Below are 144,179 nucleotides of genomic sequence, written 5' to 3' on the forward strand. Positions count from 1 at the left end.
ATTGATGTAAACCTGGGCTCAAAGGTATGTTGGTCGGAGTTCCAATGTATAATAAAATATCTGGATTATCAAGAGGAAGAGGAGAATTAGGAGTCGCAATATACTCTGAAAGCTCTTCGACCTCGATATTATCTTCTGAATGGAAGAGGACTCGAGAAATAACTAGAGTGTTCCTCTCTAACTCTCTACTTGTACTAGGTCTATCTTGTGAATCAATGACTCCAACGAAAGGATCAATCTCTGATGTGCCTACTACCACTGGTTGAAAACCACTAGCAGTATTGCTCCTACGCCTTTGAGGAGAAGGCTTAAGACTCATAGGTGATAGCCCATGGAGTCTCCTAGATCAATGAGCTAGTCGATCAACCACTTTGAATTATTTTAAATAAATGTACTTAAATACTTAAAAACATTTAAAGCTAGGCTAACTAGGAGAAAAAAGCACTCTCTAAAATGTCCCTAAAGATACATTAAATCAAACAACATTCAAGTATTTCCGCTCCGGGTGATTAGGAATAGACACCAAGATACAAGAAAGTCAAAATCAAGGGCCTTATGAAAATAGACTCGGGTAATTATGCCCTAGGCCTACTAGCGAACGTATCAGAGGTAGTTACGTTGACCTTAAAAAAAACCCTTTGCTGGGTCAAGCACCCAAGCTTCGTAAGGGTACCCTCTAGAAGTACTGCTGAATGTGATGCAACGTCAACCTCAGGTGCCACGAGATTCCCCTCTGCAACCACCTATGTGATCCCTAGGAAAGATAACTGTGGATACCAACTCATCTCAAATGCCGGGCGGAGTATTCATGAGGCAGGATCCAACAAGTTGGAGAGGGGGTATCTCTCTTCCTTGTCTTCACTCTCCCTCCTGCTTAACTCCCAGTCATCGAGCCTTCCTAGTCTTTCTAATGATATTGGGTTTCACTCTTTATTCAACTTCTAAATTTTGTAATCTGAGCAGCCTTAGAGAGTTAACTCTCCACTCACCTAATCCAAGGCCCTAATGAACCTAAACTTGTTGGTGTTTGTTAAATGACAACAATAAAGGTTCTAGTTCATTTTATTAATCACTTGATTTTATATAGTTTTTCTTTAAGTCGGGGGAATTACGAGAGTGAAACTAATGATGTTTTTATGACGCAAAAGAAATCAATAGAAAACTCACTATATGAATGTAGTCATTTTCTTCGATGAAGAGTGATCTCTACTTTGGTTCTATGAAAACTTATATATAAGAAAAATAGTTTTCTTTTCTTTCCTGAAACAATCCATACGCACCCAAAAACTAAAAAGACTAAGAATGCCTTAAAATGTAAACTAAGCTAATGCAAATTACAATGATGATGCAAGATCCTAAACAACACTCATAAGCAAATGCAACTCTTTATAGAGACAATAAGCCAACTTAAAATGAAGAGGGAAAAAATTTGAACACAAATCTCTCTTCAAAGCAAGCAGAACAAATTGTAAAAGATCTCAATTCGCTTTTCAACACTAAAACAAAAGAAATCGAAAACCAAAAACTTGGAAAAAGAAAAACAAAAGAAACATTTTCTGAGATTTTCCTTTTAAAGGTAACAAAACAACTTTTTGGGGCCACAAAAGTACTATTAAAACTCAAATGATCAATAAATAGGCACAAGGAGTCTTCAATCTCGCAAGTTATAAACTCGAAAATGAATAAAACTTGAATAAGGAAGACTACAAACTTGTACAAACTGACCCAAATAGCAACAAAAGATTTTGACAAACTAACAAAAATGTCAAGAAAGAAATACTTTCAAACTTGTCAAAAAGACTCTCAGAATGCAATAAAAGCAACAAGGCCACCAAACAAGGGGAAGCAAAGCAAGGGACTTGAAATCCGGGTTGGAAATGAAATTGAAAACAATGTTCTATTATGGAAGACCAAAAAAACCAAGAACTTAAGAATGAAGCCTTGAACCCAAGATACAAACTACAAAATTTCTTAAGAAGTAATCCTAGGCCAAATATTTTCAGCGAGAAGGAGATTTTGAAAAAGAAAACTTGTAGGAAAAATGAATTCTCCATACATCAAATGACCATACCAACATAAACCTCCAGGCAAAAGACCTAACTGGGTAGAAAGATTTGAAAAAACAATTAAAAAAATTGCATACGCGACCGTGTAAAGACACATAAGCATGCACATGCATTTTTAATACCAGAAACTCGCATATATGTGAGTCTGATTTAAAGAAACCTGCATGTATATGCTACTGTAATCAAAGAAAACAACATATACAAAGCTTTATTAGGAGAAACAAAAGTCAAGGTTTGATAAAAAATATTAGACTTGATGCCTGGGACACTAATGGACCAAACAATACTGTAAAAGCAAGCAATCAAGAAACTGAACCCTGATTGAGAACAAACAACCCAAACCAGGAATAACAATATTGTTATCCCCAGTGAGTTGCCAGTTTTGTTGTAGGTGAAACCACCCTAGGGTTTTGGGTTGAGAACCCCAACAGAGCAGAGAGAAAACCACAACAAGAAATGCTCGAGCAATCAATACAAATTCTTATTCTTCTAAACTTTGTAGGGGTGTCTTTACCTATATGTCCTTCATTTAAGTAGATCCTGTAGGGTGCAAACCCTCAGCTTCTCCCGATGTTTTTGAAACCTGAAAATTATTCAAATGGAACATACACAAGAATAGAAACATAAAGCATGTTCATGATATTAATTTTAAATCGTATAAATGAATGACTAATTATACATCAATATAGGATTCATAAATGAATTACAACATAACTTAATGCATAAACATATTTAACATCAGAAATAGAAGAAAATTCCTTTTATTGAAGTTAGCTACAAGTGGAGAAATATGACTTGAGTCCTTCTCCAGCTCCAAGTGGAACCATCCTCTCGATCCATCCTTTCTTGACCTTCAGCAATCTTCCTCCATCACCAGTACAAGGATATCTCAAGCAAGATGGAGGATATCTATAACAAGGAAATAAGGGTTCCTGAAGCTTTGGGGAGTGAAAGAGGCACAGGGATTCGTCAGACTCAATCAGGGATAATCTCACTATAGTATAAATATCTCATATCTTCTCCCTTAAGGCCTTCCCATGGAGGTTTATTTATACTTCTCCAAATTAGCTTTTTCAGTTGGGAAACAATTGGGCCACAGGCAATAGGAGGTGAGTAACAGGTAGAACCTGTGAACTCTGCTCAAAATTAAGGAATATTTTTTTTAAGTGTTTTAACATATGTACGCAGGTTGGATGTATGCTGACCCACGTGTACATTCTTTTATCACAAGGAAAAGTAGCGTACAGGGAATAAAACACTGTTTTTTATCTTTTGGACCAACTTTGGAAGGAAGGGTTGCCCTAGGCCATAATCAAAGTATCAGATCTAGCGAGAGTGGTAAATGGTGTTATAACACTATGTCCATCACTATGCTCTTCATAGGGATCTGAGCCAGGTTTGACACAATATATTTTATCATTCCCAAGCATTTGACCCTCTTAGATTCAAGGGAGTATAGTTCCATGTAGGGCCTAGTGATCTGCAAGCCAAGTTTTTCCATCAAGGGTAAGGGCAATAGGTTATGCGAGGCTCCAGAGTCCAACATGCAGTGATGCAATAAGATGTCATGGATTACCAGGGTCACATAGAAGGGCCCAGTGGAAGGATCAAGTTCTTCAACATGAGGCCCAAAAGCAACCATTTGTCTTTCTTCTTGAATGTTTAAACAATCATGGGTAGATGTTGAGGTGGATGGAAGAATGAATTGAGAGACTTGAGATTTATAAGTGGGTTGATTTAGAATTTCAATAAGAGGAATAGGAATATTTACCTTTTTGAGTTCCTTCTAAAGATTGAATGCAGGTTGGACTTTTTCTACACCTCCTAGCTCTTCTTCTCTTTCCTTATCACTGGTAGTTTTTATCAGAACAAGTGCCTTCTTTTCTGTGTGCTCCTTGAAGCTATTGCATTTTTTATTTGAGGATACTTTTACCTTAGATGCATTAGGATTAACCTTACCTTTCCCTTTATCTGGTACTGGGGAAATATCTCGGGGAGCAATTACTTCTTGTTGTTCCAATTCCCTTGACCTCTTTCTTAAGGATCTTAGATCATACCTTTGGTGTAGCTATTCTTGCATGAAATCCACAAACTGTTTACACTAATCACTTATGTCCTCCTCATTTGATGTTGCTTCTCTATCATGACTTGTCTCCTAGTGAGCCATATTTTCATGTTCTTCTTCAGAGAAAGAGGAATACAAGTTTCCCTGCATCTCATGTGTATCTGATGATTGTTCATTGGGATCATCATCTAAATATAGAGGATGAGGGATTTGATCAAGTTAGTCCTTTATTTCCCTTGGAAGTATATGCAATGATGTACTGTGGGTTATAACCTTGGTTGTTACCTTGAGAATTCAATTTTGGGAGACTCTTGTTCTCTAGCTCAAGCTTCACCACCTTATGCAATAAAATCTTGATGAATTTATCCATTTCCTGCCTCTTTAGATATGGCGATTCTTTAGCTTGACCAGAGGAGGATTTTTATTGTTTCCCCCTTTTCTTCTTAGTAGGTTCATCCTTACCTCTTGACTTCCCTCCGAGGTGAAATTTTCTTCTAACTCAAGAGCATCAACTTGGAGTTGATCCAAAGTGCAATAATTCCTTTCTCTTAGGGTAAAACCAAATTCAGATTCAAAGGCCCCAACAAATACTATGCGAGCAACAGCTTGATGGGGCTTTATCTCACTAGGTAGGTTATTATACTTCTTATTGAACCTTTTTATGAATTTTGAAATATCCTATTCTCGCTTCTTCCTTATAGCATTGAACTGTATGAGGACATACTCATGATTTCTCTTTTCACCCCACTTTTGTGTGAAAGAGTTTTTGAGTTCCTCCTAGTTAGTGATGGAGGCATTAGGTAGGTCTTTAAACCATTTTCTAGCTTCTCCATCGAGGGATTGTGCAAAGAGTCTCAAGACCACATCTAGTTGTTCTACATTTAGATTCTCTCAAAAGCATAAAAGGTTTCAATGTGCCTTTGTGCCGTGTTTCCATCCCCCCCATTGAACCTATGCAAAAGATTTAGGTAGTCCTGAGGGATAGCACTTAGAGATTTAGGTAAATCAAGAGGGGCATATTTGTTCAATAAGAAACACGGAAAAACCATCTAAATTAATGGAGGGGGTTTGATATTTTCTGGAGGAACTTGGGCCAAAACCATAGTGGTTGGAGTGGCTAGACTTAGAGTAGGGTATGTAAGGATCTTAGGAGTAAATTCTGAGTGGTGAATGACAATGGATTGGGTGCTGGATGAGGAGGCTTCAAAGAATGATGAGACAATAGCATAGGTAGTAGGCATTTTCTCCTTCCAGACTCTCCTGAAAATTAATTTCTTTGGGTCAGGTACAGATGGGATTTCCTGCTAAGAGGTATCTGAGCGAGTGTGAGGCTTTCTAAAAGCCAGGATGATAAATAATAATGGGATTTGTGGAGTCACCAAGGTGATGAGGATGTAATTAAAATTTATTTTCTCACCTACACAAAGAGTGCTTAACTTGTCATATCCTAGGGGAAAAATCCTTCAATATGTTCCCCAACAATAGTGCTAGAAGACGTTATCACTTCTAGAGACAACCTCGGATTGCTTACAAGAACAATGCCTAGAACATCTAGATTTTGTGTGTCTCATATGGTTCTCAAAAAACTTGAGACATCAAATATATTTTTGTATCTATATATATATATATATATATATATATATATATATATATATATTCAAAATATATAATAAACAAAATGGGTTGGTTCATTCATCTAAAGGTGTAAACAATTTCTTTATGGTACTTCTTCACATATACAGGTCATAGAAATATATGCATAAACTAGTGGAGGTCGAGTAGTTCAAGGACCTACAGTCTAATAAGCTTTGACAGAGAAATCAGAGAGGATAAGGAGAAGTAGTAACCCATCACATAGAGCTTGAAGCATCAAGGATTCTACACTTATCGTATAGAGCTTGAAGCCTCCAGAATTATACACTTATCCGAGTTAAAGGTAGACATAATGGATGAAAGAGGATGGATGTGATGATTCATGGAGTGCAATTTTAAAGATATAATATCAAAGATCCATATAGGCACATGCATTAAATAATCAATACAAATGAATTTGTAAGAACATATGAAACATTTCTAGCAGCTACGATTACATGAATTTAGAGAGGAAACATGAATGTAATGGAATTTGATAGAGGGATAACATACTATAGTACTCAAAGGGGGAATCACCACCATTTCCTTAATATTCTCAAAGATGCATACCATAAAGTCATACAGTCTTGAATATAACATGTAGTTCTTTCTTTAGGATTCTTAACCTCTATGAAGTGTTTCTTCCCACTATTTATCTTGAGAGGCGAGAATTGAACAGTAATTACAACAAGATATCTTCAGCCGAGCCTCAGCTATCAGATCGACTAGCTGTCTCGGCCTGGGATGACTCTATGGCCCAAATATCACTACAAAAGACTAACTGCTTCATTAAGTGGTCAACGCATTACATGATTACAAAACACGTCAACAACTAGATGGAAATGCCAACGAAATCTCTCCATGCCCATCTCTGGGATTTCCTTTGCTCAGGTTGTTGCTTACACACAGTCTAGCCACCTGTGTCACCTAGTTGATTCCCGTCACTTCTACCTTTACTGCTTGGATCATTCCTTCTTCAAAACTGGGAGAGTTCAATTATCAGTTTAATGCCATAGTACGGGAGCAGAGGTTGCTTGGGAAGTACTTTGTCTTCCCTCTGCGTGGAGCACCATGCTAGATCATCAAGTCCTCATGAACTTCCATGTATTTATTTACTTTGTAAGAGCTGACCCTAGTTTCATGTCATAAGGGGCCAATTTTGAATGCTACATCTCCTTTCATAAATGCATCAGCTACCACCCCACCATGCCTTTAAAGCTTTGGGTTACTTTATCGCAGAGTTATCGCATTGGGGTTTTCTATTAAAGGTCCTTTTGGGATGGGACATTCTGATATAATTTAGCCTGTTTTTCTTCATGTGACTGGGGGCCATGACCAATATTTTAGTCTTTGGTTGCTAGGACCTTTGGGCTCATGTTTATGAGGCTCATTCCTTTGTTAAACAAAATCATGCATATCGGTGATTTTTTATGCTCACCTTCGGTGTCTCCCCTTGCGATTGATGATATGTGGGATTAGGCCCACCTGGGATATTGCAATCAACCATTTCATAGTATTACCTATGTTTTCTCTGTTTTATGACCATGCTGTTGGATATATGTCAAAAATACCTTCGACATCCCACTGAGTGGAAGCAAAATAGACGTTTTAATGTTTGCTGCTCTGTGTCATTGATCTGGGCTGATTCAATTTGGGTCATTGATATGGACCTATTGCTATTGCAATCGCAATACAAGAGAGGGCCTTTTTACCATATTTAATAGTTCTTGTCAATTGTTTGGATGTGAAAATTCAATACAGCATGATATATAAATTATAGCATGTAGAGCTAGGACTTGCATATCTCCGTCGGAAAGGGAAAAGGGGCTTTAACACTGATTTATGGTGATTTCATATGTTCTAGACGTGATAGTTTATAGAATGTATCACATAAAATATCTCATCCAGTAGGGTTCTCACACCTTGCAATCACAAGTTGGAAGGGACTTCGGCAAAGGAGGGACTTTGACTTGTGTGATCCTCGAGTGGGATATCGTAATCAGTGGGGGAAGGAATTATCACAATCAGTGAGAAGGAGTGGTGATGGCACTTGGAAATGGCAATCAGCAAAGAACTTTTGCAATATTTGATATCGCAATCGTAAAAGTTAAAAAGGGAGACCGGAGGATATGTATCACAAAAAGGGAAGGGGTCGATAACGATTATGGTTTGTTGGCCCCGATGCTTAAAAAGTGTTTCAAAATGATTTCTGAATATTTTAAAATATTTCAAAGGGGAATGGGGAACATGACAAGAGTTGGATATACAAAGGGATTTTTGCTAGAGTTAAAAGTGGGTCACTACGGCTAGGGTTTAAAAATAAAGGAGAAAAGTGGGTTTGTGAAAGAAATGGTTTTTAGAGAATAATGGAAATTTCTCCAAAACAATTTAAACTGGACCTGTTCCTCCTCCTTTAATCTCCAATTTGCAAAGCACAACTACCTCTTTTAGAAAAGTGGCAGATAGATGCAAATGATTAATCAAACTAAAAATCATTTCTAGGGGTTATCATGGATAACATATGGCTTGGAGGCTAGCTCTAAACATCTCTATTATTTTTCCCTCTTTGTACAAATGTAACTATCTTTTTAGAAGGTGACAACAGGCTCCTTGATCTCCTTGGGAAGGCTATATCTTTAAGATTGAATGTGAAAATGAATTCTAAGGGTGTCTATTATATAGATCTAGTTGGGCTGCATTTATGATGCACATACCTAAAATCAAGGAAAGAGTGACACATGACATAAAATAAAAAATAACAACTTTTGCCACTCTTCAGGAAACTAACTATCCACCCCCTATTTCCTAGGGATTGATTTTTTTTTTTTCAAAAAATTGGCTATTCACACTGCTAAGAAGGATTGTGCAATTGCTAACAACAAGGGACTCAACAACTCCTCAGCTTAGTGAATTGCACAATTTCTAAGCGAAGGGGAAGCTTTTGAAGAATTTTTGAGCTTAAGGATGGCTTGCCTCTCAGGATTGTGCAATTTTTGAGATCAAGGGTGGTATGCCTCTCCAGTTTTTGTGATTTAAATCCTCAAGGTTTTCCTGCCTTTCAAGATTGTGCAATTTCTGAAGGGAACACTGAAAAATTTGCAAAGTCAAATAAATATATGGCTTGTGATTGAAAAGGTTCAAATCGGGATCAAAACAAGAAATATCAGACACTGCATGGAATGATAAGTCTTTTACATAGCATGAATACTTGTCGACAATAAATTATGACCTCCTATGGACAGAAGGGAGGATCAAAATCAAAGTATGGGAAAAATTTTAGAGGGTGGTTATAGCAGCTACAAGACACTAGCAGAGGACCATCATTTACTGTACCATCCACAAGCGAACGACTACGTTGAGAGTAAAAACAATGTGTTGTAACATATTCTTACAAAAAAAGTGACTACCAATTGTTGAGATTGGGCTTACAAGCTTCTTGAAGCCCCATGGGCTTATCAGATTAATAGGTGTATTACCACACATTTCTCATCTTACCATCTTGTGTATCGTAAAAATTTTATTTTTCCATTTGAATTTTAGATCAAGACTCTTAGGATAGCCAGAAAAGTGAGGTTGGATCTTTTAGGAGAACAAAAGCAATGTCTAGAACAACTAAATGAATTATATGAAATGCTCCTAACTTCCCTTTAATAGACATCAATAGTTCAACATCAGAGGGCCAAGTGGCATAATAATTTCATCAAAAGGAAAACCTTCCAGAGAAGTGACTGGCCATTATTGTTAGATTCAAGATTCCCAGACTTCTTGGGTAAACATCAAACCATATGGTTATGCCCATATGAAGCCAACGAGGTATATGATAATGGACCAATACCCCTTACCACTATAGATGAATCATGTGTTTCTTTCCTTACAAATGGCCATTGATTGTGCCTATCTCATCAACCAATCATGAAAGATTATTTTCTTTCTAGAATCACAAATGACACAAATTTGGAAATTGCAGGTGATTAGGGGATGCCCCCACACCTGCAAATGGTTAATTGTTTTTCTTTTTATATTGGTTAAGTTAAAAGAAAAGTAATAAATAAAAATAAATAAGTATTGTTTACCTTTTTCATTTTTTGTTTTTGTTTTTATATGTATCTATGCATTTTCTTTATATATAATTTGTTCTATTCCAAGTCATAGTTATTGAAACATTAAATTACAGTTTTTATTCCTTCATTCATATAAACGAATGACTTTTTGATTTTATATACTTATAAATAAGGACTTGTTAGGCATAATGATCTCTTAATTTCCCATTATTTTCAAAGTGACTATGATTTATTATAAATCCCACCCTTTTCCTCTCACCATATATTTCACTATATTTGAAACCAGTTTAGGGGGAGGGGTTTTTTGTCAAATTTTGAAATTCCACCTTTTATGGGGTAAAATTTATCACTACGACTCTTCTCATTATAGTTATTCTTTTTAAAAGTACCCTTTTCATGCAGTCTATGTAAATCCTTCTTAAAATAGCATTAATGGTATAATTTTTTGTGGAGGACCATTCCAATAAGTATTTCCATTAAATTTAATAACAACATTGGCATTTATTACTATATAGGAGATTTTGTGTTATTCTATGAAAACCTCCATTCCATTATACATTAAAGTATCTATGATAAGAGGACCAAGGTGATAGATGTGCTTAGGAACCCAACTTAACAAGTGAGGAAATTTGCTTAAAAAATAAACTCTCGTACCACCCATCTTTCGCAAATTAAAATTAAAATATAAAAAATATTTAAAAGGAAGATTGAAGTACAAGAAAACTTGGTGAGGTACTGAAGAGTTCTATTGGTAGTGGTTCCATGCTTGTATGGTACTAAGGAAAACTTGTCGGGCTATTGAATAGGCCTGCTATGAGTGGGCCTATGTCAGGTAAAAGGGATATATAAAATATATAGGAACGCAATATTACTCACCTTGGGAACGGCCCTATGATGAGCTCCAGTATTGCAGGAAGGATGTTGCAACTCCTAGGGCTACCAACTTTACTTCATCAACCCAAGGTTCATACAAACTTGGAGGTGACAATGTTGTATACACAATAGATGCAATGGTCTACTCCTATCACTTTTGAATTAGGGAAATTGACAACTAGGGTTTTTCAAACTAGTTTTCTATTGACTAGAAGGAGTCTGATTACTAACAGCAAATGTAAACTATACTTGACGAAGAAAGGAAATGTTGCTTACTCTAGGAAATGAGATACTAAATTGGAAAGTGCTACGAAGTGACATGTAATTACCTAGCTAAGAATTTACACATATTACTTTTGAAAGAGACCTAATTTAACCTTGCATTCTAACATCTAGTTATCTATACTAAGTAAGCATGGAAATTATCCTAAAACTACTATGGATGTTGTATGCATGTACTAACTAGAAATTGCATAAAGGAGTTTTTAATTTTCAATTTTATAGCTGTAAATGATAAGTGAACCAATATGATATTTTGTAGGGGAGAAAGGCATGGGGAAACATGTCTTGAATGGTATTAAGGGTATGGAAGCCAAGTGGAGGCCTAACCTAAGGTTAGATGATCATTTATTCTCAATTCAGGCTTAAAACAAGTTGCTCAGGGTTTCCTATAGTACTACATGATATCCTGGTTTACTAAAGGAAACAAGTTGAAAGCTATAAGAAGGTAGGAGAGGTGGAATAAAGTGTCGTAAAGGTGTATGATGGTGGGATAAGACATAGAGGAGGTGTACACTACCCAAGGCTCATCCCAACTCTTTAATATGGTTGGATTTGTTCAATGGAGATGTCTACTTTGCTACAAAAAAGAATTTGGATTAGGGGTTGGTAGACTTTGGAAGTATGGGTGAAGAAGACTAGGATGAGGCCGGTGAAATGAGTTCTCCCTCCAGATCAGGAACTCCTAGAACAAAACACATTCTTTCATTCATTTATTTATAACTTCATTAAAACATGGAAAAGATGAGTTGAGTTTAGGAAAAGTAGATTTATTGATGGCTAATGGTGAAATATGTGAAATAAATTGCTTTCTAGACTACAAAAAGTTCAAGAAACCAAAATGAAAACTATAGGTACTTCTAAGGAATTATAAATAGTAATATACTCAATCAAGAACCCTAGTCATGCAATGATCTAAAGAGACAAATCTGTTTTTTGGGTTGTGAGAGTGGGGCCCTCAAACCGTGATCCCATGAGGGAGATGAGGAAGAGGCCAGTATCACAAGATTTTTTGAAGTATTCATTTTTACTATTATACCATTGATCTACCTTTTCAACTAATGTAATCAAATTAAGTAATCATTCAAGTACTTGTAAATGAAATAAAGCAGAAATAACTTCAGCAGCTAACTATGAATGTAATCTAAGCATGCATATACAAAAGGATGAGGAACCTCTCTTGGTAGGGTTGGGGCCTAACCCAAGAGCTTCATCCTTGTGAGTCAACTCAGTGCAGGATCAAAGAAACCCTTTTTATTATCATCAAAATGTCAAAAATAACATAAGAATAACAATGACAATATCTTAAGCTCAAAATTTCCTCTTGGCTACAATAAAAAGTCGAACCCTTATGATGCCCTAAGCCTTCTTATTTATCCCAATGAAGCTAGTAACATCTTCCTTAAAATTATGGAGGCTTGGATCCCAAACTCAAGATTAACTTGTGTTCAACTGTCACTGGCTTGGTTGCCGATGAACTCGGTGGGCTTGGCTACTTGTAACTCCAAGCTGATGAGATCTGGTGGAGGAATCTTCGAGTTATTGAGGAGTTAAGGAGGGATATCTAATCTATTAAAATCCCTCTTCCTTGTCTACTTCAATTTCCTCCACTTAAATTAGCCAAAAACTACTCCAAATCTTGCAATTAATGCACATCCGGCCACATGCCATAACTTTCACCTTTACCCTTCTCATTAAGAAAAATATAATAAAATATGTAAAGAAAAGTGAGAAAATTTGATTTTAGTAAGCTAGAGAGTGGCATTAAGTCCCATATAATTTAACTATCGATGAGCCTCATCATAAACCCCTACTGAAAGAGTTTCTCATCCTCTGAGAAACTTAGTCTATGTCCATGTATTTCATAGCTCTTGTGACCTCTCTGACATCCTAGGCCTATGTTGATGGAGTTTCCTCTTGTGGATAAAATCCTACATGATTCTCTATTTCCTCCCACTCCTTTCTTTCCTCTTCCTCCTTCATGCCTTGTAGCATACCTAATATCAAGGGTGGACTGAGTTTCAAACCAATCTGATTGATTTTGAGTCTCTATAGTTCCTTCTTATAAAGTGGGGTCCTTTCTAGTGCATCTCTCATTCTTTTAGGGGAATGATACTCCCTGATCCTTAGGTTGTATGGTAGGGTGCCCCATATCCTTTGGCATGCTTGCTAGCTTTCATCCCCCATCAATCTCAAGGTGTCCTCAAAATGTGTGATTTCTTTCTCTTGTGTAGCTAGGTATCTTGTTGCAAGTTGGGGATCATTGGCAATGATGTTTTGGGTGCTAATGATAGCCATAGAATTGATCTATTCCACTATGATGTAAAGGGGCTCTTTTGCTTCTCTTTCCAGCACCCTCTTCACCTCCTTAACCCTGGCCTCCTCATGACTCGTCCATGATGAAAGGGCCATTAGTTGTAAGTCCCCCAACTTTGCATTGGGGTCCCACACATTCAAGTATGTTAAGGCTAAGTTGTGTAAATAGAATTTAGATATCTTGGCATGATCCTCTAGGGTGCTTTGGTTACATATCTCAATGAAATTCCTATATTATTAGAAAGGCATAGTCCCTCGTTGTGCTAGTCTCTTTATCTGAAATTGCAGCCATTGATCTTTGGGGTACAATGCATATGACTTTGATGGAATCCTGCACTAGAGTGTCTCCATGGAGAGGCTTGGCATGGTGGCCAATTGGCTCTCTTTATCCTATACCTTCCTCCTTAGCCATGTGTTTTTTTCCTCTAGTTGAGATCTCATAAGTCGGTCCCTGTCCCTTATCCTACTAAACTCTTTTCCCATCTCCAATAACTTCTCTTCCATATGGCCCACATCCTATACATTCTTTTATTTAGCAATTTGCATCTAGCCATGTGTCCTTCCTCTCTCCTGTTGTTGGCTTGTATGGGCCTGACCCAGGTTTAGAGGTGATTTAGCCAAGCAAATCCCGGTACTACTAGCCCTTTCGGCAATAGTCCGCGGAGCACGGACTAAGGTCTCACCCAAAGTAGTATGGGAGGGTGCTAGAACCAAGTTTCCGCACCCTGGGGATGTCTGATGGGCTTCTAGAGGTTCGTGGTCCAACCCGTCGCTATGCACACTTGCTATTCCTTTGCAACCCATGCTACTGTTTTTGCATAGCCTACTCGGAGTGCGACCCGTATAATACCCAAGTTCCTTGCTAATTAACTGATTACCTAACTTGTGTGTATAATATTTAGGGTTATTACAACATATTCAATAATCATATCAGTGTGCGTGATGAATAAACTAATATAAACATAAAGAAGATAATGCACAACAAATACACAGAAATAAGAATCAACTTCTCTTTATTAATCTTCAATCTTGATTACAGACTCGACACCGCCCTGTGCACTCAGCTGCAGGGGTCCATGCAGTCAGCTGCGGACTCTACTAGGCCTCTACTCACTCAGCTGCAGAACCCCTTCCTACTACTACAACCCAATACACTTAGAATCCTACTCTAAGCTCGAATCATTCCTTTGCTACTCACTCTATCATCCACTCTCTTTACAACTTAGAGCCTCACTCTATTTATACAATCCCATGGTTCGCGAACCATGGGTAGGCCGACATGACATTACATTACATTGCATTAGTTTAGAGTGGACAACCCTATGACTTAACCTCTGATTCGCACTCTGTGCCTGCAATTCACGGAGTCTTACAAAACCTTTAACCAAAACTTGGGCTTTGAGCCCCAAAACATGCTGTGGGGGAATTCCATGCCAACCAGGCCCCTAACACAATCATTCTGACTCGTCCCGAGTCACTCAGCTGGTGTGGCGTTCTTTGCATGGAGCCCCTCCAACTGTTCCCGTACTGCCCAGAGGTCCACGATGCACTGTTCTACTATTTGCTGGACCTACTGCATGTGCTCTTCTGTTGCTTCTTTTTGAGGCTCTGATATCTGTCTTAGCACATATAGTCCCTAAATCTATGTGACCTTGCCCTCAATATCGGCCGTAATGTTGAAGGCCTCATCAATCCAAGGCTGGACGCGTGCTTTAAGAAGCGCCCCTTTCTGTCTTACAGCATCCACCTGCTCCTTCAGTGCCCTTGCCTGCTACATCTTAGCCAACCGTTGGGTGAGGATGACTGTATGTGCCATTCCCCTGACACTGTCATACTGCTGCTACAGTTCATGTGCCTCTATTTCCAGGCACTGTATGTTAGCGTCCTCCTACAAGGATGTGAGGACGTCGAATGCTTGGTCCAACATACTGGTGTAGTTCTACACTGCCCTTCCAATTTCTTCCAATCCTATTTGAATCATGCTAACGTGCTGCTCTTTAACTTCCAAAGGAGTGGAAGGCTGCACCTTCATTCGCAGCTCAGCAATTTGGACGTTTAGCTCCAGCTACACTCATGTTGTTTCCTCACGTGCACTTCGGACTCCACTTTCAATATAGTGGATCCACATCTCGGTTGGTAGGTCTGTGGTGATGGATAATTCTGGAAAGTGTCGACACACTTCATCCATTGTTTGCACGATCTGCCGATTCTGTGACACTAGCTCATCACGCTGTAGGCTGAGTTGTTCGATGTTGATCTTCTACTCACTCAATACCTAGATTGCGCAGCCTTCCTAGGTGCGCAGCTCTATTATTATTCCATCCTACAACTGGTACAACGTGTCCCATGGAAGGGCAACCAAATTTAGGCCAAGTCCCTTGATCCGGCCCACCGCGGCTCTGTCCTCCTCACTCTCCATTGTTAGTGCTCCTTTCGACAGCACTATGGCGTTGGCCATTTGTGCACACAATAGCTGCTCGTTGCTGATGTACGCGTGGTGCCATAGGTGGCTATTGTTACTTCTTGTGGGGGCCACACCTGGAGTTCATGCAGCTGCACCTTTAGGGCCCCCAATACATTTTGTTGCTCCGTCATAGCTTCCTAGAGCACTTCCCTGGTGACCTCGAGAATTGTGTCACCGATGTCATAGAGGTCACCCTTTGTCAATGTAATTGGTTCTATGTCTAGTTTGGAAGCCTTGGCCTTCTTTCATGGGCCTGATCTTTTTGTAATTCGCATTTGTTTCAACTGTGTAGATGTTGTGCTCAGGTCCGTGCCTTTTGTTGTGCCTCTACTCCTTATCATGTGGACAAGTTCGGGCCCCCTTCCTCCTGCGTTGTCGTGGCCCCTGTTGTCTATGTTGTTGCTGCTTTTTCTCCAGCCTTTGCCTGCTTTGTGGCTGCCTTTGCTGCCTTGTGGACAACCCTTACCTCCGTGACCAACTGTTCTTTATGCTTTTGTTGGGCCAGCTAGGTGATACACAACCTGGTGGCATCCTTCTGCTTTTGTTCCGTTGTTCTATCCTGCTTCGCCAGATCTGGGGTGCACCACTCGGGAGGCCATGATTTGAGTAGGGAGAAGATGGCATCATCAATTGTGATGAAAGGAAGCTGGTCTAGTTTTGCACTAGACCCTTACACACCTTGATATGCACATTGTGCATATCCGCCTTGAAATGTACAAAGATCCGCAGATTGTTGTACACTGTGGGGGATAGGTGCAGTGTTATAGGACAATTGACCTCCTCATCAACTCAGAGGTGAAAGACAAGATGAATGAAGCAATGACCACAATTGCAGGCCCAGAATCCACATTAATGCTCTCTATAGACTAACAACCTACTTTATAAAGCTTTTTACCAAGCATAAAGGAGCGTTAGTCACCCAACTAACTCATGTTGTTAAACTAGGGGGAGCGTTAGTGAACTTAAGGGATGTTCAGAAGGTCATGCCAATGAATCCGCTCATAAATATCTAGATATTAAATCCCTACATTTGTGCAAGAAAAGCAAGGAAACTCCAAAAATCAAGATATTTGGAGAAATTCTATTGTGAGAATGAAGGCAAATGGGAAAAACCTTGTAAACATGGCAGGTTCATGGCTTTTTCACTAATGAACTCTAGGTGGAGCTTGGCAGCCCTAATTTGATTGATACATAAGCAGCAAGAGTGCCATTGCAAAAGGGTCAGAGCATTTGGAAGGATAGCCCATAGAGTTGTTGTGAACTATCATATTCTTGAAGGAGTTAGCTGAAAGAAGGAGAGAGAGAGAAGAAGAAGGGGTAAGGAAGGGTGATACAATGGATCATTGTAATCACTCTTCCATTCTGAATATAGAACTGCAGTTGTGTTCCCTACTCCAAAGTGTCGATGATATTGTTCATTTATTTGTTCATTCTGATGTTGGTCGAGTTGAGTAGTTAAGTTATACATTAATACATGTTTGTTACCGATTCTTACATTAATTTTCAGAAGTGTATGCTATGATTGGTTTACCTTGTCCTTTGTGCAGGAATTTCTTGGAGCCAGCCTTGAAGGAGTTCTTCTTTCCGTATAAAGATCCCCAAGCAGATCTAGAAGGAACCGAAGGTGATCCTCTTTCCATACCTTGTCAATTTATGTTTGATAGATGAACATGTGTGTAATTGGTAGCTTTTGCAGATAATATTACAGTCTCTCAGAGGTCCCAGGAAGACCTTTGAAGGTAGTTTTCATCCTGTGCATTTTACCCCATAGCAGAATTGGAGACTCCACTGGGGAAATGATTTCATTTGTGTCATAGGACAAGATTTGAAGAGGCATCATGTCTGAATCAGATGTCGGACCCCAAAGATGCTAATTCTCCCAATTTTTCTCTCCAAAACTCATGATTTCTCGAACGGGTTCATTTGTAGATGGGAGTTGATCGCATGGATCTAAAAGAGGAGTGGTTATGGGAAGGGAGGTGGTATCGTCAATGATAGATAACATGACAGGAGATGTGGATGCAGATTGAATGCCTTAGCAGGCCGATTTAGCTACTGACAATGGCATTTGGTCTCCGAATGTGTCAAGGTCTGAAGGCCTCATTAGGATCCAGGGATCGGTCAGTTCATGAGGAATTGATGAAAGCAAGTTGATCGATTTTGGAACTTGCAATAGCTGAAGAGGAAAACAACCCATCAGGGAGGAAGCCTTCAATAGACCGATACCTATACTGATAAAACTATCATTTACACCTCCTACTAGGTGTATGGAGCCACTTGATAATGGAGAATAATAAGGGGTGCAGAAAGACAACTGATCCACTATAATGACCTTTCCATCCAATGGAAATAGGATGATACAAAATACAATGGATACGACGGCTGTCATGGCATATGTCCAACTACCACCCAACAATAGATTATAGTAGAGTTTCTTTTCCATGACTTCTACGTCCACCATTACTGTTTTCCCAGCCAAAGTGATGGGAAAACTGGCTAAGTATCCTTTTGGGACAAATGTGTGGCCGTCGAAAGCTTTAAGGGAGTTTGATGGTAGGGATAGGGCTATGAAACACAGGGCAAGGCAACATGAAGCTGACATGACGCAGGTTGAAGCACCTTCGTCGATGACAGTTCTATGTATACCTTTACCTTTCAAAGTGATATGCACCTGAAATACAAGCTAGTGGGAAAGGGGAGGTTTACACTTGTCCATCTCGAAAATAGCAAGCATGGAATCTATAGGGTCAATACCCCCAATAGCTGAAAGCAAAGCTTTCCTTTGGCTGGGGCATGTTTGTAATACTTCGAGCGCCAACATAGCCGATGGCGCTTGCGCCAAATCCTCTACAATGTTGTAGATTTGGGCAGCATGTGCAGATGTATTGTGTGTTGTGTGTCGAACTACCCCCTTGGGGGGTAAAATTACAAAGTCCTCAACCAGCGATTCGATATGCAGATCTTTGGGTGGTGATGGGTTTTGACCTGAGGATGGTTCTGCTGCTGGAGCGATAGGAGCTCCATAAGATTTGGCTCTTGTGGCTAGTTCTACCATTTCAAATGTGTAAACGATAGAACTTCTTTCACCAGCTGAAGGATGTTGCAAACCGTCGCTGCCCCCTAATGTGGGTTGCGGTTGGTTAGCAATGAGATTTTGTAGTTGTTGAGTAGGAAAATGATTTCTAAGGATAGAAGGTGCCTTGCTAGAATCTTTCTTGGCAAGGTAATCCATGCATTCTTGAAGATGCAGACAACACTAGGTTATGTGTTCTTCAAGACAAAGTTTGCATGAATAGTTGGTGCTTTTATCCTTTTCTGCATCAGTAGGCACAACATCCATCTATTTCGGGTTGGGCTGCTTAGATGACTGCTCCTCATAAGGAGAGGTCTTGTTCTTATTCTTCTTGTTCTTGCCACCGGATTTTTGTGTAGACTGCACAGAGTTAATCATAGTGATAGGAAGAGTAGTCGCTTTGGTAGAGGGGTCCACTGCCAGCTTGGCAATGGAACCACTGAGTTGTTTTACAATGACCCCAGAGGTTGCGCCGATAATCTCATCGGTGTGCGCTCTGGGGTGCTGAGTGGTGGGAGGATTGGGGTTACCGGGAGCATAGGGGATTATGTTGTAGAGAGTGCCAGACTTTGAATAAATCAGATCTAAGTGTTGGGCATGACATATGGATTGGTCTTCTGTGACCGCACCACCTAGCGCAACATCTCTAGCGATTTGTGGGAGTAACGACTTACAAAACTAGTCCATTAAGAGAAAATCAAGGATGGGAGCTTTGACTAACCTCTGCCTACATTTCCATTCGTGGATATGATCAGAGATGTGGGTGGTAGTATCCTGACGAAACGATGTAAGGAGCTCTCTCCCTATCTCATAGTGGATAGGTAACTGAAAGTGCTTTAGGAACTCCATCGCTAAAGCATCAAAGGTATTCACTAATGCACGTAGTAACTGAATATACCATTTTGCAGCATTGTCAATGAAGGTGCAAGGAAAAAGATGTAACCGGACACTATCATCCACCATGGAGTTAGAAACACACTAGAGATGGTATATGGTGACATGAGTGCCCAGATCCTCCTCTTGTTTTCCATTGAACTTAGGAATGTCCATCGATATTTTATGTAGGATTGGAGGCCATTGTAAGTTGTGCTAGATGGGGTCATTTGTCAACTTGTATAAGTCAAGAATATCCAACGTTGCCGAAAAAAGAAAATTGTTGGGTGCCCCTGACTTGGACCATGGTGATGACGGATGACCTGATGAGCTTTGTGCTCCTCCCATCATTTGGTTCTGCATGGTGTACATGGGCTGCGTGGTGTAGCAGTTTCTTTGCGGTACGGTGTTGTAGAGTGGATTTCCATGAGGATTTTGATATTGGGGTATGAAGTTTCCCCTAATATAAGCGGTGCCCCCTTGACTCATCTGAGTTTGTGGGTAGAGTGCCTCCATGGATTGGGTGTGAATCCCTTGTGGATTTCCAACTGACACAGAACTAACCACATGGCTTTGATTAATAGAGGGAACACTCATGTCAATCAGTGACTATCCATGCATGCTTGAGAACAACAGGGGAACTGTGACATTCCCCGGCGACATGTGCATATTGGGAACCACCCTAGATATTTGAATCTGGGGGTTGGAACTATACATTGGTGGCTGACCTTGTTGTTGGTAAACTAGAACCGCGCCTATAGTGCCACTTTGAGTGTTATATGGAGCACTATATGTGGCACTAGTCGAAGGTATGCTTTGTGGCACCATAGGAGTGGAACCTGGCATCTACTGGATTCCACTTATAGAGCGTGTTATGTGAGTTTCCATACTTGGGACAAATGGGATAGCGGGATTCCACATTACCAGTGTTGTGATGACCGTCAACTGGGGAAGTGGTAGAGGACCAACACTGTCTCTATAATTCCACAACCCTTGAGGTGTCAGCTGGATAGATGGGAAAGTTCCACCTACTGGGGAAGGAAGTACAGGTACCACAGGAGCAATGATAGGTTCTGACAGATCTGTAAGCAGAGTGTTAAAATGAGGAAGAAATTCTTTGGAAAACTAGAATTATTGATTGTACACATAGATCCTGTGTGCGATTTAGGAGACTGATTCCTCGAAGATGAGGAATCCGAGTCAGCGGAACGTGGCGGCTCATCCACAATGAGTGGAGGAAGTCCTAACAAGAGTCTAGATTGATGATGAGGGTCGGTTGTAGCCACAATGACTGTTAAGGTTTATCAAATAGATTTTAATGTGATATTCTTTAAAGTCTCGAAAATAATAGCACTCAGGTACCTAAAAAGAAAAAATACACTAAATATGTTAATCAACAAACAGAGGGAAATTACCTTGTCTAATAAGAACCGATTACTGGAGATGAAACCCAGTCTCTCAATGAATAACAGAGAACGATGGCCAAATTTACAGTTACGGTTAGTTTTGAGCTTTGCTCGAACCTGAGATTGAGGGGCCAAGTACTCTCGTGAAGACAAGCACCCTCCCAAAAACTAAAGACAAAATAGATCTATCCGTTTTAGGTACCAAGATAGCCCATTCCCGTCACCTTGTGTAAGTACCTAGAAGTTTTGGCCACTAGAGATACCTCAAATCACAGACATTACCAAGGGGGACATAGTCGTAGACAGCACACTGTGTGGGTAGGATACCTGAGTCCCTGACTCAATTCTAAAATCCCCGAAGGGACCCCCAATACACAAAATGCCCAAAGGAGTTGTACGAGAAGGTGGGCTACTTTCAATTATAGTTTGATGTTGTCTTGTATTTCGCTCCATTGTTAGTGGAGTGGTCCTGGCAATATGAGTGCAAAATGTTTTTTCACTCGTTAATGACACTACTTTTGATTTTCAACTTTGGGCAATTCACTCACATGCTTATCCCAAGGTCCTAATCTAGCTAATGTTGGTTTTCTCAAAAAAGAGTAACTGATTGATTTTAATGTAAATTTTAGTTTACTTGATTATTTGTCTTCGGTAGGGGTGTTGACATATGGATATGGTGAGACTCTCAGCTCAATCAACCATGCAGAACAATGCTTTGATTTTTTTTTTCAATTTCTTATGCAAACAAGTCTTATTCTACACATGTATCTTTTCACATATTCATGGATTCATCAGTGCATCTAAAGCCATTCAACACTTGCATAACCGAAAGATTCTTTTCTCAATATTCCCTAACAACTACTGAAAACCAAAATGAAGCAGCTTACAACTATTTCGACGGAAGGAGATATACAATTTATCAGTCTTTCTTTCAAAAAAATGTCTTTTAAGAGAGAAAAACTAAAACATTTTCTTAAAAATAAATTTTCAAGACACCAAATTTGTTAACATGATACTGTTGCAGATCTTACTTTAGCCCCTGAGACAAGTCCCCCCCCCCTTTCGGTCCACAAAATCTTTTGGAAAACATAGAAATGAGTAACTAACGCTCTATTTCTTTGTAAATAGAGAGTTAGTTGGGCCACTAACACTCCCTAGGCACAGTCAAAGAGCTTTATAAAGCTCTATGTTGACTAGAAACCTGTGCTAGTGAGGGAAATAGTGCAAAAAAAGTGTATTTAGGATCAGTTTATGAGGAGAATGCAACTAGCAGGATGTAACCAGATAGATGGTGGATCAGAAAAGGATTTGAAGAAGTGGGAAGCTCTTAGAAGAAAGAGAAGAATTGAGAGGAGTCCAGGTTGACCAGGAACTGGATGTATAGTCCTCTGACATGAACGAAATCATTTTCCCACCCTATACAAGCATCCAAACTTTTGGGGTGGAAGAAAATATGGACAACACTTCCAGGTCAATGCCCATAGATATTTCAGTCATGACAGGCATCATGGAAGACACCCAGATGTGAGCAGATTGCAGTCCTGAGGAAATTGCAAGCTCCACCTACCTACGTGAGGAATTCCATGATGAATTTGTTTGGTCTCACGAGGAAATGCCTAACTTTAATCTGTCATTTGTCGTGCATGAGATCCAACTTTATGACGAGGAAAAATGAAATGGTTGGCCAATTCCTTCCCTCGAAATAGCCGTTGAACCCATTCCTGTCCCCATAGCCGAAGAAGAATGCTTACTATACCTCAAATAGCTGGATAAAATCCGTCGAGATGCCGATTTGGCACTCAAAACTCACAAGCAGTGGGTACAAACCCAATTTGCCAAAGAGGTTAGGTTTTGTTCTTTCCAAGAGGGCAATTTCATATCGCTCTATCATCCAAAAGATAATCTCTTGGAGGCATGCACACTTCGACCAATTTGGTTAGGTCCCTATGTCATGATGAAAGTCCTCCCCTCGGGGGCATGTGAACTGTAGGACTGGGATGGAATCCCTCTCAAGGAACCCACATATGGGCTCTACCTGAAAAAGTATTGTGCCTGGTATCACATTGGGCATGTGCTTTGTAATTTTATGTATTCATAAGTTTTGCTTACCTTTTTTGATGTGATTGGATTGTTTTGTTATTTAGTGGAGTACTTGTCTCATGTATTCTTCTCGCAATGCAGATGTCGTCGTTGCCCTTAGCATACGTAAGATATGCAGATGGTGCTAGTCGTCACACACAACACATTGCATCAGCTACTTTGGTCATCTATACACCCAAGTCAGAACTATTTTGATCTGGGGGGTCTTTCTTGGTACTGCCACCAACAATATTGCCGAGTAAATGTCTGTCGTTTCGCTTCTCATGGAAGTGTCATCAAGGGGCATCTCTAATCTAGTGGTCTAGACTCCCAGCTAGTTGTTATGCAATTGACAAACCATTATCATGTCCGTAATCCACCCTTGTTACGTAACTATCTAAGGGTGCGACTCTTGGAAAGTCGATTTGAAATACTCACATATGAGCATGTTCCTCGAGAATTAAATACAATGACTGATTTGTTAGCTAACTATGTATTGGATTGGAATTTGTCTCATTTGTTATAACAACATGCATGAGAAGTAAAACATTTACTAAAGTTAAAAATTTGTTACAAAAAAACATTTAAAAACACATTTACACCACCGAAATACCAAAAATATTTGTGCATATATATAGATTGAAATCCAGTTTTTTACATCAAAATATCCCAAAACTTGGATGATTTAAGTACAAAATGGCTCAAAACCTATCTACAAACACTCATATGGCTACGCTAGAATACCTGCTAAAATCAGCCTATTGCTCCAGAAAAGTTAAAACAGCTCTAGCTACCCTGTGAAGAGGAACCAGAAACCGCTCAAGTACACCAATGATGTGTCGATGCATATGAGTGGGAATCTCCCTCATAGGAGGGGTGGGGACACCCATAGTCAAACCCTCTAGGTTCCTCAAAACCTCATGGAGACTTTCGGCATTGCCCCCTCCAGCAAGTAGTTGGCCGCCTCGTTGCACATAGTGAGGTTCGCTTGTAGGGTGTACTAGCACCACATCTGTGTTAAGCACAAAAGTTTCATGTCAATTCTAAAAAACATTATATATACATTCAAAAGCACAAAATTCTTAAGTACTATCAAAATTATTCTCACCTTGAGGACCCCAGTTGGTCCCAGGTAGTAGCATCACGTTTGGGTTGTCGGTAAAGTCCATGCCTTCATAGGGATAGTCGTCAACGATCACTATCTGGCTACGGAGCCATTGGAAGAAGTCTTCGTCAAAGAAGTGTCGGAGTGCTCCTCCTCCTATGTGAGGACCAAGTGATGACCAACGACCCTGCCTTGCCTCCCTCAGATCAAAGGGACCTAAGCTCACCCGTGGGCGCATGACAGGTACCCTGTCAAGGAAAAATGAGACTATGATAGTACCGTACCCAAAACTGTGTTGGGTACGGGTCTTGCATGTTGTCAATTCTTCCTTCAACTGGCGAAGCACTGCTTCACATCAGTTGAGGATCTGGGGCTGGACACAGTCAATGGCAAGCAACAGTTGGGCCTTTGTCACTACCTGGGGACTTTTTGACCCTACCAATTGCAAAATCAACCATAAAACAGCCCTCATAGATTGAGATGGAATCCTCTCTATAGGGACTCTATTGCTGACTAGTCCACTCTCAGGGCTGCCATAGATCTGTACTAGCACTGAGTAGATCATAGATCTGACCTGCCACCAATGAGGTTTGCTTGTGCCCCAATTGTTGTGGGGAAAAGTATCCGACTCGGAATGACCCTATCCCTACTCTAAGGGTGATAGTTCCTTAGCAACAACTGAAAGTAAAGCTTTGATATTTTCCTTTATGAAAGTACAGAGAAGGAAGAAAAGATTGACCAACCGATATCCTTCGCTTTTGTCGATCTTGTCTTCTCTCTTCGTCCCTTGCTTCCAGCTCCTTGTTCTCTTGCCGGCCCAGCTACACAAAGATCCTGCACAAACAAGAGAGGGAAACTACAAGAAACATGTACTCATAATTGATGCATGGATTAGAGTGAATCAGATATACAAGTAAATACAATACATCAATGCAATACAAGTATATGGGAGAACATCGAAGCTTAATGGTAGCAAGTCGCTCTTGAACATGACACTTTTCTTCCGTACCACATCGGGTTGGGTTGTTTCATTCACCGGTCTCATCACCATGGTCTTCGCCAAACCATCCACATTTTGGGGTAATGCTACCGATCCATCGCATCAGTGTCGTTATATGTTCAAGAGAGGTCATTCTGAAAGTGTCAACCGTGTCCCATCCACTGCCATACATTATCCTTCATCCATTCATGATCGCCACCCTGAATCATGTGTCACAGTTTGTTTTCACCTCCACTAAAATCATCAGCTCCGTTCCGTGTCATTGATGTGGGATTCATTAAGGCCCTCCTTTGACGGATCGCTTCTTGTCGACTTCAGCTCATTATCCAAGAAGTTGATCTAGGAACACCCCCATCAGTACTTTGAAGCTTGCATGCCTCAATGGCAAGTTTCTCACTTCTGGCGACAGGTATACATCAATGACCTTCGACCAGAAGATTTTGCGTGGCGTTCGACGCCAAGTCCTTTATTCACGCCACGTGAATTGTACTGCAGTACCTTGAGGGTCATTATCATTATCGGTGATTCCTCTCGTGCTTGTTAACGGTTTTCATCATTGACCGGTAATCAAGCGATGTCGTTCCATGTTCGACTTCAGCAAAATTCTGACATGAATCGACTTGTACTTAGAGTGAAGATCGAACGAGTTTGAAGACCCCGGATCTAGTTTCATCCATCCGGGCTGCGATACATATTCAGGAAATATAAAAACATTTGTCATGTACATCATTGCAGCAGATGATCATCCTACTCAAAGGATGATAATTTCAGCAGAAAATTATCAGTCTACCATCAGACGATCGTCTGTTCTATGTACCAAAATGTATTTATAAAGCTGAGCATGGGAATGCCCGCCTCAGCTAGGTCATGAAAACAGAATGAAAAATAATGTATTGTATTGTATTCTATTACAGGGCACCTCTCAGCACTTGAATGAACTTCGGACCCTCTGGATAAAGCATTTCACCCGATAAACGGCCTCATACTTTAGGGGGCAACTGTTATAGACATTTTTGTGCCTCGCAGCATGGAGCATGAAATGTCAATAATTACAGGGATCCTCAGTCCCTAAACATGTTGTTCTTACCCCTAGAGGAACAAGGTCAGCAAACCACAGCACTTCCTATCAGTTCTCCACCTGAAAACACTCAAAAACAGGCTATTTTTGGATCATGTCAGCTGCTCCACTGAGAATCTGCGCTGAATGTCAACTGCTCCTCCTTGTACCTGCACTGAAAGTCAAAACCAATGAAGGCTACCTGCGCTGGGCGAGATTGGCCAAGTGGCATAGTCATTCTGCAAGGTGTCAACTGCCCAGGAAGCTTCCAAACTGACACTTGGTTCAAGGAATTCGCCCTGTGATGAGTAAGAGGTACTTGATCTCCATGTGTAAGCAAGGATCTCCAAGTGGACTTAAGAACTGAAGATTAACTGAAGAGGGAAAGGACACAAGGCAGCTTTATGTCAGTCTCAAGCTGACTCATCCTTTCTTCTTCTATCCTATATATAGAGCTCTTCTATGAGGTCTAAGGAGGCTGGAATTTTGTGCAAAGTAAGGAAGTGCTGTTGGTTTACAGTTAGAGCTATTGGGTGATTGCTTTTATAGAGGGGAAGAGGAGATTTCTTGCTGCTGGGGAGGTGCTGCTGGATTGGAGCCATTGATGGTTGTAACCTTCTCAGAACCTTTTACTTCTATCAATAAAGCTTTGAATGTTCTCCTATATACTTGTATTGCATTGATGTATTGTATTTACTTGTATATCTGATTCACTCTAATCCATGCACCAGTTATGAGTACATGTTTCTTGTAGTTTCCCTCTCTTGTTTGTGCAGGATCTTTGTGTAGCTGGGCCGGCAAGAGAACAAGGAGCTGGAAGCAAGGGACGAAGAGAGAAGACAAGATCGACAAAAGCGAAGGATATCGGTTGGTCAATCTTTTCTTCCTTCTCTGTACTTTCATAAAGGAAAATATCAAAGCTTTACTTTCAGTTGTTGCTAAGGAACTATCACCCTTAGAGTAGGGATAGGGTCATTCCGAGTCGGATACTTTTCCCCACAACAATTGGGGCACAAGCAAACCTCATTGGTGGTCGCCAGTTTGTTGTGGGGAAAAGTATCCGACTCGAAATGACCCTATCCCTACTCTAAGGGTGATAGTTCCTTAGCAACAACTGAAAGTAAAGCTTTGATATTTTCCCAATTTTTCCCCAGTCATTTCTAACCAGTACCTCTTTATTTTTGTCAAGCTTGAGGAGGATAACATATGCTTGTTCTATAACCTGCCCTTCGGGCAAGCCCATCGCTATGATTTAACGAGCTTAGCGATAGGGAAACTCGTTCTCGTCTAAAGACAAGTTTGTCGCTATTTAATCATTTTAACGAGTCTAACGACAAGGAAAACTCGGTCCTTTTCATTTTTAGAGAGTCTGAAAAGGTACAGAAAGTTAAATCCATAATTCCTTTTTCGTCATCTAATCCCTTAAGTCCGAAAAAGTATAAAAACAATACAGAAGGGATGGGTGTTCGGTACTTTTAACGAGCCGAACAAGACAAGCGCTCGATCTTTTTGTGTAATAATCCCTCAGGTCCAAAAAGATTAAAGTCTAAATGAGGGATAGCTCTTCCGGTCCCTTTAACGAGCTGGAAGGCCAAAACTCGGCAAACTTTTCATATTTTACGAGTCTGAAAAGAGCTCAAAGAGGACTCGTCTTTTGAGGTACAGGTTGGAATTCTCCAATCACGGCAGTGTCACAAGGATGGCTAGGTGAAATCACTCTTCGCAGATGTTCCTCAAAATGGGTAAACACACAAATGGAAGTGAATGATCGGCCAAATGACGGTGGAGGTGACGGTGCACAAACACGACCAAGGCTTTTATGGCTGATGAATTTACGATCTCAAAAAGGTATTTACCGGTTCATTTTTTCTGAATGAGCTTGAACTCTAAAGGAAAGCCTGCTCATAAACTTATGTTTATTTTTTAACGAGCATGAACTATGCGCTAAAACTGCTCGGATCTTGCATTTATTTTTTAACGAGCATGAACTATGTGCTAAAACTGCTCGATATACCAGTCATAAAATAAGAATGACTCCTCTAAGGATCCATTTTTTATAGAGCTTGCGCCTTACCACAGCTATGCTCCAACTCATCCTTCCTTTGTGTAAGTTCGGAAAACGGTTAATCTTAAAACCAGATAAATAACCGCCCCTAGCTTGCACTCCAGAAGGTTTGCATGCCCCCAGGTATAGGGTAGGATTTCGAGGCTGCCCCTCCTCTCCCCCACCTCTACTTTTCTTTGGGTGTTCACAGCTACTTGTCATCTTGCTAATCTAATGTTAACGATACTAGTCTTCTCATTATTCTAAGGGGTCTTATGCGGTACTCAGTCTTCCCGTCGGCCCACCTTTTAACGAATAGCTATTTGTGACAAGAGAAGAACACTACTCAAAGACAAAACATTGGTATTATTGAGGGAGGCTTGCCTCTTTCTTATTATCCGAAGAGGGTTCTATTTGCTGCCGCAAATCAATCTCTTTCTTCGGCGATGTCTATCATTGGGTTACTCAAATATGGTTACTCTTTGTCACAACAATAGAATCTCTTTCTTTGGAGGCTGCCCCTACTTATCCTTCAAAACATTTGTTTTAATGGGTGAGGCTTGCTTTTCCCCAAAGATGGTTACTACTTGTTGCAATAAGGGAATTCCTACTTGGGCAGTGCCCACCTCTTTAGACAAAGGTGAATGACTCTTTTGCCAAACACATAACTTTAACAAAAGAATATTATTCCAGAACAACCCCTCTTCCATCCACGGACGGGGTACGGACTAGTCATATTCTTCTGCGGAAATTCTACCTTATACCCAGGGTTTCTTCTGCCCGGAGCAGACCAGGGTGCATGCCCCCTGGGTTCCAGTCTTTCTTTCCGAATCACTCGCACTCATCGGGAAGGAGGACTGGGGGCGGAGGTGAATCTTGTGTGAACAGACCATTTAGGAATGGTATTTGACTATTTGCGATGCAAGATCCCGGAAATGAAAGTTGGTCTACGGCAAGTACAAATGACAAGCAATCAGCAGCAAAATAACAGTGAAAACAGGGCTAAGACTCAGTAGGAAACCTCAGCAAGACATTGGCTAACTGGTTCAGCGCAGGCTCTGGTCTGTCAAATTGACTCTCAGCGCAGTTCCCGAAGGGAGTACCTGTGCTGAAATGCAGACTGCCTTTGGACAGCCTGCACTGAGACACGAGAGTTGCGTTTACAAGGGTTTCCGGGTCATAAAAAGCTCAAAAATTCACTGTTTTTGCTGAAATAAAAAGCTATAGGTCAAGTACAAGCTAAGGGATGATCAAGAGGATGAAAAGCTATCACAAAGAGCACAAGAGTCTTTTGTAGATCAGCTCTTCAAATCATGAATCTGCTCAGAAAATGAGCAAGAGTAGCAGCCCCTCTACTTCGCTTTTGATATAGTCAAAAGCTTTTCGATTTGGTACTCTTTTCTTCAGGAAATGAATAGCAAAGATACTACAAATACAATCAAATGGATACGATCCCCAGCGGAGTCGCCAGTTTGTTTTGGGGAAAAGTATCCGACTCGGAATGACCCTATCCCTACTCTAAGGGTGATAGTTCCTTAGCAACAACTGAAAGTAAAGCTTTGATATTTTCCTTTATGAAAGTACAGAGAAGGAAGAAAAGATTGACCAACCGATATCCTTCGCTTTTGTCGATCTTGTCTTCTCTCTTCGTCCCTTGCTTCCAGCTCCTTGTTCTCTTGCCGGCCCAGCTACACAAAGATCCTGCACAAACAAGAGAGGGAAACTACAAGAAACATGTACTCATAACTGATGCATGGATTAGAGTGAATCAGATATACAAGTAAATACAATACATCAATGCAATACAAGTATATAGGAGAACATTCAAAGCTTTATTGATAGAAGTAAAAGGTTCTAAGAAGGTTACAACCATCAATGGCTCCAATCCAGCAGCACCTCCCCAGCAGCAAGAAATCTCCTCTTCCCCTCTATAAAAGCAATCACCCAATAGCTCTAACTGTAAACCAACAACACTTCCTTACTTTGCACAAAATTCCAGCCTCCTTAGACCTCATAGAAGAGCTCTATATATAGGATAGAAGAAGAAAGGATGAGTCAGCTTGAGACTGACATAAAGTTGCCTTGTGTCCTTTCCCTCTTCAGTTAATCTTCAGTTCTTAAGTCCACTTGGAGATCCTTGCTTACACATGGAGATCAAGTACCTCTTACTCATCACAGGGTGAATTACTTGAACCAAGTGTCAGTTTGGAAGCTTCCTGGGCAGTTGACACCTTGCAGAATGACTGTGCCACTTGGCCAATCTCGCCCAGCGCAGGTAGCCTTCATTGGTTTTGACTTTTAGCGCAGGTACAAGGAGGAGAAGTTGACATTCAGCGCAGATGCTCAGTGGAGCAGCTGACATGATCTAAAAATAGCCTGTTTTTGAGTGTTTTCAGGTGGAGAACTGATAGGAAGTGCTGTGGTTTGCTGACCTTGTTCCTCTAGGGGTAAGAACAACATGTTTAGGGACTGAGGATCCCTGTAATTATTGACATTTCATGCTCCATGCTGCGAGGCACAAAAATGTCTATAACACCAATGGCACAACAAACCAGTCAAAAATTAAATGTCATCCTGGTCAATCGTCAGCTACTGATCTCCAATCCTGAACACTTGCTCGTGTTCATCCTAGCGCTATATGATCCATCTCAATGAATTGTCGTGTCCTTTCATTAGCTCTAGCATTGCATACTTCAACATACCGTAGTGGCGCAATGCAAGTACGCAAGCTGGATTGTTTCGCATCATCAATTCCTCATTGTCATGGGCCCGTTCTCTCCATAGGTGAGTCATTTCAGCCTTGAAACCTGCACAAAATAACCCTAAAAACAGTTAAAATGGGGCAAAATCACTTAAGGAATCCATGCATGAGGGTTTCAACTATGCCCTACAGCCCTAACACCCCCCATAGTGCTGCATATGGAGGATTAATGCCCTCAAGTGGCTCATACAGAGCGTTTAACGCTCTCTACTGGCCATCTGGAGGGCGTTAGTGCACAAAAATGGCTCTAAGGCACCTTAGATCTGCAAAATTCCACCCATAAAACTGTTAAAAAAGGTTTAATAAAGCATAGAGCAAGGTTTTATCTCTCACCTGGGACTGGCGGCCTGTCGAATGGTTGCCCAGATCTCCTGCAATGGTCCGCGGAAAATCTGCTCCTCTTTAGCTCCAGCAAGCTCTCACAAACTTCAAAATAGTGAAAATGATGCATGTGAAAGCTCAAAGCATCTTATTATATCAATTTGAGAGACATGATTTTTTGAAAATCATTAAAGGGGAAGTAGTCCATTCTCCATGATTTTTTACCATGCATGAACCCAGATAATAGGAACTGCTACTTTTTTATACTTTTTAATGCTTTTGACGAAAGTACTTTCAGGAATGAAAAGCAGTAAAAGTTGCATGCAATTCTTTATAGAGCACTTTTGGAGACATTTTATTGCTCTTTAAAAAATATAAACATCTATGAATTTTTTCAATAGGGCTCGTTAAACATATATACCACAATCAATAGAGCACTTTTAGGGATATTTTATTGCTCTTTAAAAAATATAAACATCCCCGAGTTTTCATCATTTGCACTCATTAAATATATGCAATGATGGTTGGAACACTTTTTGTGATATTTTATTACTCTTTAAAAAATAATAAGCATATCTGAGTTTTCCATCATTTGCACTCGTTAAAATATATGGAAACGATGCTCTGAGCACCTCTTTTTGATTTTTTTCCAGCTTATAAAATAAAAAAGACCAACGGAGCATCCTTTTAGGCACTTTTTTCTCTCTCTTTAAGCTGAAAAAATCCCGAGCTATGTCTTGCTGCTCGTTAAAAATGCTAAAGATGACCCAAGCATTCTTTTAGGTACTTTTTCTTGCTCGTTAAAAAATGAAAAATCCCGAGGTTTTGTTACTGAGCTTGTTAAAGTGTCACGACAAAACATGAGTTTAGTCTGTCGCCTCGTACTCGTAACAAAATGAGGTCGACATCTATTGGAAAAAGGTTTCTCTTTATCTTCGTTTAATAGATTAAAATACGGAAAAGTAACCAATCCAGGTATACTATTAACCTTTTTTCGCACCCGGTTAACAACTATGACAAAGGGACCACCATGGAGTCTCTCTTTACGATCTTTTCAGACTCTCTAAAGATGAAAAGACCACCGAGTTGTCTAGTCTGGACTCTTTAAATACACAGACAAGATATAGATTCATTCTTTTTACAATACTTTTTATACTCTTAAAAGATGAAAAAATCGACGAGTTTTCCTGTCTGGACTCATTAAACTAATTAGATAGGGCAAAGAATCATTCTTTTTGCAATCATTTTCAGATTCTTTAAACATGAAAAGATCGATGAGTTTACCCATCTGGACTCATTAAAAAATCGGACGGGGAAAGTGGACAATACAACTTTATTTTGCATTTGAAAGTGTGGTTTGGCAGCAATCGTTCCCTTGAACATGGCAGTCCCTCAAATAAACCTTCATTTTGATAGCCTCTCAATATGAACCCTACCAACCTATATTTTTTAGCCTATATACCCTGATGTAATTGCATCTCCATATCTTAAACACTCTGTAGTGTACATGAGTCTAGTGTTGTTTGGTTAAAATCATTGTCATGCCTTCTATTGTTCAACGGTCCCCATTTGTTTCCTCTATCAACTGATCCTACATATCCTTTCATCATTCCCACCATTTTTTAGACCCAAATGCTCAAAAGATTCTTCAAAAAACAAAATCATTCTTGTCCGGTTTCGTGTCCACTGATGTAGGACACGTCATTGCCTACCTTTTGATAGCTTTCTTCCTATCGACTTCAACACTCTATCTAGGAAGATAACCTAGAAACACATTCAGTGCCTTGGTACTTGCAGAATTTAGTGGCAGGTTACCTTGTGCTTGATCATGGGTTTCCATTATTGGCTCCTGGTTAAGCGATTCTACGAGTGCTCGACGACAAAAAGTCTTTCACACTTGCTATTTTACACTGTGCATCTTGGAGACCATCACCATTGTTGGTGGCCTTCCTCACATCTGTTAACGGTCTCCATTATTGGTTGGTAATCAGATGATTTCATGCATGTTCGATGTCAACATATTTTATCACATGTACCGATCTATGCTGTTCGGTGAAGCAGGAATCAAGACCTTTGGGTAGAGGCTTGCATCATTCAGCCTTGTTTCCTCTCCCAAGCTGTGGATATTGTTCTTTGAAGACAACTATTTCAGGATAATCTATTATGACACTGGATTCGCCCTGTGCCATCTTGGCGACCAGCATTGTTATATCTCAGATGAGGAAATTACTCTGACATAGCTACTAAGCATGGGAATGCCCGACTCAAGACATGATTTTAGTAGTTTATATATATGTATCTATGTTGTATCAGGTTTTCCTTGCCGCCTGAAACTTCTCTCTCTCTCCACAAATATTTTTGACAGCCAATTATAGTGTTTTTTTTCATAGAGTATTTTGGCCATCGTCTCTGCCTCTAATCTCATACTTTAGGGGGCATCTGTTATAGGAAAAATTGACCTCCTCATCAATTCAGAGGTGAAAGACAAGATGATTGAAGTAATGACCACAATTGAAGGCTGTCACACGGAATAAGTCGATCTTGCGGACAAGATAGACCTTCCTAGAATCTAAAGAAGACCTAATGACAAGCAAACCAACCAGACACTATCTTTCTCTAAATATGCTTTTATAAACAAAGGCAAACAAGTGTTTTAGGGCCTACATTAGGTCCAACACAAGTTTGTGGATGCCCTCACTCCTTCGATCCAAATGAGCTCCTTTGTCGTGAATCTGCAAACACAAACAAGAAAACAAATTAAATAGCACCTGAAAAGCCAATATCATAAAACATATTTAACATGAAAGTCAAGGAGTCCATGAAACAAATAACATGAGATACTTATTGAGAAAAATGAGTTTGATTGTATTAATTCAAAAGAAGAAGAACTTTACAACCTGTGCCTTGACGCTGTACAAGCTCCTCCCAGGGTCCAGCAAGAAGTCTCCTCTACTTTGACAAGTTTCACTCACTTCCCAATGAAGCCAAAAAGGTATGTGATCTCTCCTCTTAAGCTCAACTAGGAAGTATTAATTTCACCAGCATTTACCCTCAAAAATGTTCAGCTTCTAACCTCTCCAGCAACCAGCCCAATGCCTGAATTTATAGTGCAATTGAGGGAAGTTACTAGGTCCTCCTTCAAAGGGATAAAGCCCTCCTTCAAAGAGATAACTCCTCTCATCAAGGGATTAGCTCCTTCTCTTTTGGGATGCATGAACCACCTAAGAGCAGCCAATCCACGTCAAAATTCCTTCTAGAATCATCTAGAATTAACCCAAACTGAGTTTTTTATAATAAACTTGCGCCTTTTTTACTTTCACTGGGGTCCGCACCCACACCTTTAGGGACAGAGCGGGTAGGTCCGCAGTTTTTGTAAACAGAAGGTGCGGGACCGCAGGTAACAGTGAGAGAAAGTGCGGAACTAGAGTTTCATTGATTTTCAATGTCTTTCTCTCATTTTCAAAGCTTGACTTGAAGAGCTGAGGTCTGAGACTTGCTTAGGAGGACAGTACAAGTGATGATAGACCCATACTGACTGCAAATAATCATGGTGACAATATTTTTGTGTAACAGATTGCCCCCTAAAGTGCGAAGTCTGTAGTAGATGAGGATTTCATTTATCATTTAGGAAGAGTGAAGTACTTTATCATTTCGAGGATCATTTTGTGGAGAGCCCGGTTGGAACCTGTAAAAACATTTAATGCAAGATATATATATGAGATCATATCATCGCTGAGGTAGGCATTCCCATACTGAGATCAAAACTGACTTAGAAAACTAACTACTGCTCTGATACAGGAATGATCTTGTAAAACATCACAAGTATAGACTCATGTGGACACAGTATGGGCGTAGCCATCTGTTTATGAATAGTCCATTATATAATGAATACAAAATTCCTCGCAGCCTGGATTGTGGAAACTAGATCTAGGGTCTTCATTTCTACTTCCCAAAACAGTACGATTCTATCCATGCGAATGAATGTGTTGATGTCGAACATGGTAGAAACCACTTGATTACCAGTGAATGATGTAAACTATTAACAAGTGTGAGAGAAACCACCAGTGATATCAATGGCTCTCAAAGTATCTAGTACAATCCATGAGATGTGAATAAATGTGTTGATGTCGAACATGTCACGGAATCCTTTGATCGAAGGTCAATGAGGTAACCTGTCATCAAAGGCGAGAAACCTGCCATTAAGGCATGCAGATCCCAAGGTACTCACGATTTCTAGATCATCTTTCTAGATAATGGGCTGAAGTCTATAGAAAGTGATCCGTCGCAGGCAATCCCACAACACAAAACCATAGATCAAGTTGAAGAAATTCAATTGCAAGGACTGACTCAGGGATGGTCAAGATGGATGACAGATATTTTGTAGATGAATGGCTTATTGGCAGTGACCTCTTGAACACATAACAACACGACAGATGGCTTGGTAACAATTGACCCAAAGTTAATACCCAGAAACTGACTGAAGACTTTCAATGGTTTGATCAATTGTTAGGCAAAGGATTTCCCAACCCAGGTGAATAAAAGTGTCGTGTTCAAGAGTGGTTACAAAGTATGACAAACAGGCTCATTTTTCGCTCTTTTCCCCCACCATTTCTGGCAAGTACCTCTTTATTTTTGACAAGCTTGAGGAGGATAACATTTGCTTGATTATAAGCTCATCCTTTGGATGAGTCAAACTTAGTTTAAATTCGAACCCTAAGAAGGAGTGATTCGTTCCTGTTTATAATTGAACAGGTCCTTTACTGTGAAATTTTAACGAGTCCAGTATAGGAGAAACTCGGCGTTTTTCAATTTTAGAGAGTCTGAAAAAACTTAAGAAAACTCCAGGGTTGACCTTTTTCGTAAATTTGTGTCTCCCAAGCTCGAAAAAGTATAAAATAATACTTGAGAGAACTGCTTGATCTTTTACGAACAAGGAGTACTTTTCGTAATTAGTGTCCTTGATCAGAAAAAGTGAAAAAGCGATCAACGACACGTCATTTTATAACCAATATTGAATTTGAAACGACAAAAATCCGGCGATCTTTTCATGTTTTTACGGTCAGAAAAGAGTTGTAAGTGGACCGTCTTTTAATTCCATTTTAACGAGTTTAAAAGAAAAAATCGACGACCTTTTCATGTTTTAGGAGTCAGAAAAGAGCTTAAAGGTGACTATAAATGTTTTTTCATCGAAAATGATAGATTTCGCCTGAATAATCCGTTATCCTGAAAAAAAACACAAACATTACTCAAACCTTTTTGAAATGGATAAAAATGTCGCAAAAATACCTTTCCAAAGTGAAACATAAACAAATTTACAATTTATTTACTCAAAAAACTTATAAAAAGGGCCTTCGTCAATTCATTTTTACCATTTGAGTTTTGGGTGAGAAAATAGTGCTTTTGTTCAGAAAACTTCCCGTGAAGATTGCGGAAAATCCAACCGTCGAAATTGAACGCCGTCTTCTCCAGGTAATTCACATCATCCTACTCTTCATTTTTAACCATTTCATTTCTTGTTTTAGTCTTTCATTTTATTTTTTGGAGGGGTTTTAGGCTTAAAACCCGCGCGCAGGGGCCTGTAAGTGTACCACTGCTGGCCTGCAGACCCCGACTTTTTCTCCATTGGGAAAAAGTTAGGGGTCTGCACCTTCCATGTAGACAAGGTGCGGTCCCACGCACTGTGTCTAACCCGGAGGGTGCGGTCCCCGCCGCAAGGGTTTTTAACCCAAAAATTCTCAAAATTGGACCAAACAAAATAATTTCTAGCATTTTAATTTATCTTTTTACTTGATGCAGAGAGTACATCATGCTAGATTGGCGTGAACGAGAGCATGAGGATGTGGATGCTGCCACATGGAACCATCAACTTTCACTTGATGCTTTGAGGGCATGAGGCTTGTACAAATTCTGGGCCATTCCTGGCATGAGGGCTCAGGTGGATTTCTTACAGTGGCTGGTTGACAGATGGAGCATGCAGGACCAGTGCTTCTTCATTGGTGGCCACCAGCTCGAAATCGAGTCGGCGGACATATATTTCTTGACTGGTTTGCCTAAGAGAGGCGAAGACTTGAATCTGTTTGGGGCTAGGCCAGGTGGCCAGTCTGTCGATAACCTCCTGCTAGAGTTCTGCAACAACCAGGCTAGAGACAAAGGGATAGACATAAAAACCATATCCCATCCTGAACTCATGGTGATTGCGTTTACTGTCACCAGACTTTGCGGGAGTGCCGCATTACATATTGCCACTGGATCCCAGATGCGTATGGCAGTTGATTGCTTTCAAGGCACCATCTTCAACTGGTGCGATGCTGTGTTGGCCAAAGTGAAAGGCCAACTAACCAGGGCCAAGAATGGACAACTAAAGACCTTTGGTTATGGGGCTTTGGTTGTGAGTTTTGGTCTGGAGAGGGTTCCCATGTAGATCCCGCAGCACCTTACTGTTGGAGCTGGGCTTCCTCAAGAGCCCAAACTGATGCGATGGGTCGCAGTTATGGCCCGTCACCCAGACGAGAGGACAGGGGTTACTCAATTCAAACCTGAGTATTTCCAATGGTTGGAAAACCAGGTTTTTTCTATTCAGGACTTCCCTTACACTGGGCTAGATTTTCGTGGTGACCCAGACATGGCTCTTCCACCAGGAGAGCAATGGGATGACTCAGGTAAAATCATTTTCAACATTTTTCCTATTTAAATTTTTATTATTATTTTTCCATCGTCCCAAAACTGATAGCAAAAGTTTGAAATGTAGATGTGGGTCCACAGCAACTAGCCACTCTCCAGCCTTACGAGAGGAAACAACCAGTTGCAGCCGCACCAGCCCCACAGGACGAATCAGCAGAGGTTTTGGCCGAGTTGGAGGGTCATCTCGAGCACTTGACAGGAGATATTCCGGAGACCACTATAGATGACATTCCTCGTCGACTTCAGCGCTATGTGATTGGGGTCCCAAGACCTTTTAGGAGGTTCCTTTGCAAGGTGGCCCGCGCAGTGGTTTCTTATCGAGATCATCACCAGTGATAGGATGATCGCCTATTTTGGGCACATATGACATTTTTGTTTTTTGTACTTATCATTTTTGCTGATCATAAGGTGTTTTTCAACCTATGATCGAGGATGATGTATTTTTTGACACACTCCTATATATATCACTATTACCGGCTTATCTTGTAAACATGTTATGGAATGGTTTTAATTTTACATGTATGGTTATTGCAAATGTCTACTTAACATTAGAGAAGCAATTGCATCTGTTAATGTATTTAAAGATCTTGGAATATGCTGATATTCAATATAATAAAATTCACGTTCCAAGAGACGCACTCTCAAAAATAATCTTAATAACACTGGATTTCTAATGGCATACACTCTATTAAGCTGTAATACAATGAGTTCAGAATCTAACCTCACTATCAAACTCTAAATCCCAAATGAAATAGATTCAGATAATAACTCAATCACTGCACTATACTTGGCAATGTTATTCATTGTTTGACCGAGGCTTACCCCATGCATAGATACTAACTCGTCAGAGGGCGAATAGATAACCCAAGCTGCGGAAGAAATGTTCTGTGTATTATGACAAGCACCATTAGCGAAACCAATGTATGTTTGGAGAGGCATCGACATCTGCAATATCAAGAGTAAAACCAAGATAAGCAGGAATAATGATGAAGAAACACTCTCTAAGCTAAGCACATTGTTTAAACTAAACACATCAGCTGGAAAGAAAAGCTATCCTAACGAAAAATCTCCATACCCATCCTTTAAGCATAATACCTCTTCAAGTAAAGACCATTTCTGGGTTTACCTAAAGAGTCCCCGTCAAAGTCTACCAATTCATAGGCCCCTTTTGCTAGCTTTCGCTTGACAACATAGGGACCATGCCACATAGGAACGAATTTTCCAGTGCCTAACTTATCATTAGCTTGATCGTAAACTAAGACTAGATCTCCTTCCGAAAAATTTCGAGGGGTCACATTTCGATCATACTGAGCTTTCATACATTTTGCGTGAGTCTCGATCACCAATGCAGCATCACATCAATTCTCATCTGATTGAGCCAAGTATAAAAAACGCTTTTCCTCTTCGGAAGTGGCTGGAAGTAACTCGATGTCCATTTGTAGTGACGGGATTTCGCATTCAATGGGTAACATAGCTTCCAGACCATAGACTAGTTGGAAAGGAGTGAAACCTGTTGATGTTTTTACTGAAGTTCGGTATGCCCAAAGCGCTGAAAATAGCATGTTATGCCAATTAGAACGATGAATCCCAATGATTCGTCAGATCATGATGACTAAAACTTTGTTGATGGATTCAACCATACCATTAGCTTGCGGATAATAAGGAGTTGAACTATCGTGATGCAAACCAAGCTGGCCTGTAAGTTCAGTCATCATAACGTTTCGAAAATGACGCCCATGATTAGTGATTATTGCTTGTGGGACACCAAACCTAGCAATTATCTGATTGAACATGAAAATTGCAGTTGTCTTGCTGTCTGCCTCAAATGTAGGCATCGCCTCGGCCCACTTGGTAATATAATCTACCTCAAGGATGATATATGCATGCCCCCTGGCTGAGTGAGGGTTACATGTAATAAAATCGATACCCCATTTGGCAAAAGGACCAACGGCAATTATAGGGTGGAGAGGAGCAGGTGGAGCGTGCATCTTTCGATCAAATATTTTACAGTTGTGGCATTTTTGGACCGCAGTAATACAATCTTTAAACAAAGACGGCCAGAAGTAGCCAGCGCGCAATATCTTTTGGGCTGTGGCATACCCAGACATATGACCGCCACATGCTCCAGAGTGACAGTCATTTAAAACCCTTTAAGCTTCCTCGTGAGTTATGCAACATCGAAAAACAGAGTCTGCCCCACGACGATAAAGAGTATCTCCAATAATCCTGTATTGTTGGGACTGAAATCATATTTTCCGACATTCTAACCTTGAAATTTCTGGCCTAAAGGATTGAGTCTGGAGATAAACGATGATATCCCCATACCACGGATCTAAAGTGTTGATCAGAAACAAGGATTCATCCGCAATGGGCTCCTCCGCCACAGTTTCCATGTCAACGCGCAGGAAATCACACGTTAACTCCGCAAAGAGTAAAGATTTCTTAGACTTGGATTTCTCAAATTCCAAGTCGAACTCCTGCAGGATAACAATCCATTTAGAGTACTTGCCCCCTAGCAATTGCTTGGCCAAAATGTAGATCATAGGTTTGCAATCTGAAATTACTGTAGTTTTACGTAGTAAAATGTAGTGACGAAAACGTTGGACAGCTTGAACAACTGCCAATGCTAATTTCTCCACATGTGAGTATTTTAGCTCAGTTGGATTTAAGGTTCGACTAAGGTAATATATCACATGCTCAGTTCCGAATTCATCTTCCTGAACTAAGACCATTCCAATGGTGGAATGAGAGGCGACGAGATACAAGAAGTAATCCTGGTTGTAGTTGGGAGGATGCAATAACGGTGCATGGGTCAACGCGTGTTTCAGTGCATCAAAAGATTTCTGAGCTACCTCATCCCAATAGAATGGAGTATTCTGTTTCAACAACCGGGTAAAACCCTTTGTAACCTCGGTGTAGTTAGGAATGAATCGTCGTAAAAAGTTTGCTTTCCCTTGCAAACTTTGGAGTTGGCGAAGACTCGAAGGGGGAGGCAATTTGACAATAGCTTTGACCTTCGAGGGATCGACGCGAACGCCGACTTTTGAAACAACAAACCCCAGCAATCGACCCGTTTCTATACAGAAAACGCACTTGTGTGGATTCAACCTAATCCGATAATGCCTACACCTCATAAAGATTGCTCGTAAATGGACAAGGTGATCAGCTCGATGTAATGAATGAGCAGGCAAGTCATCGAGATAGGGTTGCACAATGTGCTTGATGTCATGAAACGCATAAGACATGGCCCTTTGAAAAGTTGCTTCAGCATTCTTGAGCCCAAAAGGTAACTTGCAATAAGAAAATGTCCCCCATGGACAAATGAAAGCCGTTTTTGGTTGATCAGCAGGTAGAATATTGATTTGATTGTATCCGGAAAAACCATCCATGAAGGAGAATATTTCGTTGCCAGCACAATCATCAATGATTTGATCGATATAGGGAGTTGGGTAATTGTCCTTTGGACAGGCTCGATTAATGTCCCTATAATCGATACATATTCTTATTGTTCCCTGCTTTTTATTAACCGAAACAATATTCGATACCCAATCTGTTAATGGGATCAGATAAATGAAACCTGCTTTGAGTAATTTTTCAACTTCTGCTTTAATTGCAGCAGCTTTTCTTGGGTGAATCTGACGCAAACGTTGCCGGACGAGTTTAGCGTCCGGGTAAGTCTTGATCTCATGAACAACAATCGCGGGATCAATTCTTGGCATTTCCTCATAGGACCAGGCAAACACGTCGCATAATTATTGAAATAGGGCCTTATATATTTGAATTTCGTCATCTGTACATGAGGCACTTATATGAATGTTCTCAACAATTCCAGGCTTAACCGAAATGTCAATAGGAATAGTTCGAGAGATGTTTCCCAAATTTAACTCTGAATCAGGATGTTTCATTGGATTTTGAGGTTCCTTGACATATTCAGTTGTAAAAATTGATGAGAAATCATTTTCAAAATGATCATTCTCAGGTAAAAATGAAGATTTGTGATGGAGATCTTCCCATGGTAAATCATCTACACATAGGATTTCACGAATTCGCTCATCAGAGTGAACAAGTTCAGAAAATGTGATTAAATCCGAGCTTGATGTGAAAAGTGATTCCTCACAGACCACAATCATGAAGTCAATTTTGGTTGAAGATGGGTCGGTAAACTATTGCACGGCCTCATACACATTTTCATATGGACTCAAAGGCATGACATCACCAAATGAGTCTATCTCAGATTCAGAAGGAATGATCCAAGGATCATCATAAACAATGGTGTCTGATGTAATCATATGAATGGTTGCAAATGAAGATGATACGTTGATCGAAGGAAAAGGAAAAGTTCCCAGTAAACCAGCATCTTTAACTAGTCCTACTCCAACATCCTTATACGGGATAGTCGTTTTACCGACATGCTGAATACTTTCTGAAGAGGCTGGGTCGGATGAAAAGTAAGCCAGCTGGTCTATTGTTACGGTCTTTCCATTATGAGGAAACTTTATAACCCGAAAGACCGATGAAACGACTGCTGTCATAGCGTAAGACCAACTTCGACCCAAGAGAAGGTTGTAATCTATAGGGGCATCAACCACCTCCACATCTAGATTAACGGTTTTTCCTTCAACCCCTATAGGCAAATCCTGTAGAATGCCAAAAGGATGAAACCCACAGCCATCAAAGGCCTTTAGAATCATCGGGGATTGATTTAGCGAAGGGGAACCAAGCGATCTCCAACACTGTATCGACATAATACACATTGAGGCTCCCTCATCAATTACAGTCTATTGAATAGGCCTGTTTTTGACTATCACTGGAATCTGGAAAGCCATTTGATGAGGCAAATGTGGTGTACTATTTTCTAGATCGAAAATTATTAGGTTCGAATCCTGAACGTCAACAGCTCCTATAGCCGACAAAAGTAATGATTGCAGCACTTCCAAAGCCGACATTTCTGAGGATGAAACAGCTAAATCATCAACAATGTTATAGTTCTGGGCTGCTCTCGCATGTGGATTGAAAGCTAACTTTCGAAGTATACCCTTGGTGGGTGGTTTGATTACCAAGTCTGGGTTAGGTTTCTTGATCTGTAGTGGATCGGAACCGGGAGCTGAGGTTGATGGGTTAGAATGAGAAGATTCTGCTTCTTTACCATCAACAGGACTTTTACTACCATAATCTTGGGAGATCATCAATATGGGTTCTTCATTGGCACTCGAGGTAGAACCTATCATCTTACTGTCTTGAGCTGGAAAAGGATCCTTCAAAATAGCAGGCATTTGGGAACCTTTGACAATTTTCGCAACCTTTGCACGATGAGGGAAGTCTCTTGTAAAATGTTCATCGTCACAAATGAGACAAGGATAACGAGGTTTGCGCTTTTCATCATTGGATTCCAATTTTTCAGGTTTCTCCTTTGAATTTTTGTCCGTTTTATTCTTCTTCTTTCCTTTCTTCTTTCCACCGGATTTTGATTTGGCTGTAGATGACTCTACAACGTGAATATCGGCGGAAATCTCTGCAGAAGAATCTCCTGTTGGGGAATCAGGCAAGGTTATGATAAGAGAAGAATTCTTGGAAGATTTCTTCTTACTTTTAGTGTTAACCGTACCAATCATACCATCGGCGGCTTGAGATCCCGAAGGAGCTGCAGTGATTTGATTTTGCTTGGGAAGATCAGGGATTTTCTCGTGTAACGTACCTGACTGAGTATAGACCAAGTCAAGGTACTGTGCTTGAGAAATTAGCTGCTCCTCAGTAACAACTTTGGCTTTAGCTACATCTTCAGTGATATTTGGCAGCAAAGATTTTACAAACCACTCAGCCAAGATCTGATCCGGAATAAAAACCTTCTCTAAACGCCGTTGATGTCTCCACTCATGAATATGATCCGAAATGTAAGTAGACGTCGATTGTTTTAACGAAGTTAACAATTCCGTGCCATTGTTATATCAGACTGGCAACTGAAAATGAGTTAAAAACGAGGTAGCTAACTGACTAAAATTATAAAAAGTGCCTCGCGATAACTCAATGTACCACTTGGCCGCGAGACCAATTAGATTGCGCTGGAAAATTCTTAGACGGATTGAATCATCTGAAATGGAGTTAGACGCACACCAGAGGTAGTAAGTCATCACATGGTTCGACGGGTCCTCTCCTGATTTACCTTCGAACTTAGGAATGTCACTGGGCAACTTATTCGGCATTGGCGGCAAAAACGGAAGATAATTAATGGGATCATTCGTTAGGCGTGACAAGTCAGGCAAGTCCAAAGTTGCGATAAATGGTAACTGACGACTAGGGTCCCTAAAACCTTGGGTCATGAGACCAGCCCCAGGAGGAGGATATCCAGGATAACTAGGAATAGGAATTGCATTTGGGATATTGTATCCTCTCGGAAAACCAGGATTAACCAGACCGTACTGGGGTTGTTGAGGTTGTTGATAAGTGTACCCAGGGTACGGTTGATACTGATAGACTGGCTGCTGCACGGCCAGACCGAATTGGTACTATCCCTGGTACGGTTGATAAGTATATTGTGGTTGACTTGTGACAACCGTACTTGAGCCAGGTTGTCCTACAGGCATTTGAACCGAAGTTTGAATTGTGGATCCAGACGGTAGTAAAGATGTCTGAGGAGTAGATACAGGAACAGTAGAAATCGGAGCTGTCGATACTCCAGAAGTAGGTGGGGTAGATTGAACAGATGTTGCGGCAGTTGTAGCAGTTATTTGAGGTGGAGTATGAGGCGTACTAGGCCCAGATTGAGAAACTACCGAAGGTATAGAAGTTTGAATGTTAGACTGGACTGGTTGCTCGGGTGTACCAGAAACTAAGGGTTGTCCAGTTTGAGATGACAACTGTACATTTGGCTGCAACACCTGTTGAGTTTGCGATGGATCCCACACTATATTCATTCCGAGGTACAGACCCATAACAAGTTGATAATATTGAGGACCATAACTGGGTTGAGGGTAGGATTGATAATTTAAAGGTACATTTCCTGTTCCTTGAACATACGTTTGACCGGAGGGTGGTTGGAAACCTTGGTTCAAGTACTGACCTTGGGGTTGATACCCTTGAGGCACGTACTGATACTGGGGTTGACCTTGAGGTATTAATTGATACTGGTCTGTGAAACCAGAGATTCTGGGTTCGATCCCCAGTGGAGTCACCATTTTGTCACACGGAATAAGTCGATCTTGCGGACAAGATAGACCTTCCTAGAATCTAAAGAAGACCTAATGACAAGCAAACCAACCAGACACTATCTTTCTCTAAATATGCTTTTATAAACAATGGAAAACAAGTGTTTTAGGGCCTACCTTAGGTCCAATGCAAGTTTTTGGATGCCCTCGCTCCTTCAATCCAAATGAGCTCCTTTGTCGCGAATCTGCAAACACAAAAAAGAAAACAAATTAAATAGCACCTGAAAAGCCAATATCATAAAACATATTTAACATGAAAGTCAAGGAGTCCATGAAACAAATAACATGAGATACTTGTTGAGAAAAATGAGTTTGATTGTATTAATTCAAAAGAAGAAGAACTTTACAACCTGTGCCTTGACGCTGTACAAGCTCGTCCCATGGTCCAGCAAGAAGTCTCCTCTACTTTGACAAGTTTCACTCACTTCCCAATGAAGCCAAAAAGGTATGTGATCTCTCCTCTTAAGCTCAACTAGGAGGTACTAATTTCACTAGCATTTACCCTCAAAAATGTTCAGCTTCTAACCTCTCCAGCAACCAGCCCAATGCCTGAATTTATAGTGCAATTGAGGGAAGTTACTAGGTCCTCCTTCAAAGGGATAAAGCCCTCCTTCAAAGGGATAGCTCCTCTCATCAAGGGATTAGCTCCTTCTCTTTTGGGATGCATGAACCACCTAAGAGCGGCCAATCCATGTCAAAATTCCTTCTAGAATCATCTAGAATTAACCCAAAGTGAGTTTTTTATAATAAACTTGCGCCTTTTTTACTTTCACAAGGGTCCGCACCCACACCTTTAGGGACAGAGCGGGCAGGTCCGCAGTTTTTGTAAACAGAAGGTGCGGGACCGTAGGTAACAATGAGAGAAAGTGTGGAACCAGAGTTTCATTGATTTTCAATGTCTTTCTCTCATTTTCAAAGCTTGACTTGAAGAGCTCAGGTCTGAGACTTGCTTAGGAGGACAGTACAAGTGATGATAGACCCATACTGACTGCAAATAATCATGGTGATGATATTTTTGTGTAACAAAGGCCCAGAATCCACATTAACGCTCTCTATACACTGACAACCTGCTTTATAAAGCTTGCTACCAAGCATAAAGGAGCGTTAGTCACCCTGCTAACTCATGTTGTTAGACCAGGGGGAGCGTTGGTGATCTTAAGGGATGTTCAGAAGGTCATGCCAACGAATCTGCTCATAAATATATAGATATGAAATCCCTATATTTGTGCAAGAAAAGAAAGGAAACTCCAAAAATAAAGATATTTGGAGAAATTCTATTATGAGAATGAAGTCAAATGAGAAAAAGCTTGTAAACAGGGCAGGTTCAGGGTTTTTTCCCTAATGAACTCTAGCTAGAGCTTGGCAGCCCTAATTTGATTGCTACATAAGCAGCAAGAGGGTCATTGCAAAAAGGTCAAAGAATTTAGAAGGGTAGCCCATAGAGCTATTGTGAACTGTCATATTCTTGAAGAAGTTAGCTGAAAGAAGGAGAGAGAGAGAGGAAGAAGGGGTAAGGAAGGCTGATACAACGGATAGTTGTAATTACTCTTCCATTTTGAATATAGAACTACGGTAGTGTTCCCTACTCCAAAGTGTCAATGATATTGTTCATTTATTTGTTCATTCTGATGCTTGTCGAGTTGAGTAGTTAAGTTATACATTAATGCATGTTTGTTATGGATTCTTACATTAATTTTCAGAAGTGTATGATGTGATTGGTTTACCTTGTACTTTGTCCAGGAATTGTCTTAGAGCCATCCTTGAAGGAGTTCTTCTTGCTACATAGAGATCCCCAAGTAGATCTAGAAGGAACTGAAGGTGATCCTCTTTCCAATACTTGTCAATTTATGTTTGATAGATGAACATGTGTGTAACTGGTAGCTTTTGCAGATAATCTTACAGATTGTTAGAGGTGCCGAGAAGACCTTCAAGGGTAGTTTTCATCTCGTGCATTTTACCCCACAGCAGAATTGGTGACTCCACTGGGGAAATGATTTCGTTTGTGTCAGAGGATGGGATTTGAAGAGGCATCATGTTAGAATTAGATGTCAGATCCAAAAGATGCCAATCCTCCCAATGTTTCTCTCCAAAACTCATGATTTCTCGAACGACTTCATCCGTAGATGGGAGTTGATCGCATGGATCTAAATGAGGAGCAATTATGGGAAAGGGTGTGGTACCATTAGCGATAGCCAACATTACTTGAGATGTGGATGTGGATTGAATGCCTTGGTAGGCCGATTCAACTGGTGACAGTGGCATCTGGTCTCCGAATGTGTCAAGGTCTAAAGGCACCATTAGGATCCAGGGATTGGTCAGTTCATGAGGAATTGATGAAAGCCTGTTGACCAATTTTGGAACCCGTGCCAGCTAAAGAGGAAAACAACCCATCAGGGAGGAAACCTTCAATAGACTGGTACCTGTAACAGGGAAAAGTGTCTATTCAGAACTGCTCTATCCCACTAAGGTGTGACAGCTGCCTTAGAAACAAACAGAGAAAAACTACTTTTGTATTTCCTTTATGAACTATAGATAGAGAGGAGTAGAAAGAACCAACCTGTGTCTTGCGCTAATCCTTTGATCCAATCCCTCTCTTCTTTGATAGTCTCCAGCTACCTACTCCCTTACTTGCCCAGCTTCACCAGGTACCTGTAAGATCACAGAAGAAGAAAACTATACAAAGACATGGATCTATATTCATAAACAACTTAGGATCAGATTTAAGTTAACCATACAAATGTAACAAGCATCAATGGTACAAAAGCATGGAGGAAAACTCAAATAGCTTTTATTGATAAAAAAGAAAAGATCTAGGAGGAGTTACAACCAGTGGTTCCTGACCCAGCATCAACCTCCCAACAAAGAAGCCCCTCTTCACCTCAAACAAAGCATAGATCACCCAACAATCTGATGTTTGTCTCAAAAAACCAACAGCAATTCCTTATAATATGCAAAATTCCAGCCTCTGGATCTCTGGGATGATGGATCCATATATAGATATCTGTAAGGAGGATGAGTCAGCTTGTGATTTGATTAGTGTCTTCTCTCTGTCAGTTCTTGCTTCCACTTGGAGACTGAAGGCCTCTTACTCATCCTTGGTCGAATTCAGTGAGGCAAGTGTCACAGGAGAAGATTCTGGAAGCTTCCATTGTCTCTCCACCTCGCGGAATGACACTGCCATTTGTCATTTATCGCCCATCGCACCCCACAGAAGGGACTTTTGAAATGTAACGCACCCTCACAGTGTATTTAGGTGCAATGCAACGCACCTAGCCAGTGGAGCAGCTGAAATGATCCTGTTTCGACCTATTCTGAGCAGTTTCAGGTGGAGAACTTCTGGGAGAAGCTGTAATCTGTTGACCTTGTTCCTTTAGGGGTTAGAACAACACTTTTAGGGACTTAGGAGCCCTTGGTTTATGGACATTTCATGCTTGGAGTTGTAGGGCACAAAAATGTCTATAACAGTTGCCCCCTAAAGTATGAGGCCGTTAACCTTTTGGTGTCGGGTGAAATGCTTTATTATGAGCATCCGAAGTTCTTTCAATGCTGGGAGGAGACCTGTAATAAGATACAATACAATACATTATCTTCATACTATTTTCGTGATCTAGCTGAGGCGGGCATTCCCATGCTCAGCTTTATAAATTCATTTTCATGTACATAGGACAGACAATCGTCTGAGTGTAGACTGATGATTCTGATAGAGCCATCATCCTTTTGAGTGGATGGTTATCTGTGCAGAAATGATGTACATTTAATGTCTTTATTTCCCTGAATATATATCGCAGCCCGAATGGATGAAACTAGATCCGGGGTCTTCAATCTCGTCCGATCTTCACTCGAAGTACAAGTCGATCCATGTGAGAAATGTTCTGAAGTCGAACATGGAAAGACATCGCTTGATTACCAGTCAATGATGTAAACTGTTAACAAGCGCGAGAGGAATCATCGATAATGATAATGACCCTCAAGGTACTACAGTACAATTCACGTGGTGTGAATAAAGGACTTGGCGTCGAACACCACGCAAAATCTTTCGGTCGAAGGCCATTGATGTAAACGTGTCGCCGGAAGTGGGAAACTTGCCATTGAGGCATGCAAGCTTCAAAGTACTGAATGGGGTGTTCCTAGATCAACTTCTTGGATAATGAGCTGATGTCGACAAGAAGTGATCCGTCACAGGAGGGACTTAATAAATCCCACATCAACGACACGGAACGGAGCAAATGATTTTGATGGAGGTGAAAACGATCAGGGTGGCGGTCATGAAAGAATGGAGTATAATGTATGGTAGTGGGTGAGACACAGGTGACTTCTTTGGATGACTTCTCTTGAACATATTGGCGACACTGATGTGATGGATTGGTAGCATTAACCACAAATGTGGATGGTATGGCGTGACCATGGTGATGTGACCGGTGAATGAAACAACCCAACCCGACTCGGACACGGAGTGGAAGTGTCATGTTCAAGAGCGACTTGCTACCAACAAAGTTTCTTTGAGTTTTCTTCCCAATTTTTCCCTAGTCATTGCTGACCAGTACCTCTTTATTTTTGTCAAGCTTGAGGAGGATAACATATTCTTGTTCTATAATTTACCCTTTGGGCAAACCCATCGCTATGTTTTAACGAGCCTAGCAATAGTGAAACTCGTTCTTGTCTATAGACAAGTTTGTCGCTATTAAGTTTTAACGAGTTTAACGACAAAGATAACTCGGTCCTTTTCAATTTTAGAGAGTCTGAAAAGGAACGTAAAGGAAACTCCAAATTTCCTTTTTCGTCATCTAATCCCTTAAGTCCGAAAAAGTATAAAACAATACAAAAGGGATGAATTTTCGATCCTTTTAACGAGCCGAACAAAACAAGCGCTCGATTTTTTTGTGTAATAATCCCTCAGGTCCAAAAAGATTAAAATCTAAAGGAGGGATAGCACTTCCGGTCCCTTTAACGAGCTAGAGAGGCCAAGGACTCGGCAATCTTTTCATATTTTACGAGTCAGTTGAAAAGAGCTTAAAGGAGACTCGTCTTTTGAGGAACGAGTGATAAAATTGGGTAGCAGCTGATTCCAGGTAAGGTTTGGAATGTTCCAATCACGACAGTGTTACAAGGATGGCTAGTGAGATCACTCTTCGCAGCTATTCCTCAAAAAGGGGGTAAATAATCAAATGGAGGTGAATGATCGGCCAATACAGAGTGGAGGTGATGGTGAGAACATGACCAAGGCTTTTAAAGGCTGAAATACTACATTCACGATGGTTATTTACCGGGAAATCGTTCATTTTTTAATGAGCTTAAACACGGGGGGAAACATTTTCTCATGGCTTATGTTTATTTTTTAACGAGCTTGAACTATGCGCTAAAACTGCTCGATGCGGGTTTATTTTTTAACGAGCTTGACCCTGCAGTAACACTGCTCGTGATAAGTTTGCATGCCCCCAACATAATAACACAAATCAAGGTGCATGCCCCCCAAGCTTCATTGCATTCAACTCGGTGGTTGGAATGAAGGTTTACCTTTGAGATTTGGAAAGGGGATTTGTTTCATTTTTTAATGAGGTTGACACAGTAAAAGAACTATCCTCATGACTCGTTTCATTTTTTAACGAGGTCGACACGAGATAAGAACCTTAGTGGAGTCACCATTTTGTTACAGGGAAAAGTGTCTATTCAGAACTGCTCTATCCCACTAAGGTGTGATAGCTGCCTTAGAAACAAACAGAGAAAAACTACTTTTGTATTTCCTTTATGAACTATAGATAGAGAGAAGTAGAAAGAACCAACCTGTGTCTTGCGCTAATCCTTTGATCCAATCCCTCTCTTCTTTGATAGTCTCTAGCTACCTGCTCCCTTACTCGCCCAGCTTCACCAGGTACCTGTAAGATCACAGAAGAAGAAAACTATACAAAGACATGGATCTATATTCATAAACAACTTAGGATCAGATTTAAGTTAACCATACAAATGTAACAAGCATCAATGGTACAAAAGCATGGAGGAAAACTCAAATAGCTTTTATTGATAAACAAGAAAAGATCCAGGAGGAGTTACAACCAGTGGTTCCTGACCCAGCATCAACCTCCCAAAAAAGAAGCCCCTCTTCACCTCAAACAAAGCATAGATCACCCAACAATCTGATGTTTTTCTCAAAAAACCAACAGCAATTCCTTACAATATGCAAAATTCCAGCCTCTAGATCTCTGGGATGAGGGATCCATATATAGATATCTGTAAGAAGGATGAGTCAGCTTGTGATTTGATTAGTGTCTTCTCTCTGTCAGTTCTTGCTTCCACTTTGAGACTGAAGGCCTCTTACTCATCCTTGGTTGAATTCAGTGAGGCAAGTGTCATAGGAGAAGATTCTGGAAGCTTCCATTGTCTCTCCACCTCGCGGAATGACACTGCCATTTGTCATTTCTCGCCCATCGCACCCCACAGAAGGGACTTTTGAAATGCAATGCACCCTCACAGTGTATTTAGGTGCAATGCAACGCACCTAGCCAGTGGAGCAGCTGAAATGATCCTGTTTTGACCTATTCTGAGCAGTTTCTGGTGGAGAACTTCTGGGAGAAGCTGTAATATGTTGACCTTGTTCCTTTAGGGGTTAGAACAACACTTTTAGGGACTTAGGAGCCCTTGGTTTATGGAAATTTCATGCTTGGAGTTGTAGGGCACAAAAATGTCTATAACAGTACCTATACTGACAAAACTGTCAGTTACACCTCCTACTAGCGGTACAAAGCCACTTGGTAATGGTGAATAATCAGGGGTGCAGAAAGACAATTGATCCACTATAATGACCTTTCCATTCAATGGAAATAGGATGATATGAAAGATAGTGGATATGATTGTCGTCATGGCATATGTCCAACTACAACCTAGCAACAGATTATAGTCAAGTTTCTTGTCCACGACTTCTACGTCCACCATTACTATTTTCCCAACCAAAGTGATGGGAAAACTGGCTAAGTATCTTTTTGGGAAAAAGATGTGGCCACCGAAAGATTTAAGGGAGTTTGATGGTGGGGATAGGGTTTTGTAACCCAGGGCGAGCCAACATGAAGCTGACATGACGCAGGTTGAAGCACCTTCGTCGATGACAGTTCGGTGTATACCTTTACCTTTCGAAGTGATATGCACCTGAAATGCAAGCTGGTGGGAAAGGGGAGGTTTACTCTTGTCCATGTCAAAAATAAAAAGCATGGAATCCGTAGGGTCAATACGCCCTATAGCTGAAAGCAAATCTTTCCTTTGGCTGGGGCATGTTTGTAATACTGTGGATGTCACGGGGACATGCAAACTGGTCCCACTGCCTGTTTATCCTTCTTGGGCCTCGGCGTCGGAGGTGACTTCATAATTTCTGGCACATCCTGAACCTACACTGTAGGGTTCTACGTGACTTCCTCGATGGTACTGTCTACAAAACCCACACCTCTCCTAGTAGTTGTCATCTTGTTCGAACTATCTGTGGTTGTTCGCGAACTTGGGGGCTCAAAGCCCACTTGGCACTCAACACTCTGTGCTCTTCGTAATAGCTCAAATCTCAAATGAACAAGTGTTGTCTCATGGCTAGCCTTTGGAGTTTTATATCGTCTGTTGAACTTGAATTCGACCCTTCCCCCCACTTCTGAGTCATTAATGCATTCTTGGCAGCAGATCGTCCCAAATCTAGCTCTTAATTCATGTCTTAATTGCCTGTTGCCCACGCCCTTTTGCCTTAAATTGGACATCTCATCATGGATAGTGACGCCAATGGTTACTTCCCAGTCTACTAGCATGATAGCGCAGCGCCCCGTGCGTGGACGTGAACCTTGTGTCATGTTGTTTCTGTGCACACCTCCCTCATTGCGAAGCCCCCAAACAGAATGTTTTAGAGTCCCGTGCTCTCTTTCAACTATCTGGAGCATTGAGACTATGCTCCCTATGGCTAGTCAGGTAGTCTCACCACCTGTGCAACACTTCAACTCGCCTTCCTGCATAGCCCGTGAAAACTCCTCAATTGTCTGCATGACCGTCGGCACTGTGCATTCTAGCATATGTAGTGCACTCCCCTGGTTACTACGTTTGGTGAGGTGCATTCGTAGCAATGGAAACAGAGTCATAAATTTGTGACGACATTCTTCTAATGCAGTGGTATGATCACTTGTATCTTGCCTTGTCGTCCTTGGTTTATTGGCGAGACATGCTTGTGTGTTCTTGTTTTCCAGCCTCTTGATCTCAGTGTCCATCAAAATGCTTTTCTTCCTCAACTGTACCCAGTCCTTTTCGAGTGTGAGAAGTCTAAGGTTCCCTTGCCAGATGGCTTCATGAATCTTGATATATTCTACCTTGTGTAGATGTGTGATTTCTTCCTTTTGGACATCGTGCACTGTCACTACTACAGGGTCTAGTATGTGCAGATTCCTTTTTGTATTTTCTTCAGTAAGTACTGTCTCCATTTTGTTCCGCTCCTTTGGAATAATTTCCACGTTCAGGGTTTTACACATGGTCCGGTAGGCCCATCGAACTGCTGGCATGTGTAAGTCCCAATCATTTCATCTCGCCTGGTGAACCTTGTTCAATACTTTGCACACCCTATCGAAGGCTTCATCGCAAAGAACTGGTAGTGCATGTCGCCTTTCCTGCTACTGCGCTTTGTTCAGATTCGTTATTTTGTGGTTGGTGTGCGCTTGTGTGGGTTTTACAGCATATGTCTGTACCCATCAAGAAAGGTGGGCGCACAAATTGTTCCACCCTTGTTGACTGACTTGCATTTGAAGCTAGGGTTTTCCAAACTGTAGGCGCATTATCCTTCTACATCCGCACCAGTCCTTGAAATTTCCTTGATTAGTACCCCACCATCATGTGAGTGTTGTGTACAGTTCCCACTTCAGCGCATCGAACCACTGCTGTTCTGGTACTGCACTTTCGAATTTTCTCAGAAATTCATCCACCGGTGAAAATCCATCATATGTTGGCAGCTCCCTTGCCTCTGTTGTTACACAACGCAATGACCCGATCATCATGTTGTAGTTCAGTGTTGTTACTTCATGTAGCTGATTCTGCCATTGCTCTATCTCTTAGTCTGAATCTGAAGTGCAGGAGCTTTCGTGCTGCCATGACATCCTTCCATCTACAGTCAGATTCACCCAATCCTCTCCTTGTATAGTTACCTTGTAGATATAGTCAAGATCGTCATCACTATCATCGTCACGCACCGGTTTAGTGTATCACACTCCTTCGGCTGGATCTAGTGGTACTACTACATGTAGTGACTTTTCCTGAAAGATCATTTTGCGCTTCTTCAAATTTATGACTCCGTTCATATCGGTAGCCCAGTCTATTCCTAGTAGCATGGGATAGGGATTGTTGTCATTAACAATCTCTCTCACTTCAAAATCCACCTACGTGCTCGTGCCTTCAATATTGACTGTCACCCCTTGCAATCTTCCCATGGGAAGAATCTTCTGTTGGTTTGCCATTCGTAATTGAATAGGGGACCATTATAACGCGGGTTTGCCCATGTTTTCCCATGTTTCCTTTGGTAGTACATTCGCATCTGAACCCAGATCTAGGATTACCTGATCTATTTCGTACTCAACTATTTGCGTAGTCAACCTCATCTCCCTTCCTGTGTGCAATGCATACTTTCCAAGTTTTTGGACCATGCGCGGTTCTCCTGACCCCATGCACCTAGTGATAAGTTCCTATAACCCTTTGACTACCTTGTTGTAGCGCAACAGTTTCACACATGTCTCCAGAAATGTAGTGATCATTGAAGGATCCATCCCCAGTTCTAGTTGTTCCTTACTACCTGAAGTGGAGGCCTCCATGAAGCTCTTCTTAGCTTCCATGAATGTCTCCTTCACACGTTCTAAGTCAAACTAGGGTTCCTTTGTAGGAGCCTTGTGAACCCACATGCTTTCTTCTGGTTGCTTCCCTTTATCATCTCCCATGGTCATACCACTCTTGAGCATCATGTTTACATTTGGGTCTTCTTTGTAAAGTTCAGAACTCATCATTTGTAAATTCTGGGTTGGAGGGGGCTAGAGTACCCCCTTTTTGTGTGTCCTCGCTATCAATGAAAGGCAATCTTCTACCTCATGATCAAACTGATTATAGTACCAACATGATATCCTAGTCGAATTCGTACAATCACAGGCATAATTCCTTGGTCCTCCGTAATTGTAACAAATTATCTGGTCGCGACCCCTTCTTGGTCCCATTCCACCTCGAGCCCAATCGTGCCCTTTAAACCCAATGTGTGTCATCCCTACATTTGGGTCGAGGGCTCGCATTTAGACCTGCACCCTATAGGCAGGAGTCTGATCCTTCATTAGTTCATAGCTTCGGTAGGTGCATTCGTCATGGCCTACCGACCTGCAGAAATTACAAAACAATTGCTGGGACATCTACATATACTTCTGCAATAGATGACAATTATTTGTGGTGTGTTTTCCTCCTATCTGGCAGATCATGCACCATAATGCAGATGCCATGATTGGCCCTACCAGTGCCGCCGGTCTTAATGGCATTGGCCCTCCCCCTACCAAGTAGTTCGCGAACATTAGACAAATGGTCCTTTTCGTGCCCCTGGTCATTGCATTTTATGCACCATACTTCCTCGCACACCTCCGGCCAAGGTGTCTTGTCCTGTTTCAAACTTTGCATCTCCAAACATAGATTATGCAATTTCATGTGGATTTGTGGGAATCCCAACCCAAGGTCTTGTATATGGGTCTCATGCAATCTCATTGCCATCTCCAATGCTTTGGCCTGGGTGAAAAGTTTTTGTTGTTATAGTGTCATCCTTAAGTGTGGCGTAAGTGAGGCCATAAACCATGCGTGATGCTGTGCATCTGTTAACGTCATATTAGATTCATGGATCATACTATTTAGCCTTTGGTCCAGATCCCAGGGCGTTTCGCCTGGGAGCATTGCGATCTCCTTAAACTTGATGATTGATTGTGTCTTTGATTTTGGCTTGCTAAATTCCTTGTTCAGTGCGGCCTGGATCTCTGCAATTCCTGGGTTTGGATGGTCATCAGAATACTTGATATACGATGTTAATGCGTGATCCTACAGTGTGCTCACCAGTGTAGCATTTAATATTATCATCCATGACGCCTTGTGATTCCCATACTGCTCTTACCTCGAACCAGAATTGGTTCGGATCTTCATTTCCTACTCCTCTGAACAACAACAGTTTGATCACACTCGCGATACTGAATTATTATGGTGGCGGGGGTGGAGTGGGTGGAGATGGAGGTGAGGGGGGTGAAATGGGTGGTGGTGTGGGTGGGGGTGGTAAACGTGGAATTCTCTATCTTATCAAACTAACTGCGCTTCTCGGAGAAACTTTCACAAGATCTTCCTCACTTTCTCGCGAGGGTGAAATTAAGGGATTTTTTTCCAACTCCTCACTACTTTTGCTTCTATAGATCTTCCTGCTTTACGTAGTCCCAAACATTAATTTATTCACATAACCCACTTTTCACACAATAGCATCTTAATCCAAGTGTTCAAAGATTTAACATACTTACCTTCCGGTCCCTTGAGAAAATGTCACTATGCCTCACTGTAGCTGACAGTCATGTCTACCGCGAACTCAGTGATAAATCCTCCTATTATTCGGTTGAGCCAGTGGTCCACAGCTCGCGCTATCTTATCTTCTGATGCTTCTAGTCTACACACTAGTTCCGAAGTCCACACTATTGGTTTGATGAGCCTAAACCTTCCCTGACTATCTGCTAACTTCGCTATCCACTCATATAGCTCAGATGGAAAAGATGCAAAGAAAATTTCATGGATTTCCATATACAAGTAGCACTCCAACCACTATTCCTTAGATACTTGCGGATTTCTGTTCTCCTGTTCCGAGAACTCATGAATCTTCTTGTCTAACCACTCTTCAATTTCTTTCTTTGTTGGATTCCAGTGGCATGACATCAAACATCCTTTATGCAAATCCCGATCTTGGCAATATAACCATTTGTTGGCTTGTATTGGCCTAACCTCGGTTCAGAGGTGATTTAGCCAAGCAAATCCTGGTACTACTAGCCCTTTCGGCAACAGTCCGTGGAGCGCAGACTGAGGTCTCACTCGAAGTAGTATGGGAGGGTGCTAGAACCAGGTTTTTGCACCCTGGGTATGTCTGATGGGCTTCTGGAGGTTCGCAATTCGACCCGTCACTACGCACATATGCTATTCCTTCGCAACCCATGTTGTTGTTTCCGTGTAGCCCTAGTCGAGGCGCAACCCATATAATACCCAAGTTCCTTGCTAATTAACCGATTACTTAACTTGTGTGTGTAAGATTAGGGTTATTACAACATATTCAACAATCATATCAGTGCGCATGATACATAAACTAATATAAACATAAAGAAGATAACGCACAACAAATACACATAAATAAGAATCAACTTCTCTTTATTAATCTTCAATCCTGATTACAGACTCGACACCGCCCTGTGCACTCAACTGCAGGGGTTCACGCACTTAGCTGCGGACTCTACTAGGCCTTTGTGCATTGAGCTGCAGAGCCTCTTCCTACTACTACGACCCAATACACTTAGAATCCTACTCTAAGCTTGAATCATTCCTTTTCTACTCACTCTATCATCCTCTCTCTTTACAACTTAGAGCCTTGCTCTATTTATACAATCCCATGGTCCATGAACCATGAGTAGGCCAACATGACTTTACATTACATTACATTAGTTTAGGGTGGACAACCCTATGACTTAACCTTTACTTCACGGTCCGCACCTGCAATTTGCGGAGTCTTACGAAACCTTTGACCAAAACTTCAACTTTGAGACCCAAAACCTGCTGTGGGGGGATTCCATGCCCAACACCTTCTCAAGCTCAAAGAAGAGAGGGATGGAAAATTTTTGTGGTATTACTCTGTCTCCCTCAATGAATCTATAATAGGAGCTCATATTGGGCTGTGGGTTAGGTTCCTGCAACTCTTGAGATTCTCCCTTTGATGTCTTTGGAGCATCTACCTCCTCCTACACTTGTGTTGCTACTTCCTTGCCTTTCCTCTATCCTTGTTGTCCTTCCTTCTTCCTTTTTTGTGTTTCATGTAGTGATGACAAAGTTTCCCTTATGAATGTTTGTGTTTCATAGATGACGATTTTTCATTTCTAAAATGGGGTCAAAGGCTATTATTTTTCTTTTCTGATTCTGACTCGGTGATAGGCCTCCTAACATAGGTGATTGGAGACTTTGGGGAAGCCTATTTTGATGTGCCCTCTTCAATTTTTATTTTTGGGGAGACTAGTTTTTCTTTCTCTTTTGGTGAGTTCTCAATAATGATAGGAGTCTTGGTGGGTGTTTGTGGTTTCCCTTGTTTGATCCTAGTGGTCCTCCTTGTTTTGAAATATATAGGAGTCTTCCTTTGTCTCTCCCCTTTTTATTTGATAAGTGTGCTTAGGGAAGTCAAGGCAATAACAACCTCCCTCTCAGTTGGTTCAGGAGACAACCTTGGAGATTCCATCCTTTCCTTGGTGTGTTCCTCAGGGCTTACTTCTTCCTCATGTTCTTTCTCTTCACCTTTCTCCTCTTGTCATTCTTCTTTTGCTTCTTCTTCCTCTATTTTCTTTACTTCTGCCTCCTCTTCTTCCTATGGTTCTTCTCCTTCCTCTTTAGGTTCTTCTTCTTCCTCTTCAGGTTCTTCTTCTTCCTCTTCCTCAACACTAGAGGTGTTGTCCCTATCATATGGAAGGGCTTTTATATCAATCACAACCTCTCATTCTATGTCTCTAAATGCGGACCATTGAATGGAGATTCTAAGTTGGCTCAAGGCATCCTCTAGTATTATCTTAATAAGTCCATGGTGTGCCAACTTTTGATTTTTTCCCTCTTGGAATTTTAAGCTCATTTCTATTATTGATTGCAGCAAGAAGTAGGGTATATTGAGTCTTCTGTCATTGGGTATCCCCTCTCCAAATCTCAACTCATGGAGGAGCCTAAATTGATAACCATAGACTATACTAAGCCTCCCTTCACAAGAGATATATTTGAGAATATGATAGCTTACCTCATTCTAAGGGTAGGGAAGGCTTTTCCTTCTTATCCCATTTTTATCCTCAATTGGCTCTTCATCCCTTAAGAATAAGTTCTTCTTTGCAAAAGTGCTTGCAACCTTATCCTCCTTTCTCCATGGAATCCCTTGAGGAAGTGTGGTGATTATGCTAATTACTTGGGGAGTAATTGTGATTGATGGTCCTCTTACCACCATGGTACCACTGATCCTAGCATAAGGGTTAAGTTTCATGGCAAACTATTGATCTACATCATCATCATACCCTCTGAGCAGCTCAAAGAATACCAACTAGTTATGTCATCTGAATATTTCTACCACAGGGGGATGGAGGTGTATCTTGGATGTCTCTGTGGGTTCTGTTTTGTTAAACCCTCATGTCATGTTCCTTTTCTAGTTCTTTGAATGTAATGAGTCTAGTAGGATTAGCTTTAGTTATTAGGGTGACTAAGGGTGGTGAATGGCTGTAATTTTCCTTATCTCCACACACTTTCACACTGTTCACAATTTTTTTAACTCCTATACCCATTGTAATCACATAAAAACCCATATTTTTGTGTTCCTAGCTATCAATTCAAAGCATAGGATATATGGGCCACCTACCTTTCATTGTGATTCTTTGGATGATGATAATTTCTAAGCAGCTAGATGTTATGCACCTCCTTTTAGCATTCTCTGTGAATTTCCACTGCTTCCTATAGCTCCATGTGTTTCATGTAGTTGTTGTTTGTTGTAGGTTGGCTGAAATAGGTTTTCCTCCTCGATGGCTCTCCAAGGTGGTCCCGACCCTCTATAACCTCAAAATGAACAAATGGCGCATGAGAGTTTAGAATATTTTATTTTATGGTCAATTCCTTGGATTTTTGTGTTGGCTGGTAGTGTACGATATTTCCCCGTATGGACCATTGGCCCACTATTAGTTATCATGTAGACTCTCCTTGTAATCACCGCCAACTCTACCACAACTTAACTCAAACAGATTTTCAACTCATTCCTCTTTTATGTGATGGTTCCATGTGTCAAGATGAGTAGGAGTTCACTTTTTTCTTTTGAGCTAAGGGTGGCCAAGTTAACTGGCCACCTCAAGCCTATAAGATTGACTTTTTCATTTTTCTCCACCTTTAGTATATCGTACCTAGGGAAGAACTCGAATCAGGTGCGATACCTATGCCTTCCTTTTCTTGGTTTCTGCATGCTGGAGGATGGCTCTGTTGTTCTTCTTTTTGTTCAAGTAAGTGCTCTTCCTTTGGTCTTTTTTCTATATCTTTCTTCCTATTGATGTGGTTGTCCTCTTTGTTTCTAAGTGCAAGTGCTTGGTCTTGTTGTTGCTACTGCTGAGCTATGGATGGGAGTCACAGTGTTTGTAGGGTTGCTAGAGCTCCTTGCTTTTCTTGGTGTTGAAGGAGAGTGCATGTAGAGCTGCTGCTATGAGAGCACAGGCTGTTATGGGGTTTCATGTAGTTACTACAAGAAACCTATAGCTTCATTTTTCATCATTTTTTTGTTTTTTTGTTTTCACTTGGAGGAGGAATAGGTGGTGATGTAGGAGTGTAAAGGATGGAAATGGGGGAGATGGAGTGGTAGGTGAGTGAGTCCAATGATGGCATGGCCCTTGGACTTATCTATTTTTTTTTGTATATATATTTTTATTTTTTTCTAAGTGGTTTTCTAATGGACACAGAGGGTGGTATGGTCATGAGTTGGTGTTGGGTGAGAGGCGGGGAGGTGTATGGTCGCCTATTTCAACCCATAATAGGCCTCCATCATCATTTCCCAACCAGAATTCTATTCCTATAGAGTTTTAGGACATCCTATAGTACTACAAGAAACTCCTGTAGTAACTATAGGAAATCCAGTAGAAGTTAGAAAATTGCTTACTAAATGGTTTATGATGCCTAGAAGTGAGCATGGAAGATGGAGACATGGTATTCATGGGAGATATGAAGTGAATGAAGGAAGAATTGGTGTTTCTTGGCTTGTTGTCTTGTGAACTTTGTGTCCTCTGTTTCCTTTAAAAACCTACAAAAATCACATAATTTTATTAGTGGGTAGGTTTGAAGTCCTTGCCATGTTATTTTGTTTTTTCTTTTCTCTTTTTCTCTTTTTTTTTTGTTTGAAATTAACATAGGTCACCTCAAAGTATGTTTTCAACCTATCTTACTACCCTAGGTGCATCAAGGGAGGTTTTCACCTAGGGATATTTTTATTTTTCCCTTTTTTTCCCACTCTTGGGCTGCCTCAAGGAGGTTTTCAACCCAAAAGTTGGCCTTAGGTGCCTCATAGAGATTTTAACCTAAGTCCCTTGTTGTTTTTTCTTTTTTTCTTTCATTTTTTCCAAAAGATAAATTGTCTTCAAGAATTTGGTGAGATGGAAACTAAGACACTTCCAAGCACTTTCACTTCCTTACTGATGGTACTAATGAACTCTTCCGTTGACATAGATGTTTTATAGGCTTTCAATCTGTATCCATTGACCAACAAGGGGATACCTTCTTCATCAATGGTTCTTACTTTCACAACCCCATTTTCATGACACTTCTCTATCAAATATGGGCCCAACCACTTGGTCATCAATTTGCCTTTGAAGTCCTTGAACCCAAAGTCATATAGAAGTTCCCCATCACCTTCTTTAAATAATTTGTCTTTGATGTTTTTTTTCATGCCAAACCTTTCTTTTTAATAGAGTCACCTCTTTGTCTAGGAGGGCCTACATCTTGAATTCATCTAAACCATTGAGCTGGAGCAACCTCTCTTATGGTGCCCTTGTAACAACCAAATCCAACTGTGTTGCAATTCTGAAAGTATTGCACTCAAACTCAATGGATATCAGATCCGTCTTCCCATAGACCAAATCATAAGGGGTGAAGCCAGTGGTTGTCTTTCAGGTTGTATTATAGGCCCAAGTGGCCTCCACTAGCCTATCAGCCCAATATTTTTTGTTGATGCTCACAAACCTTGTGAGGATTCTTTCCAATTCTCTATTGGTAACCTCTAATTTTCCATTGGCCTAGGGATGGTAAGAAGTTGACTTCATGTGCTTGATCTTATGTTGACTCAACAGATTCTCAATCAATTGTGAGGTGAATTGAGTGCCCTGATTAGTGACTAGCTCTATTCGGTACCCAAATTTGAAAAACACATTCTCCCTTAATAACTCAACCACTTTATCTTTTGTTACTACCTTGAAAGCCTTGGCTTCAGCCCACTTTGTCAGCAATCAGTGCACACAATTATGTACTTTCTCTACCCTAATGGTGGATCAATGGGCCCAATGAAATCCATGCCCCACTTATTAAATGGCTCAAGAGTCACTTAAGGTTGCAAACTAATTTCATCCCAGGGAGTAGGTTTCCCCATTCTTTGGCACTAGTCACATCAAATGGTATATCTTCTTGCATCTTGGTGGAGAGTGGGCCAGTAGTAGTGAGCTTGCAGTACCTTAAAGGATGTCCTTTTGGGTGAAAAGTGACCTCCACAAGGCCCATCATGATAGGCCAGAAGGATGTCAAATAATTCCTCCTCCCAGATAAATCTCCTCAAAATTTTATCTAGGCCTAGCTTGAATAGGTTGCCCATAGTCCAAGTGAATTGTTCACTCTTTGTTATAATTATGTTCTTTTCCTTGGAGAACAGATATGGAGGGAACTGTTCAGCCACTAAGTAGTTGGCTATGTGAGTAAACCATTGAGACAGAACCGAAATAGCAAAGAAATGATCATCTGGAAGTTGATCATCAACCATTCCTTCCTCACCTGTATGTGAAGAAAGTCTAGACAAAAAATATGCAACTACATTTTCTTTACCAGACTTATCTATGATAGTTAGATCAAACTGTTGTAATAAAAGCAACCATATAATAATTATGGCATTCACATTAGGCTTGTTCGTCAAATTTTTAATAACAATATGGTTAGTATGTACAAAGGCTTAGTAACCAGTGATGTAATGTCTAAATTTAGTCAAGGAATGGACAACATCTAGGAGCTCTTTTTCAGTCAAAGTATAGTTCAATTCAGTATTGGAAAATTTTTTGTTGATGAAATAAATGACATAAGATAACTTGTCATATATCTGGTCTAGAGCCACTCCTATATCTTTGTCAGAGGAATCAACATGGATGTGGAAAGGAAGAGCCCAATTTGCGCCATGGAGTATAGATGTAGTAGTTAACTTGTCCTTTAGGGTTTCTAGGGCCTCTTGGCAGCTTTTTGACCACAAAGATTCAGAGTCCTTGGCCAATAGTCCAAACAAAGGTGAGGCTACTTTGATGAAGTACTTTATGAATATCCTATAGTATCCAGCTAAGCCCAAGAAACTTCTGACATCCCTTTATGTCTGAGGATTAGGGCCCCTCTTTATGATAGTGTTTTTATTTGGGTCCACTTGCAATCCTTCCTCGGATATTGAGTGACCTAGAACATTCTGGGCATTCATCAAGAACTCACACTTCTCAAAACCAAGGGATAAGTTCGTTTCAATGCATTTGTTTAATAATTTCCCCAGGTTAGAGAGAGCCTCCAGGAAATCACACCCATAGGGAGTGAAATCATCCATATAAATTTCTACAGAGTTATGGACTATCTTTGCAAAGAAGCTTAGGATTACCCTCTGAAAAGTGGTAGGGGCATTACATAATCCAAAAGGGAGAATCGTATAAGGAAAGGTACCCCAAGGACAAGTGAAGGTTGTTTTATCTTGGTCCTCTAGGCTTATCTGGATCTAATTGTAACCACTAAATCCATATAGGAAAGAGAAGAACTTCTTTCCTACAAGACCATCCAAGACTTGGTCAATGAAATGTAGAGGGAAATGGTCTTTGTTGCTGGCTTTGTTTAGATCTATGTAGTCCACACAGATCCTCCATTTCCCATTCTTCTTTGGGATTAGAAATAGATGATACACACACTCAATATCTGAGATGGGGTAAATGAACTCGACATCCAGCAACTTCTGCAGTTCTTCTCTAAGTATATCCTTGAGGGATGGGTTCATTCTCCTCTGAGGTTAGCACTCTAGCTTGCGTCCTTCCTTGATGTAAATGTGGTGAGTACACAGAGAAGGGTGCACTCCCTTCATTTCCTTATAACTCTAGGCAAAGGCATCCAGATGCTCTCTTATCATGTCACATAACTCCTTTTCCTGATGTGTAGAGAGAGAGGGGGTGATTTTCAATGTTCTTTCTGGACCAAATTCTATCATCTTGACATGAGTAGGACTTGAGTCATCTAGGCACAAATCAGTACAAGGGTTATCTTCAACTTTCTTTACTAACTAATCAAGAGCCATGGTGTTGGGGGGCTGATTCTGGAGGATTCGATCAATCAGGTCGTGTTCATCAAGTTGCCCCCTCCTATAGTAACATTTAGGGTAGATACTAGGTAAGAGGTGGAAGAGTAGACTTCATCTTCCTCCTCCTCTTCCAACCATAAAGGTAATTCATGGTCTAGAGATGGGTGAGTGGGGTACAATAGCAATTGTTTGGACAAATGCCCATTTTTAATGGTCATATTCCCAGCCTTGCAAGTTATGTAAGAATCAGCAATGGCTAACCATGGCATTCTAAAGATGAGAGGATAACCATTGAACTTGGTCTTAGGTTCAAGAACCAAGAAGTCAACACGATATTGCTAGGAATAAATGGAGACCATCACATCCTCAACAACTCCCTTAGGAACTACTGCGGATATGTCTGTAACATGTAAGTCTATTGTGGTCTTCCTTAATGATCATTGGAGATTCAGTTTAAGCATAGTCTCCTTAGTCATCACTTTGATGTCAGCCCCAAGATAGATCAAGGTATGGGGAACAATGATACCATTGATGTGCACACTACCACAGGACCTCCACGGTCTAGGTAATTCAGGAAAATGACTCACCCCAACATTAAGTCAGACAACCACTTAATGAAATTAATGGTATGGATGTCTTTCTTTCACCTCCAAGGATGTTTGAAGCATTTTCCCTTGATTAACTGTTATAGATGGTGCTATAGACATATTTGGGCACTGCAATCCCCAATCACATATATCCATAAACCAAGGGCTTCTAAACCCCCTAAAATTGTTGTTTCATACCCTAAATGAATAAGGTCAGCTGATTACATCATCTCCCGAAAGTTCTCCATGAAAAACTACTCAAAAATGGTCAAAACAGGACCATATAGACTGCTCCATGCATAGGGTGCAATGCATCTCACCTATTACACACCGGGGGTGTGTTGCATACTGGAAAGCCCTTTTGTAGGGTGTGATGAGCGAGAGCAGACAAATGGCAGAAGCAGTTTTCTAGGTAGAAACCCAGAGAATCTTCTAGAAACTGCTAATATGACACTTGCCTCTCTGAATTCACCCAGGGATGAGTAAGAGATTAGAAATCTCCAAGTGGAACCAAGAACTATCAGTGAAATGACACTAATCAAAATCCCAGAAGCTGACTCACTCTGCTGTAAACATCTATATATGGATCCCTCATCGTAGAGATCCAGAGGCTAGAATTTTGTAATTTGCAAGGAAGTGTTGTTAGTTTCTCTTTGAAGAAATTGTTGGGTGATCTTGTTTTGTATGAGGTGAAGAGGTCTTTCATGCTGGGAGGATCATGCTGGATCAGACAACTTGGTTTTAATCCTCTCTTCTACTACTTCTAGCAATAAAGCTATTTTAGTTTTCCTCCATATGCTTGTATATCTCTGAATCTTGTATTTGTATATGCATTTATATGGTTAATGTACATCTGATCCTACATTATTTATGGTTATAGATCTCTATGATTTGATGGTATTTTGCTACCTTGACTCTACAGGTGTTCTTTGAAGTGCGACAAGTGAGAAAGGAGTGGCGAAAGTTCTATCAAGGGAGAGAGGAAACGAGCAAGGAGACTAGCAAAAGACTGAGGTTGGTACTCTCTGTTTCTCTCTCATCTATCTCTCATAAAAGGAAAACACAAGTAACTTTATTTTGTTTGTTTCTAAGATAGCTACCTATCTTAGTGGGACTAGCAGCTCCGAATGGACACTATTTTTCCCGATAACAAAATGGAGAATCTACTGGGGAGCAAATATTTTGTTTTTTTTGTTACTGTTGTTTGATTTATAAACCACAGACAGAGCCTGAAGTCAAGCCAGCTAGCCTTCGAACTGCTTTTGCTATGCAACTGCAAAGTAGATCAACGTTGCTTCAGTCAATCTCCAGGTTGGTTTATGAACTGAACATCTAGCTTGCAAACATCCTAAGTGCCCTGGTGGTAGCTCAAATAACCGCATTAGATCAGCCCCTATACTTTGTGTTTACTGACTATCATTAGCTAAGCCTAAACCCCTGAACTTAGCTGCAAACTGTGAGTGAAAACCAAGCACAGTCTCATCCCTGGACCATCACACTGTCTCTTCTTGGAAACCTAGATGCATCACACCTCTCGTGTGTTGCAGGTGAGCTTCATCCCTGTTTCGTTGTGTTACAGGTGTGATGATTGACTAGGACTGTTTCTGCCTCCAGATTTTTGTTTTTTCTTCTTTTTCTTCAGCATTATCCAGTAGTTTTGTTGTCTATGATCAGTATATCTCTATTGAAACCATCTTCCTTTGCATTATTCAGCCTCCATTAGAAGGAATTGTGAATGTTTTTTATGTATTTTTTATCATTTACAGTTCTCCTATGCAAATAGTAGCTTAATCAAACTATCGTCTTTTGATTTGAAAGTGTCGCAAGTGTCGTTTTAGTCAAGAAAAAGAGTGTCGCAAAAAATTAGTCTTTTAGATAGTCGATTACACTTTTGCCATTGTATTTTATCTGAATTAATAGTATTTCAAGTGTCAAAAGTAATTTTAAATTCAAAATCGCAAAGTGTCGTCTTAGCTTTACTTTCGTTTTTTGAAAAGAAAATTGTTAGTACTGTCGCTTTGAAAGAAGATAGTTTAGATCTATACTTTGTTTTCTTTTTATCATTCTCACATTAAGGAAACTGAAAAACAATACATGTATGTGCATTTGCATTAAGATTGCATGCTGAAGTTGATTTAGGAAAAGTGCATCTAGTGTGTGCTCTCTACTCTATGTTGAAAGAATTTCATTTATCTTTCCTTAGTAGCTAGGATTTTCATTGCAAAAAGAAAGTAAACGACTGTTTATCATCTTAGATTGCATATTTAGGAATTGTATATCTACATCACACGGTGAACCTTAAAGGCAGACTTCTTAAGAGATATCAACTATAAAATAAACTTCAATGAACATAAGAACGCTTTGGAACCTAACACACAACATTTAGAAGTCTAGGCTAGAGATGTATTCCAGCGTCATAAAGCCTGGTAACTATCACTTTCATTGTAGGTTGGGAGATTCCTCCTCTTTGAGACGACAAGTGCCAGTACAGACTTGTGCTCCCATGTACCGTCAAGTATATATTGGGAGACCACAATAGGCTACATCCTTTATCCTTAGGAAGCTGTGTCTGCCGCCCTATCGATCACAATGCACTGAACACAACATTCGGGAAGATTGACTGATGTATCGTAAAAAGTATTCTGCAATTTTGCGATTGGTTTGGTAATCCCTCTGTCTAGATTTCCAGAGTAGTTGCTTTCGTTCCTTCTCAGACCCGTTAAAAGAAAAGGTCCATTTGAGCACTTGTCACTTCAGGCTCATTAAAAATCGAAGGCGACTAGAGTCACCTTTAGCTTTTTCTCGACTCTTAAAAATTGAAAAAGCAAGTTGTGTCAAAGCATCATAAAATTTATCTTAATTGGAATAATGTCACTATTCCCTCATTAGTCTTAGGTTGAGAAAATGGAGTCTACCAATCAAGCATTTCCCCTTGGGGGAAATTCCAGTCCCTTCTCCTCTTGGGGGGATGTTGGTGCTCCACACATGGCCACATTGTCCCTTCCAGGGCTCACAATTGGCCTACCAGTATGGCTTTTCTCGATCTCTTTCATTCAAAACACTGGAATTCCTCAGCAACCAAATCAGCAACCAGATGAAGTTTCTACCCCACCTTCTACTTCGTTTGTTTCTCCCTCTCCTTCTTCCTCCTCGCTTGGTGAAGCTAGTAACGCTAAAAACCAAGTAACTGAGAAGAAGAAGAAAGGGAAGGAGATGAAGAAGAAGAATCCAACAGCAAAAGGGGGCAACTGTGCATCATCTGGCGAAAATCCACACACTACACCTTCCAAACCTAAATATCCATGTGTCATTTTCAAGGGAGACCACTATCATCGAGATTTTCCCTGCATCCCACAGATCCTAAGGGACTGGTCTCCCTGCTTGCACAATCTGGTGTCTTCAATCACTGACGATCATGTTGAAAGCACACCATCAACTAGTGAAAACGAAGCCAATGGAAAGAAAGGAAAATATAAATTTCCTTGTAGAATATGTGAAGGCGATCATGTCCTCCATCGTTGTCCTTTCCTAGATGAATCTAAAAGAGTCTTGGATAACTGTCGTGCATCACCGCAGCGACTTCCTCCTAGATACAAGAAACTCTTACTGAGTCCATTGCTAGTTGAAAGTCCAACTAACACACCGTTGTTGTCAGTCGAAGCACCTATCTTTGAAGATAAACCCCCTGAGTCCACACCAGACCAAAGTCAATGGGTCGAGACGGTAGTCGACCCAATCTTGTCTTTTGAGGGTGCACCTTTAGATGATACTGTCACCAAAGAGAATGAGAACGACATCATTCAAATTCTTTTCGTAAACACAGACTCCGATGAACATGGGGGAAATATACCCATTCCTTTACCATAGAAAGGAAGTTTGTCAGAGATTTATCCGGCCATTTATTCGGTCCCACCTCCAAGCAATCTAGTTGTTTCCTTCGATTGGAATCTACTAGGCAGACCCCGCCTACCATCTAATGTACCATTCCGAATCATAGTACAAGCTTACAGAATGATCATGGTTGGTACTATCATAGATGAGGGGCTTCTGTGAGTATCCTTTCCTCAACTGCTTGGAAAGTGCTTGGTTTTCCATCGCTTCTGCTTGAGATTCGAAATATGACAGGCTTCAACAAAGGAACTAGTTGACCGCCAGGGATCCTTCCAAATTTTCCTATAACTTTGAGAAGGAAAACCGTTCATCTAAATGTGATGGTAGTCCAAGGACCTCTAGATTACAATCTACTCCTTAGGCGTGACTACATTTATAGCATGGGAGTTATCGTTTCGTCACTCTTCCGAGTGATGTGTTTTCCACATGAAGGCAAAGTGGTCCACCTAGTTGACCAGCTTTTATTCCCTGGTTCAAACACAGCTATTAGTCAAATGCCATCCCTATTTGGTCTTTTTGCACAAGGAATGTCTCATCAATCTCCAGTCCATCCACCTGATGATCGTGAGTGATTCGGTGATTGTGACTGAAACCCAAGAGGCATGCACTCTAGTCTGCTTCGGTAGGAAAACCTCAGATATAAGCTAGGTTTTCGCATGGGAATGTGACTAGTTTGACAATCCTATCCATCTAGGAAAATGGATTATATCGGAAAAGGATTCCCCCGTCAAAGGTTATGTGATTGGCACTGATAACAGTCACCTTTGTCCATTTCGATGGACATCGCCAAGGAAGTGTTTTGTCTGTGACGCGGATGGAACAGTCTTGCTAATGCAAGAACTTCCATATGGTGACCTGGAAACTCTACTTTATACTTGGGCGCACGCAAACCTTTTTGCATGCAAGTGAAAAGCGACCATTTATTTTCTTAGTTTGTAGGCTCTTAACCCTTTAAACTCATAGGTTGGTCGTTCCTAGCTTGCATAATGAAAGGCTCCGGAGCAAAGTTTCGAATGGTGCAAGCTCCCTAAAAAATGAACCTATCGATGAGACATCCTTATTATACGGCTGGCACGAGCAGTTTTACGTGAAGTTCAAGCTTGTTAAAAAATAAACCTAGCCACGAGCAGTTATACGCAAAGTTCAAGCTCGTTAAAAAATAAACCTAGCCATGAGCAGTTTTACGCGAAGTTCAAGCTCGTTAAAAAATAAACCTAGCAATGAGCAAGTGTTTCCATAGAGTTCAAGCTCATTAAAAAATGAACCCCACCTTTGGTAAATAACCATTGCGATCGCATAATTATCAGCTTTTGAACCTTGATCGTGTTCTTACCATCACCTCCACTCTTTTTAGCCGATCATATGCCTCCATTTGATTGTTTACCCTTTTGAGGAACAGTGGCGATGAGTGATTCTATTAGCCACCTTCTTTACACTGCCATGATTGAAAAAGTTCCAAACCTTACCTAGAACCAGCTGTTATCCTAAAAACATCACTCATTCCTCAAAAAATGAGTCTCCTTTAAGCTCTTTTCGTATGACTCATAAAATATGAAAATATTATCGAGCAATTGGCCTCTCTGGCTTGTTAAAGCGATCGGAAGTGCCATCCCTAGTCTAGAATTGGAGGAGACACACACTCAATATCTGAGATGGGGTAAATGAACTCGACATCCAACAACTTCTATAATTCTTCTCTAAGTATATCCTTAAGGGATGGGTTCATTCTCCTCTGAGGTTAGCGCTCTAGCTTGCATCCTTCCTTGATGTAAATGTGGTGAGTACACATAGAAGGGTGCACTCCCTTCATTTACTTATAACTCTAGGCAAAGGCATCCAGATGCTCTCTTATCATGTCACATAACTCCTTTTCCGGATCTGCAGAGAGAGGGGGTGATTTTCAATGTTCTTTCTGGACCAAATTCTATCATCTTGACATGAGTAGGACTTGTGTCATCTAGGCACAAATCAGCACAAGGGTTATCTTCGACTTTCTTTACTAACTCATCAAGAGCCATGGTGTTTGGGGGATGATTCTGGAGGATTTGATCAATCAGGTCGTGTTCATCAAGTTGCCTCCCTCCTATAGTAGCATTTAGGGTAGATACCAGGTAAGAGGTGGAAGAGTAGACTTCATCTTCCTCCTCCTCTTCCAACCATAAAGGTAATTCATGGTCTAGAGATGGGTGAGTGGGGTACAATACCAGTTGTTTGGACAAATGCCCATTTTTAATGGTCATATTCCTAGCCTTGCAACTTATGTAAGAATCAGTAGTGGCTAACCATGGAATTCTAAAGATGAGAGGATAACCATTGAACTTGGTCTTAGGTTCGAGAACTAAGAAGTCAACACGGTATTTCTAGGAATAAATGGAGACCATCACATCCTCAACAACTCCCTCAGGAACTACTGCGGATCTGTCTGTAACATGTAAGTCTGTTGTGGTATTCCTTAATGATCCTTGGATATTTAGTTTAAGCATAGTCTCCTTAGTCATCACTTTGATGTCAGCGCCACGATTGATCAAGGTATGGGGAACAATGATACCATTGATGTGCACATCTACCACAGGACCTCCACGGTCAAGATAATTCGGGAAAATGACTCGCCCCAACATTAAGTCAAACAACCGCTTAATGAAATTAATGGTATGGATGTATTTCTTTCACCTCCAAGGATGTTTGAAGCATTTTCCCTTGATTAACTTGTTATAGATGGTGTTATAGACATATTTGGGCATTGCAACCCTGAATAACATATATCCATAAACCAAGGGCTTCTAAACCCCTAAAAGTGTTGTTTCATACCCTAAAGGAACAAGGTCAGCTGATTACATCATCTCCCAGAAGTTCTCCATGAAAAACTACTCAGAGCTGGTCAAAACAGGACCATACACACTGCTCCATGCATAGGGTGTGATGCATCTCACCTATTACACACGGGGGGTGTGCTGCATACTGGAAATCCCTTCTGTAGGGTGCGATGAACGAGAGCAGACAAATGGCAGAAGCAGTTTTCTAGGTGGAAACCCAGAGAATCTTCTAGAAACTGCTCATATGACACTTGCCTCTCTGAATTTGCCCAGGGATGAGTAAGAGATCTGAAATCTCTAAGTGGAACCAAGAACTATCAATGAAATGACACTAATAAAAATCCCAGAAGCTGACTCACTCTCCTATAAACATCTATATGTGGATCCCTCATCCTAGAGATCTGGAGGCTGGAATTTTGTAATTTGCAAGGAAGTGCTATTGGTTTCTCTTTGAAGACATTGTTGGGTGATCTTGTTTTGTATGAGGTGAAGACAGCTTTCATGCTGGGAGGATGATGCTGGATTAGACATCTTGGTTGTAATCCTCTCTTCTACTACTTCTATCAATAAAGCTATTTGATTTTTCCTCCATATGCTTGTATATCTCTGAATCTTATATTTGTATATGCATTTATATGGTTAATGTACATCTAATCCTACATTATTTATGGTTATAGATCTCTATGCTTTGATGGTATTTTGTTGCCTTGACTCGACAGGCTTTCTTTGAAGTGGGACAAATGAGAAAGGAGTGGTGAAAGTTCTATCAAGGGAGAGAGGAAACGAGCAAGGAGACTAGCAAAAGACTGAGATTGGTACTCTCTGCTTCTCTCTCATCTATCTCTCATAAAAGGAAAACACAAGTAACTTTAGTTTGTTTGTTTCTAAGATAGCTACCCGTCTTAGTGGGACTAGCAGCTCCTAATGGACACTAGTTTTCCCGATAACAAAATGGAGACTCTGCTGGGGAGCAAATACTTTGCTTGTTTTGTTACTGTTGTTTGCTTTATAAACCACAGGCGGAGCCTGAAGTCAAGCCAGCTAGCCTTCGAACTTCTTTTGCTATGCAACTCCAAAGTAGATCAATGCTGCATCAGTCAATCTCCAGGTTGGTTTATGAACTGAACGTCTAGATTGTAAACATCCTAAGTACCCTGGTGGTAGCTCAAATAACCTCATTATATCAGCCCCTATGCTTTGTGTTTACTGACTATCATTAGCTAAGCCTAAACCCCTGAACTTAGCTGCAAACTGTGAGTGAGAACCAAGCACAGTCTCATCCCTGGACCATCGCACTGCCTATTCTTGGAAACCTGGATGCATCACACCTCTCATGTGTTGTAGGTGAGATGCATCCCTGTTTCCTTGTGTTACAGGTGTGATGATTGACTAGGACTATTTCTGCTTGTAGATTTTGGTTTTTTCTTCATTGTCTTCAACTTTATTCAACCTCCATTAGAAGGAATTGTGAATGTTTTTTATGTATTTTTTATCATTTACAGTTCTCCTTTGCAAATAGTAGCTTAATCGAACCGTCGTCTTGTGATTTGAAAGTGTTGCAAGTGTCGTTTTCAGTCAAGAAAAAGAGTGTCGCAAAGCATTCCTCTTTTAGATAGTCGATTACACTTTTTCCACTGTATTTGATTTGAATTAATAGTATTTCAAGTGTCAAAAGCAATTTTAAATTCAAAATCGCAAAATGTCGTCTTAGCTTTACTTTCATTTGTGAAAATAAAATTGTTAGTACTGTCACTTTGAAAGAAGATAGTTCAGATCTATACTTTGTTTTCTTTTTGTCATTCTCACATTAAGGAAACTGAAAAACAATACATGCATGTGCATTTGCATTAAGACTGCATGCTGAAGTTGATTTAGGAAAAGTGCATCTGGTGTGTTCTCTCTACTCTATGTTGAAAGAATTTCATTTATCTTTCCTTAGTAGCTAGGATTTTCATTGCAAAAACAAAGTAAACGACTGTTTATCATCTTAGATTGCATATTTAGGAACTGCATATCTACATCACGAGGTGAACCTTAAAGGAAAACTTCTTAAGAAAGATCAACTGTAAAATAAACTTCAATGAACATAATAACGCTTTGGAACCTAACACACAACATTTATAAGTCTAGGCTAGAGACATATTCCAGCGTCGTAAATCCTGGTAACTATCTCTTTCATTGTAGGTTGGGTGATTCCTCCTCTTTGAGACGACAAGTGCCAGTATAGACTTCCACTCCCATGTACTGTCAACTATATATTGGGAGACCAAAATAGGCTACATCCTTTATCCTTAGGAAGCTGTGTCTACCGCCCTATCGATCACAATGCACTGAACACAGCATTCGGGAAGATTGACTACCGTATCATAAAAAGTATTCTGCAATTTTGTGATTGGTTTGGTAATCCCTCTGTCTAGATTTCCAGAGTAGTTGCTTTCATTCCTTTTCAGACTCCTTAAAAGAAAAGGTCCATTTGAGCACTTGTCACTTTAGTCTCATGAAAAATCAAAGGCAATTAGAGTCACCTTTAGCTTTTTCTTGACTCTTAAAAATTGAAAAAGCAAGTTGTGTCAAAGCGTCATAAAATTTATCTTAATCAGAATAATGTCACTATTCCCTCGTTGGTCTTAGGTTGAGAAAATGGAGTCTACCAATCATGGATTTCCCCTTGGGGGAAATTCTAGTCCCTTCTCCTCTTGGGGGGATGTTGGTGCTCCACACATGGCCACATTGTCCCTTCTAGGGCTCACAATTGACCGACCAGTATGGCTTTTCTCGACCTCTATCTTTCAAAACACTACAATTCCTCAGCAACCAAATCAACAACCAGATGAAGTTGCTCCCCCACATTCTACTTCGTTTGTTTCTCCCTCTCCTTCTTCCTCCTCCCTTGGTGAAGCTAGTAACACTATAAACCAAGTAACTGAGAAGAAGAAGAAAGGGAAGGAGAAGAAGAAGAAGAATCCAATAGCAAAAGGGGACAACCGTGCATCATCTGGTGAAAATCCACACACTGCACCTTCCAAACCTAAATCTCCATGTGTCATTTGCAAGGGAGACCACTATCATCGAGATTTTCCCTGCATCCCAGAGATCCTGAGGGACTGGTATCCCCGCTTGCACAATCTGGTGTCTTCAATCACTGACGATCATGTTGAAAGCACACCATCAACTAGTGAAAATGAAGCCAACGGAAAGGAAGGAAAATCTAAATTTCCTTGTAGACTAAGTGAAGGCGATCATGTCATCCACCATTGTCCTTTCCTAGATGAAGCTAAAAGAGTCTTGGATAGCAGTCTTGCATCACCACAACAACTTCCTCCTAGATACAAGAAACTCTTACTGAGTCCATCGCTAGTTGAAAGTCTGACTAACACACCGTTGTTGTCGGTCGAAGCACCTATCATTGAAGATAAACCCTTTGAGTCCACACCGGACCAAATTCAATGGGTCAAGATGGCAGTCGACCCAATCCTGTCTTCAAGGGGTCCACCTTTAGATGATACTGTCAAGAAAGAGAATGAGAACGACATCGTTCAAATTATTTTCGTAAACACAGACTCCACTGAACATGAGGGAAATCTACCCATTCCTTTACCGTGGGAAGGAAGTTCATCAGAGATTTATCTGGCCATTTATTCGGTCCTACCTCCAAGCAATCTAGTTGTTTCCTTCGATTGAAATCTACTAGGCAGACCTTGCCTACCATCTATTGTACCATTCCGAATCATAGTACAAGCTTACAGAATGATCATGGTTGGTACTATCATAGATGAAGGGGCTTCTGTGAGTATCCTTTCCTCAACTGCTTGGAAAGTGCTTGGTTCGCCATCGTTTCTGCCTGAGATTCGAAATTTGATAGGCTTCAACAAAGGAACCAGTTGACCGTTAGGGATCCTTCCAAATTTTCCTATAACTTTGAGAAGGAAAACCATTCACCTAAATGTGATGGTAGTCCAAGGACCTCTAGATTACAATCTACTCCTTGGGCGTGACTACGTTTATAGCATGGGAGTTATCGTTTCCTCACTCTTCCGAGTGATGTGTTTTCCACATGAAGGAAAAGTGGTCCACCTAGTTGACCAGCTTTCATTCCCTAGTTCAAACACAACTATTAGTCAAATGCCATCCCTAATTGGTCTTTTTTCACACGGAATGTCTCATCAATCTCTAGTCCATCCCCCTGATGATCGCGAGTGATTTGGTGATTGTGACTGAAACCCAAGAGGCATGCACCCTCGTCTGCTTTGGTAGGAAAACCCCAGATATAAGGTAGGTTTCCATGTGGGAATGTGACTAGTTTGACAATCCTATCCATCTAGGAAAATGGATCAGACTAGAAAAGGATTCCCCCGTCAAAGGTTATGTGATTGGCACTGACAACAGTCACCTTTATCCATTTCGATGGACATCGCCAAGGAAGTGTTTTGTCTGTGACGCAGATGGAACAATCTTGCTAATGCAAGAACTTCCATATGGTGACCTGGAAACTCTACTTTATACCTGGGGACATGTAAACCTTTTTGCATGCAAGTGAAAAGCGACCATTTATTTTCTTAGTTTGTAGGCTCTTAACCCTTTAAACTCGTAGGTTGGTCGTTCCTAGCTTGCATAATGAAAGGCTCTGGAACAAAGTTTCGAATGGTGCAAGCTCCCTAAAAAATGAACCTATCGATGAGACATCCTTATTATACGACTCGCACGAGCAGTTTTACATGAAGTTCAAGCTCGTTAAAAAATAAACATAGCCACGAGCAGTTTTATGCAAAGTTCAAGCTCGTTAAAAAATAAACCTAGCCATGAGCAGTTTTACGCAAAGTTCAAGCTCGTTAAAAAATAAACCTAGCAATGAGCAAGTGTTTCCATAGAGTTCAAGCTCATTAAAAAATGAACCCCACCTTCGGTAAATAACCATTGCGATCACATAATTATCAACTTTTGAACCTTGGTCGTGTTCTTACCATCACCTCCACTCTTTTTAGCCTTTCATATGCCTCCATTTGATTGTTTACCCTTTTGAGGAACAGTTGCGATGATTGATTCTATTAGCCACCTTTTTTACACTGCCATGATTGAAAAAGTTCCAAACCTTACCTGGAACCAGCTGCTATCCTAAAAACATCACTCGTTCCTCAAAAAACAAGTCTCCTTTAAGCTCTTTTCATCTAACTCATAAAATATGAAAAGATTATCGAGCAATTGGCCTCTCCAGCTTGTTAAAGTGATTGGAAGTGCCATCCCTACTCTAGGTTTTGATCTTTTTGGACTCGAGGGATTATTACACAAAAGGATCGAGCGTTTGTCTTGTTCAACTCGTTATAACTATTGAAAAAGTCATCTGTTTCATATTATTTTATTCTTTTTCGGACTTAAGGGATTACAGTACAAAAAAGGACCACTGGAGTTGCCTTTCCGTCCCTTTTTAGACTCTCTAAAATTGAAAAGGACCGAGTTATATTTGTCATTAAACTCGTTAAAATAATAGTGACAAACTTGTCCATGTAAGGAAGAGCGAGTTTCACTACCACTAGGCTCGTTAAAACATAGTGACAGGTTTGCCCGAAGGGAAAATTATAGAACAAGCATATGTTATCCTCCTCAAGCTTGACAAAAATAAAGAGGTACTGGTCAATAATGACTAGGGAAAAAGGGAAGAAAACTTAAATAGCTTCATTGGTAGTAGGTCGCTCTTGAACATGACACTTTCACTTCGTCACCATGATTGAGTCGGGTTGGGTTATTCCGTTCACCGGTCATATCACCATTGGTTCGCCTTACCATCCGCCTTGGGGTTAACACTACCAATCCATTTCAATGTTGTTGGTATGTTCAAGAGAAGTCGCTCAGAGAATTCACCAACCTAGCTAATGCCTCATCCGCTGTAATACCTTCACTCTCCATTTTTATGACCGCCACCCTGAACCTTATATCATCAGATCATTTTCACCTCCACAAAATCATTTGCTCCATTCTGTGTCGTAGATGTGGCATTCATTAAGGCCCTCCTACAACAGGTCACTTCTTGTCGACATCAGCTCATTATCCAAGAAGTTGACTTAGGAACAACCCTTTAAGTACTTTGAAGCTTGTATGCCTCAATGGCAAGTTTCTCACTTTTGGCGATAGGTTTACATCAATGGCCTTTGACTGAAAGATTTTACATGGTGTTTGACATCAACTCATGTATTCACACTATGAGAATTGTACTACAGTACCTTGAGGGTCATCATCATTATTGGTGATTCCTCTCGCACCTGTTAACATCTTACATCATTGGCTGGTAATTAGGCGATGTCTTTCCATGTTCGACATCAGAACATGTTTTCACATGGATTGACTTGTACTTCAGGCGAAGATTGAACGAGTTTGAAGACCTAGGATCTAGTTTCATCCATCTGGGCTGCGATATATTCAGGAAAATAGAGACATCAAATGTACATCACAGTTGCACAGATAATCATCCAAACTAAAGGATGATGACTCTACCAGAATCATCAGTCTGCCACACAGACGATTGTCTATCTTATGTACATGAAAATGAATTTATAAAGTTGAGCATGGGAATGCCCGCCTCAGCTATATCATGAAAATATTGTGAAGATAACGTATTGTATTGTATCTTATTACAGGTCACCTTCCAATTCGAAAAACCTTGGATCCTCATTATAAATCATTTCACCTGAGATCAAAAGATTTACGACCTCATGCTTTAGGGGGCAAATGTTATAGACATATTTAGGCACTGCAACCACTAATCACATATGTCCATAAACCAAGGGCTTCTAAACCCCTAAAAGTGTTGTTTCATACCCTAAAGGAACAAGGTCAGTTGATTACATCATCTCCCAGAAGTTCTCCATGAAAAACTACTCAGAACTGGTCAAAACAGGACCATACAGACTGCTCCATGCATAGGGTGCAATGCATCTCACCTATTACACATGGGGGGTGTGATGCATACTGGAAATCCCTTCTGTATGGTGTGATGAGCGAGAGAAGACAAATGGCATAAGCAGTTTGCTAGGTGGAAACCTAGAGAATCTTCTAGAAACTGCTGATATGACACTTGCCTCTCTGAATTCGCCCAGGGATGAGTAAGAGATCTGAAATCTCCAAGTGGAACCAAGAACTATCAGTGAAATGACACTAATCAAAATCCCAGAAGTTGACTCACTCTCCTGTAAACATCTATATATGGATCCCTCATCCTAGAGATCCAGAGGCTAGAATTTTATAATTTGCAAGGAAGTGTTGTTGGTTTCTCTTTGAAGACATTGTTGGGTGATATTTCTTTGTATGAGGTGAAGAGGGCTTTCATGCTGGGAGGATGATGTTGGATCAGACAGCTTGGTTGTAATCCTCTCTTCTACTACTTCTATCAATAAAGTTATTTGAGTTTTCCTCCATATGCTTGTATATCTCTAAATCTTGTATTTGTATATGCATTTATATGGTTAATGTACATCTGATCCTACATTTTTATGGTTGTATATCTCTATGCTTTGACGGTATTTTGCTGCCTTGAATCTACAGGTGTTCTTTGAAGCGGGACAAGTGAGAAAGGAGTGGTGAAAGTTATATCAAGGGAGATAGGAAATGAGCAAGGAGACGAGCAAAAGACTGAGGTTGGTACTCTCTGCTTCTCTCTCATCTATATCTCATAAAGGAAAACACAAGTAACTTTAGTTTGTTTGTTTCTAAGATAGCTACTCATCTTAGTGGGACTAGCAGCTCCGAATGGAGACTAGTTTTCTTGATAATAGATGGGGACATCCTTGATAGCTTGGAGTAGTGGGACTTTAACACACAAGTTTTTCAATTCACCCAGAAGTTCAGTCTCTTCTTGGGTGTGTTGGATAGAATGGATTAATCTCTCAAGAAAAGGAGGTGGATTAGCTTGAGGAAAACTCTCCTCCTTTTCCTCTTCAAGCTTCTTAGGTGGAGATGGAGGTTGATTATCTGGAATCACTCTTGCAGACATGAGGTTTGTTTCTTTAATTTCCACACCATAAGCAGGGTAAGATGTCTCTCCACTATAGACTTGTTGTGCCTATTTGTTGCTCAGGTTTGGATTTGCCTAAGTAGGCATATGATGTTTCTTAGGTGGAGTAGGTTGACAGATCTATGGTTGAGATGGAGGTGGAGGCAGTAAGGTTGGATATTGGTTGTATGGGGGCCTCCACCCTTGGGATGGTGCATTCCACTGAGGTTGTGGGGGAGAATATGGATAAAACAATGATTCGCAGGTTGGGAATGGTATTGAGGTGCAAAAGACTAGGGAGAAGATGTGGACCCTAAAAATATCAAATCCATAATGGAGTGGGTAACTCCAAAGAATTCATGGGATTGGTAGGATATTATGGGAGATTTATCCAAAATTTGTCCAAGATAGGCCATCCCATTACAACCTTACAAAGAAAAAGAAAAATATTTGGGTGGAGTGCACAATGTGCACAAAGCCTTGAACAGTTAAAAAAATTGCTTACACATGCACCAACACTAAGAATTGCAAATCTTGACAAGGATTTCATGGTGTGTATTGATGCTTGAAAAGAGGGACTCAGTGGAGTTTTGATGCAAGAAGGGCAAGTTGTATGCTATGAGTCCAGAAAGTTAAATGAGCATGAGGTAAATTATATGACACATGATTTAGAATTGGCTACCATAATTCATGCCTTAAAAATGTGGAGGCATTACCTCCTTGGCAAGAAATTTATGCTCATGATAAGCCATAGTGGGCTCAAATATTTGTTTGAACAACCAAAGTTGAATGTTATGTAAGAAAGATGGTTGTCCAAATTCAGTGAATTTTACTTTGGAATCAAGTACATAAAAGGTAAGGAAAACAAGTATGTTGATGCTTTGAGTAGAATAATCCATTATTATACGATAGACTTGATAGAAAGAGTCAAAAGTGTTGGTTTGCAAGATGAAAAATATCAGCAAGTGAAAGAAAATTTGTTGCAAAGTGGTGACCATCAAGAATATCACCTCACTGAGGATGACCTAATAATGTACAAAGGAAAAATTTATGTTCCTAACAATGATGAAATGAAAAGGATGATAATGATAGATTCACATGCTAGTCCTTGTTTAGGCCATCCAAGGTGATCTAGAATTTATCCAGGATAAAGAATGAAAGGTATTATAGACTCATGTGCATGGATATGCCTATGTTACTTATGCAACAGATTGATAAGATTTCTAGAATACATAGACATTGCGGGAATTCAGAGAAAACATAATAGTCAAACATGTAAACAAGACAAGTTTAATAAGGAGTTCACCCAATGCTCTAGGGCTACGTCTCCTGGTCCACCCTTTTAGTGGTGGCCCCTCTATTATGTTTTCAAGTAGAGTTTTTACAACAGTGAGCTCAATTCAAGACTAACTAAATAGAATGAAGTCAGTAGGAATGGAGTGCACAAACTCGCCTTACTGAAACTTGACCTCTGAGGGTCACAGTATTATGACAAGCCTACACTGAGGAGTTTGATTGAACCTCTCAAGATTTCAATGGAGTACACAAACTCCCTAACTCTCTCTGGCTCTGTCTGGCGCGATGTTGCCTTCAGGTCAGCTCGGCTTCTACTCTCTGTTCTCTGCTATTGGATTTTTGTGTCTCTTCACTGTTTGCCTCTATATGTCGCCTCTATCAATTCATGGCTTTAAAGCCAGTCTATTCTTTGACTGCTCGTTTCTACTTCCCAACCTTTTGGTTTCCTTTCCTCTATCTATTTGAATTCCTCTGCTCTGCGTAATCATCACTGGGTAACAACTCGCAGGGACGTGGCCACTTGTTTGCTAACGAACTGGGTGTCAAATTCCCTGAATCATATATGAATGGCCGTTAAATCTATTTCCTTCAAGATCACCCGTGAACACAAATCGTTTGCCAACTCATCATCCATGTCGGACTTCGAATCCCCTGTCATCTCTCTTTTTGACCTATCAAATCTGGTCAGTTATCGGGACGCATCTCTGCCTTCGATCTTGACCCTGCAGATCCTACAGTCGTCCTTCATATCGAACGAACAAGTCGCACGATTGTTACCCGTTCGATGCAGGCGGTTTTCTCTCTCTTCCACCAAACACATGTCACTTGATGTGTGGCATTAGGTGGGACTAAGTCAAAACTGCTTACCACCTCGAAGCCTTCTAATATCCTACCGGTGTTGTGGAATCCCGTGCTACGGAACCGAAACAGTTACTTTTTTGAATTTTATAGCGTTTTCAGGTCCGGGTGCTTCGAGGCTTTCCTTCACTGAGGGGGAAGCCCTACGATATCAGAATCCACATCTGTTTCCGGAATTAACCTCCGGTTTTTCCAGTTTTTTGCCACTACACTTTACCATGGGCCAACAGTCTGCACGCTTGACCAAGGGTCCTCATTGCTCTGCTCTAGCCACAACTGCAATTGTTATGAGGATTCCTTCAGATAGCTTTGATCTTGTCTAGGACTTGAATCTTTTAGCATAATTTAAAACACTCATGAAAACTTAGAGAGTTTCTAGGATCCAATTTGGATCATGGACTTCCCACTGAAAAATCTTTTGGATCACCAAAAGTTGGTTTTCTTTTAAGCATCAATCAAGTGAGGGTATTGCTTCCTCGCTTGCTCAATTTCTATCCATTTCACACTGCTTAGCTTTGAACCTTTGAGTCTGATCTTGAGGTACTCAACATCACCTCTGCGTGTAGTTCTTACCTTCCTGTCCAGAACTGTATCTTCCTGCAACTCATTAAGATATTCAGGTAACAAGTCATCAATAGAAGGCAATTCACTCTGTTCTTCGGGTTCTTCAATTAATGAAGGTTCAAATAGTCTCAAGCTATCTGCATTAACAACTGAGTAGATGTGCATGTAAGCTGGTATATCAAGGCGAAAAGCATTCTCACCAATTTTCTCAAGAATCTTGAAAGGTCCATACCTTATTGGCTTCAGCTTCTTACCTTCACCTTGCATTTGGTCTTTGCTGATATACAGCCAGAATTGATCACCAACTTGGAAACTATGCTCCATCTGATGCTTGTCATGGCTTACCTTGTACTTGGCTTGGCTCTCTTCCAGTTGTTCATGTACTGCCTGGTGAATCTCTTGGATTTGTTCAATGAACTTGGTTGCCTTGTTCACATCATTGTATCCATCAACTGCTATGTCTTTACCAAAAAAAAATTCTAAGGGAGACCTTGGTGTGAAACCAAAACAAGTCTCAAAAGGAGATCTCTGTGTAGAAGAATTTTTAGCTCGGTTGTAAGCATACTGCTCATAACATAAATGTTCATCCCAAAGTTTGGGATGCTTGCTGCAATAGCCTCTGAGAAAATGGATCACTGTCTTGTTCACCACTTCTGTTTGGCCATCTGTTTGTGGGTGAAAAGCTATGCTCTTCCTTAGCATGGTGTCCATTAATTGCCACAAACTTGACCAAAATTTCCCAAGAAATTGGGTATCTCGATCAAATATTATGGAAGTGGGTAATCCAAAATGAACCCATACAAGCTGAAAGAACAACTTTGCAGCTTGTTCAGCTGTAATTTGTTTGTTACAAGGTATTAAAATACACATTTTGTTGAACCTATCCACAACAACATATAAATAGTCATGACCTTTCCTAGATTGAGGCAGTCCTCCAACAAAGTCCATGGAAACACTTTCCCAAGGATGAGAAGGAACTGGTAGTGGAGTGTACAAGCCTAGTTTTCTATTGCTGGGCTTGATTTTTGCAAACATGCTACACCCTCTTACATATCTAGAAATTGTCTCATTCATTTTTGGCCAATAACAAAATCTTTGCATCTATGCAATGGTTTTACTTACACCAAAGTGACCTGATATTAGAGAAGTGTGCACTTCTCAAATTATCTTTACTCTTTCAGTTTGTGGAATGCATAGCTTCCTAAAATGATACAAGAGTTGGTCCTTAACATGATAGTCCAATTCTTCTACCCATTTTCCTTGACTTAAAGTTGCATATACATCTTTAAAATCTATATCTTAAGCATATTGTTCAATGTAGCTCTCATGCAATACTGAATTATGCTTAAGTATAGTAGATGCATTTATAATTGGTTTGGACAACATATCTACAACTTTATTGTGTATGCCCTTTTTATATCTGATGACTAAATGAAACTGTTGTAGAGAACCCATCCATCTATAGTGTCTTGATTGCTCCAACTTAGTTTGGGAGTGTAGATATTGAAGTGGTTGATGATCAGTATGTATAACTGTCTCTTTTCCCATTAAGTAATGTTTCCACTTTTTCACTCTGTACTAATGCATACAATTTTTTATCATATGTGGGATAGTTAACTACTACAGAATTAAATGTCTCAGAATGATAGCATATGGGTTTATCATGCTGCATCAACACTGCTCCCATGGCATAGTCACTAGCATCTATTTCAATCTCAAATGGTCTTTGAAGATCGGGCAGTGCTAGTATTGGTGCTGTACTAATATTTTCTTTTAAGGTGTTGAAGGATTTCTGTTGTTTGCCTCCCCACTAAAACACCTTGTTCAATCTTGTCAAAGCATGTAAGGGAGCTGCAATTAAGGAAAAGTTAGAAATAAACTTTCTCCAATATTGTGCTACTCCTAAGAAGCTTCTAACTTCTGTAGCAGATTTGGGTTTACGCCAGTTTACAATGACTGCAACCTTAAAGGGATCTATCTTCAATTCACCACCCCCTACTATAAGTCCCAAATAATTCAAAGTTTTTTTGCCAAATGCACATTTTGAGAGTTTAACATAAAGGTTTTCTCTTTTCAAAACATCTAGAGTTTGCTTAACACGCTTTAAATGTTCTTCCCACATTTTGCTAAATGTAAGAATGTCATCTAGATATAAAATAACAAAATAATCAAGAAAAGGTCTGAGTACATCATTCATTACTCTCATGAAAGTAGCAGGAGCATTAGTTAAGCCAAAAGGCATAACCAGTCACTCATACAATACCTGCTTAGTTTTGAAAGTAGTCTTCCATGCATCTTGCTCTGCAACTCTGACCTGATGATAGTCACTATGCAAGTCTAACTTGGAAAAATAAATAGCTTCTTTCAACTGACCTAATAGATCATCTATGCAAGGAAGCGGATAATGATTTTTTATCGTTATCTTATTCAGTGCTCGGTAATCAATGAACATTCTCCACGAGCCATCTTTCTTTCTCGCCAAAACAATTGGAGACCTGCATGGTGATGTGCTAGGTCTGATGAACCCCTTCTCGAGCAGCTCCTGTACCTGCTTCTTGATTTTTGCATTCTCTAAAGCGGACAACCTGTACATTCCAATGTTAGGCAATGGAGCATCTTGCTGCAAATTAATATCCTGCACTATTTCCTTTGGGCGGCAGACCTTTAGGTTCTTGAAACAACATATCATATTTTGAAACAACTTTTTCTAAATCATCTTGCTGTTTAGCATCACAGCCCTCAAATACATTGGTTTTATCAAGTTTCTTTTCCTTTACAACCATCAGTAAAATTGTTTGCATGAATTTACACTTTTGTTTCATCTGCCCTGAGTTTATGAGAGTATAATTAGTCTTGAGCTTATGAGCTTTTACAATATATTTGATTCCATATTTAACGAGTAGATACTTGTTCTCATCTCTTTAGAAAATAGCTTTTCTATCATACAAGAAAGGAATTCCTAAAACAATTCCTCATATATCCAAAGGAACTATATCTAACTCAACCTCATCTACAAAAGCTGACCCAAAAGAAAACTTAATTTTACATTGTCTAGTCACTTCTAGCTTTGCTTTGTCACATAACCAACCTAATGGATATGTTTTCTTGTGAGGTGTGGCTAGTAATCCCAAGTTCTTTACAATTGCTTCGGAAATTAAATTTACTTGTGAGCCACTATCAAACAATGTATCAATCTTTTGATGATTGGAAATAACTCGAATATGAAAAATCTCACGTCTTTTTCTCTCATTTTCTTCATTATCAGAAGATTGTGCAGAATTACTAGTAGATGCTTCAAAATTCTTACCTTTTATACCTGTGGCTGTGATTGTTGCTTCATCTCCTGAGTCTGACCCCAAATCCTTTTGAATAGTTGTAGCAGTCTTCTTCTTGTTTCCCTCAAACTTCTTAGGTTTCAGCTTGGATGCAGAATCCAGCAGTGTTCATCATCATGCCTGTCCTTCTTACAGTGAGTGCATGAAGACTTGTTTTTCTGTACAGTGTTTGTCTTCCTCTGTTTCCATTTCTATTTTCTTTTCTCCTTATTTTTTCTTGCAATGGGTTTGGATGATCCCCCAACTTCTGGGTTCCCATTCTTACCTCTAGCTTCTAGATGCGTAGCCTGAATGGATACCTCATCTATGCTGGTGGGATTGAACATGAGGATAGTGTGCCTGATGTAGCTGTGTAGACCACCTATATACTTCAACAGAGTCTGTGTAGACCACCTATAGACTTCCTAGAATCAAAGCTCTTTTCCTAAATTCTTGGGTGTAACCTTGTACACTTTTCCCTTTTAGTTGTCGACGAGTTTTCCAGCTCATCATGGCTTGTTGCATGTAGGCTAGTCGATAGAATTACTTTTTAATTGCAGAAACAAATTCGTTCCAGACAGAAAGAATATTACCATATTTCTTCATGTCAGCTTGTGTTCTGCCTTCCCACCATACCAAGGCAGTGCCTCCAAGGCGTAGGCTGGTCAGCTGAATCTTACTCTTGTCTAAGTCGATGATCTGCACTCTACAATAAACATCAATCTATCTGATCCAATTATCTAGCTTCTCTGCATTCAACTCTCCATCATATATTGGTTAATCAAATTTAACATCTAATTTAATCAAATATGTCTTCTTTTTATTTTCAGGGCTATTAGGAGGTGTGAGAAATTTTTCTTCTCTCCCTTTGCCTTTAGAGTGGTCATGGAAGAGAGATTCTTCTACTCCTTTGTCTTGTTTGGAGTTCGATGAATCTTCATCTCTATTTTTCTTAAATTCCCTATACATTTCCTCCACCATGGATCTCATGGTAATAAAACTATCCATGAACTAGGGGTCTGATTCCAAGGGATTTTCCTCCGACATTTTCCTCTTAGAATAGACTCTTACAATTTTTGGGTTAGTTTCAGCCAAATCTCCTTCTCCTAATTTAAGCTTTGATCTAGTTAGCATTCAACAACGAGATCCAGCACAAGCTTGTCTAACCTTAGTAACCCTTAGCTCTGATACCACTTGATCTGGAATTTATCCAGGATAAAGAATCAAAGGTATTACAGACTCATGTGCATGGATGTGCGTATGCTACTTATGCAATGGATCGTTAAGATTGCTAAAATACATAGACACTGAGGCAATTCAGAGAAAACATAATAGTCAAACATGTAAACAAAATAAGCTTAATAAGGAGTTCACCCAATGCTCCTGGGCTACGTCTCCTGGTCTTGCCTTTCAGTGGTGACCTCTCTATTATGTTTTCAAGAAGAGTTTTTACAATAGTGAGCTCGATTCGAGACTCACTAAACAGAATGAAGTCGGTAGGAATGGAGTGCACAAAATCTCCTTACTGAAACTCAACCTCTAAGGGTCACAGTAGTATGACAGGCCTACGACGAGGAGATTGCTTGAACCTCTCAAGCTTCCAATCAGGAGTACACATACTCTCTGACTCTCTCTAGCTCTGTCTGGCCCAATGCTGCCTTCAAGTTAGCTCGACTTCTACTCTCTATTCTCTACTATTGGCTTTCTGCATCTCTTCGTTGTCTACCTCTGTATGTCACCTTTGTCAGTTCATGGCTTTAAAACTAGTCTATTCTTTGACTGCACGTTTCCGCTTCCTAGCCTTCTAGTTTCCTTTCCTCTGTCTATTCGAATTCCTCTGCTTTGCTTCATCATCACTGGGTAACACCTCGCAGGGAGGTGGCCTGCTAACATTGCCTGCTAACATGAATCGTTTGCCAACTCATCATCCACGACGGACTTCCAATCCCTTGTCATCTTGCTTTTTGATCTGTCAAATCTGGTGGGTCATCGGGACGCATCTCCACCGTCGATCTAGACACCCCAGATCCTACGGTCATCCTTCATATCAGGCGGACAAGTCGCACGATGTTTACCCGCAGGCGGTTTTCTCTCTCTTCTACTGGACGCCTGTCGCTCGATGTGTAGCATTGGATAGGAGTTAGTCAAAACTGCTTACTGCCTCGAAGCCTTCCGATATCCTGTTGTTTTTGGGGAATCCCATGCTACAGAACCAAAACAGTTACTTTTTCGAATTTTATAGCGTTTTCGGGTCCGGATGCTTCAGGGCTTCCCTTCACGGAGGGGAACGCCCTGCGATACGTGATTAGTGCTTAGCGCTAATCGTGTATTAGAATCCACCTCTATTTCCCAAATTAGCCTCTGGTTTCACCAGTTTTGTGCGATTGCGCTTTACCATGGGTCAACAGTCTGCGTGCTTGACTGAGGGTCCTCGTTGCTCCGCTCTGGTCACAACTGCAATTGTTATGAGGATTCCTTCTGATAGCTTTGATCTTTTCTAGGACTTGAATCTTTTAACATAATTTAAAATAGTCATGAAAACTTAGAGAGTTTCTATGATCCAATTCGGATCACAAGGTATCAAAATACACTTACAGCCATAAAAAATCACTATTTTTTGTTGAATATCAAGAAGGATGTGGCTAATTTCATGGGAAAATGCATGGAATTCCAATAGGTAAAGGTCAAGTGCAAGCATTCGATAGGATTGTTGCATCCCATCCCTATTCTGGAATGGAAGTGGGAGGAAATTTATATGGATTTCATTACAAGATTAACTAAAACATCCAAGCAACATGACACAATCATGGTAGTGGTGGATATGCTGAGCCAATAGCTCATTTTGTAGCAATTAAATTGACCATTTCTGCTAGTGACATAGTACAAATTTACCTAAAGGGGATAATGAGACTACATGGAATTCCCAAGAATATTGTGTCAGACAGAGATGCTAGGTTCACTTCTAAGTTTTTGAAGGATCTGTTTGTGGGAATGGGAACATAATTGGAATTTAGTACAACCTATCATCCCAAAACAAATTGGGAAACATAGACGATTAAAATAATCTTTGAGGACATTTTAAGAATGTATGTAATGAATTAGCCCAGGTATTGGGAAAAATATCATCCACTTGTGGAATTTGCATACAATAATGGATACCAAGAATCCATAAAGATGAGCCCATTTGAGGCATGGTATGGCAAGAGTTGCGAAAATCCTATTAGCTGGAGTGATCCAATGAACAGAGCCCATGTAGGACTTGATATGCTCAAGGATATCTAGCATCAAGTTAAAATCATAAAAAAAAATTTGAAAGTGGCACAGGATAGGCAGGAAATCTATGCAGGTCAACATAGATTGCATTAAGAGTTCCATGTTTGGGAGCATGTTTATTTAAGGATTAAGCCCAGTAAGAGTTCCTTGAGGATTAGAACATGTCCCAAGTTGGCACCACGATATTGTAGGCCATTTGAAATCCTTTGGAGGATTAGAATAGTGGATTATATACTAGATTTATCGCCATCAGTTACAATTCATGTGTTTTCCATGTTTCTTTTCTTAAAATATATGTACATGACACTAATCATGTGATTGATTGGTCTGTGCTATAGGTGGAACCAGAGGGAGAGTTCCAGCTAGATCCAATGTTCATTCTAGACCCGAGGAGTCTCATGCTCCAGAATCAAGCAATAGAGTAGGTCAAGATGCAATGGAATCACTTTGGGGCAGAGGAGGCAACATGAGAAATCATTGATGCCATAAGTTAATTATCCATTCTTGTTTGTTGGTTAAAGCAAGCATGGACATGATTGTAAATCTTGTATATAGTTGTTTGTATAAATCTCCATAAAAAAATATGTGTTGTGTTTTGTTTCTAGTGTTTCATATGGGCATATGAACACCGAGGGTGGTGTTCCCTCAAGAGGGAGGGGACTATGAAAACCCCACCCATGGTTCTCCCTTAAACTACATTGCAAATATATTTACAATATTCGAAATAAAAAAAGGGAGATTAAGTCAAAGGGACATAGATTCCAGAGCTAGGGAGGAGAATTGATTGCTTGGGATGATATAGTTTCTTGTGAAAGAAAACCTGAATTATAGGACAACCATTAAAAATTGGTTGGTGCAGGAATTTAAGAGACTAGTTTTTGAATTAAATGGGCTAAAAAAGAAAGTATAGAGGGCCATGTTTCTTGAGAAACAACAACATGAAAGAGGATAGGAAGTCTAGTAGAGGGACTGCGGATGGAAGAGCATCAAGAACGTAAAAGAAAATGAAAAACAAGGAAAAAATATAACGGTAGGCATTCATTCGATAGGGAAAGAGGCAAACATAAAACAAATAAGAAATTAGATCATTCAGTGAGAGAAAATTTGTAGTAAATTATGACAAGAAGAGAAGTGAAGAGAAGGGGATTGGTTCTCTAGTTCCCTAGAGACTGTGGGTTGATCTGCTAGTATTTAGAACCCTGTAATAGCTTGGGGTCCCTAGACATTATGGGCTGAGATAGGATCCCTGGATCCCTGTAACAAATTGGATCCCTAGAGGCTGTGGGTTGAGACACAGGTCTTTGGAGCACTGTAACATCTTGGGTCCGTGGAGGCTATGGCTTGATATGGAATCTTTGGAGCCCTGTAATAGCTTGGGTCCCCTAGAGGTTGTGGGTTAAGATAGTAGACTTTGGAGCCCTAACATATTGGGAAGAGGCCATCCTGAAGAAGCATGAAGGAAGACCTAATTGAAGACTTGGGGTTACTGCATTATTGTACAATGGATTTTGGACTCCCTAGAAGGGGGAGAATCCCTATGTGAGCACTTGGGGTGAGGTGGATTACCTATGGAATCCTTTTGTTTTTGAAGGAAGCATTGGTCAGCTAGCAGGAATGAGGAAGGAGGTCCTTTCGAGTCCATGTTTCAATTGGAAACTGGTGTTTTATTCCCTTAAGAAATCACCCCCCTCATACTCTAGAATCTGGCTCGGGGGTGATATCTACAAGTAAGTGTGGATGTAGTGGTCTATGGTTGGGTGGAGATTCCTTGTCTCAAACTCAGTTGCACTACAAGATCAAAGATAAGTATATGCTTCTACTTATTTATCAGTTAATGAACCATGATGCACTCTTGATTGTGTTAGTCCTGGATTCTGGAATTGTATTGTGTTGTTAATGTATGAATGTGGATGCATTTTTATGCAGATATGATATTGATGGACATGCTAAATACATGTGTGTTCTTGTGTGTTTTTTTTATCTAGAATGAGTGATTCTATTAAAATAAACTAAGTGAGCATGAGCTTTGGAACTGGAAATAAAATTATGTGTGAATGACTTGTTGGTTTTGAACATAGAACAACATGTGCCAAATATGTGTAATAAACTATATAATAACAAGGTCTAAGTTATAAAACTTAATTGAACCTTAATATAAATGAAATGCTTAAGTGTATTTGTAAAAGAACATAAGTGAATAATAGAGGAACATAAGGCCATGATGCAAGCCGTAACAAAAGCCATAGAAAGATTGGAATAAAACTTGAAAACTGTGGGCTCAGGTCCCTTCATTGTTAATGAGAAATAGTTACATGGAACATTGTCTGCTCAACATGGTTTTTTTCACTTACATCCATTTATTTTCTTGTGTTACAAGTTGTTATGCCACATGGCAGGAATTGCATTAAAGTTGAGGTATGTTTCCCTAGGGGCCTAATGAGCCCATCAAATTTACCTAAATGGACTTCATCCTTGAATTTTTAGCAGGCTGGATATCTTTTGTTGGCATCCTAGTGTCACCAATGAGGCACTGAAAGGCTTTTCACAACACCATGGAGCTGCCTACAGGCTCGACATGGATTTTGACACTATCAATGTGTGGTAGGTGAGGTGGAAACCTCTTATGGTTTCATTCCAATCTCGTGGTAGGTAATGGCCATTGGAGCACGTATGTCAGAATGTGTGGGATTCCTTATCCAAAAATGCGGAATGCAGGTAGGCTAGGAGCTCTTTGGCGAGTCTTTCCCCCAACTTAGGAGGGGTAGTACCATGGAATTCCTTAGTAAACCATTGACATCAACATGAATCCTTGATGTTGATTTGGATGCCTACTAGACCTCTGAGGCAAAGCCATGGTCGAAAAGACTACCTCAAGGAAGTATATGCAGTAACAGAGCTTGTTTTTGGGGTGATCACAGAGAGCCATATCGAATAGGTCGCATGAGGCAGGGTCGAATTTTCTTAGCCGAGCCATGAAAGAGAATGAGAATGAAAACTTGTTGCGGAAGAGAGGGATAAATCCATGAACTTATAAGAAAAGAGTAGGAAACATTATCCTTTCATAGATGAAGCCCAAGTCATGGAGACCTTCCATTAGTGTAGTTGATTTTCCTCTTACACGATTGGTAGCAACATTGTGGATGTGACCAGAAGGAATACCCTGATAGAATGGTTATGGGGAGAAAAGGGAGTAACTAGGATCAAGATAGCCAAGACACATTGGTGGTCACACAGCTCGACCATTATGCCATTGGTTGGGAATGGACCTACCTAATAAGTCATCCCATTAAGTTCACCTCAGAGCAGTCGCATAAGGTGTTGGTAGAAGGGAGAGGGGTGAGCAGCACTGATTGAATTGGCAGTGCCCCCACATGTCCCAATTGGGATTAAGGGTCATGCAGGGGTGTGGTTCGTGAAACTAATGTGGCCTAGAGATAAATATTAGAGGTTTTACCCCGAAACATCTCTAAAGTCATAGGAAAGGGATAGCTGGGATTGAAGCACAGGGATGACATGGTAAGATGATGTGTGCCTGGTACTATGCTATTGGCTAGAGGGTTTGCCCATAACCCACATAAGCCTGAAATCCTTACCTATAAGAGATTAAGAGGGTAGGAAATTTCAAGCACTTGGATGGAGGAGAGTAGGATGACATGGGTTGGCTAGGTGGCCATATATGCAAGCCTGGCAGAGCTCTCATTGTCAGATGGAGGACCCACAACTAGATCATCCCAACGTTGTGTTCCTGGTGGAATAAATATTCATCACAAGAGACGAGGTGTCGGGATAAGGTGAACTGCGATGGTAGCTAATGGCAAATAGGATTGGGACTATGAGGAGGAGGTAAGAGGGGACCATTGTCAATGTAAGCCTGGTGCAGAGTAGCTGACGGGTAACCAAACACATAGTTTGGAAACCATCGCGAGAGAGAGAAATCTAGGTGATGTGTCTAGTGGGACCCAACCTGAAGGCATTTGTAAAATACGAAGAATGAAAGCCCTTGGGTTTTCGGTGGGAATGGTGAAGATATATATAAAAATATATTTATGTGTTTATATTTATAAATATGGAATTATTAACATGGAATTTAAAATAATAATAATAATAAATAATTTCCCCATTCCTCTAATGCTAACATGAGGGGTCGAGTGATATTACAGAGTGGTATCAGAGCATCCAGGTTCAACGATTGGACTGGTTGGGCTTCGTCACGTGCAAGTGATGATTTTGAAAAGAAATGACTAATTAATTGTTTATGTTTTAAAAGATGGCATGAGTCATTGATTACTATTTTGCTAGTAAGGTTGTTCTATTGTGAACTGTTTGGTTTACAGAAGCTTGGCGAGAGAAGGACCATAGTCATAAATATGTTGTTTATAGTTAATTATCATGATAAAAGGATTAAATGGTTGATTCATGTGATTTGTAAATGTGTTTGCACACTAACATGGTTGTTTTGTCACAAAAGGAAACCACATGGCACAACAATGAACGCAAGCTCAAGGTCTTGATTATGTGTTTATTTATTATTTTGACTGTTCTAATCATGTGTGTGCTTGACAACACATCAAAAGCATCATAACGTAAACAATTTACAACAATTATGACTGGGATGGTTGAGTAGAGTTATGATCAATCAAAAAATGGAAGTGATGGGGTCAGAGCTAATGAAGAAGAGAGATCAGTTGGCCAAGGGGGAGGTAATCACTAAACAGATTGGATGGACACCCTGAGAATCCTAAGGGATGAGGTGAGAAGATTTCAGGTTGATAATGAGAGGTTGGTGAGAACCCAAGCAAGTCAAGTAGAGATCTATGTAGTCATTCTACAAAGTCTCTTGGATTGGAAAAGATAAAGGAAATCTGAGTTGAGAGCCAATCATAGAGACAAGAAAAGCCTTCACGATTAAGAGGAAAACACCAATGGAGTAGATGGTGGTAGGTCAATAAAGAGACACAGTTGAGGAAGTGATTACATTATGCCAAGAGATGTAGCTTTCAGCATCCCAAGGGGAGGAACTAGCACACAGGTGCATTATTCAATAAAAACATCTAGTTTTGTTGCCCAAAGGCACTATTACCATTCTCACCATTATCATCATTATAATTCATGAAGCAAAGGAAAGGATCACATGCCAGAATAATTTAAGAAAGCCAAGTCATCCACATTTTATGGGGATATTTAGAAATAAGAGGATGTAAAATCTTGGCTACTAGGAATGAAGACATTTTTCAGAATACAGATTATTCTCAGAATATGAAACCGAGAGTCGCCACCTAGATCCTGAAGGGAAGTGAAGATATATGGTGGGAGGAATTTTGGAGGTATTTGATGAGCCTAGGTATTGCAACAAGAATGTTGCAACTGCTAGGGCTACCAGCTTTACTTATCAACCCGGGGTTTGTATAAACTTGGAAGTGATAGTGCTATATGCACAAGTAAAATTGAAAGTCCTACCTGTTGTCACTGCTCATCTAGCAAGAGACCCCATGGGTTCCAAGACAGAGTTCTATAGGGCCAGAAGAAGCTTAATTATTTGATTGAAGAAGAGAAAATATATTCTAAGAGAGAGCTATTCTACTGCAGTAATGAAGAAAACAACATGTAATGCTAAACCACACGATAACCTAACTAACCATCTAAATAGCTATGTTAAATAGAATTGCTAAATCAACACTAACCTAACGCTTCTATCTAAGTTGCAGAGGTAAAGAGAATTAAACTATACTAAGGCGTAAGCAAAGGAACTAAACTAAATCTGTTTTCAAGCGAAAGAGCAGTCGAAGATTGAAATTGGTGAAAGGAGGACGTAAGGACGTAGTAGTGCATAGGGACCATTGGATCGATCAACGAATAGAAGAAGGATGGTGGAGATCTTATTGCAGGGGCTTAAGTGAATAGATGGATGAATAAGGTTAACAAACAGGATGAATGGTGGAGATCTTATCATGACTGATTCAGTGAATAGGTGAACGAATAGGGTAACGGACCAGATGAACAACGGAGGTCTTATCGTGAGGAATTAAGTGAATGGATGGATGAACATGATTAATTAGCAGATGAATGGCAGAGATATTATCACGAAAGAAACGTGTGGAAATGATGGAGGGGGTTTTCGGAGGAAGTAAGCAATTTCTCGTGTGCCCTCAAAGATGTAAGCTGTATTTTGAAATTTCACATTATTAACCTAACTGGGTGACACGTAGCAGGGGAAACCACTTTTCTCGTGTGCTCCCAGGCAAATAACGGTGGTGTAAGAATCTGCGCGAGATTGTGTGATAGCCGTTAGATCAGGTTAGACAAGTTGATGGTGGAGATTGGCCAAGCTAGCTGGTGAGCGGGTGACACGATAGCCATCAAATCAGGCTAGATAGATCGATGGTGGAGATTGGGGTGCATAAATTATTGAGGTGACGCGATAACCATTGGATCAAGAGACAGATCTATGATGGAGATTAGAGCACATAAAGTAGGTGGAAGACTTCATGCACGATGGTCGTTCTGTAAACTAATGAGTCGGATAGTGATTGGCTAGGTTTGTTGTGGATCAGATGGCAAGGAAATGATGCATGAGGAACGTTCTGAAGGAGGCTTCAACTGAAAACAACAGAAAAACTAGTGAGGGTGAGGGTGGACAAAGAGTGAGGATAAACAATGATAGTGAAATGAAACAAGTAACTGCATCAAACAACAAACTCCAAAGCTCATGTGGGAACTAGAAACCTATTTTTCTGGGATTGCTGAAGGGTCTCTTCCTCAATTCATGGTCCTAGAGGGAGGAGGCGAGGCTGAGACAACTATGGACAACCTTATGGTGATATTTTTCTCCTAGCTAACTTTATAGTTGAAAAAAACACAAATGGAAGTAAACTAAAGCACAATCGATCTACTCTACACCACTGTAATGGGAATGCAGCTACTTAAGAAAATGAACAGAAAACCATGAAGCTATGCTATACTGTTGTAATGGAAATGCAGTTACTTAAGAAAATGAACATAAAACCAGGAAGTTACTTAAGCAAATGAACAGAACTAGAAATCTATGCTAGCATACATGTACAATAAAGAGGATCTTTGGCTTCTCAGGTTGGTCCCTAAACCAAGAGCTTCAACCCTCTAAGTTAACTCAGTGCGGGATCAAAATAGAAGTCATCTTTATTATAAAAACCATGGATTACATAACAAGTTGCCACAAGTCTTGCAGCTCATAATAAAGTAGAGTTTTACAATAAGAATCTGAATCCTACTGAGGTCCTAAGCCTCTCTACTTATACATCTGAAGTCTCCAATGACTTCCTTCCCATTAGGGAGTCTTGGCTCCCCACTCAAGAAAAATTGGTTTCCGTCACTTTCACTTTCTCGGTTGTCTTTTAGTCCTCATGATTTGGTTTTTTCCACTCCGAGCTGATGGAGGAATATTCGAATGCAGGGGTAGTAAATGAGGAAGATTTACCTACTATAATTCCACTCCCTTGTCCCATTCGAGTTTTGACTAAGGTCTTTGCCACAATTCCTTGCTTTTATCCTTTATTCTTACATTTTTCCTTGCTTTTATCATTTATTCCTACAGTACATGCACATTAGACCACAAAGCAAAATATCCAAATCTAACTCATCCCATAAACAAAATATAATCAAAAGTATGCAATAAGTTGTGAGAATAGTTGGTTTGACTAAGCTAGGAGGTGAATTAAGGCCAATTAAGGCCCATATAATTACCTAATGATGAGGTTCATCAGTATTGTTGAGAAATAATTGGCCTAGATGAGTTTGCAAATCTCTTTAGAGAGAAATCATTGTTTGAATGCTATTATCATAGTGAGGAAAGATAGTTATGTGAACTCAAAATGGGTTAGTTAACTAGTGATGAGTATGACACCAATTTTTTATACCTATTGAGGTATGTGTCATATCTCAAGGATGAAAAAGAAAAAATTCAAAGATTCTTCAGCAAATTTCCTATGGCATTTAGGGATAAAATTGAATTGTTGGAACCTCAATCCTAGAAGGATGCTATCAAGAAGCTAACACATTTCTATGAGTAAGAAAAACACAAACCTGATATTAAAAGTAATTGGTAGGCTAGAAGAAATTCTAGGTATAAGAAGAATTGGTCCAATGAAATCTCAGAAGGGAAAGAAAGTAAGCACCTAACTCATACACGACAATTTTAGTAGAAGATCAATGTTGATAATAAGAAAAATGTGCATCAACCAACATCAGCACAACCCAAGCTGGAAGGCTGAGAGTAGCTCAGGTGCTGGACTTGTGGTGGGAACCACAAGAGGAGATGTTTTCCACAATTGCAGGATGTTGGGCCAAAGATTTATAGTGGCCAGGAGGTGAGAATAATGGGTGAAGTAGCTCAGAGTATGCCAAGAATTTACGCAGCAGTGAACAACCCCCAAGAAGATAACCAGGCATCCATCATTAAGATGGAAGGTAATCTACAAGAGCAAGTCATTTCTATTTTAATTGATCCAAGCTCTAATTATAACTATTTCAGCCCAGAGCTTGTTGAGAAATTTGGTTTGGGAAAGGAGTTGCATGAAGAACCTTGGTTGGTTGATTTCGCAACTGGGACAAAAAGAAAAATCAACCATTGGGTAAATTACTATGCATTTGAGCTTAGACTCATGCCCAGAAAATCCCACATGAATGTGTTTCCATTGGGCATGTATTGCATATTGTTGGGAATGTACTAGTTGTATCTACATCAGACCAAGGTAGACTACTATGAAAAATAAATTGAATGCTTGGATGAGAAAGGAACAAAAAGAGTGTTGCAGGGAAAGAAAATTCCCATTTCAGTTAGGTTAATCATGGCTATGAAGGACAAACATAGCCATAAAAAAGGATTCATGTCATTTTCAGTGCAAGTTTCCAATAATGAGGTAGTTTCCATAGAAATATGAGACAAGGAAGTTGAATTGCTACAAAAGTACCATGTCTTTTAGCAGTATGCAGATGCCTTTCCACTCGAGATTCATTTATTACCTCCTCACACATAGAGATATTTATCTATTGAGATGGTACTTAGAGAAACACCAGACCCTAAGGCTCGATATAGGATGAGTGCCCCAGAATTGGTTGAGCTGAAATTGTAGCTGAAGGAAATTCTTGACAAAGATTACATAAGGCCAAGTGTGTCCCCACGGGGAGAATCAATATTGTTTGTAAAGAAGAAATATGGAACACTTAGATTATGCATTAATTAAAGGTTTTTAGGTAAGGTAACCATCAAAAATAGGTAATCATTACTAAGGATTGATGATATCTTTGATCAGTTTAGAGAAGCAACAATTTTCTCTAAGATTGACTTGAGGTCAAGATACCATCAGGTAAGAATCAAGAAGGAAGATATTCATAAAACTTATTTTAGAATAAGATATGGGAACTATGAGTTCATAGTGGTACCCTTTGGGCTTACTGATTCCCCTGCCACATTCATGTGCCTAATGAATAATGTACTACATCCTTATTTGGACAATTTTTTCATTGTATTTTTTGATGACATACTGGTGTATTCAAGAATGGAATAAGAGCATGAGAAGCATTTAGTTGTAATGTTGCAAATGTTGAGAGAGCACAAGATCTATGCAAGGCTTAGAAAGTGTGACCATGCAGTCACAGATACATTATTTGGGGCATATCGTCTCTAAAGAAGGAATATTAGTTGACCCTGAAAAGATAAAAGACATAATGGAGTGGCCAACACCAAATAATGTGGATGAAATCAAATCATTAATGGGACTGTCAGGGTATTATAGGATATTTATCTAAAATTTCTCTAGGATAGGCCATCCCATTATAACCTTGTAGAGAAAAGGAAAAATATTTTATTGGACTGCATAATGTGTAGAAACCTTTCAACAATTAAAACATTTCCTCACTCATGCACCAGTGCTAAAAATTACAAATCCTAAAAAGGATTATGTGGTGTGTATTGATTCTTGCAAAGAATGACTTGGTTTAGTCTTGATGTTAGAACGGAAATTCGTATGATATTAGTCCATAAAGTTAAATGAGCATGAGGTAAATTATGTGACACATAACTTATAATTGGTTGCCATCATTCATGCTTTAAAAATGTGGAGGCATTACCTCCTTGGAAAGAAATTTACACTCATGACAAACCATAGTGGGCTCAAATATTTGTTTGGACAACTGAAGTTGAATTCTATGAAAGAAAGATGGCTAGCCATGCTCATCGAATTTGACTTTGAAATCAAGTACATAAAAGGTATGTAAAACAAGGTTGTTGATTCTTTGAGCATAATAATATAAGTAAGTCACTTGGTAGCTGTAAGTTCTTATTTGAAAGATCTAATAGAAAGAGGCAAAAGTGTTAGACTGCAAGACAAAAGATATCAGCAAGTGAAAGAAAATTTGCTGCAAAGTGGTGAGCATGAAGAACATAACCTCACTTAGGACAACCTAATCAGGTTCAAAGGAAAAATTTATGTGTCTAACAGTGATGAAATGAAAAGGTTGATAACGAAAGAGTCACATGCTAAGCCCTATTCAGACCATCTACGATATCAAAACACCGTTACAACCATTAAAAAGCACTAGTAATGGACGAATCTAAAGGCGTAAGTGGCCAATTTTGTGAAAAAATGCATGAAATTACAACAAGTAAAGGTTTAGTGTAAGCATCCAGTGGATTGCTGCAGCCTATCGCTTTTCCAGAATGGAAGTGGGGGGTACTTTCTATGAATTTCAGTACAATATTTCCTAAAACATCCAAGCAGCATGATGCAATCATGGAAATGGTGGATAAGCTGAGAAAGATAACTCATTTTGTAGCAATTAAATCCACTAATTCCAGTAATGGCATTGCACAAATTTTCCTAAAGGTGATAGCGAAACTACATGGCATCCCCAAGAAGATTGTTTCAGATAGATATGCTAGGTTCACTTCCAGATTTTGGAAGGAACTGTTTGCAGGAATGGGAACATAATTGGCTTTTAGTACAGCCTATCATCCCGAAACAGATGGGAAAACATAGAGGATTAACATAATCATTAAGGATGTGCTAACAATGTCTGTAATGTACCAGCCCAAAAAGTGGGAAGAATATATCCGACTTGTGGAATTTTCATACAACAATGGATACCAAGAATCCATAAAGATAAGCCCATTTGAGACATTGTATGGAAATATTTGTAACACTCCTATTAGCTGGAGTGATCTATTGAATAGATTCCATGTAGGCCCTGATATGCTCAAGGATATGGAGCAACAATTTCATATCATAAAGCATAATTTGAAAGTGACATAGAATAGACAGAAAATCTATGCAGATAAGCATAAAGTGCACAAAGGGTTCTAAGTTGGGGAACATGTTGATTTGAGGATTGAGCCTAATAAGAGTTCCCTGAGGATTGGGACATGTGCCAGGTTGGAACCACAGTATTGTAGGGAACTTGAGATCCTTCAGACGATCAGACCAGTGAATTATAGGTTGTATTTACCTCCATCAGTTAGAGTTCATGTTGTTTTCCATGTTCCATTACTTAAAAGATATGTAAAAAATTCTAATCATGTGATTGATTGGTATGTTCTACATGTGGAACTAGAGGGAGAGTTCCAACCAAGGCTAATGTGCATTCTATATTAAAGGAGTTTCATGCTCTAGAATCGAGCCATAGAGATAGTTAAGGTGCAGTGGAAGCACTTTGGGCCAAAGGAGGCTCCGTGGGGAATGGTTGATGCCATGAAATTTAATTATCCCTTATTGTTTGTTGGTTAAGGAAAGAATTTACATGATTCTAAATATTGTATAGAGTTGTGTGTAGAAATCTCCATGAAACAATATGTGTTGTGCTTTGTTTCTAATGTTGCATATGGGAAACTTAACTTCGAGGGTGGTGTTCCCTCAAGGGGGAGGGGAATGTGACAACCCCACCTATGGTTCTCGCATAAACTACATTGCAAATATTTTTACAATATGTGAAATCAAAAAAAGGGGACTGAGTAAAAGGGACACAGATTCCGGAGCTACAGAGTGTTGGAATTATGACTAATGTGTTGTCTTTGATGGAAACCTCCTTGATGAGTTGTCCATTGCTGGAAACCTACTTGATGAAGATGTCAATAGGATATGTCTACATGCAACAAAAAAGAATTATCAGTTCCGTTAGGGTCCTATAAATTATAGGATCTCAAGGTGATTGAGTATTTTGTATTTGTAATTTCATATTGTACATAATTTTCAATATTCAAATGATTTCAAAAAATATATATAAAAAAAAAAATGGAAAGAGGGTATGTTAAGAAAAAAAAGGAAATAAGTACCCCACAAAAGAAAAAATATTAAATAATACGGAAAGTGTTGCTAGTCTAAATGCCACTACTGATAAGTTAGTTCTTTTAGCTCATTATGGAATAAGGTTGTGTTCAAGCTGTTTTTGAATGCCACAATGAATAAAGTTTTGTTCAAATCATACAGTTTAATCTTGATTGAACACATTTCAATTTATGTTGAATAGGTTAGTGAATAAAGATTTACCAAACAATTTAATCTTGGTAAATCAGTAGCTAGGTAGAAATAAAATTGATTCAATAGTTTAATCTGAATCAATGGTGAGATAAGTGATAGGATAAGGTAGATTTTCATAAATAAAAAAAGTGATATGGGTCTACTAGTTTAAATGCACCCTGCAAAGCAAGAAGAGGAAAAATGTTAGCTTAGAAAAAGAATTGAAATGAGAGGGTAGGTAGAAATAGAATGGTGATTTTAGGAAAAGCATGAAAATTTTATCCTAAGTCAAATGTTAAAGATATTTTCATGCGTAGGAGAAAGGCAAAGGGATAAAGGTTTTATTCTAAGGTTTGGTATATCAAAATATATTTGGTACATTTTTCCACTATTCCTAAGTTTCACCACCTGAAAATAATTCCTCCGCTTAATAATTTTGTTCATTTCCCTGCCCCACCATATGTCCATCGCATCACGATAAAGCGTCCCCACCTTTCACCTCATCTGAACTCCCCATTTCATATCCAATGTCTAATATTACGTTCCCCCCCCCCCCCCCCCCCACCATCTAAAGTTTGCTGTCGAGGAGGGCTTTGAAATGGGCAGTATTGAAACCATACCCACCGTAACATGGCACCATTTCATGTGTTCGTACCCTCTTGCCAAAACCATTAACCACCTCAAGCTCCCTCCTAAAACGGTTTTCTCCTCCACAAGAAACCACCATCTATCCTTTACACTCGTGTCATTCCCCTCTTGCCACCTCATCTATCTGTTGCTCCCAACAATCACATCCACTCCCTCCAAATCAACCCATTAAGTAATTTAATTACTTAACCGTTAACATAACGAACCTGCGCCCCCATCAACACAAAGCCTGAAAAATATAAATCCCTCCTTTCTCCTATTCTTTGATTACCAATATCATACTCTGCTAATGCCTTTTCTTGTGACGGTTTACCAAGTCAAAAAATAACAATTTAATACCACCGAGGATCACATCAGTGAATTGTCATCCAAACCAGGGCCTCTATTTCCTGTCTTCTCTAATCAGATTCCATCTCTGTACCCTATAAACCCGCACAATCAAATTTTCACCAGTGTTCTTGGCCTAATCTGATCATGCCTCCTAAGGATAACGGACAAGAAGAACCTGTAAGTTCTTTGATCCACCCTTCGATTGATTTTCATCATATTCCTATGGCAGACAGAGATTACAAAATCCATGAAACCTTGTGTGAGTTTGATTTATTTGAAATGTATTGTTGGCTTGAAGACAAATTCATTGATAAGTCTGACGATATTGGACTGTGGGAATCCAATTTTCCCCATTACATCTTTCCCCACACCCATAGTGCCCCTGAATTCGTTAGGAAATGTCATGCTTGTTATCTACCCAGCAAAAGAGTTGTTATTTCCCCTACATGAGAAATTTTATTCATCATAACTCCCCAATATATAGACCAAATGATGCAAGCTCCTATAATAGAGAAAGACACTCCTTTCTTTCATGAAGCACTCACTGAACTATATCAGAAATTGGACTTTGTGAAAAGATCCAAAACCCTTAAGCTTTTCTTGACTGAAGATGCCCCATTACCCAAGAAAAAGCCTCCCTATCCATCCTCCATTTTCCCTGAGAGAGCCAAGAAGATCATTATAGTCATCTCCTACCTCCTTGCTCATTACTCAGATCGGTGGGTAGATGAAGCCATTATAGGGTTTCTTTCCATTTTCTCCATAGATTTTAATCCTTCCATCTTGTTCAACTTCAGCCAATTCCTTGCAGATTCCATGCATGAACAATTTGTCAAATTCCAAAATGAGGAAGTATTTAAATATGCTTCTGTGTTAGTATATGTTTTTGTATTTTCAGGGAGACAAGCTCAAGTTTGCATTACAAAAGTCGGATGACAAGGGAAATCAGCAATTAGTCATCTTTTGGATTACACTAGTAATGAAGGAGAAAAAAGAATACCCATACAAACAATTCATAGAAATGTTTGTACATCCAGCACTCAGTCTCCTAAGCAGCAATCCAGAGCCAAGAATCAGTGAAGAAATCAAGAAAATTTTGCAGTTATCAAACCAATTCAGAATGGGAGATTGGTATCTTTACCAAAATTACACAGAGCTAAGGATATATGGTTGTGAACTCACTCCTTACAAACTACCAAAATTCCTCCCAATGAGGATTTTTGCCCTAGAATACATCAGGAAAATTCTCAATGTTGATGAGATTCATTTTGTGTCTACCAAGAAGAAATCTCAATTCAAGATCAAAACAAAAATAGGACCTTTCATTTGTAAAAATAGGGCAGTAGGGGAAGAAGCAAACAGATTTCTGAAAGAAATGCAATTCAGCCTCAGTTTTACATGGTCATATGATCCATTAGGTGTCATCTCCAAGTTAAGGGTAGAAAAACAATCTACAACTTATTTTGATACATTATGATGAGCAATTAAGAGATACAAGAACCAGTTATAATGGACTTAAAACACTCTTCAAGAGACAGAGGAGAAATTGGTGTCAACTTCAACATTACAGACTCCTATCACATAGGAGAAAGCAACAAAAAGGATCAAAGAAGAATATTCACCTTCAATGACTGATGCTCGGAGCAAAGACTTCAAAATCATATATACGAAGAGAACTAAGTTCAATCCCAAAGTAAACCTAAGCAAGGATTCAACTCAAGAAGATATTATCACAACCAAAGAGACACCTGCTTCCTCACAAGTAGGTGATTAGACTACACTTTCTCCTACCACCTCGATAGCTTCACAGGATCAATAGCAAGTTATGCAAGCCAGTACATATACCACGGAGGAAAAAGAAATGAGAATATTTGATATATTCAAGGAGATTAAATTGAGAAATGAAGCTTTGAAGATCAATACATATAATCCGTTCTGGAAGAAAACTTCCAGTTCTCAAAGTAGACTATTGTCAGCCTTTGACTCTGAGAAAGGAAAAATGCAGATGGATTTTCTCCAAGCATAGATCCCACAGCCCAAGGAAGCATCATACTACAAAAATACTTCATTTGAATTTGATATAAAATATATACATCCCATTGATCAAATGGATATGCACAGACAAACTGGTCAAATGATTTCATCTACACTCACTAACACTGCTATGAGTTTGTCCAAATTGCAGGTTTCTTTAGCTAATGTTTAGTCACAATTGAAGATGGAGAAAGTCTCTTCACTTGCTAAAGACACAAGAATCAAAGCTTTGGAGGACTTGTTAATCAAGGTAGGATATGATCCTTCAAATATCAATGCTGCAGAAGAGATCATAAGAAATAAGAATACTGACATAGCAGCATTGAGAAAATAGTTGAAATTACTAGCCACAGAAGACCCTCTGGCCAAAGATATTGAAGAAACAGAGTCACAAAAGATAGACATGATGAAGCTCATCATGGAGCAGAATGTATATTTGAAACAAATGGAAACATAGATGGAGAAAATAATCAAAGAAAAGGAGCAAGTTGCAATAATGTCTATTCTCCCTTTGGAAGTTATACCTCTTACAACAATTCCTACATCTACATCTTCTATATAAAACACAAGGAATACTGCAGATCAGCTGGCTAGCGCAGTGGAGAATATGTCTCTCCAAACATAAGAAATTAAGAGATTGTAGACTCAAGTTGTTTTGCAAGACTATAAGGCAAAGATTGAAACTTTCCGTGCAGCAGAGCTATAGAGAGCTCAAAAGCAGATAGAAAGATGGTAGAAGTCCGCAAGTGAATCCTCCTTTGGCCACATGCTAGGTAAAGCTAAGGAAATTATATGGACCAATATTATTGAATCCATGGATGAAATATGGCCATGTATTCAGATTATATTTGAGCAGAAAGAGTTGATTGAGAGAGCTAATGAGGCCATTTCCACTATTAACAATGAGTTGGGAGATATGCCTGCCACAACCAACTACATCATCAAGTTTCTAAATTCAAAAAACAGATATGAGTTGGATGATTTGGGAGTATATGACAGGACAGAGACAATCTTGGAAGTGAAGAAAGTTCATCTAAAGAAAAATTTGATTGTGTAGTTTAAAGAAAAATGTCATAATTTGGAAATAGTAGTCAACAGGTTTTTTAGCAAAATAGAGGCATTAACAAAGAGAGGCCTACCTTATTTATTTGTAATTAATGACAAACTAATAACCACGGAAGATTATATGAGGAAGCTTAAATACATTGCAAGGGACACTGCTAAATTTTCCCACATTAAAGGTGCTATGACAGGGAGTGATTTTTTAGAAACTGTCAGCAACGATATTTTCATTCAGCATGCGATAAAGCATTTTTTCATGGTAAAGCCAACATTTTCTCGATATATCGAGGTAGATGAGATCTACCGTAAGGAAACAAAAATCAACATCCTAGATGAGGAGAAGTGGGATAAATTGTGTGAATTTCAAGAGTAAAGAAAAGATCAGCTACACCTAACACAACACCCAAATCATGGCAACTCAGCAACTGTTCTCCGTGAAAATAGTGCCAGACATCCAGATCACTTCACCAAATTCACCTCTTTTGGTCACATTAGTCAATTCTGTTATTTTGTAATTAATAATAGATTTCCATGTCGATGTGGCATTCATTGTAATCCTTTTGGAAATTTAGTTTAAATACTTCATTCATTCGAAGTATTGGGGGTCGGTTCTTGATCATTGTAATTTTTCTTATTGAGTATTGTACTTTTTCCACACTACTGGAGCGTCATTAATACAAAGAATTTCACAAGATTCTTGTGTTGCAATTTACTGGTGATGTTTTTCCTATTGTAATATTTGTTTCCATTGTTTTCCTCTACATTATAATCATCTAAAAATCTAATTGTAAAATAGGAAATGTGAAAAATAAGATTTGTTAATTGAACACCTTATTCAGACTGTTTTTACAATATGTATGTTTTTCTTCTGAAGTCAGATTGAAAAATTCTTAAATGATTTTCAATCATTACTGAAATCACCTTTTCTTCATTTCATAATTCACTTTGAAGATCCAGTAAACGTAACTAGCTTGCCCTGTGATTACTCTTTTAAAACATATTGATGCAATATCCAAGTTTATTTGACTCCATATCCCAATGGAAAAAAAATAATTTAATCATATCAACCAACCAAACGAGTCAACCAATTTCAAACAAACAAACAATCGAGCATAATTTTAACTAGCCTAAGATCATCTTAAAACACAAAGTTAAATCATAAAGAGAGATCTCTCTCTGGAGCTGGCAGGGCTAGATCCCAGCGTCAAAAGTGGTTTACTATTGTCCTCTATAGTTATTCCGCCAATCTTAAAATTATAAACGATAACATAGTGGCAACCATACTAGGGAATGATACATTTTAATCCAAAAACATTATTATTCCCTGGTGTAAAATCAATATTTCAATAAGAAACTATTGTATCTTTATGAAATACATGATTTGAGGTTGTTATTTTGTATATGTTTACTGTATCATAAATTTTGATTTTAATTTTTGTGTGATGATTTTTCATAGCCCTGGCTCCCAAAAGAATTTACACTATATTTCACCGTAATCCCAACTCTTCTGAATTCATAGATAACCCTGAGAAGTTGGTGAGAAAGAAAATTTTCACTGAGAGTCAAGGTAGTAATAGTCCCTTGTCTAGATTCAATTCTCCTCTAGAAAATATTCCTTTGTCAAGGTATAATTCTCTTCCAAAGAAATTTGAAACTTTACAAGACATAGAATTTGATTTTCCTTTCCACCAAAGTTTGTTTAGATCAAAGTCTGAGGCTTTTGTAGATCAAACTGTCATAGATAAATCCATAATGCAACCATATGTAATCCAAACCCAAGTCCTTGAAACATATCCTGATCTTGAATCTTTACAGCAATTTGACAAATTACAAGGTCTAGTTTCAGTGTTGGACCAAGCTATTGAAGAATCTTTTATTCAACAATCTGTTGAATTCTCTGCTTTAACTGTTACAGTAGCTCCTCTGTCTAGTCAGTCTTCCCAATCTGTATATCTATAGCCTCCCAGTCCTACTCATTCCATAGTTTCAACTTCCCTATATGCGATTTCTCAAACTACTATACCTACTATCCCTGTAGTTATCAAAATTGCACCTCCATTAGGTCCATCCTCAAGTCAATCTACCAGGACAATGATGGAAGGAAGGTATGTACCCTTGGTGTTACCAAGCCAGCTAAATGCTATGCCTGCATATTACCCATCCAAAATTTTGACCTTTGATAATATTGGTGCTAATACTGCCCAACAACATGAATGATGTGTTTGATCTCCAAGAAGTAGATGAAGCTGATGTTAAAATGAGATTTTTTGCCCAAATCTTAGGAGGTGATGTTAAGAAATGGTTTGGGGGTTTACCTGCAGGAAGTATAGCCAAACTTGATGCTTTCCATCAAACTTTTTTAGCTATATGGGAGATCAAGAAGAATCCACTTCAACTCCTAAATAAATATAAAAGATTGAAAAGAAAACCCAATGAAACTATGGAAGAATATTGTGAATGATTCAATACTGTTTACAATGCCATTCCACAAGACATCAAGTCCTCCCCTAGTCTAGCTCTGATTGATTTTCCAGATGGTTTTGATGAATATATGGAATATCAACATAGAGAGAGAGACCTAGAAACTTTGGAAGAAATGCAAGCAAATGCAATTAAAGTTGAAGCTAACATCCTGGCCAAAAAGCCAAATTAAAGTCTAAATGCAGAGTAACCATAAAAGAAGAACCTTCTACTTTTGTTGTTGATCATAAGATTGATAACTTAATTAGAGTAGTGAATCAAATGATGCAGAGAGTGAACATTAATGACCAAACTCAAGCAAGAAAAAACAAAAATTCCACTCAAACTAGAAACCAAAACTTTAGAAGGAATGTTCCCCAAATTAAACAAAGAGAACAAAAGGGTCCAGACTAGCAAGTTCGACCTCCTTTTCAGGAAAATTACATAGATGATGAGGTGAATATTGTGGAAGATTTGGATGATAATCAAATAAATTTGTTGGGGATAAATGATGATGAAACAATTTTCCTCACTCAAGAGGAGAAGGAACTTTTTCTCATAGCCCAGACTGAATTGGATTCTGAAGAGTCAGATGAATACAAACAAGGGTTTGAAAATTCCATAATGGAAGTCCATAGGCAGTATAATCTTAGAATTAATAAAAATCAAGATACTCCAAATAAAAAGAATGTTGAAAATCCTATCAAAAAGGTCTCTGATTATAATTCCAAAAAAACAGTAGAAAATACTCCTAAGAAAACCACTGAAAATCTTTAAAAGAAGCCAGCAGAAGCTACTACGAAAAAAACGATTGACACACCTTCCAGCAGTACTGAAACTGATTTCCATTCAACCATCCAACAAACAGAACTGGCCACAAAAATAGTTGCTGATAAGTTTGATTTTCCAAATCTTCTTAAGAGTCAAACACCATTCACTATTGAAAACGAACTTGCCAAGCTGAAAATTTCTATCTCCTTAACTAAATTAATGAACAAAAATGTATAGACGACTCATGCCATGAAAGCATTAAACATTGCGGAAAACATTGATGCTGTAAATTTTAATGATGGTCATCTTGAACTCTTATTTGGGCTAGAAGTTGAAGGCAAACCACAAGAAGGAGGGGTCCCTCCATTTTATGTCAGTTTGAATATTCATGATAAAATTCTCCATAATGTTATGCTAGATTTAGATTCATCCCATAATTTAATTCCTATGACTGTTATGGAGAGACTAGGACTTGACATCACTAGACCCTACAAAGACTTGTACTCCCTTGATTCTAGCAATGCTAGATGCCTAGGTCTCTTACCAAAGACCTATGTGTTACTTTAGCCCAAATACCTACGAAAAGTCTAGTGATGGATATAGTGGTTGTAGACATTCCCCCTAAGTATGGCATGTTGTTGTCATGCTCATGGGGAGCAAACTTACAAGGAAACCTACAAATGGACATGACTTATGCCAATATACCAGTGTTTGGTCAATAGAGAACACTATATAGGGAAACTTTAATGAAGTATATGGTGAGTAGTCAAGAGAGACCACATAACTATTCTCTTTACTCTGTTCATTCCAACCTCGATTCTTTCATTCTTGATAATGATGGAGACATTGATGCACATGTTACCAAGGCAGAAAATGACATTAATAAAAAACATGAAAATCAAACACAAATTTTGCAACAAAACACTGAAACTGAACCTGTTTGGAACATGAGCTTTGATGGCTCTTGTAGCAAAGTAGGTTCACGGGCAGGTGTTTGGGTGTCCAATTAAAGGAACAATTAGGTAGAAGGTCATTCCTATAAACTCAACTTTCATTGCACCAATAATATAGTAGAGTACGAGGCACTTCTCTTAGGATTGAAATTAGTGAAAAGGTTAGGTGCTCAAGGAATTTTTGTTCATGGGGATTCTAAATTAATTATAAAACATATCAATGGAGGGTATTCTTCCAAACATCCTAGGTTGAGAGCCTACAGAAATGTTGTGCTTGACTTTCTAGGAAATTTTGTAGAGTATGATCTTGTTGTCATTCCAAGAATCATAATTTCTTAGCTAATGGTTTAGCTTTTTCAGCTAGCACATGTAAAATGCCTCAACCCAACAGACAATATACAGTGGAAGTTAAACACTGTCCAGCTGTACCTGATAATATGAGATATTGGCAAGTATTTGGAAGTGATAAGCAGATTGAATTTTTTTTGCAATCCAAGTATGAGTATGAAGACAATAGCATAGATTTAGAGTGTGAAGTAGAAAATCAGATTGTTGAATATGTTAGTGTAGATAAACAATTTGATGATTCTTATGTAAATATTTCAGTCAATAAAGTTGTACATAAATTAGAATTTCATGAAGTAGATCCAGAAAAAGAAGAATTTGAAGTACTTTAGCTTAAAGATAATGTTCTGCCTAGGGGTCTTGTTCCGTTAGAAGAACTTTTTGATTTTAATTATGTAGCAAAAAAGTAAAAAATAGAACCCACGTGGGCAAACATAGAAGAATGCAATATAGGTAGTGAGCAGAATCCATAAATGATAAAACTCTCAAAATCACTTCCTATTGTCACAAAACAATGAAACATAGCCCTTTTTAAAGAATTCATAGATGTCTTTGTCTGGACGTATGAGGATCTAAAAGCATATGACACTAGTATCATACAACATAAAATCCAAATCAAGGAAGATAAAAAACCATTCAAACAAAAACTTCATAGGATAAATCCTATCCTAATGCATATGGTTGAGAAAGAAGTAAATAGGATGTATGATGCTAAAATAATACTTCCTCTTAGATACTCTAGATGGGTGTCTAACATTGTGCCTACTAGAAAGAAAACTGGAGAAATCAGATTGTGTATTGATTTCATAAATCTTAATAAGGTATCCCTTAAAGACAACTACCCCTTACCTAAAATGGATCATATAATGAAAAAAGTAGTAGGATCTAGTAGAATTTCCTTATTAGATGGTTTCTCAGGTTATAACGAAGTCTTAGTGCTTCTTGATGATCAAGATAAAACTACCATCACTACTCGATGGGGAAGTTTCATGTACGTGAAGATGCACTTCGGGTTAATGAATGTTGGATCCACTTTCCAAAGAGCAATGGATATTTCCTTTGCTGATGAAATTGGTCGTTTTATTGTGATTTATCTAGATGACATTATTGTCTATTCTAAAACTGATGAGGAACATTTATCACATGTGAGAAGAGTGTTTGAAAAATGTAGAAGGTTTGGCATCTCACTAAATCCTAAGAAGACATTGTTTGGCCTTGAGGAAGGAAAACTTATTGGTCACATTATTTCCAAGGATGGGATTAGGATTGATCCCAATAGAATTGAAGCAATATTAAAAGTCAGTCATCGAAGAAACATCAAAGAGCTTCAATCTTTTATTGGCAAAATAAATTTTCTAAGGAGATTCATTCCTAACCTTGTACAACTTATTAGAAACATAACAAACATGCTTAAAAAGGATTCAGAAATCAAGTGGAATATTGAGGCTAAGAAATCCTTTGACTTAGTTAAACAAGAATTGACCAAAGCACCAACGTTGATTAGCCTGGATTTTACAAAATATTTCATAATATTCTCTTTTTCTTCTTAACACACAATTACAGCGGTCTTACTACAGAAAAAAAAATGAAGGTTTTGAATAGCCTATTGCATTCTTTAGTAAAGCTTTAAGAGATGCATCTTTGAAACACAACATTATGAAAAAACGGGCCTTTTGCATTGGTTAAAGCAATAAAATATTTTAGAGTATATATTTTGCATTCCCATATTATTTCTTATGTACCTAATTCAGTGGTTAAAGATATTTTGACGCAGAATGGACCTGATGGAAAACGAGGCAAATGGATTGTTGTCATTCTTGAGTATGACTTAGAAATCAAGCCCACCAAGTTAATCAAAGGTCAGGGACTAGCCAAATTGATGATTGAGTCAAATTTCCATGTATTAGGCATTAAATTGGTTGATTCATTAGATAATCAAGAGGAACAGGCAACTCCACAAATTAATGAGGCATTTCTAAAGTCACCCTAGTATGCAGACTTGATTTATGTCTTATTTAATTTAAATGCTCCTCCTAGTTTGACTAAAACAAAGGCAAGAGTTCTGAAGTTAAAAGCAGTTAAATTTTGCATTATAGAAAATGTCTTGTATTGGAAAGATGCTGGGGGTATTTTACTTACATTCTTATTAAAGGATGATGCAAAAAAATTCATGCAAGAATTCCATGGAGGTGATTGTAGTGGATATACTTATTGGAAAACGACTGCCAATAAAATCCTTAGAGTTGGTTTCTACTAGCCTAGTCTTTTCCATGGCATTCACAAACAAGTCACCTCATGCCATAAATGCCATATTTTTGAGGGAAAGCAAAAATTGTTGCCCTTGCCATTAAATCCTATCTCTGTTGAAAGCCTCTTTTAGCAATGGGAGTTGGACTTCATTGGTGAAATTCATCCCTCTTCCTCTGCCCAACATAAGTGGATTCTTACAGCCACTGACTACTTTACCAAATGGATAGATGCCACCCCTTCTAGAGTTGCCACTGATGTTGCAATTATTAAATTCCTTGAGACTAATATCCTCTCCAGATTTGGTTGTCCTAGAAAACTCATCACTAACAATGTTGTAGCCTTTAAATCTAAGAAGGTGGTTGAATTTTGCCATAAATACCACATCACTTTAGGACATTCAACAACTTATTACCCTCAGGGTAATGGGTTGGCTGAATCCTCAAATAAAATTTTGGTAAACATCATCAAAAATATTTTAGAAGACAACAAAAATCTTGTCATAAGAAGCTGGTCAATGCACTTTGAGCTGACAGACTTACTACTAAAAAATCAATTGGCATGTGTTTCGAGGAAAACTAGTGTATTTTCAATCGAATAGCTCTCTAGGATTGGCAACTATCCTAGAAAAAAACAGTTTAAAGCAATTTGTGATTTCCTCTATGTATGATAGATAAGAGAGAGGCAAAGGAACCAACCTGGATCTCTCGCTTAACTCCTTGCTTGATCTCTCGCCCCCTTGACAGAGCTTTCACCTCTTCTCCTACTTATCCCGCTTAGTGAATACCTGTAGAGACAAAGTAAAAAAACACCATTAAATCATCTTAATCTATTATATCATAAGCATTGCAGAATCATAAATACAATGAACATATAATAGCATTCACAAATAACAACATTCACAAATACACAATTGTATGGAGGAAAACTCAAAGAACTTTATTAAAATAGAAGGGAGAATTACAACCTAGGTGCCTTATCCAACATCATCCTCCCAGCATCAAAGCCCTCTTCACCTCATGAAAATCAAGATCACCCAACAATACAATGCTCTTTCTCATATACAAACTATCAACACTTCCTTACAAATTACCAAATTCCAACTCCTAGATCTCTCAAATGAGGGATCCATTTATAGATGTCTGCAAGGGTGTGAGTCATCTTTGGGTTTTTTATTAGTGTCATTCCACTTGTTGTTTTTGGTTCCACTTGGAGATTTCTTGGATCTCTTACTCATCCCTGGGTGAATTCAGAGAAACAAGTGTCATATGAGAAGTTTCTAGAAGATTCCATGAGCATCCACTTAGCAAACTGTCTCGGACATTTGTCCATTCTCTCTCATTACACCCCACAGAAGGCCTCATTAGTATGCTTTGCACCTGGCTAGTGTAGAATTCAGTATGCATCGCACCCTGGTAGTGGAGCTTTCATTATGGTCTAGTTTAGGCTAGTTCCAGACGGTTTTTCAGGTGCAACTTTTCGGGAATGATGTAATCAGTTGACCATGATCTTTTAGGGTATGAAATAACACTTTTAGGGATTAAAGAGCCCTACTTTATCAACATATAATATTGGGGTTGAAGTGCCCAAATATGTCTATAACAATTGCCCCCTAAAGCATGAAGTCGTAAATCTTTGATGTCGGGTGAAATGATTTAACATGAGGATCTAAGGTTTTCGAAACTAGAAGGTGACCTGCATGAGATACAATACAATACATCATCATTATATAATTTTCATGATCTAGCTAAGGTGGGCATTCCCATGCTCAGCTTTATAAATTCATTTCATGTACATAGAACAGACAATCGTCTGTAGTTGCAGATTGGTGATTCTTCATATGAAGGGTTATCGTCCCTAGCTTGGATGACCATCTATGCAGCTTCTGTGTACATTTGATGTCTTTATATTCCTGAATATATATCCCAGTCGGGATGGATGAAACTAGATCTGGGGTCTTCAAAATCGTTCAATCTTCACCCAATGTACAAATCGATCCATGTGAAAAGATGTTCTGAAGTCAAACATGGAAAGACATCCCCTGATTACCAGCCAATAATGTGAGTTGTTAACAGATGCGAGAGGAATCACCGATAATGATAATTAACCTCAAGGTACTACAGTACAATTCACATGGTGTGAATATATGATCCGATGTCAAACACCACACAAAATATTTCGGTCGAAGGCCATTGATGTAAACCTGTCGCCGGAAGTGAGAAACTTGCCATTAAGGCATGCAAGCTTCAAAGTACTGAAAGGGTTGTTTCTATGTCAACTTATTGGATAATGAGCTGATGTTGACAGGAAGCTACCCATCATAGGAGGGCCTTAATGTATCCCACATCTACGACACAAAACGAGGCAAATGATTTTCTGGAGGTGAAAATGATCGATGACACAAGGTTTAGGAATGGCGGTCATGAAAAATGGAGGTTGAGGGTATTCCAGTGGATGAGACATTAACTGGATGGTGAATCCTCAACTGAATGACTTCTCTTGAACATATCGGTGACATTGAGATGGATTGGTAGAGTTAACCCCAAAAATGGAGGGTGTGAAAGACCAATGATGAAATGACTGGTGAACTGAAAAACCCAACCCGACTCAATCATGGTGATGGAGTGAAAGTGTCATGTTCAAGAGCGACCTGCTACCATAAAATTCTTCAAGTTTTCTTCCCTTTTTCCCCAGTCATTGCTGACCAATACCTCTTTATTTTTGTCAAGCTTGAGGAGGATAACATATGCTTGTTCTATAATTTTCCCTTTGAGCAACCCTGTCGCTATGTTCTTAGCGAGTCTAGCGACAGTGAAACTCGTTCTTGTCTTGGTGGACAAGTTTGTTGCTATTTTTTTAATGAGTTTAACGACAATGACAACTCAGTCCCTTTCATGTTTAACGAGTTTGAAAAGGGACTAAAAGGAAACTCTAGTAGTTCTTTTTCGTAGCATAATCCCTTCAGTCTGAAAAAGATTAAAATAATACAAAAGGGATGACTTTTTCTGATCACTTTAGTAAGCCGAAAAAGACAAGCGCTTGAACTTTTTCATGACATAATCCCTTAGGCCTGAAAAAGATTAAAATATACAAGAGGGATGGCACTTCCAATCACTTTAGCGAGCTGGAGAGAGAAATTTCTCGATAATACTTTCATATTTACCGAGTCTAAAAAGGGTTTAAAGAGGACTCTTTTTTTAGGAACGAGTGGTGTCTACGATAGCAACTGGTTCCGGGTAAGCTTGGAACTTCTCAAAACATGGTGATGTGAAGAGGGTGGCTAATAGGACCACTCGTTGCAGCTATTCCTCAAAAAGGTAGACAATCAAGTGGAAGCATATGATTGGCCAAAAGAATGGAGGTGATGGCAGGAACACAACCAAGGCTCAAAGGTTGATGTAATGGCAATCACAAGGGTTATTTACCAAAGGTAGTTTCATTTTTTAAAGATCTTGAACTCTGGGGAAACATATGCTCTGTTTGGGTGTGGGTTCATTTTTTAACAAGCTTGAACCTTGTGGAAACTATGCTCATTGGGTTTACCTTTTTATGCGAACTAGAAATGATCAAACTAAAAGCTAGAAAAACTAAAAAAGCTAAGGAACTGTTGAGATTAGGTAGGATGGTTTTATTAGCAGTTAGACAAAACACTTCCTTTGCTTCATCTGCAGAATAGACGAAGGTGAATGGTGTGTCAGACCAATCACCTGACCTTAGGAGTTAAAAAATCTAAAAAGCTAAACAAAAAAAAGCAAAAAAGCTAAAAAGTTAAAAAAAACTAGGAAATGAAATTGGTTGTTTTTAGCTTGCTTAAAAAGTTTTGCATGCCCCCAGCATGATGAAAAGGAGAGTCTCTAGTAGCCATATGGAAAATTACCGTGATTATGCAGGATGGTTTCATCTGCGGAAGAGACAAAATACTTCCTGCACTTCATCCACACAATAGACAAAGGTGAAAGGTTTCTCAGACCAATCACATAACCTACAAGGAGACCTATTTTTCAGCTGGGTTCGTCCACTAAATAGACAAGGGTGCATGCCCCCTAAGCTTCGTTTCATTCACCAGACTACTCGCGGTAATTAGGTGGATGGAATGAAGGTTGAAGAGACACCATGGATATAAAAGGACCATTTAGGGATGATGGTTGACTTGGAGCTATGCTTGAACCGGGAAATGAAAGCTGGTCAATGGTGACAATTTTTCCTTCAAGCAAGAAACACATCTTTCGAAAGAGTGTTGAAACAATAGCTTCCATGTTGTAAACATAGTCACGTCCAAGGAGTAGATTATAATCTAACAGTCCTGGGACTACCATCACGTTCAGGTGAACAGTTTTCTGTCCCAAATTTATAGGTAACTTAGGAAGGATCCCTAACGGTCGACTAGTTCCTTTGTTAAAGCCTGAAAAATTTTGTGTAACAGGCATAAGCAATGGCGAACCAAGCACTTTCCAAACAATTGAGGAAAGGATACTCACTGACGCACCCTCATCTATGATAGTTCCTGACACGATCATTTTGTAAACTTGTACTATGATCTGGAAAGGTACATAAGAAGGAAGGCGAGATCTTGCTAGTCGATTCCAGTCAAAGGAAGTGATTAGACTGCTTGGAGGGGGTACCAAATAAATAGGTGAAATAACCCCTTGAGTAGCAGGAACTGGGGGATCCTCTTCCTGTTGTGAAGGAATGGGTGGATTTCCCCCAAGTTCATTGGACTCTGAAGTAATAAAGAGAATTTGAACAATATCATTCTCACTCTCTTGAGGATGGATATGATCTTCTGAAGGTAGAACTGGGTCGACTGCCATCTTGACCTGCTGACTTTGGTCTAATATGGACTTAGAAGATTCACTTTCAAAGATATCTGTTTCGACCGACGGTTCAGTCAAGTCAATCGGATTTTCCACTAGTAAAGGACTAGGCGAGAGTTTCCTATATCCAGGTGGAAGTCGCTGCGGTGAAGCAGGACGGTTATGCAAGACTCTTTTGGCCTCACCCAAAAAAGGACAACAGGGAAGTGTATGGTTCCCTTCACATAACTCACATGGAACTTTGACTTTTCCTTTTTGTCCGTGGACTTCACTATCACTAGTTGATGGTGTATTATCAACATGATCAGTAGAGGTTGATGATACCAGTTGCTGCGAATGGGGGGACCATTCTTTGAAGATCCGAGGAATGCACAATCTCGATGACAATGGTCTCCTTTACAGATTATGCATGGATATCTGGGTTTATGAGCTTTAATGTGCAAATTTTCACTAGCTGATGCATCCAAATCTATGGTTGGTTGGTTGCCCCCTTGCTGAATTGGCTTCTTCTTCTTCTCCTTACCTTTCTTCTTCTTCTTAGCCACTTGGTTATTAGCATCACTACTTTCACCAAGTGAAGAGGAAGAAGGGGAGGGAGAAACAAACGAAGAAGAAGGTGAGGGGTCAACCTTAGCATCAACTGGATGCTGATTCGATTGCTGAGGAATCATGTTATTTTGAACCACAGAGGTTGAGAATAGCCATACTGGCAAGCCAATAGTAAGTCCCGAAAGGGATAAAGTGGCCATATGAGGAGCACCAATATTTCCCCAAGATGTAAAAGGACTAGGATTCCCCTCAAAAGGGATTCCATGATTGGTGGACTCCATTATCTCAACCTAAGATCAACGATGGAAATAGGGATGTTATTCCGAAATTAATAAATTTTAATGACGCTTTGACACAACTTTGCTTTTTCAATTTTTAAGAGTCGAGAAAAAGCTAAAGATGGCTCTAGTCCCCTTTGATTTTTAATGAGCCTAAAGTGACAAGTGCTCAGATGGACCTTTTCTTTTAAAGAGTCAAAAGGGAACGAAAGTGTCTACTCTAGAGATCTAGGCAGAGGGATTACCAAACCAATCGCAAAACTACAATATATAACTTGGTGATAAATTAAAGAGAAATCGCCAAGGACTTATGTATGGCAGTCAATCTTCCCGAATGCCATGTTCAATGCATTGTGATTGATAGAGCGACAGACACGACTTCCTATGGATAAAGGATATAATCCTGTTATGATCTCCCAATATATACACGACGGTATGGGGAGCACAAGTTTGTGCTAGCACTTGTCATATCAAGGAGGAGGAATCACCCAACCTTCAATGAAAATGATAGTTACTAGATTTTATGACGTCGGAACACGTCTCTAGCCTAGACCTCTGGATGTGTTGCATTATGTTCCAAATCGTTGTTAAGTTCATTGAAATTTATTTTAGGGTTGATCTTGTTTAAAAGTTTTCCTTTCAATGGTTCACCGCGTGATGTAGATTTAAAATTCCTAAATATGCAGTCTACAATGATAAACAATCATTGTTTATTTTTTATCAATGAAAATCCTAGCTACTAAGGAAAGAAGATTATGATTCTTTCAAACAAAGAGAAAAGAGCACACACTAAATGCACTTTTCCTAAATCATTTTTTGCACACAGTCTAAATGCAAATGCATGTATTTGTTTTTCATTCTCTTTAATGTGAAAATTCCAAAAAATAAAACTAAATGTAGTAAAGATCTGAAATATTTTTACTCAAAGCGACATTTTGACAATTTCTTTTTCAAAATAGAAAGGAAGACTAAATGGAACTTTTCAATTTCGAATAGAAAATTCTTTTGACACTTCAAAATTCAACAAATCAAATCAAATACATGACAAAAAGTTCAATCGACTATCCAAGGAAGGAAGACTCAATGACACTTCTCTTTTTGACACAAAATGATAATTACGACACTTTTTGCACCAAAACGATAGTTCGATTTAAGAAAATTTTCGACAAAGGATCGTAAATGATGGACAAATACATAAAAAAAATTACTAATCCTAATCAATGGAGGCTGATCTATCTAATGCAAGGATGCTTCAATAATGAGCTACTATTCATAAGCAACAAAACAACTAAACAAAGCTGAAAACAAGGACAAAAACCCCAAATTTCAAGAAGGGAAATAGGCTCAGTCAGTCATCGCACTTGGGCTTCACAGAAACAAGGATGCATCACACTTTTCAAACTCAGGAGGAGCAATGCATACTAGCAAATAGTGACAGACAATGCGATGGGCCAACAAGTGCAACTGAGTTAGGTTTTGGCTCAAATTTACAGCTGATTTCAGTCAGTTAAGCTGAGCTATGATAGACAGTAAAAAGAAAAGTACAGAGGTATGATCTTAAGAGGTTACCGAGCTACCACAAGGGCATCTAGAATGTTTGTAAGTTAGATGTTCAATTCATAAACTAAACCAGAGATTGACTAAAGTATCATTCATCTACTATGCAATTGCAGACCAAGAGCAGTTTGAAGGCTATCTGGCTAACTTCAGGCTCTGTCTATAGTTTATAAAACAAACAACAATAACCAACATACATCTATTCGATCCCCAGTGGAGTCGCCATTTTGTTTCCGAGAAAACTAGTGTCTTTTCGATCGACTAGCCCTCTAGGATTGGCAGCTATCCTAGAAACAAACAGTTTAAAGAAATTTGTGATTTCCTCTATGTATGATAGATAAGAGAGAGGCAAAGGAACCAACCTGGATCTTCTACTTAACTCCTTGCTTGATCTCTCTCCCCCTTGACAGAGCTTGCACCTCTTCTCCTACTTATCCCGCTTAGTGAATACCTGTAGAGACAAAGTAACAAAACACCATTAAAGCATCTTGATCTATTATATCGTAAGCATTGTAGAATAAAAAATACAATGAACATATAATAGCATTCACAAATACACAATTGTATGGAGGAAAACTCAAAGAACTTTATTAAAATAGAAGGGAGAATTATAACCCAGCTGTCTGATCCAACATCATCCTCCCAGCATCAAAGCCCTCTTCACCTCATGAAAAGCAGGACCACCCAACAATACAATGCTCTTTCTCAGATACAAACTATTAACACTTCCTTACAAATTACCAAATTCCAACTCCTAGATCTCTCAGATGAGGGATCCATTTATAGATGTTTGTAAGGGTCTGAGTCATCTTTGGGTTTTTTATTAGTGTCATTCCACTTGTTGTTTTTGGTTCCACTTGGAGATTTCTTGGATCTTTTACTCATCCCTGGGTGAATTCAAAGAAACAAGTGTCATATGAGAAGTTTCTAGAAGATTCCATGAGCATCCACTTAGCAAATTGTCTCGGAAATTTGTCCATTCTCACTCTTTGCACCCCAAAGAAGGCCTCATCAGTATGCATCGCACCTTGACAGTGGAGCTTTCAATATGGTCCAGTTCAGTCTAGTTAAGGATGGTTTTTTTGGTGGAACTTTTCGGGAATGATGTAATCAGTTGACCATGATCTTTTATGGTATGAAACAACACTTTTAGGGATTAAATAGCCCTAGTTTATCGACATATAAGATTGGGGTTGAAGTGCCCAAATATGTCTATAACAACATGTCACCATACCAATTGGTCAATGGAATGGATGCATTTTTTCCATCCTCTTTAGGAGTTCCAGTCATGAAGATCATTCAAGAAGTGCAAGCTGAACCCAATGATGTACAGAGAAGGATCAATCAAACTATCTAGTTGCAGAAATCTAGGGAGGAATTATACAACAGGACCCATGTTATTCAGGAAAATATTAAAAAGATATTTGACAGAAGAACCAAATCTAATGTTATGAAACCAACTCACAAAAAGATAGAAAAAATAGATCGATGACTTAGAAACCAACCTCTTCGAGGGGGCAACCCCCTTTACATTGCACAAATGAACAATTCTTGGATGATACAAATGAAAAAACCTCATTTCTATATATAGGAGTCTAAGGGGTCACAATATAACCAAAGATGACCTAACAATAATAATATAAGGACACAAAAATTAACAATAGTGGGCTTCTATGGGGCACAATAATAACAATATGGAGACAATAGGGGCACAACAATAACAATAAGGGATACGATGACAATAGTAATGGGGGAATCCCTAGTACTATAGGGACCTAACATGCCCCTCTCCTTCAAAAGAGTGTTGTCCTCAATGCTTGAGTAGTTCTGGATTCTTTTGTATAAAATTTTCACCCTCCCATTTGGAATATTCAACAGGTAAGTTCTTCCACTTGATGAGATACTCTAAAATTGATCGATTTCATAGCTATCGAGTTCTTGTTTCTTTGATTGCCTCGGGTTCCAATATGATTTTTACTTCCTCATTAAGTTCTGGCAATATTGTTTGAACTAGGAGATTTTCACCTATAACCTTCTTTAAGCATGACGCGTGGAAAATAAGGTGCACTCAGGAAGCTGTAGGAAGCTCCACTATGTATGCCATAGTACCTATCTTTTGCAACACCTTGTACAGATCATAATACTTTGGTGATAATTTATTATCCTTCTTATATTACTTGAAGTACATCTATTTATATCGTTGTAGCCATAGGAATACCCAATCACCTACCTCAAAACTTCTTTCGCTGCGATTTTGATCTTCCTGTTGTTTCATTCTATTCTGCGCCAAGGTTAGGTTATCCTTTAAGAGTTGGAGAACTTGTTGTTGATGCTCGATGTAATCTTCCACTGCTTGAACCTTAGAATTTTATCTTAAATATGATGTGATGTATGGTGGATGATATCCTTAAAGTGCTATAAATGGGGTCATTTTTGTTTTAGTATGGAAGGAAGTGTTATACCACCATTCAACCAAAGGCAACCATTTCACCCATTGTGTTTGTTTATCATATACAAAGAAACAAAGATATCCATCCAACATTTGTTTACTATCTTAGTTTGCCCATTAGATTGAGGATGATAAGATGAGCTATGAGCTAACTGAGTACCAAGACAAGAAAATAATTTTTTCCAAAAAATTCCAGTGAAAATGGGATCTCTGTCACTTACAATAATCTTTGGGTTTCCATGTAGCTTTTGAATTGTTTCCATAAATGTAGTAGAAAGTGAACTCACTTTAAATGGATGAGATAATGCACAAAAGTGTGCATAATTGGTAAGTATGTCAACTACCACCATGATAACACTCTTTCCTTTGGACTTGGGCAAACCTATGATAAAATCGATTGAAACCTCCTCCCAACATTCGCTTGGAATGGATAAAGGTTGTAATAGACCTGGGGTCTTAATTGTTTCAACTTTATTTTGTTGGCAAACCAAACATTCTGCCACAAACGTTTGAATATTTGATTTAAGGCCATCCCAAAAAAATTCCTTCTTAATCCTATGGTAAGTTTTTATAAATATAGAATTCCCTCCTAAAGGAGAGTTGTGCACCATAAGAATCTTTTGTTTGAGTTGGGAATTATTACATAGGTATAACTGATCTTTGTACCATAACAAATAGTTTTTCTAGCTAAATGTATCAGATATAATGGGTTCTTGTTGTAACTTTTGAATCAGTGCCCACACTTTTTTGTCATTCTTCCATTCATCCCTTGCTTTGTTTATCCAATCTGGTTGGATAATAGAAATGGCGTAAAGAAATGCTTCCACATCCTCATCCTTTCTTCAGAGTGCATCTGCCACAACATTTTGCTTCCCTTTTTTGTAGATGATTTAAAAGTCATAACCTAACATCATTGTGACCCATTTTTGCTACTCTTCTAAAGATAATCTTTGTTCTAAAAAGTATTTAAGACTATCATGATCTATTTTTACCTTGAAGTGTCTTCCCATTAGGTAGAGTCACCATTTCTTAAGTGGATGTAGTATTGCCAACATTTCCTTCTCATAAATAGCTTTGTGTAAATACTTTCCTTTGATTGCATGACTTTTGAAAGAAATGGGTATTTCTTCTTTCATTAAGACAACACCAATTCCATTTCCCGAGGCATGACATTCCACAATAAAGGTTTTTGTGAAGTCCAGTGTAGCTAAGACCAGTGCTTGGAACATTGCCTCTTTAAGATGTTCAAAGGCCTTCATTGCTTCTGGAGTCCATGAAAATGCATCTTTCTTCAATAATGTTGTTAGAGGTGATGTTATTTTCCCATAATTCTTAACAAACTTATGATAATACCCTGTCAACCCAAGAAATCCTCGTAGATGCTTTATGGATGTGGGGATTTTCCATTTCTTAATGGTCTTAATTTTTCTAGGGTATACCTTAACACCCTCATGAGATACAATATGACCCAGATATTCACCTCTTGTACTCCAAAGAAACATTTGGAGCTTTTTGCATATAATTGTTTCTCCTACAATAGTTTGAGCACCCTGTCAACATGTTGAACATGATACTTCCAAGACTTGTTGTAGATTAGTATATCATCAAAAAATACTAACACAAACTTTCTAAGGAAGGGTTTGAAAATGGAATTCATCAAACTTTGAAATGTAGAAGGTGCATTGGTAAGGCAAAAAGGCATGACCAAAAATTCATAATGACCCTCATGAGTTCTAAATGTTGTTTTGGGAATGTCTTCAGTCTTCATTCTGATTTGATGATATCCTGAACGAAGATCCAACTTGGTGAAGTAAATTGATCCATGCAATTCATCCAATAATTCATCAATGACAGGAATGGGAAATTTATCTTTAATAGTGAGCTTGTTGAGCTACCTATAATATAGACACATGCACCATGATCCATCCTTCTTGTGAACCAGTACTACTAGAGCAAAGAAAGAACTTTGACTAGGTATAATTATACTAGCCTCTAGCATTTCAACAACCATACATTCAATTTCACTCTTTTGGGCATAGGGATATCTATAAGGCATGATGTTTGGAGGAACACTTCCTGGAATTAAATGAATAGCATGATCATGATCACGAATAGGTGGGAGGCCTTTGGGAGTCTCAAGTACCTTGGAATGGTTGTCCAAGACTTTTTGGAGATCTGGAGAAATAGATGATTTCAATGTGGGAACCTCTAGTGAACATAATCGTGCAATTACACCTCATTATTCTTTCTCTAGAAGCTTTGTCATTCTGTTAGAGCTGATTATCCTTCCTATTTCCCTACGATACCCCTTAATTCAACTTCATTTCCTTCCGAAAAAAAATTCATGAAATTTTTTTGAAAATTAAAAGCTATTGTACCCAAGGATTTGAGCCATTGGACTCCTAGTACAACACCAACACTACCCATTGGAATGGAAAGCATTGGGCTATTCAATACATATTCTCCCATGGATAGCTTGATATTATGGCACTTTTCTAAGAAAGTTATGGTTCCTCCACTTGCAACCATCACTTGACATTAGGGTGTTGGATGTAGGAAGAAATTCAATTCCTTGGATATCTTACAATGAGTTAAATTATGGGTACTACCCGAATCAATCAACACTATTACCTTTTTCTTCTTGATATGCCCTTCTATCTTGATAGTTTTAGGAGTGGTAATTTGATGCTAGCCTAAGCCGACAATACACATAATATGCATATAAAATGCATAATTTCATTCATCCCAGGAACTTCAATGACCTGCCTGGTCAACCCTTCATGAATTTCATTTTAAGGCCCCTTAATAATGTTTCATGTGGAAATGTTTCAAAGACTATTCAATAGTATAATCCTTAATTAACCTCTCCAGCGGAATCTTGTTCAACCTCATAAATTTTCATTAATTCTTAAAGCCACACACATTAACCATATTCTCTTACTCTGGTCTTAGATTTACTCAACACTAATCATACTATGGTTAATTGCCCTTAATCCGCTTTATTATAGAAATATACATAAACCAATTTTAACTTTACCTTTCCACCTTTTCCACGGCTTTGGCACATTTCCCGAGGCTCACCTAAAAATGACGCAAGATGATGCAGGATTGAACAGCAATTGAACATCAATTGAACAACACCGATTGAACAACAATTGAACATCACTTGCAATTGAACAACAATTGAACAATGCCCGATTGAATGGTAATTGAACAGTGCCCGATTGAACAACAATTAAACAGTGCCTGGTTGAACAACAATTCCGTAATTGAACAACACTTCACCGATTGAACAACAATTCGCCAATTGAACAACACTTCACCAAATGAACAACAATTTCATAATTGAATAGCACTTCACCGATTGAACAACAATTTTCCAATTGAATAGCACTTTCGTCCCACGTTGACTTTCACTCTCTGTCATTGAACTTCTCTCTCCAGATCTAACGGTCATCACTTGTCCCGATCAACAAAACAATCTGATCACCATCCTCCACTGATTGATCAAGACACGCTTGATCTAACGATCATCAATGATATCGCACGAGAAACTTGCATGACACTTAATCACCCTCATGGAGCCGATATAAATTATTAGTCCTCGGCCTATAAAAGTTCAGGTCCAGTACGTAGATTAACGTCGGCTCATTTTTGAGCTCAATATCCATCAGATAACAATAGCCATTAGAACCTACGATTCACGTGACTCCCATTAACACACAATTTAATAATAGGGCCAACCCCTATTGTTGACTTCGACACAAACATTTGAACTTGCGATCGACAGCTAAGGTCGGTTGCGGGCCTTCAACCTCGATCAAGAACTTCCACACTCTCCTATCTCATGGTCTAGTCCTCTGCCATTCTGCTTCCACCATTCATATCCGTTGATCTAAAAGATCTGATGGTTCTCATTCTTTTCTGTCTACTTCACGTTTAGGTCGTTTCTTAGTGTTCCTATGGTTTCAGGTTTGTTCTAGGTTTTGGTCCTTCGTTTTTTGAATCACGACTTCATCCTTAACTATGCTCGCACCTTTATGCTTCCTTCACCTTCACTATAACATTAAAGAATTCCTCCTTTACTGTTGGTGGGAACAAAGCCATAACACCTCTCTGTCACTCTTCTCTGTGTTTCACCTATGATTCTGCACATGCAACTTCCATAACATAGAACTACTCTAGTTCACACATAGGTTGTAACTAAATTACTCCACACACACACATAAACTCAAAATCGATTTGTTTGTATTAATAAACAAATATTTACACAGTTTCTTCTCTATGGCCTGATTTCTAGTATCAGTGGCCTCTGTTTCACAATCTTCCCATAGTCTTACAATCAACCTCTTCACACTCTAATTCCTAACTAACTAGCTAACAAGCTAACCCCTTACTATGCCTTTTAGGCTTACATTTATACAAAAGGATTCTACAACCAATTCCTGGTTTAGATCCGTAATCTTCTCAACAAAACCCTAAAATCTCTTCCTTATCTCTAAGGATCCTCTCTAATCCACAAAATCATGTACTAACACCTAATCTAAGATTTGTAATTAATTCTCAAATCCCTCAATCTCTCAACTATCCTGATTCTCTCATATTCTCCTACATTCGACAACATTTACAATATGCTTCACAATACTCAATTAATTCCTATTTTCATTAAAATCACTCAAAACCTAAATAACTACATTAATTCAACACTTAGGAAGCCAAATGCCTTAAAATACAAGACCCCTATGTCTACTAAAATACAATGATATTTGTTGATCTGAATGCCCTTGCATCAAACTCCCAAAGTAGAAAATGTTCATGATCTCCTCAACATGTGTCTTCATATGTTGATAGAAAACCTCCAGGATCCCAAATGTCTGAACTCTCTGCGCCTTTGCTATTGTTGTATGTCTACTGTCTTCTATTTTATTTTCTTCCTTGTCAATCAGGTTCAAGTTCTGATTAATCATCCAACCTGCTGTTATCAATCTTCTCCATATGGACTATTTCATCATCAACTGTAATAATTTTTCAATTTCCATTTCCAGCACATCCTTGGGCTAGTCCATACTTTGCCACTTACTGTTACCCCTTGCCCTTTATTTCAGGTTGTTGTTGTTGTCTACTAACTCTTCAAACTTCTATTCTTCAACTTCAATTTGTTGAATTCTATCACTTACTCTTTCTCCTATGCTTACTTCTTCTTTTCTTATTTTTACTTGTTTTTCCATTCTTACTGGTTCTACTACTTTTACTTGTTCTTCCTCCCTTTCATCCTTACCCTCTTTCGTGATAATCTCTTTCTATATTGAATCTTGTCTTTCCAGCATTCTCTCCAACAATTTAACATCTCTGTTCCATTGATTAAATACTTCCACAGAATCTTCCTCTTTCATTTTTATTTGGTTGCTCATCTGTGCCAAATTTTCTCCAACATCTACAACTAAACCTGCACTCATCAAAGAGTTATAAAAATAAAAATCATAAGGCTTCTATGCCTTTTCTTCCCTTGGAAACACATTAGTATGTTTCTCTGATTCTTCCTCCTCTCTCAGCACATCAGTATGCTGATTTGAATTCTCAACAGAATTCACGAGTCTGTCAGGTAGTCTATCCTCCACACCATCTATTTTAATAATGTATTCCTCTCCTTGTCTCTTGTAGTGAACTTCTTCATTATCATTCATTTCTGATTTTACACCCTGAACACTTACTTCTTGGTTTTCTAGCCTTTTCTCCAAAAGACTTAACTCATGCCATAAATTTTCCATCTCACTTGAAATTTATTCTAAAAGCTCTGTACAATCCTCACTATCTTCTTCTTTCTCACAAGTATAAATTCTTGTTGATACTACTTCTTCATTCTTGATTACAATAAAATTCTGATCCTCCATCTCTGTGATAGTTTCAGATGTTTGTCCATCACTCTTCCTTTGGTCATTTAAGAAAATCAATTCCTTGTTGTTCTTACCAATAACAAATTCTTTATAATAAGACATAACTGTCTCATTCCCACTGAAGATATTTCTTCCACTAATGAAGGAATTTATGAACTCCTTCTGTTGTAATAACTCAACTTGATCTTCATTTGAAAGACAGTCATCATCATACTTGGCAAATTTCAGCTTCATTCAAGACAGTTCCATAAGATGGTTTGTCTTCTACAATACCTGCATTCACACACAACTTGTCAGTTGTAAAACCACGAGACCTCATGATCTCATTTGATGATTCAATCACCAAGTCTTCCAACTATTCCAAGTCCTCTACATGACGTAAAAATATTTCAATGGTCTTCTCTTCAACCTCATCAAGTCCTTCACTTGATTGCTTGATATCCTTCTCTACTTCTTCTTTTAGAACAGAATTTAGATTCTTCCTGTCTTCTTCCTCCTTTATGACAATATCAGCAAATTGTCCTTCTTCATATGTTTCATCTGCAATCATACACATATTATCATATTTAAAATCATGTGACCCTTTGGTCTCACTTGAAGTTCCAATCTTCAAGTCTTCATCTTCATCTTCACTCAGAATTTCACCCTGCTCTGGTTCAAAAATGGATACCTCCATTTCCAACTCAGCTTCTCTAAATTTTTCCGTTAACCACTTTACTTGCTTGTGTCGTAGCCTTCTCTGTAACTTATGCCACTTCACTCGATCTTCCTTAACACCCAACCTAGTCTTTGGCTTTCCTCTAGAAGCATTGTTAACACATCGAGTTCTTCTCTTATCGCAGCCATCTCCTTGTGAAACTCTGCTTGACTCATCCTCTTGCCATTTACCTTAGCATTCTCCACTTTTCTTCTGTTGTGGTTTCCCTCAAACCTCCATTATGACTATCAGGAGTCATCTCCTTCTCCATATCTATGAGTTTTTCACTCATTCACTACGAGCTGCATTAAAGCCTCTGCAATAGCAAGTCCTACTTGCTGCCACTTACCTCACCAAGATTTCCTTTGTACTTGGTCTTCTGGCAAGCTCTTGGTTTGCTATCTCTGGAACCTCCTTTGAGCACTTCTCTTTGCTCCTTCTAGGCTTCAACTCATCTGCATCTTCTAAGAACACAACTGTCCTCTTTATCCAACCTCTGTTGAAATTCCTCAAGGTTTTGCCACATTCTGCTTTCATGCAAAAAATTTTACCCACTTCCTTTATCCCTTAGCAATTCTACCCACATCCTCTGTGGAATTGCCTTTGTGAGCTGCAACAATACCTCTGCATGATCTAATTCTACCATTCACCTACACTTTGAATGGATTGTTCTCTATTTCCTTACATATACAAGTTCTCCCAATATTCTGCTATATTTTATCTCTGTGTGCCTAATGTTTGTCAAATTAGAATCTAATCTCCTCTTGCCTGCATACACATCTTAACACATAACTCTATTCTAAATTTTCACAAAGAAATTTTCACACAGGATTTCTTTATGCTGCATTACCAAATGTCTCAACCACATTTCTGCTCTGATACAAAAATGATGCCAGCCTAAGTGACAGTACCCACAGTATGCATATAAAATGCATAATTTCATTCATCCCAGGAACTTCAATGACCTGCCTGGTCAACGCTTCATGAATTTCATTTTAAGGCCCCTTAATAATGTTTCATGCAAAAATGTTTCGAAGACTATTCAACAGTCTAATCCATAATTAACCTCTCCAACATAATCTTGTTCAACCTCATAAACTTTCGTTAATTATTAAATCCATGCACATTAACCATACACTCCTACTCTAGTCTAAGATTTACTCAACAGTAATCATACTATGGTTAATTGCCCTTAATCCGCTTTATTATAGAAATATACATAAATCGCGTTTAACTTTACCTTTTCACTTTTTCCACGGCTTTGGCACATTTCTTGAGGCTCACCTAAAAATGATGTAAGATGACGCAGGATTGAACAACAATTGAACAACACTAATTGAACAACAATTGAACATCAATTGCAATTGAGTAGCAATTGAACAGTGCCCAATTGAACGACAATTGAATAGTGCCTGAATTAACATCAATTGAACAGTGCCCAGTTGAACAAAATTTTTGTAATTGAACAACACTTCGCCAATTGAACAACACTTCGCCAATTGAACAACAATTCACTAATTGAACAACACTATGCTGATTGAACAACAATTCAGTAACTGAATAGCACTTCGTCAATTGAACAACAATTTGACAATTGAATAGCAGTTCTATCCCACGTTGACTTTCACTCTCCACCGTTGATCTTCTCTCTCCATATCTAACGGTCATCACTTGTCTCGATCACCAAAACAATTTGATCGCCATCCTCCACCAATTGATCAAGAAATGCTTGATCTAATAGTAATTAACGATATCACACGGGAAACTTGCACGACACTTAATCACCCTCACAGAGTTGATATAAATTATCAGTCCTCGGCCTATAAAAGTTCGGGTCCAATTCTTAGATTAACGTCTGCTCATTTTTGAGCCTGATATCCATCAGATAACAGTAGCCATTAGAACCTACAGTTCGCAGGACTCCCATTAACACATGGTTTAATAACAAGGTGAACCCCCACTATTGACTTCAACGCAAACGTTTGAACTTACGATCGACGGCTAAGGTCGATTGTGGGCCTTCAACCTCAATCAAGAACTTTCGCGCTCTCCTATCCCGCGGTCTAGTCCTCTGCCATTCTGCTTCCACCATTCATATCCATCGATCTAAAAGATCTGAAAATTCTCATTCTTTTCTGCCTACTTCACGTTTAGGCCATTTCTTAGTGTTCCTATGGTTTCAAGTTTCTTCCAGGTTCTAGTCCTTCACTTTTCTGAATCACAACTTCCTCTGTAACTATGCTCGCACCTTTATGATTCCTTCACCTTCACTGTAACATTAAAGGCTTCCTCCTTTACTGTTGTTGGGAACAAAGCCGTAACACCTCTCTGTCGCTCTTCTCTGTGTTTCACCTATGATTTTGCACATGCAACTTCTATTACATAGAACTACTCTAGTTCACACATAGGTTGTAGTTAAATCACTCCACACACACACATAAACTCAAAATTGAGTTGTTTGTATTAATAAACAAATATTTACACAATTTCTTCTCTATGGCCCGATTTCCAATATCAGTGGCCTCTGTTTCACAATCTGCCCATAGGCTTACAATCAACCTCTTCACACTCTAATTCCTAACTAACTAGCTAACCAGCTAAACCCTTACTATGCCTTTTAGGCTTACATTTATACAAAATGATTCTACAACCAATTCCTGGTTTAGATCCATAAACTTCTCAACAAAACCCTAAAATATCTTCCTTATCTCTAAGGATCCTCTCTAATCGTTGTCTCTGTCTTCTTTTAATAATAAGAAAATTTGCTTACAATCTTCTACTGGTGCAGACTCATACCAATACGCAGGCACTGACCTACAGAAGGATAAAAACTTCTCTTGTTTTCCATCTTCTACTGGAAGTGAGCTACAACCCCCTAGCTCCTACAATAGCCAATGTCTTTATTAGTACGTAGGCGCCAGCCTACAGAAGGCTACGACCTTCTCTCTTCCTCCAAGGACCACGTTCATAAATTTTCAAACTGGATGCTCTTGGTACACAACAATACACACGAAGGCTTACTTTCATCAAATTCCCATACTGGACCTATCAAAAACTTTGAAACTCAAATTGCATCAACCAACAATTAGTTAATCTGAACAATCAGATCACTGTCACCAGAACACTGTGATGAACCCATAAACCTACATCATCATTTAGAACCAGCTGCAACCTCAAAAATCATGCATCATAATGTATATGCTACTTTACTGAACCCAACCTGCATTATGCACTACTTCCTTTAATCAAACCTGCATATACCTTCAAAACTACTAAAACATAAAACTTATGAATTAAGTCTGTACCAACCAGCAATATACTAAACATCTACTGTCAATTTACAGAACCTTACATAGGCAGTAGCAGAGATCACCCTTCTCACTTATACAATCAATCAATCAGATATCAAACTCCTTATGCATTCAGTTTTACATTCAAATCTAAGAAGAATTCTTTGACAGACAACAGTAAAACAATAGTACTGATCAAATAGATCAGTCATCTCTGAACAACATACTTTTCTTTTTCATACGCCACTTGGAAGAGACGAACCGATGTGTATATGCAACTTCACAAAAGAAAACCAGAATACAAATATACAAATATTAACTCATAACTTCGCTGCTATTCCAAACTTCAAACAAACCCATATCTAGCCCAATCAATATTAGATCATTCAATGATAAGTCATTTTAAGTCTCATGATCCTGTTCCAACACAGAATTCAACGTGCAAAAAATATTTTAGATCAAATCACGAACATAGCCCTTACAGCATAAAATATACTTCAGATAGAAGTATTCCTTAGAAACCCTTTTCACTTGCGCACCATGGCCTTATGATCGTCTCCTCATTATATAGTTTTAGGCCTTTCTCAATACCTCAGACCAAAACCACTTAGGACATGTGGTATTATTTGGCAGGATCAAATAGTTGTTACTCTGCTCAATATTTTGGGCTAATACCATGGTATTGACTCCTAGTATTCTCTACTCTTGAAATTCCTTGATTTTCCAACGTATACGTGTTTTTCCTCTTGCAGGAGTGCATGTATACATATACACGCTTTTTGTTATGTGGACCTGTGTATACATATTAAACTGCATTTCACCATCCTTTACCTTCAACTTCTTCATTTTGATTAGTAGACTTTAGTTTCATCTTCTTGTTCTTCTGTACCAATGCCCTATTACATCTGAATGGATCTGTTACACTATGGGTTTCCTTTCATCAAAACTGAATTGAATTGTGAGTGAGTTGCCATCAAGGACAACACTTGTATCATAATACCAACAAGAAGGGCCACCACTTCAAACTGGGCTCGTTGTCATGTTGTGTAAAAATAGTATGATTTTCATTGGCCTTTGTCAAGTATCGAGGGCTGAGAATTGTTGAAAACCAAAATCCATAATCCCTCTAAGAGAAGAGGGCTCCCAATCTTGTTAGAAAATGAGAATAAGAAACCCCAACATCTAATGTAGAGCATGAGAAAGGAATAGAAGAGGCTAGGTAAGGATTTCTCCTCCCCACCACCTTCAATCTCATCATACCTTCGACATGAAAAAAATACAACCATGCATTTATATAAGAAGTGCAGTGAGAAATGACGTACGATCATAAAATAGTTGACATGCCTTAACAAAACCAGGGAGGGGTAGGTGTTGTGCGTGGCACACCTGTGAAGAAAAACATTCTTCTTGTGATGTAGACCTCCATTAATGTCCTCAGTTCGAACTTCTCCCAAATACACAACAGGTTGAATGCCACATGCACCATATAACCTTCTCATTGCCACAAAGATCTTTAGAAAACGCAACTGGAATAGTATTAAACCTCCACTATAGTTTGTGATAGCTTGACCCATGGTTCTCTCATAAACTACATTGTAAATATTTTTACAATATGTGAAATCAAAAAAAGGGGACTAAGTCAAAGGGACACATATTCCAGAGTTGGGGAGGAGGATTGCTTGCTTGGGATGATGTGGTTTCGTGTGAAAGAAAACCTAAATTGGAGGACAACCATTAAAAACTAGCTAGTGTAGGAAATTAAGAGGGTAATTTTTGAATTAAATGGGCTACAAAAGAAAGTATGCAGTCTTGTGTTGCTTGAGAAACAATAATAAGAAAGAGGATAGGAAGTCCATGAGTGGCACTGCGCATGGCAAAGCAACAAGGATGCAACCGAAAATGAAAAACAAGGAAAAAAGACATCATTAGGTATTCATTCGAGAGGGAAAGAGGAAGACAGAAAAGGCGGAGGAAATTCAGGCATCCGGTGAGAGAAAATCAATAGGAAGCTCTGAAGGGAAAAAAAGAGAAAAGAAGGGGATTAGTTCTCTAGCTCCCTGAAGGTTATGGGTTGATATTCTAGTCTCTGGAGCCCTATAACATCTTGGGGTCCCTAAACGCTATGGATTGAGATAGCATCCCTGGAGCCCTGTAACAATTTTGATCCCTAGAGGTTATGGGTAGAGACAGAGGTCTTTGGAGCGTTGTGATGACTTGGGTACCTAGAGGCGATGGGTTGGGATGGAATCTCTCGAGCCCTGTAACAACTTGGGTCTCCTTAAGGCTGTGGGTTGAGATAATAGACTCTGAAGACCTGTAACAACTTGGGAAGAGGCCATCCTAAAGCAGCATCAAGGAAGACCTGATTGAAGACTTGTGGTTACTGTATTATTGTAACAGTGGATTAGGGACTCCCTAGAAGGGGGTGAATCTCTGTGTGAGAATTTGGGAGAGGTTCAGTACCTCTAGAATCCCATTTTTGTTGGAGGAACCATTGGAAAACTGGTGGGATTATGGAAGGAGGCCCTCTGGAGTCCCTGTTTCAGTTGTCAGCTAGTGTTTTAATCCCTTAACCAAGCACCCCTCTCAGACTTTGGAATCTGGCTCGGGGGTGACAACTACAAGTAAGTGTGGCTACAATTATCTATGGTTGGATTTAGAGTCCTTGTCCTAGAATTAGTTTCCCAACAAGTTCAAAGATAAGTATCTTCTTGTACTTGTTTATCTATTGATTAACCATGATGCATTCCTGATTGTGTTAGTTCTAGATTTTGGAACTATATTTGTGTTGTTAATGTATAAATATGTGGATGCATTTTTAGTGTTGTTTCTCTAGAAGGAGTGATTCTATTAAAATAAACTAAGTGAGCATGGGCTTCAAAACTAGAAATAAGATGTTGTGCAAATGAATTATTGGTATTGAATATAGAATAACATGTGCACAAAATGTGTAATAAACTATATGATAATAAGGTTTAAGTTATAACATTGAATTGAACCTTAATCCAAATGAATTTCTTAAGTGTATTGAGAACAACACATAAGTGAATGATAGAAAAACATAAGGACATGATGCACGAAGAGTCATGTGAAAAAATCCATAGAAATTTTGGAATAAAACTTGAAAATAGTGGCCTCAAAGACCCTTCATTATTAATGAGAAGAAATTACATGGAAGATTATTTACTGAACAGGGTCTACTTTCACTTACATCCATTTATTTTCTTGTGGTACAAGATTTTTTTTTTTGCGGGGAAGGAAATGTGTTAAAGCTGAGGGTTTTTTCCCTTAGGGAAATATGAGCCCATCAAATTTACTTTAATGGCCTTCAACCTTACAGTGTGGGCAGGCTAGATATGTTTTGTTGGCATCATAATGTCGTCAGTGAGGAACCTGAAGGTTTTGCACAATTCCATGTAGATTCTTGTAGGCTCAACATGTGGTGGGTGAGGTGGAAACCTATTAGGAGTCCATGCCAAGCCTATGGAAGGTAATGGTCATTGGAGTGCCTACGCTAACATGTGTGGGATTCCCTCTCTGAGAACGGGGAATGTAGGCAGGCCAAGAACTCTTTGTAGAGTCTTTTTCACCAACTCAAGAGAGGTAGTACCATGGAATGACTTAATAAACCATTAACATTGACAAGAATCCTTGATGTTGATATGGAGGCCTACCAAACCTCTGACGTAGAGCCATGTTTGAAACGACTGGCTCGAGGAAGTTTGTGCAGTAGCCAAGCTTGTTTTTGGGGTGATCGCAGAGATCCCCATCTGAGACATCGCATGAGGTAGGGACGAAGTCCCTTAGACTAGCCATGGAAGAGAATGAAAAGAAAAACTCATTGTGACACAGAGGGATTAAGCCCTAAACTTATAAGAAAAGAGCGGGAAACCTTAACGTTTCAAAGATCAAACCCTAGTCATGGAGACCTTCCATTGGCACGATATATTTTCCCCTTACATGATTGGTCGCAAGAGTGTGGACGTGGCTAGAAGGAATACCCCAAAAGAATGGTTATGGGAAGAAAAGTGAGTAACCTGGATCATGATAGTTAGGACACACTGGTGGCCATGCAATCCCAACCATTATGCCATTGGTTGGGTGTGGACCCACCTAATAGATCATCTCGTTAGGTTCACCTCGGAGAAATCGCATAAGGTGTAGGTAGAAGGGGGTTTGGTGAACGACGTGGAATGAAGTGATAATGCCACAATGTGTCCCAATCAGGAGAAATGCTTGTGTAGGGGAGCAGCCCACCAAACTGACATGGCTCGGATATAGACCCCAGAGGTATTACCCTAGAATATCTCAAAAGGTGCAAGAAAGGGAGAGCCAAGATTGAAGCATAGGTATGACGTAACAAGATGGTGTGAGCCCGATTGTGTTGTTGTTGCCTGGAGGGTTGGCACACAACCCACATAAGCCCAGACCCCTAGCCCGGAAGAGATTAAGAGGGTAGGAAATTGCAAGAAATGGGATGGAAGTGAGAAAGATGATGTGGGTCAGTTGCATGGCCATAGATGCAAGCCCACCAGAGATCTCATTAGCAAAGGGAGGACCCATGACTAGGTCATCCTGATGTTGTGTTCCCAAGATAATAAAGAGACATTGCAAGAGATGAGGTGTCGGGATAATGTGAACTGTGGCAGCAAGGATTGGGAGACAGGCTCGGGCCTCTGAGTAGGAGGTAAGATGGACCCATTGTCGATGTAATCTTAGTGGAGAGTAGTCGGCGGGTAACTAAACACGTAGCTTGGAAACCACTAGGAGAGAGAGAAAGTAGGGTGACATGTCTAGTGGGACCCACCTAGAAGGTCTTTGGCTAATACAAAGAAGGAAATCCCTTTGGTTTTTGACGGACATGGTGAATATCTATATCTATATATATATATATATATATATATGTATGTATGTATGTATGTATGTATGTATGTATGTATGTATGTATGTATGTATGTATGTATGTATGTATGTGTTTATAATTATAAATATGGAATTATTAACGCGAAACTTAAAATAATAATAATAATAATAATAAATAATTGCCCCATTCCTCTAATGGTAACCTATGGGATCAAATGATGTTACAATGTGGTATCATAGCATCCAGGTTCAATGCTTGGACTAGATGGGCTTTGTCACTGGCAAGTGATAATTTTGAAAAAAATTGACTAATTAATTGTTTAGGTCTTAAAATTTGGTGTGAATTATTGATTATGCTTTCCTCGTAAGCTTGTGCTAGTGTGAATTGTTTGGTTGATAGTAGCTCAGTGAAAGCAGGACCATAGTCATAAATATGTTGTTTATTGTTGATTATCATGATAAAAGGATTGAATGATTGATGCATATCATTTTTAAATGTGTTTTCACACTAACATGGTTGTTTTGTCACAACAAGAAACCCCATGGTAGAACCATGGATGCAAGCTCATGGTCATAATTATGTGTTTATTTATTATTTTTAAATGTCTAACAATGTGTGTGGTTGACAACACATCAAAAGCATCATAAAGTAGAGAAGTTACAACAATGAGGACCGGAATGGTTGAGTACAGTTCTGATCAATCACAACATGGAAGTGATGGGGTCAGAGCTAATGAAGAAGAGAGACGAGATGGCCAAGGGGGAGAGGATCACTCCCTAGAATGGATGGACACCCTGAGAATCCTGAGGACTGAGGAGATAATATTTAAGGTCGATAATGAGAGGCTAGTAAGAGCCCAAGAAAGGAAAGAAAATATCAATGCAGTCATCCTACAAAGTCTCTTGGATTAGTAGAGACAAAGATATTTTGAGTTGAGGGTCAGTCATAGAGACAGGGAAAGCCTTCATTATTCAGGGTAAAACACCAATGGAGCAGATGGTGGTAGGTAAATAAAGATACATAGGCAAGGAAGTGAGGACATTATGCCATGAGATGTACCTTTAAGCAACCAAAGGGGAGGAACTAGCACATCAGTGCATTATTCAAGAAAAACATCTAGTTCTATTGTGCAATGGCACAATCACCATTCTCACCATTATCATCATCATCATTCACGAAGAAAAGGAAAGGATCACATGCCTGAAGTATTTAAGAAATACAAGCAACCCACAGTTGATAGGGATATGAAAAAAGTAGAGGATGCAAAAGCTTGGTTGCTAGGAATGAAGAAGTTTTCCATAATACATGATTATTCTCAGAATATGAAAGCTAGATTCACCACCTATAGCCTGAAGGGAAAAGAAAATATATGGTGGGAGGATTTGAAGAATGTTGGAGGTATTGTTGAGAAATAATTGACCTAGGATGAGTTTCAAAAGCTCTTTAAAGAACAATACTTTTCTAAATGCTATTATGATAGTAAGCCAAGAGAGTTCTATGAACTCAAAATGGGTCAGTTAACCAGTGATGAGTATGTCACCAAGTTCTTAGAACTATTGAGGTGTGTTTTTTATCTCAACAATGAAAAATCCAAAATTCAATGATTCGCCAGTGGATTATCTATGGCATTTGAGAAAAAATTGAGTTGTTGGAACCCCAAACCCTAAAGGATGTTATCAAGAAGCTAGAACATTTCTATGAGAAAAAAAATGTAGGCCTGATATTAAAAGTTACTGGTGGGCTAAAAGAAACACTAGGCATAAGAAGAATTGGCCCAAGAAAATATCAGAAAGGAAAGAAGGTAAGCACCCAACTCATATAATACAATTTCAGCAGAAGGCCAATGTTGTTGATAAGAAAAATGTGCATGAATTTGCGTCAGCACAACCCAAGTTCGAAGGTCGAGAGATGCTCAAGTGTTGGACTTGTGGTGGGAACCACAAGAGGAGAGATTGTCCATATTCACAGGATGTCGGGCCAAATATTTACAGTGCCTAGGAGGTGAGCACACTAGGTGAAGTAGTTTTGAGTATGCCAATAATTTATGCAACAGTGGAAAAACACCAAGCATATCACCAGGCATCCATCATTGAGATGGAAGGTAAGATACAAGTGCAAGTCATTTCTATTCTAATTGATCTAGGCTCTAATTATAGCTATGTCAGCCCAGAGATTGTTGAGAAATGTGGTGTGGGAAAGGAGATGCATGAAGAACCTTGGTTGGTTCGATTGGAAATGAAAAAAAAGAAAAATCATCCATTTGGTAATGTACTATGCATTTGAGCTTAGTAGCATGCCCATAAAATCCCACATGAATGTGCTGACATTGGGCATGTATGGCATATTGTTGTGAATGGACTAGTTTTATATGCAACAGACCAAGGTAGATTGATATGAAAAAGAAATTGAATGCTTGGATGACCAAGGAACCAAAATAGTGTTGTAGGGAGGTAAAAATAATTTCAGTGAGGTTAATCATGGCTATGTAGGCCAAACGCAGTAGCAGAAAAGGTTGCATGTTATTTGTGGTGCAAGTTTCCAAGAATGAGGTAGCTACCAGAGAAATAGGAGATGAGGAAGCTAAATTTCTACAATAGTATGAAAATGTCTTTTTATTGGATATTCCTGGATTACCTCCTCACAGAGAGATAGATTTCTCTATTGATTTGGTACCTGGAGTAACATCAACATATAAGACTCCATATACAATGAGCACCTCAGAATTGGTTGAGCTGAAATTGCTGCTGAAGGAAATGCTTGACAAAGGTTACATAAGGCCAAGTGTGTTCCCATGGGGAGAAATGGTATTTTTTGTAAAGAAGAAATATGGAACACTTAGATTATGCATTGATTATAGGCATATAAATAAGGTAACCATCAAGAGTAGGTACCCATTACCAAGGATTGATAATCTCTTTGATCAGTTGAGAGGAGAAATTGTTTTATCCAAGATTGACTTGAGGTCAGGTGTTGGCTTAGTGGGTCCTGACCCAGGTTCAGAGATAGTTGCACCAAAAAAATCCCTACACTATTGGCCCTTTCGGCATCAATCTGTGGAGTGCAGACTGAAGTCTCACACAAAGCAGTATGGGGGGATGCTGGAACCAATTTTCTGCTCCCAGGGATTAGCATGATGTCGATTTGTGCCCTTAATATATCTTTGCACAGATTGATAATCCTTTAAGGCTTATCGATATAACTCCTTTTATTCATCCCCTAGACCTCCGCAAAGGTCTACGATTGTCTTCCGTAGACCTTAAACAGACTAGTCAGTTACTTACCCACACCAAAGATTGTTCTTAACCCAGTAATTACCCTGATCGGCTAAAGTGTTCGACAAATTCAACATACAACAAGATAATCTTGGCGTAAACAGTTAACCTTAATTATGTTCATATAAAAACATAGATTAAGTAAAATCGTGCATTAATACATCATTATTTCATAAACCCATCATTCATTACAACATAAAGCACATTCATTCATAACAGAAGTAAATAGGCGAAATTCAAGAATTTCTGCAATAATCTTCTTCATTAATATTATGTTCTTCTTACAGACTCAAAACTTCCTTGCACACTCAGCTGCAGTGGTCTATGCACTTAGCTGCGGAATCTATTCTAGGCATCCACACACACAACTACAGAGCCTTTCTTCCTACTCTTCTTCGCTAACTCCTTAGACTTCTCCCATATACCAACTTCATTAGTTGCCTTAGACATCCCAAGACACACTTATTTAGTAGATCCTAAAAAATCAAACTTGACTTACATAACAAAGGGTAAAACCCTTTATGATTCTTTAACTATCTACGCATGCCGCGACCTTAATTTATGTAGACATTACATCTTTATACAACAAAACTTGGGCTTTTGTCCCAAAATTGACCCTAGGGGACCCCATCCCAATAGGCCCCCAACACAAAGATCGTGACTTGCCCTCGAGTTACTCTACTGACGTGGAGATATTACTGTGAATATCCCCCAGCTCCACTTCTGCAACTGCTACTTCAGGTGCACTCTGCGTGGCTACATGCTTGATTTATTCCACTAGTTGCTCCGTGGCTGGTCCTGCACCATCCTACCTGATTTTCTGATGTGTACCTTTTCTGTTTCCAAGTGGGGGAACCTCTCATGGTCCGCCAGATCCTAGTCTTCCATCTTGAGAGGGGGAATCCATGCTAAGTGCAGACCTTCAAAAGTGATATTCTTTAGTCGCAGGGGTGTATTGGGGAGGAATGTTCATACATTTGGGTCCTTAGGGACCTTCACCTTTCCCTTGCACGGGGGGACATAATTCGGAAACTTGGACATTGGATCCACCCCCTCGGTGTCTATGTCCTTCGTGGCCACTTCGGCCTCCAAATCCACCACCTTCCCCTTCTCCTTAGCACTCAAATTTTCTTTCCTCTAGGCCTGGGTAGTAGCATGCTTCCTCGGTGACTCGCACACTGGCATGGACTTCCTTTGCTTGTCCTTCTTAGGTTTGGGAACTTCTATTACTAGTGTAGGCTTCGACCTAGGCAACCTCGGTGCCCTAAGCATGGCAGCGGGAACCTCCCTGCTCATTACCTCTAGAGAAGCTCCCTCAGAGGTGACAGCCCCTCCAGTACTAATGGTATCTCCTTGTTACAAGGAAAAGTGTCTATATAGAACTGCTCTATCCCACTAAGGTGTGACAGCTACCTTAGAAACAAATAGAGAAAAGCTACTTTCGTTTTTCCTTTATGAATTATAGATAGAGAGGAACAGAAACACCAACCTCTATCTTGTGCTAATCTCCTGATTTGATTCCTCTCTTCTTTGATAGTCTTTAGCTACCTGCTCCCTTGCACGCCCGGCTTCACAAAGTACCTGTAAGATCACAGTAGCATAGCACTATACAAAGACATGGATCTATAATCATAAACAATCTAGGATCAGATGTAAATTGACCATACAAATGTAGCAAGCATCAATGACACAAGAGCATGGAGGAAAACTAGAATAGCTTTTATTGATAAACAAGAAAGAGCCAAGAGGAGTTACAACCAGTTGTTCTGACCTAGCATCAACCTCCCCGCTAAGAAGCCCCTCTTCACCTCAAACAAAGCTTAGGTCACCCAACAATCTGATGTTTGTCTCAAGAAACCAATAGCAATTCCTTACAATATGCAAAATTCCAGCCTCCGGATCTCTGGGATGAGGGATCCATATATAGATATCTGTAAGGGGGATGAGTCAGCTTGTGATTTGATTAGTGTCTTCTCTCTGATAGTTCTTGCTTCCACTTGGAGATTGATGATCTCTTACTCATCCTTGGTCGAATTCAGTGAGGCAAGTGTCATAGGAGAAGTTTCTGGAAGCTTCCATTGCCTCTCCACCTCGCGGAATGACACTGCCATTTGTCATTTCTCGCCCATCGCACCCCATAGAAGGGATTTTTGAAATGCAACACACCCACACAGTGTATTTAGGTGAGATGCAACACACTTGGCCAGTGGAGCAGCTGAAATGATCCTGTTTTGACTAATTCTGAGCAGTTTTTCATGGAGAACTTCTGGGAGAAGCTGTAATCTGTTGACCTTGTTCCTTTAGGGGTTAGAACAATACTTTTAGGGACTTAGGAGCCCTTGTTTTATGGAAATTTCATGCTTGGGGTTGTAGGGCCCAAAAATGTCTATAACAGTTGCCCCCTAAAGCATGAGGTCGTTAATCTTTTGATGTCAGGTGAAATGCTTTATTATGAGGATCCGAAGTTCTTTCAAGCTGGGAGGAGACCTGTAATAAGATACAATACAATACATTATCTTCATAATATTTTCATGATATAGCTGAGGTGGGCATTCCCATGCTCAGCTTTATAAATTCATTTTCATGTACATAGGATAGACAATCGTCTGAGTGTAGACTGATGATTCTGATAGAGCCATCATCCTTTTGATTGGATGATTATCTGTGCAGCAATGATGTACATTTGATGTCTTTATTTCCCTGAATATATATCACAGCCTGGATGGATGAAACTAGATCCTGGGTCTTCAATCTCGTTCGATCTTCACTCGAAGTACAAGTTGATCCATGTGAGAAATGTTCTAAAGTCGAACATGGAAAGACATCGCTTGATTACCAGCCAATGATGTAAACTGTTAACAAGCGTGAGAGGAATCACCGATAATGATAATGACCCTCAAGGTACTGTAGTACAATTCACGTGGTGTGAATAAAGGACTTGGCGTCTAACACCACGCAAAATCTTTCGGTTGAAGGCCATTGATGTAAACTTGTCGCCGGAAGTGAGAAACTTGCCATTGAGGCATGCAAGCTTCAAAGTACTGAATGGGGTGTTCCTAGATCAACTTCTTGGATAATGAGCTGATGTCGACAAGAAGTGATCCATCACAGGAGGGCCTTAATGAATCCCACATCAATGACACGGAACGGAGAAAATGATTTTAATGGAAGGTGAAAACGATCTGGTGATATAAGGTTCAGGGTGGCGGTCATGGAAGAATGGAGTATAAATGTATGGTAGTGGGTGAGACACAGGTGAATTCTCTGAATGACTTCTCTTGAATGTATCGGCGACACTGATGTGATGGATTAGTAGCATTAACCCCAAATGTGGATGGTATGGTGGGACCATGGTGATGTGACCGGTGAATGAAACAACCCAACCCGACTCATGTTCAAGAGCGACTTGCTACCAACAAAGTTTCTTCAAGTTTTCTTCCCAATTTTCCCCAGTCATTGCTGACTAGTACCTCTTTATTTTATTCAAGCTTGAGGAGGATAACATATGCTTTTTCTATAATTTGCCCTTCGGGCAAACCCATCGCTATGTTTTAACGAGCCTAGCAATAGTGAAACTCGTTCTCGTCTATAGACAAGTTTGTCGCTATTACACTTTTAACGAGTTTAAGGACAAAGATAACTCAGTCCTTTTCAATTTTAGAGAGTCTAAAAAGGAACGTAAAGGTAACTCCAAAATTCCTTTTTCATCATCTAATCCCTTAAGTCTGAAAAAGTATAAAACAATACAGAAGGGATGAATTTTCGATACTTTTAACAAGCCGAACAAAACAAGCGCTCGATCTTTTTGTGTAATAATCCCTCAGGTCCAAAAAGATTAAAATTTAGAGGAGGGATAGCACTTCCTGTCCCTTTAACGAGCTGGAGAGGCCAATGGCTCGGCAATATTTTCATATTTTACGAGTCAGTTGA

This window comes from Pinus tabuliformis, chromosome 3_2, assembly GCF_031772625.1.
Source record: "Pinus tabuliformis cultivar Carrire ecotype Pingquan chromosome 3_2, CPIR1, whole genome shotgun sequence".
NCBI classification, from domain to species: Eukaryota; Viridiplantae; Streptophyta; class Pinopsida; order Pinales; family Pinaceae; genus Pinus; species Pinus tabuliformis.